Consider the following 109,103-nt stretch of genomic DNA (forward strand, 5'->3'; position numbering starts at 1 on the left):
TCAAGGTCGTTGACTCACAATGATGAGTAATAAAATTTAATGTTTCTCAGACAAGGATAAATGTCCTTTATGGCATTACAGCATTGATTTGTTTTTAAGTGTTGAATATTCTCCTATATACTGACAGTCAAAACATGTCAATTATGGTTTAGTTATACCTTAAGGAAATCAACACTCAGAGTCAATTTTATGGTCAACAAAATGATTTATTATTTATACCATACTAAGGTCAGATTTGCAATGAGTATATGTAGTTAAATTAGAATGCATTTAATTGAATAGTTTAATAATTTAGAAATCCAAGTTGATAGCTGCATCTTAACTTTTTCAATGTTTTACCATCTTTATTGATTGAAGGAACACTACTGTTTGTCTATATGAGTTTTAAACTAGTACATACTTGTGTTTAGGCCACTAGGTGCCAGCTAAAGTTAATTTGCCTCTGGGTGCAGGATTTTAATGGTGGCTGTGGTTGTAGTCTGGTTGTTGTCTCTTTGACATCTTCCTGGCATTTCCATTCTCAAATCAATCTTACAACAATGTATATGTTCCTATGAATTGCCCTTTTTAATGGTATTTTGAATTGTTGTATGGATGTGTCTTTCTGTAGACAGTTTGAATTATTTCAAGTTTTATAAAACTCTTTCACAATGTTTTGTGGTTTTAATATATAAGATTGGTCATGGTTTTAGATATTGAGTGTCAGAAATGTGTAGAGGAAACCCTAAACACCTTTTTTCTAATTTTAATTCGCAGTATTTGTCAACTACTGTAAAATTCCAAAGATGTAAGATGCCAAATTGGTCAGGTTTGGTCAAACAAAAGAAATAGAAATCAAATAATTTGATAAAAGAACTGGACAGTAAAGAACTTATGGTTAAAGCTTGTCTGCTAGTTCATATAGAAATGAAGTGCTAAAATTAGTAACAGTTATAAAATTACAATTCATTTCAAGAAAGCTTAGAAAAAGTGACAGAAAGATTAGAATTGATTATGAATTAAGTATGATTTATCATAGGAACCTGTACTGCATGTCCAAGAAATAATGTCTGTTATCACATAAATGAATCATTGTCATATTCTAATTGGATGGTTTAACACTTGTCTTTGTTAAATGATATTGATTTTGATTTAGAAGAGAGGTAACAGCATCTGCTATCTTCAGCTCATTTGACCTTTTCTGGAAATGTTCATCAGATATTGAATATTTCCTTAATTATAAGCGGCTATTGACATTTCTTTGTGAATTGACTTTATTACATACAAAATGAAGGGTTGTTAAACAGGTAATACGTTGACACAAATTGGCAACCTATTTCTTTTTGTCAAACTAGATTGATTTGTTTCATTTTAACTTGTTATTAATTGTAATGTAATTAGTATGTAGGTTTGTTGGACTTTCCTAATGTATTAAGTGAAAGTAGGTAACATATGATTGATCACCCCTATAATAGATCAGACTATTGATCAAAGTGGTTAGAGAAGCTTATATGGTCACAAGAACATATGAGAAGTTTAGACGCAAATTTAAACTCCTTTGTTTAAATTGACGAATTCTGGGAATTCTGTGTACATGTATAAGTCATACAGGACCAGTATATTTGAAGAAACCGTTCTTTGTTAAATGTACATTATTCTATAACTTATTGAATGAAGAAATCGAATTCGCCAATTGCGTTCACACGCTGTTCTTTTTTAAGTATCTACTGTTAGTCATGACAGTGAATAGCATAATGGTCCACAGGGTGAAATTCAAAATACTAACAGATTCGTTAAAAAGTAATTTTCACATAATAAAAAATATATAAGCAATAAACTTTTAGAAAACTACACTTGTATTCCTTTCCTTTTTGTAACCAAAAATATTATTTTTTTAGTCAGGTAGACTTTTTCCAAGCAATTGGATTGCCGTGATTGGCTAATATATCCTTTAAGAACAAAAAATTGGGTGTTATAAATGCTTATTATTTATGGATAGTTGTTTTAGGCTTTCCACAATAAATTAATCAACACGCCTCTGTGTCCTATAGGTACAGTGCATAGTCGCATTTGTCATCCATTCATATGATTATTCAGATTGAGTTATTTAAGGAGAAAAACGAGAAAAAAGGCATCCGGGTATTGTCCCGTCATTGTACGAAATTTTAAGTCAGATTAGACTTCCGGTTTGTGTTTTTCTGTATACTTTGAACATACATATACTACGAATAAAGTGTATTTTCAGAATTTTATCTGCTATCATTTTCAAGTTTACTATCCACGGCAGTCACAGAGTTTATTAAATAGAGAGGGTCTGTATACTATATCAATGATCACCATGGATCGATAAGTAAACTTAGAATTGAAAGTAAATACGCTTTATTTATATAGTAATGAATCGGTTCATAATATACAGATAAGCGCTAAAATTATTCATGTGAACTTTTGATACTTTTTCTGAAATTCTCCAGTCATTAAATCTTTTACAAAATTCATTGATTACAAAAAAAAAGAAGATGTGGTATGATTGCCATGTTGAGACAACTCTCCACAAGAGACCAAAATGACACAGAAATTAACAATTATAGGTTACCGTACGGCCTTCAACAAAGAGCAAAGCCCTGATGATACCGCATACTCAGCTTCAAAAGGCCCCGAAATGACAATGTAAAACAATGCAAACGAGAAAACTAGCGGCCTTATTTATGTACAAAAAATGAACGAAAAACAAATATGTAACACACAAACAAACGATAACCACTGAATTACAGGCTCCTTACTTAAATAAATGTTCATAACAGACTAAATGTATGTTCATATTGAAATTGATAGAAAACCAAAAATTGGGAACTTTGGAAATAAAGGTGGAGGGTAAAAAAAAATATTTTCCTGTCCCCAATAACCTATGACTTATGATACTTTTGCTGAAATTCTTCAGTCATTCTGTATTTAACAAAATTCTTCCAACAACACTTTACATACTGATACTTTAAACTACGTTCTGAATGCCCGCGATTTCGCGGGTGTGTTCTAGTTCATAGTAATATAGGGTTATTGCATGAATATTGGGGAATATTGTCCCGAGTAGAATTTTATATTGCACGAGCTTGCGAGTGCAATATATATTCTACGAGGGACAATATTCCCCAATATTCATCCAATAACCCTTTTATTGTATAGCAATATAATATTTGAAAGTAAAAATTGGTTTAAACTAAGATTTTGTTGTTGATGACGTCATGAATTTTAAAGATTTATTGCACTAGTGCAATATTGGAATTTATTGCACGCTAACTTTTGGTTACTTTCTATGGGAAATATTATATTGCTATGCAATAATATGTTATGATGTAGGTCACTGTCATGCAGAATAATGATTTGGTTAAAATGTCATAACACCAGCTTCAAAAAAACTGTATTTTGGTTGGTTCCTTTCTTAATATTAATTATAAAAGATCATACCACAACAAAATACATGTCTGTCAAAAAATTAGGTAATAACAATACATGGATGGAGAGTTGTCTCATTGGCACTGACACCACATCTTCCTATATCTATATACATGTTAATTAAGGACTAAATATGGGTCTGAGCTGGTACTAAATAATAATAAACACTACATGTAGATTAAGGACTGGATATAGGTCAGTTGGTACATAATAATATTATTGTTGTCCAATATCTTTGTTATTGTTTGTAGTGAGATTTGTACTATCTAATGAGCTGTCAGATCAAAGTCCAAAGTTAGTAATATTGTCACAGTTGTTATTTTCAGTATTTTTAAAGTAGCTATGACAGACAAGAAGTCAATGTTTATATACCTATTTACAGAATTAGATTTAACAAAGATTACCATACTTATAGGTTTACCCTAGTTGTTATGATTATTATTCCCTTGAACATTTAGAGTATTACAATTTATATATCTGCTGATGCTGAATGGTTGAGACTAGAAATATTATACCGGTATGTTATAATGTTATAAATAGTGTTATAACTTTTCTTTTTTAGTGTTAATGTAGGCTGTGGTCCTGCTGAAGAAAGAGTATTACTAACAGGCTTACACGCTGTAGCAGATATATTCTGTGAATGCTGTAAAACTACACTCGGCTGGAAATATGTAAGTCTACAATCATAAAGAGATGGCCACAGATTCAGGCCTTGATTCATTGTTATTGTTTCCCCTTGAAATACCTCTAAATGATTCACAATGTCTATACAAGTCTTCTTAAGTGATAGTCCCTAAGATGATGTTCCTGAACCTGGTATTGCAAACCCTGTTGTATCATATGTTAATCTCTAAGATAATTTCCCTGAACCCCCGATGGTTTCATACACCCTGTTGTATCATATGTTAATCTCTAAGATAATGTCCCTGAACCCCGATGGTTTCATACACCCTGTTGTATCATATGTTAATCTCTAAGATAATGTCCCTGAACCCCCGATGGTTTCATACACCCTGTTGTATCATATGTTAGTCTCTAAGATAATGTCCCTGAACCCCGATGGTATCACACACCCTGTAGTATCATATGTTAGTCCCCAAGTTAATGTCCCTGAACCTGGTATTGCAAACCCTGTAGCATCATATGTTAGTCCCCAAGATAATGCAAAGTCCCTGAACCCTGATGGTATCACAAACTCTGTAGTAAGATATGTTTGTCCCCAAGATAATGCAAAGTCCCTGAACCCCAATGGTATCACAACCCCTATAGCATCATATGTTAGTCCCCAAGATAATGCAAAGTCCCTGAACCCTGATGGTATCACAAACCCTGTAGCATCATATGTTAGTCCCAAAGATAATACAAAGTCCCTAAACCCTGAAGGTATCACAAACCCTGTAGTATCATATGTTAGTCCCCAAGATAATGAAAAGTCCCTGAAGCCTGATGGTATCACAAACCCTGTATTATTCATATAAGTCTTAATAGAGTTTCATAAGCCCTGTAGTGTAATATATTGGACCTTTATTATGTAAATAGTAAAGTTTCTGAAGATGTTTTTCCAAAAGAAATGACTACAATAGACTACCGTTATGTTAAGGCCTGATCTGCGTCTGATTATTATTGTTATTGAGCTTATCTGTTTGAAATTAATTGTTTGTTTATTATTAAGTACATGTATTTGTTTGATTTAAGTATTTAAGATGACTATTTTGTTAAGAGGTCAAGGTAGAAAGATGTCTGTTTACCTGGTTAAAAGTCTACCTGTAGTGTCAAAACAAATATTTACATAAACTTTGCATGTCAGTTTTACATATGTTGAAATCTGTTTCTAAAAATAAACCACTTAATCATCAGTTGTATTTTAAAATTTTGTAGAAACACGATGTGAAAGTTTTCACAGGATATCCTTAACTAAGAGGGTTATAGTCTGAATAAACACTTTCACTGTCTTAACTTCTTAAAGTCTAGGCAGAATTTAAGAATACTTCAGACTAATGCAAATACTAGGCTATATGTCAGACAAAAGTTAAGCAACAGAAAACAGATTTTTCTGTCAATGACAGAAAGGAAAAGTTTAAGGGAAAAAGAATACACAGCAAAGTTTTATGGATTTAAGGTAACACAACCTCTCTTATCAGTGAATCTGTTATAAGTGTTGAAGTAGTGGTTTGGTCTTGAGTTTATTACACTTTAAGATTGAAAGATACCCTGTGTCTAAAACTGTTCCAATCTTTATATTCTGTAGTAATTATTTTTTGACCTGAATTTATATACCCTTTCAATCCAGTTCTTATAAATTTTTCATCAGTTTGTATTTCATGAAGCCCTCTTATTATATCCTTTTTCATATATTGGTGAAAAATGAATTAACTATAAGTGATATCAAGACATACTGTGGATTCATTTATTTTTCATGGTTACCAATTTTCGTGGATTAAGTAAAGCTTGCATGTTCGTGGATATTTAATTTCGTGGTTTTGCTGAAGTCTGCATACAGGCTTATAGAGAATATATATGTTATTCGTTGAACATTTAATTTCCTGGTTCACCTGTAGCCATGAAAGCCACAAAAAAATTGGTATCAAAGGAATAATAATGAATCCACAATGCTAGTATTGGTAAAGTTCTTCATTAGACACAAAGATAATACTTTACCTCTAGTAATTAGATCAGTGACATCTTCTTTGACTAAGACAATACCTGATGATTAGCTCTTAGTTTCCTTTCAATCTTTTAATAACTCTAGTTAAATTGCTTTTGCATTATGAGTGTCTTGCATTTGACATACAACCTCCTCTCTGATTTTGCTCTTGTACCAAAATTTCAAAATGATTAATCATTATATAGATATAAGTAGATGCAGTATGAGTGCCAATGAGACAACTCCATCCAAGTCACAATTTATGAAAATAAACCCAAAAACCTGGTCTTTATTATTTTTTTTTATTTGTAGGAACATGCCTTTGAATCTAGTCAAAAATACAAAGAAGGGAAATTCATAATAGAACTTGCCCACATGATCAAAGACAATGGATGGGATTGACCCTAGGACTGACCACAGATAAATCTTATATGACTAGATCATGTCATTGTTTTCAGAACCTTGTTAATTGCGATAAATGGACGCTAAATGGTTCATTACTTTTGAATGTAGTGTTCATGGATAGAATAGTGCTAAGTTCAAACTAGACACTATGAAAGAAATGTTCATTTTCCTCCTTTGTATCCGGTGCACAATCACCATCATCAAAACTGGATACATGTGATCATTTGGAATGATTTAATTGGTTGATTATTTCAATATATGTTGTAGAGTTTGATTCAACATGCTTTTTTATTCAAAAAGTGTTTAGTATATATTTTTGTATGTATGATAATCTTTGAACTGCCTTTACAAATGTCAAGGTAGTCTGAAATTGTTGTATAGGAATGAGTTACAGTCTAAGGTAGACAACTCAATTTTGTAAACAGATAAATTATTTGAAATTTATTTTTCAAGTTGAAAGTTTTTATGAAGTGTGGGTTATTAGTTCAGGAAACTGTTATAACAATTTTCAACATCTCAGTCAGAGAATTAAAACAGAAAAGACATTATACTAAAAAAAAGAAAAGGAGATTATGAAAAAAAGATGAGAATAATTTCAAGATTGTATTTAAAAATAAGCATTAATTGGATCTCACCCTCCTTTACTTTATCTCAGGAAATGTTTAACTTCACTGCTTGTGTTTGTGAGGGATGTCATTTTGTTTCCATCTTTTCATTAAGAAGGAATTATTGTATTGTCATATGACAGATTTAATAAGTAAGAATCCATTACAGTACTTACATAAGAATCCATTACAGTACTTACATAAGAATCCATTACAGTACTTACATAAGTTTTTGTTTTCCATGTCTCCTTCCGTTCTCTTTTTAACACTACTGATCTTCTGTGTCTAGCATCAGTTTAAACTATCTAGAAAGCTTGAAATTTAAGGCTGTTCAATTTTTAACCTTGATGGAGAAGTTCTATAGAAAACAATAAACTTCTCTGTGTTCTGACTTTTCAGCTGCTTAAATTTTTGTTTAAGTTTTCAATAAAAAGTCTACACACTAATTTTGGTACTTCTTAAAAATATTGAGAAATTCTAATAATATTTTTTCAAGTGTCTTATTTTTCACATTTTGTTAAATATGTTAAACGAAAATGAACTCAATGAAGAAATCCTTTTGACAGTTGTTACAAGTATAATTAGAGGAACAGTTATACACAAATATAGTACTGATGGTAACTAGCTTATTAAATGTGACACTTTATATCACACATTATTTACAGTAGCTAAAAGTTTTCACAATTGTAAACCCTTGATATTGAAGTAAGATGTACATTTGGTTCCTATTACTGGTATGCTCCATAGATATGTATTTCATTGCCTTATTAGTCTGAATATTTTAGTAAAGTTTTGTATGATAGAACAAATTATGTCAAATGAAGAAGAATAATCAGTGGCAGATCCAGGGGGGGGGGGAGTGGGGGTTTCAGGGTGTTGGAACCCCCCTTTTTTTGCACGATCAATGCATTTGAATGGGGACATGTGGTTGGAACACACACCTCCCCACCCTTTTGTCCTGGGTAGGGAACACCACCTTTTTAAAATGGCTAGATCTGCCCCCTGAATAATTGTAAATTTCAGAAAAGAAGAATGAACAGGACAAGAACCATTTTTTTTAGCAAAAAAATGTTAAAATAATGCATGTTTATGTAAATTATTACATGGCATTTTATATAGCATTTATTTATTTTAAGACTTTTAATGTTTGATTGCAACATACCGTAACAAGTTTTTCAGTTATTCATCTTCTCTGTTTATTTTTAAAAAACTAAAATATCAAAAAGTATTATTATTCTTCATATGGTATCATTTCTTTATATCATAGCTACCTTGAATATCCCTTTCTTTTCATAGAATGTAATAAGAACCACATGTATATTTTATTTAAGCCTTTTTATGAAAAAAATATTTATTTGTTAAATTATTTATTTTATGTAAAACTTTTGTATGTAAACAACAAACTTTTGATACTTGTATTTATTTGATGCAGTAGTAAATGGATAGTACTAAAGGTGACCATTACATTGCCAATTACTAAACAGATAAAGCATCATTAACACTTCTATAATGGAGGTCAATTTTCAAACATTTATTATAAAATTTGACAATATTGTTTAAGATAGTAGACATTTAATGACAAAATGACATTGTTTCTCTTTTCATCTGTGGATATTTTCTTATAGTTATCTTCAATTACATTTTTTAGGTAAGAATTTTTAACCTTTTATTATTCAAATTTATTTAAGGTTATATTGTAGCAAAAACAATTCCTTTCTCACAAAATCATCTGAAATGTTTCTCAGTTAGATTGTCTTTATACTTCAGGTTCTGCAAAATTCTCATATTTTGTAAGTGTTAGTCCCAAAAAATGAAAAAAACATAAAACATAAGAAAGTATTCAGTACATATCAACCCTACAATTCTTTTACAAAAAGGGAAGACAACTCCAGTGGTTAAAAGAGGAAATACTTTTAAAAAAATTACTTTGAAACAATTTATTAAACATACTTATGGCTATAATAGTAAACATATATATAACAACACCACTATCTTTAGGTCAGAAAATAATCAAAGCTTTCATATTTTTGTCTTCTAAGAAAATGAATTGAAATTTTTATGATGATGTCATTTTGTAAGTCTATAAAACAAGTAATGTATGCTGATTGGCAATACCACAGAACACATATGAAATGAAGATATATTTTTTTATTTGTTGTGATATGACAAAACTTTTATAAAGTGACATTGTAAAAGTTATCAGTAAAGTCTTTCAATTTTTGAAGTCAAAGTTGGCTTACCATATTGTTTTATATAACCACACAGTAATGTTTGAATCTCAGTACATTCACCATCACACATGTCATGTTTTTCTTTTCATATTTTGTTTGAGTTTTCATAATTTGCAGGATACATGAACTGATAAGAATTCCTGGCTCTGATTGTCATTATTTGTCATTTGAGTGAGTAATTCTGTTATTTTACTTGTGAAATTCAAGTCATCATCGGATAATATCATCACGGTTTGATTGACTGTGTCATAAACCACAGAGATTAAAGGACTATGGGAGCTAGATGGAAGTCAGGTGTACTTCAAGAATTGAAATAATCCTGCTAAACTGTAGATATAAAGTGATTTATAAGATGATGCATCACTGCATAAGTGAAAAAACTCATTTTTCATTGCACATACATATATTGTACAAATCTCATATGAGTATCATCATGTGATCTTCTAAGTGCTGTAATACTTGTCTTTTCTGTCTTTCATTAACATTATGTCTCATGTTGTGTGCTTTTTTTTGTAGTGCTAAGTATACTGCTCCATAATGTTAATATTCAATTGAATGGTTTTTTTTCACTTGTCTAAGATACCTGATACACGATTTGGGAACTCAGATGTGCTTTTTTTTTTATCTACATAAAGACTCAACAGTGGTGCTTGAATCAAAACAGTCTGAAGTCTATATCTCTGAAATATTGAAAAGCATTGAAGTCGTGAAAATGATGCTTTTTATAAAAATAACAAGAAAGTGACATGAGTGAGGTGTCATCATCTCTTAACTTTTTTTTTATCACTCTACTTTGAGTGGATTCAAGAACCATGATTTTAATTTGAGCATAAGGCCCCAAAATTGTTTTTGTTATTTCTACAATGTTTTTCTGTTGGCTTGTGTTCAAGACAAGATTTATAGACTGTTGTAAATGGTCATGTTTATGAGCAGGATGACTTAAGGCTAAGAATATCAGAAGATTATGGTTTTTGATTTATCAGAAAAGTTTCATTTTGTTGTGATCAGCAGATATATTAATGTTGTCATAAACTGAAAATACGTAATAATTTATCATTTGATTTTGAGTGCCTTTCATGGTCTTAATTTAAGTGCTTGTTTTTTTTATATTTATAAGTATCAGATATAAATGTAATGGAGCAGTATACACGATATGATTGTTGTGTATATATATATATATATATATAGTGTAAATGTGATCAGTTTTAGATGTGATATACATACCATCAATGTTTGATGTGTACATATTTATTCATATATTATATATAGTGTTTTTTTCTGAATTGTTTGAAGTTTTAGTTCTTAGACTGATACACTCTTAAATGTTACATTGATTTTATTTATTATTTTGTTAATGTTTGTTGTTAATATGGAAAATTGTTTTATCTGAAAAATAAGGAAAAAATTGCCATTTGCCAAATATTGCTTACTTAAATGTTATGTTTAAACTTTAAAATTCAGGCAACTGTGAACAATATAATAAACAATCTTGAGACATCATTTGAGGGAGTTAATCTTCACTCTGAAAATTTACTTCACAGTCATAATATTTTGTAACTGTAAAAATTTTACTCTTTGGAAAAAGCAAAATATTAACCTATTGAAAATAAATTGAATCCAGAAGTTAGTTTTATTTTGGATGTTTCTTGTTTTATGATCTTCTTATGCCCTTTGATGTTGTAGAATCTGGAATGTGGGAAGTTGCTTTGATCAAATTTACATGTATTGTTTATAAAAAAGATAACATCAATATTATGTTGTTCACAAGTACCAGACTTATTGTTTTGAATTTTTGTTTCTATTTTGACGGTTTCTTCACTCGGAGACATACACAAGTGTGTATATGTATCTGGTTCACTTTTAAAAAAAAAACAGTCAACTTTTCTGATTGTCCTTTTTTAAAATTAGAAACTCCACAACTTGACTAATGTTCCATTGAATAATAAAAATTAATAATTTTGGAATTAATTTTTTTTTAGTGAATTTATGAAGACTACACATATATAAATGTCTTGCAGTTGGAAAAAAGTTTAAGCTTTCTGATATTTTATTTGAAGAGAACAACCAGTAAAGCTACACAAATACCAGAAATTAAAAACTGTTAAAGTAAATTACTCAAAACTTGTTTACCAACATTTTTCCTTCAAGATTGATTAGTTTATTGTGTGAAATACATTTGTACATACCTAACCTGAAGAAGAGAGTTCCTCATCAAGATTGTACATCAGTTTTATGTGATTGTGACATTGGTAAGAATGATACTAGGCTGAACGGCTTTGCAATAAATATCTAAATATTGTAGTTCTTGTTTGATTTTAGTCTAACTGACATAAACGTCAACTGAGTAGTGACAAGTTGTAACTTGTTTACTTTTTGGAGCTGTCAAACAAATATGTCAAGCTCTCATTTATTCTTAGTCTTTCAAAGGTATATATAGCCTTTTTGAGCTGATGCTGCATAATGCAAACACCAATCAATCAATTTAGAGGTATGAGTAAGTTCAAGATGATGTGTCAATAAGGCAATAACCAAATCTGTTTTAATAACTATTACATTGACCTTATATAACATGTATAAAGTGTCTCCTCATCACATAAATTGATGACCATTAGTGGAGATCACAGGTGTCAAAAACTTACATTGTTACAGTGTTATATTGTTGTTTGGTTTTTTGTCTCACTTAAGTGTTTCTGTTTTTTCGTTGTTTCCTCTTAAAGTTGATGTGTTTCCCTTGGTTTTAGTTAATAACCCGGATTTGTTTTCTCTCGATTTATGACTTTCAAACAACAGTATACTTCTGTTGCCTTTACTTACAGTTTCTATGCCTAACAGCCATCAGTTAATTTTCAAAGGGTATGACCCTACCTACCTGCCTGAATTGTTTTGGTTTAACAACATAGTAAATAAAATTCTAACCTATTTCTTCATATATCACCTTACAGACATAATTAACTAACTCACAGGGTGAGATTTTGGTATGCAATTATGACATGGATACATTGAACCTGATTATTGCAAGCCATATCATAAACAAAACACATATTCCTTAATAAAGGAGTTGTTACAAAGTAAAACATATATGTGCATTGTATCTGAAATATGTTAACATTCCTTTCGACTGTTTACAAGTTTTTGCGGTCGTATATTGGTATCACGTCGTCATTATTGTCAGCATAATCCAACGACGGATGGTTTCCGGATAATAACTTTAGTATAAGTTAACAGAAATCAATAAAATTTTAACACAATGTTTATAACCACAAAAGGAAGCTTGGGATTGATTTTTGGGGTTATGTCCCTAAGGTTTAGGAATTGGGGGCCCAAAGGGCCCAAAACTAGCATATATCTAGTGTCAGAACAATAAGTTGTTATAAGTATTTCAACTGTTCTGAAATTGTACCACAATGTTTAATACCACAAGTAAAAGGTTGAGATATCTTTTAAGGGTTATGGGGCAAACAGTCTAGAAATAAAGGGCCAAAAAGGGGTCAAAAACAAGCATTTTTGTAGTTCAAGTCAATAAATTGGAGTTATCTTTCTTTGTCCAGAATTGTTTCTGAATCACCTAAAACCAATGCGTTATTTAATCTTCTTTGAAAATTGGAGTTATCTTTCTTTGTCGAGAATAGAAGTTGAATCAACTTAAATCAATGCTATATACAATATACATGTACAATGCAATATTCACTTTACTACCAACTGATAAATTAAAGCAATCTTTACCATTCAGTGATTACAAGCACTTTGATTACCATTCTAGGGTTATGCCCCTTTACAAGTGGAAAAATTGAAGAATTTTTTAGTTTCTGTTCTCTTAACTTAAGTTTGTCTCAACTAGATTTAATGAAATGTGTATATAATGCTTATAACCTCTAAACTCAGTTTAAGTTCAATTTTTGGCAGCTTCACTTTTACAGTTCTTCCCTTTATAACGTTATATGCTAGCGGGGTCATCATCTGTGTCCTTTTGGACACTTTCCCCATTTATTTTTTTAGAAGTTACTTTTAACTAATATTAATTTTAACCATGACTGTATGACATTTTATATTTTAATATTTTATGATGTATTTAAATGATTAGTTATTGTTGCAAACTCCATTAGAAATTTGAATTGAGATCATTTTTGATATAAGGGAAAGGGGGAAGTGAACAAAAATTGGGGTGGAATCAACTTTTTTTTTCTCATTTCAGATTTCAGAATTTAAAAAGAAAATTTCTTCAAATATGTTTTCTTTGAGAGGATTAGTATTCAATAGCATAGTAAATTGCTCAAAAGCAAAAAAAAAATTTAAGTTCATTAGACCACATTCATTCTGTGTCAGAAACCTATGATGTGTCAACTATTTAATCACAATCCAAATTCAGAGCTGTATCCAGCTTGAATATTGTGTCCATACTTGCCCTAACCGTTCAGGGTTCGACCTTTGCGGTCGTATAAAGCTGTACCCTACGGAGCATCTGGTTCTTCTTAATAACAGCTATAATCTTGTGCAACATATTTTTATTTTATTTACCTTAGGCATTAAATGTTCCCCTCGACAACCCATCCTTCTGTATGTCCGTTCTCTCGTCTGTCAGTCTGTCATTTCATCTGAATTAGAATATGGACAGTGAGCAGTAAGACATTGCTGTTCTAGAGTTATGCCCTTTATAACTTTAAAATTTTAAAGTTTTTTTAGTTTCCAGTGTGTACTTTCCACACATGAACTTAAGTTAGTGTCATCCTAATTCTACGAAACTCATACACTATGCTTAGGAACCACAGCATGCAGACAGAGTTCTGATTGAATTTGCAATTAATTTACGGCTAAAGAGTTATGCTGAACTAAGTTATTGGAAAATAGCAAAGCTTAAGCGGGGGCTTTCATGTCCTCAGACATAATCTTTTATTTTTAGATAATTTTAATATATATATTTCTCAATATAGGACCACTTTCTGCATTCACAAATTTTACTTGACACAGTTGCACTGCCTAGCAAGTTATCTTCCTCATTCTTGAGAATGAATAATAAACTTGACAAAAAAGACTCACAAAGTTGAAAGAAAACTATAAGAAAAAATATGCGGAGACTGGAAAGTAAAATTCTCAGAATGAAACATTCATTAAGTATTCATATCACTGCATAAATAACTGTAAGATGTAAGAAGATGCTGTTAAAATTAATGTTATCTAGTCACCGATAAGTGCTACACTGTTTATATAAAAGCAGAACATAATCAGTAACAAGAAAAATTGTTAACTTATAAATTTTTAGGCAGTAGTAATTTCAGAAGTTAAAATCTTAACAAATTTCTGAAGAAATTAGAAACTACATGAGAAAAAAAGAGAAAAATGCACTTCCATTAGACCAGTACAAAAAATAACATACTCTCGCTCTTACTCCATCTCGTTTTTCATCTCCCTCCCTTTTTTTTTATTGATAAGGCCTTTCCACCTTTCTGTTGAAAGACCTATTGATTTTTTTCTGATTATTATTTTTTCTTCTTCCGACATATTTTTGTCCTGTGGTGGAAAGTGAAACGGCAAGAAATGGCTTAGAATTTTTTTGCATATGATATGGAACCATTATTGCGCTTTTGAAACTGATCCTGCTTAATGAAAACTTTATAATACGACCGCAAAATTTGTTTTGGGTTCGTATAATGCTATGTTATAGTCGTATTTTATCCAATGTGCTCGTTATATCATCAGGATCTTAAAACAATTTTATCGAAGTGGCCCAAACACTTCATATGAGAGTTATTTCTTTTTATGTATTTCAAATAAGTTAAATGTAGTTGTAACCGGTAAACCTTAAGTGATAGATACCTAGCGTTCCTTTAATTGAGGCCCTTGGTCCACAAAAACAGAAAATAGGAGTAATGTCAAAGGTCAAGGTCAGTTTTGAATTTTTTATTTTGGCTAAATCCTGTGTCTTTTCAGAAACTGCGTAATATATCGACATTAGTTTTACTTTACTGATATTTGCAACACATCGTAACATACATATTTTGTTTAGTAAAAAGAGTGCTTTGACTTTTGATGGGAGTTACCTCCTCTCTTATACTCAAAAATAAGAATTAGAGGGATAGTAAGAACTCGTTCCCCTTACACAGTGTTGACAAAGTGTAATTTGATTTGAGGGCCTTGCTTTATGAACTTCAAATTTAGTTCAAGGTCGAAGGTAAATTGTCGTTCTTCATTTTGACCCTTGCTGTAGATTCGTATTTATACATAATTAAGACTAGGGCTCTTTGGCGTTAGGTTAGTAGACATATAAACTTTAAAATATCAACCAAAAGTGACATTTTTTTTAAATCGGAAGTAGCAATGTATATGGCAAGCCGTTTTGCTATTTATTCTAACTTCAAGATATCTCATATAATATATAAGATATATCTCATATAATATATATAATAAGATATCTTATATATCTTATATAATATATAAGATATCTTGTATAATCCAGTTTTTATAAGATATCTTATAAACTTTATAAGATATCTTATATACTTTATAAGATATCTTATATACTTTATAAGATATCTTATAAACTTTAGAAGATATCTTATTTAAACTGGAAGATATTTTATAAAGTATATAAGATATCTTATAAAGTATATAAGATATTTTGTAAAGAAAATTATATGAGATATCTTATAAACTATATAAGATATCTTAACTTTATAAGATATCTTATATAGTTTATAAGATATCTCATATAATTTATAAGATATCATATAAAGTATATAAGATATCTTATAAACTATATGAGATATCTTATAAAGTTTATGAGATATCTTATAAAGTTTATAAGATATCTCATATAATTTTCTTTACAAGATATCTTATATACTTTATAAGATATCTTATATACTTTATAAAATATCTTTATAAAAACTGGATTATATAAGATATCTTATAAAGTTTATAAGATATCTTATAAATATTTTTTATATAAGATATCTTATATACTTTATAAGATATTTTATAAAAACTGGATTATATAAGATATCTTATAAAGTTTATAAGATATTTTATAAATATTTTTTATATAAGATATCTTATATACTTTATAAGATATCTTATAAAGAAAATTATATGAGATATCTTATAAACTATATACGATATCTTATAAAGTATCTTATAAAGTATATAAGATATCTTATAAACTATATAAGATATCTTATAAACTATATGAGCTATCTTATATATATAACGTTTATTAGATATCTTGAAGTTAGAATAAATAGTAAAACGGCTTGCCATAAATGTATCTCCATTATTTAAAGCAAAAGTATATAGAAAGTAATTGATGAAAAAAGTTCCCCAGACTATTTCAAAATCCTTTTAATCTTTATTATATCTGAGGCTTGAATCTATTGAATTTATATAACAAGATTTATGGTTCAGATACTAACTACACTATTTACAGTGCCTTAAAAGAAACTGTTCCGATTGTGGAGTTAAAATCTTGAATTTTCTGCCTTGTGAACTTGATGTATCTGACACTGCGGAATTTGTAAAGTGGGAAAAGTTTGAAAATGTAAGCGTTAATGTTAAAGGGAACAAAACTATAAAGAAACTAATGCTCGGGAAAAAAGAAAGTCAAGTTGGTGAATTGTTTTCATATTTCAGAAAACTAATTGAAACTTTTCCAGTGCATCAGCACAGAGCTACATGGCAAATGAACAATTTCAAAATCTTGTTAGAAATCTCCCAGAAAAGCAATGTGTTTGTGTGCATGACTTTAGTGAAAATTACAGGTGTTCCGAGCTTACTGAGATTCAAAGTGCTTACTTTCAAAAAACCGAAGTGTCCGTCCATGTTACTATTCTACATAGACATGCATTGCTAGAATACGACGGTGTTGATAGTTCAGAAGACTTTCCTGAAATTATCACGGAACAATTTTTCGTTATAAGCCCAGACTTAGTTCATGATCAATACTTTGTTCACCAAGTCCGAAATTATATAGCGGAATATTTACAGTCGATTTCATATTCAGTAGAACGCGGTAAAATGGTAAGGTCAAATGTCATGCAGTTGACATAAAAAAACTTATCTGTGCATTTCAGGACCACAAGACGCTGCTGGAGGAATTATTAAGAGACAAGCCGACTGTGCCATTTTACGCGGACAGACTCCGATAAGGACAGCAAAAGATCTCTATGAATACGCGAATTCATTTCTAACACAACCGAGGTCACATTGTAAGAGAAGAATATTCCGATATGCGGAAACGATTCACCGTGACAACAGACTGTCTTTCAAGCCGGTGCCTAGCATTCGACCTCTTCACCAAGTAAGAACTAGTCGTGATTCTGCTAAAGGCTATATTTGTTCGGAAGTAACCGCAAACAATGTCATTCGAATCACAGAAGAAACACATTTAAATGTTTTAGAATGTATTAATGAAATAAAATGCTAGAAATTTATTAATCAGTATTTATCCCTATAAAGAAACAGTAGTTATAGAAACCAATAATATATGAAAATTATACATGTACATGTAGGGAATGCTTTAAAGAGGTAAAAACGAATTGGGGGAGGTGGACAATCGTGACAAACATAAATTCATACGTTCGTTTAACAACAAGCGACTTGGATAAAACGTCAGTCAAAAAGTGTATTTCGACGTTATTTAAATGTAACGTCAGGTATCACCAGTATCGTGCGTTACGTCAGTATAGAATTTTGGTGTTTTGTGTCTATGTGTTACTGGTACATTGATGTATATCTTAGACATCTTACATATTCATAGAATAAAATCTCCCTCTACAGTGCTGTTGATCTTTAAATTGTTTTTGATTGAGGAGTGTAGAAAAGTCCGAAAAGTTGAAAATATCTTCAAATGAGTTGTTTTCTTCTCTAATCTCAAAACTACACTTTCAGTGAAATTAAGTAACTGCATATTTTAAATGTTTATAAACTCCATGTTGAATAGTTATCTTTATTTCCAGATGCTTATTCAAATACTCTATATTTGATTGCAACTTAATTTACTTGGACGTATGACCCCATAAAACGAGAGAAAGATCTCCATTGATGTTTAGATCACTATGTCAAAGGTCAAAGTCATTGTTACTAAAAATGCACAGATATACGTATTGAAAAGTGGTTCCAAGATCCTGAATCTAATAATATAACATATTGGATTACAACCTAACTTGCACATATATATATATTCCTCTTTTACGTGTAGTATTTGATTTAGCATCTACAAAATACATTTATACACTTATTGATATTCTTCTGATTATTGTGTCTTTCAACTTTTCTGTGCAAATACCTACATGTATTGTTTTTCTTCTGATTGTATTTTTTTATCTTCTTCCGCCACTTTTATTCCTTGCGCATAAACTTTATTTCGTAAGATGTTGCTTAGATGTTTGATCTATGATATCGAACAGTGTATGCGCCTTTGAAATTGACTGATTATTTATGTATGTGCCTGTCCAAAGTCAGGAGCCTGTAATTCAGTGGTTGTCGTTTTTTGATGTGTTACATATTTGTTGTTCGTTCATTTCTTTATATAAATAAGGCCGTTAGTTTTCTTGTTTGAATTGTTTTACATTGTCATTTCGGGGCCTTTTGTAGCTGACTATGCGGTATGGGCTTTGCTCATTGTTGAAGCCGTACGGTGACCTATAGTTGTTAATTTCTGTGTCATTTTGGTCTCTTGTTGATGGTTGTCTCATTTGCAGTCATACCACATCTTCTTTTTTTATATAGGCTTAACCGTATACTTTTCTTTGTAGGAGTTATCTCCCTGGACACTGTTTTCCTTGCGAGTGCATCTCCTCCGTAACAGTAAAAGAAATTGACAAATTTATTTAACCAAATTGCTCTTTATATCCTCAGGATGTTTTGTTCAATTTTAACCGAAGCAATATGAGTACTCAATATAAGAGTTATTTCCCCTTCTGTATTTGACATAAGGGATACTAGTATATAAATGTATAGCATGAATGGTAAGTGATATAGACCTAAGGTATATTGATTTGAGGTCCCTGGTTCATTAAAATGAAGTTGAGGCAAAGGTCAAATGTCAAGGTCATTTTATAAATTTGACTTGTTTTATGATCTCCTTTATGGATACTTTTTTAAAATTTTCAAAGATCTTTTAGAGTACATACAATCTAACTCTCTTTCATTATCGACTCCTAGGAGTCGATATTAAGAATTGAACGATGGACAGTTAGTGCGTGAATTTTTCTTGCTACCTGATTGGAAGATATTACGAGACGTGAATAATCAAAGTTTATTGATTGGTTAGGACAATCCAAACCTAGTAAATGTCCTTCAATCCCGTAGAGTATCGGATTTGTCCTCTCTATTTTAGCAATTAGATTTTACACAGGTAACTTTTATCTATAAATCGTAGAATCTTCTGGAGTAAACAACAACGTTAAAGATAAATACTACTTAATAACGTGTGACCTCACGTGTGTGGTAAAATTTGTTGATTGATGCACGTGGCTATTCTAGTAAATGAATTAATCTACAAAGCCAGAGCACTGTCCATTTTCATCAGCTAAGAGTCGACTAGCCCTTTTTAAAAGGCTAATGCTTGTCGTGTAATAGTATTGAAACATTTGACTTTTCTACACTTTACACAAGTATTCCACATTCCAAACTAAAAGACATATTGAAAGAGTTGGTATTGCTTTGTTTCATAAAAAAGAATGGCCAACGTAAATACAAGTATCTTGTCTTAGGGAGGGATAAATCCTACTTTGTAAAGGATCACTCTAATTCAAACAAAAAATTCTCTGAAACTGACATTATCAAGATGCTTGATTTCTTGATTGACAACATATTTGTTACCTTTGGAGGACATGTTTTTCAACAGACTGTCGGCATTCCTATGGGAACAAATTGTGCGCCTCTTCTTCCCAACTTGTTTCTTTATTATTATGAGGCTGACTTCATACAGGAACTTCTTAGGAAGAACGACAAGAAGTTAGCAATATCCTTTAACTCTACTTTCCGCTATATAGACGATGTTCTTTCACTAAATAATTCAAAATTTGGTGTCTATGTTGAACGCATCTATCCCATTGATCTAGAGATAAAGGATACTACAGAAACAGTTAAGTCGGTCTCATATCTTGACTTACATCTATAAATTGGCAATGAGGGTCAGTTGAAAACAAAACTTTACGACAAAAGAGATGATTTCAGCTTTCCAATTGTCAACTTTCCATTTCTATATAGCAACATTCCAGCAGCACCTGCATACGGTGTATATATCTCCCAATTGATACGATATTCCCGTGCTTGCATTTCCTATCATGATTTCCTTGAAAAAGGGTTGCTGCTCACAAAGAAACTATTAAACCAAGAATTCTAAATGGTGCAATTGAAATCACCACTTCGTAAATTTTACGGACGCCATCACGAGTTGGTTGACCGTTATGGAATAACCGTTTCACAAATGATATCGGATATGTTCCTTATGTCGTAACTACAAACCCCTTCCCTTTAATGAATGTGACCTACCGAATTAGACTATTTATTGGATTTGTGATCACATAATTATAAGCAACACGACGGGTGCCACACGTGGAGCAGGATCTGCTTACCCTTCCGGAGCACCTGAGATCAACCCTCGGTTTCGGTGGGGTTCGTGTTGTTTATTATTCAGTTTTTGAATGTTATGTTATGTGTACTATTGTTTGTCAGTTTGTCTTTTTTCATTTTTAGCGATGGCGTTGTCAGTTTATTTTCGATTAATGAGTTTGACTGTCCCTCTGGCATCTTTCGTCCCTTTTTTTGTCACGTGTACCTTTGATAACTATTGATAACTATAAAAGAACTAGTGCGAAATATTTGCCTTATTGTGATTCAGAAATGTTACATTTGGTCTGAAACGATCCATTGACATCGGAATGGAGTTTTTGTCCCTGAAATATAAGGTTTATTTGATTACTACTCCAACTAATTTTACGATAAAGCCATAAGGTCTTAAGCAAACTGTTGGTTGACAAATATCAACCGGAAATGACCTTGAGTAAACCGGAAGTAGTAATTTTTGCACTTCTGTAATGGAAAAGTACATAGTTACTATTTCTTTTTTTAAATATGCATTCATAAACATATCCTGTTAGACCGTAAGTGACCTTCACTAAACAGGAAGTACATAATATCTCCCTTATTACGAGAAAAGGTATATAAAACAATACATTTTTGGAGTCAGTGTAAATAACTTATGCGAGACCGGAAGTGAAATTTTTAAAAGTTGACAATTATCTCCCTCATTTGTCAGGCAAAATATAAAGCAACATTTATTATTGAATCAGTATGAAGAAACCTAAGCCTGGACGCCATTAGTTACTTTGAGTACACCAGAAGTAGCTTATCATCCATAATTTAGAAAATTGATGTGGAAAGACCTTCAATTGTTCTCTGAACAATTGGTTTTTAATTTCTTCAAGTTTTAATTTTGGTTTCTTTTGTAGTTCGCACTTTATAGGCACCAAAGAACATGGAAAATATTTTCTAATGGCAGATATATACGCCAAATTCTGTATATGCTTGTCTCAAGTCAGGAGTCTGTTATTAAGTAGTTGTCGTTTGTTTCTTAATATATAATACTTATTTTTCATTCACTGTTTTGTACATAATTCATGCCGTTAATTTTCTCTTTCTGTGCCATTTTTTCACAAATATGTGCCAGTCATTTGGTCTTATACTGAATGAATATTGGATTATTTATAAATAAATTACTGCATTCTAATTAAAAAAATCCCATCGGGATAGTGAACAATTGAACTCAAGCTATCAATTTTATTCGTAATTTCTTATAATGCGTTGGTTTCTCGATTTGAGTGCAGAAGGTTGTGGGTAAGATCCTTGGCCGGGTCAAACGAAAGACCTGAAAATTTGTGTTTTCTATTTCTCTGCTTAGTATTCAGTAGTTAGAAGTCAAATAATAGAATTATCGGCTCGAATAAGAATTGTAATACTATGTCCGAGTATAGTGACATGTTGCTCTGCAGACTTAGCACTGGTACGTTAAAATGTTTATCGATCTAATACAACATAGGGTTTTATTCATATCACATTATCATGGATTCGCTATAAGAGTGCTTGAACTGGTCTTGTGTTTTAAACATTAGACTACAATGTAAATAAAATTTGAAACTTGTTTATTGAAGTTCAAGGGTTTAATCCCTACTCCTAGAACACCGAAGATCTTGAGGAGGTGCATATTTCAATGTGAATCACATTTATCTTCTATGCCATATCTGAGTAGTCGCAAATAAGATTTGTCTTCGTGTTGTAACGCCCACGAGATCGGACTTGTCGATGCATTATCGGTTATGTTTGTATCGGCCCCTTTTTTAAAGAACAAATCAACCGTTGATTTTTGTCCTTCTAGGCATGCCCAATATATTGCTGTTTTACCTGTGTTGTCCTTTTCGTTAATGTTGCAACGTTGTTCTAATAACTTATCAATGGCACTATTGTTTCCTGTGATATCCGCCCACATAAGTGGTGTTTTCCCTGAATTATCTGGTTTTCTCATATAAGCACCGTTCAGAATAAGAAATTCAACTATAAAACTAGTATTATGCCATTGACATGCATATATGATTGGCGTCCAGCCATTGTCATCTTCTTGATTTATGTCTGTTCCTTTTTCAATAAGTAGCATAACTGTTGAATAAGGTGCCCATTGGCATGCCCACATCAAAGGACTCTTACTGTTCCGATCTCTTATGTTAATATTAGCTCCATTTTCGATTAGCAATTCTATTGTTTTTTCATGCCCTTCTTTACTTGTCCAAATTAATGGCGATTTGCCTTGATCATCTTTTTCGTTGATATCTGCTTTGTTATCGAGTAACATTTTAACAACTGAATAATGGCCGTTTTTTCACCTCATAAAAGAGGTGTCATTCCATCATCATTTTGAAGTCCTATATTACCACCATTTTTGATCAGTAAATGAACTATATGACCATGCCCTTTATCACTACTTATTAGGATTGGTGTTTGGCCGTAAATGTCCAATGCATTCACATTTATTCCTTTCTCTATTAAAACATGAACAATATCTATACATCCACTGCGGCATGCTGTATGCATTATAAGATTTTTATAAAACATTGATAAATCGACATTGTGTATAGCATTAATAATATATTCAGTAATTTCAACGTATCCTTTTGAACATGCCAATGATGCAATCGAGTTTCCTGCTCTGTCGATTAGATCATGACAAAACGTATTGTAATATATATCAAACATTGGAAACAGATACAAACTTTTTTGCATGTAAGTAACCAAAATTTTTCTAAACTTCGGAAATTTCATTTGGTGGTTGTTGACAACGGAAGAAATTTCTCCGTTCTTGATATCTTTCATAATTCTCATCATATATGCGTGTTCATTATCGTTTGTAATCATAATCTGAAATTCCTCGTGGTCTTCCCTGATACTTTCTAGTTGTGTCCTCTCACACAATACCGCACTTGATACGTAACGGATAAATGTGCCTTGTACTTTTGTTCCAAAATAAAAGCATACTACATCAAACAGGCGATCATGAATACGGGAGTAAACTTTCAAGTTGATTTCCTCAAATCGTTCATTGAAGAGAGTTGACATGATTATAATTAGATAGGTATGGTCAAGTGTGTTCAATTGTTCAACAATGTCACAAACTGGAGTACCCCGGTTTAAACCAATTTCATCAAAGATACTTTCGTAGTAGGATCTACTGATTGTACTTATCTTTGATTCACTCAAGAAACCATTATGTAAGACGTACAAAAGTAAAGCACAGAATTTGCGTTTATCGCTTTGTTTGTTAAGTTTTTCGATATCATACAAATAAAAATTGTATGGATTTTCAAAATACTCACTAACATTTATGGTCGGATTATTTTGATACAATGAGCACATCAATGGAAATATGTCAAATTTCATAAGAGAATTATTATTTATCAGTTTTACAGCATTAATCGGTAAATATTTCTTTGCAACTTTAAGTCGTATTTCAGCTGATAGACCGAATTCCTCCGAAGAAAGATTAAAGAAGTTCTCAGTAAAAAAATCGAGAAGCTGAAATTGTTTCTCGTGATAAATTTGTAGTCGACATGAAATAATCAGCTTTACTTTTCTTGTACTTAAGATACGTAAAATAGTTTGTTCATGTTTTATCCATTCATCCACCGCGGATTGATTAATTGTGTATCTTCCGCATACATCATCAAGGATGAATAATTGAGTTTTGTTTGCTCTAAAATGTGATTCAATATCAGATGGACTATGACACAGAATAACTCTGAAACCATAATTTTCCCTCATTTTCAGAGCAACATGGATTATTGTGGAGGTTTTCCCAATTCCAGGTTTGCCAATAATTGTTGTTGTGTTTCTTTCAATTACAGATTTCGTAATGGTTTCAACTGCCTTCGTCTTAACAAACGTTGCATCATTTTCTTTGCTATATTTCAAATCGAGGTCATGTAAGTCTGTAACAGATAGGTAGAATATTAATGTATTGAAAAACTTAAAATGAGTGGTTTAGATATAAAGTGGAAATTATAATTCAAAGGAAGCATCGTCGTCATACTGAATATTTGTTTGTGCAATGAATTTGTTATGAATTTCGCAAAGTTGGTCATGATTAAGCTATTAATAAGTGATTCTAAATGAAAATCATAAAATAAACGTCGCTAGGTAAGCAACTCGATATACATCTTTAATTGATTCAAATTCAATTTTTTTGCATTTAACAAGCAATAATATTACACACAAAAATGTTTTGCCTGCGTACAAAGTAAACGACAAATTTGCATACGCATGTACTTAGTTCTTTTCTTTCAGAGACATCACCTAATTCAATTTGCAATGTTGTTTACTTACGAACACAGCTACAGTCAGCCATAGCTATAAACCCTGTCTAAGTATGAGACTCCTCAGTTTCCTAAGTTCATCTGAGCCTTAAAAAATCTTTTTTTCGGCACTGTTATTGTTGACACATTCAAAATTGTCTGACATTCTTTTTTATGTACACCTGGAAGGATATTAAAATTTCAATCTGACAAAGTAGTTAAAATATATGTCAAACCGTAACTTTCTTTTGTGTTTGGGTTCTGATACCTTTTAGGCATTCACATGTATGAGGGTTTTACCTGCTTATCATTCAAATGATTGAGGTTTAAAAACTCCTTGTCATTAAAATGTTTGTGGGTGTAATACTAGTACATACTTTTCATTCAAATGTTTGAAGGCTTACATCTCCTTGACATTCAAATGTTTGAGATCGTATACCTCCGTGATATTCAAATTCTGAGGTCTTATTAAAATCTGTTTGTTATTCAAATGTCTGGGGTCATTGATTGATTGATTGTTGTTTGCTTAACGTCCAGTGTCAAATATTTCATGCATGTTCAGGACGAGAACAAGTTAACAATAAATACAATATGTAGGTCTTTTTATAATACAGACCATTCAGGATGATGGTCGGAGAAAATTTGGACTGCCACTGGAAAATGAGGGTATATTGAATAGGAACAGAAATTATAACAGGCCACCTATGGACCCCTCAAAGAGTTGTTGCAATGGTTCCTAACGCGCAAAGAGCGTGGCATTCTCTTAACACGAGGCATCGGTATATGACACTGACCGTACGTCAGTGTCATATACGTGCGTGTTATTCAAATACTTAAAGTCATTTTACTCCTTGGCATTCAAATGTTTGAGGTATACTTCCCCCTTAGCATCCAAAACATTGAGGTCAGTCCCCGAGGGTATCACCAGCCCAGTAGTCAGCATTTCGGTGTTGACATGAATATCTTTTATATGGTAATTTTTATAAATTTTCTGTTATAAAACTTGGAATTTTTCGATGATCATCTTATCCCAGGAATAGATTACCTGAGCCGTATTTGGCCCAATGTGTTTGGAATTGTTGGCCCTCAATGCTCTACAAATTTGTACTTGTTTGGCTATATAATTATTTTAACCTGAGCGTCACTGATGAGTATTATGTAGACCAAACGCGCGTCTAGCGTATTGAATTATAATACTGGTCCCTTTGATAACTATTATATCTCCTCGTCAATCAAAACATTAAGGTCTAATACCTCCTTGGCTTTCAAATGTTTGGGTTTTTTTACTTCTTCGGCATTCAAATGTTTGATGTTTTATACATCCTTGGCATTCAAATATTGGAAGACTTATACTTCTTTGGCATTCAAAAAAGTATGGTTTTATTCCTCCTTGGCATTTAAATGTTTCAGATCTTAAACTTAATTTGCATTTAAGTGTTTGAGGTCTTATACATTCTTTTCCTTAAAATGTTTGAGATCTTACACCTCCTTGACATTCAAATGTTAAGTGTCTGATAACTCCTTAGTTTTCAAATGTTCAGGTCTACACCTTGACATAAAATGTTTGAGATCTTTATGTCATTAGCATTCAAAGGTTTGTGTGGGTATACCTCTTTAGCGTTCGAATGTTTGAGATATTAAACCAAATCAGCATGCAAATGTTTGATGTCTTATAGCACCTGAGTTCACCCCTAATTTTTGGTGGGGTTCGTGTTGTTTTTTCTTTAGTTTTCTATGTTGTGTCATGTGTACTATTGTTTGTCTGTTTGTCTTTTTCATTTTTAGCCATGGCGTTGTCAGTTTATTTTCGATTTATGAGTTTAACTGTCCCTTTGGTATCTTTCGTCCCTCTTTTCTTGGCTATAAAATGTTTGAGATCTTTTAACTGCTTTCCATTTCAATGTGTGAAGTCTCCTTGACAATCCAACGTTTGATGTCATATACCTCTATGGTATATACATGTTTGTGCTCTAATACCTTCTTATCATTCAAATGTTTGAGGTTTTATACCTCCTTGGTATTCAAATGTTTGAGGTCGTATAACTCCTTTGCGATTAAATGTTTGAGGTATTGTACCTCCTTGGCATTTAAACGTTTAAGGTCTTATAACTACATGGTATTCAATTTTTTGAGGTCTTACACTTACATGGCCTTCAAATGTTTGGGTATGTTTAACTTCTTTGTCATTCAAATGTTTCATGTTTTATACCTCCTTGGCATTCAAATGTTGGAAGTCTTATACTTCTTTGGCTTTCAAAAGGTTATTGTCTTACACCTCCTTGGAATTCAAATGTTTCATATCTTAAACCTCCTTTGCATTCAGATGCTTTCGGTCTGATATTTACGTGTCATTCACTATGTTTGAGGTCTAACACCTCCTTGGCATTCAAATGTTTGGTGTCTGGTACATCTTTGGTTTTCAAATGTTCGGGTATTATATCTCCGCTGCATTTCAATATTAGAAGTCTTATAACTCTTTTGCGATTAAATGTTTGAGGTCTTCTACTTCCTTTGCATTTAAAAGTTTAAGGTCTTATTACTACATGTCATTCCATTTTTTAGAGTCTTACACCTACATGACATTCATATTATTGAGGTAGTATACCTACATGGCATTCAAATGTCTGGTTTCTTAAATTTCCTTGGCATTCAAATGTAAATTCAAATTATACCTCATTTGCATTGACATAATTTCGGTCTAATACCATCTTGGTTTTCTAATATTTGACGTATAATACTAGTACATTTTTTGTATCCAACCGTTTAAGGACCAATATCTCCTTGGCATACAAATGTTTTAAGTCTTGAACCTCCTCGGTAATTCAAATGTATGAGTAATTATACCTGTTTAGCATTCGAATGTGTAAGGTGTTATACCAACTTAGCATACTAATAATTGATGTCTTATTACTCCTTGGCATTTAAATATTGGAGGTCTTAAGATATTTTAAGTCTTCTACCTCCTTGTTATTAATATTTTTACCTAAAATACCTCCTTATCATTCTAACGTTTGAGGTCTTATATCTTCTTAACTTTAAAATATTCGAAGTCATATAACTCCTTAGCATTCAAATATTGAAGGTCTTATACCTCATATACATTCAATTGTTGGAAGTCAAATAGTTCCTTAGCATCCCAATATGTGAGGTCTTATCCCTTTTATGCATTCAAATGTTTGAAGTCATACAACTCCTTGGTTTTCAAATGTGAGGTCTCAAACCTCCTATGCATTCAAACGTTTGAAGTGATATAACTTCTTAGCATTCAAATATGTGATGTCTAATTTTTATAACTCCTATGCGTACAAATGTTTGAAGTAATATAATTCCTCGGCATTTAAATACCGGTATGTGAGGTCTTACATTCAAATGTTTGAAGTCATATAACTCCTTGCCATTCAAATATGTGAGGTCTTATACCTCCTTAACATTCAAATATTTGAAGTCATAAACTCCTTAGTATTCAAATATGTAAAGTCTTATACCTCCTATCGTTTAAACGTTAAATGTCTTATACTTTCTCGACACTCAAAAGTTTGATGTTTTATACTTCCGGAATATTAGAGTATTCTGGGTCTTAGTCAGATATTTATCAGTGTTTCTGTTTTGTCGTTGTTTTCCTCTGATAGTTGATGAGTTAACATCAGTTTTGGTTTGTAACCCGTGCTCAATCGGTTTATAACTTTCGAACAGCGGTATTCAACTGTTGCCTTTATTTTTACCTCTTTGGCATTCAAATGTTTTAGGTCTTATACCTACATTTCGTTCAAATGTATTATGTCTTATATCTCATTGGTATTGAAGTCATTTAGGTCTTATACTTCGTTGGCTTTTAAAATATGTGCGGTCAAATACATTTTTTGTTTTCAAATGTTTGAGGTCTGATGCATCCTTGGTAATCAAATGTTTGGGGTCTTATATACCTAATTAACATTCAAATGATTGGGGTCTTTTACCTTCTTGATATTTAAGTGTTGGGAATTGAACGTTCATGGTCAAGTTCAATTCCAAAAAGTGCTTCGGGCGTTAGAAAGTGCATTTATTTCTTAGATTTATCATCTTTATCCGTGATATTTTGGATTATGGTAAGCTTTAAATCTTACTGCATTGATTCGAACGGCAAATACGTGAATAATTAGATATTATGTTCAATGTTTAGAACCAGTTTTGAATACGCTGATATATATTTGATGTTTTTATTACTGAAATTTTTAAAAGACTAACTGTCGATTAACATAATAAAACATATGAGCGCCACGGGAATTGAAACTGCCAAGGCATCTAATGCAAAGCAGGAAACTTCAAAATATAAAGACATAAAGCTATTACAGAACCTATTTTTTTTCATATTATCCTGAATAATTGGCTGGGAATATTCAATACTTTTACAGATTTGGGACGGTTAAGAGCTTTACATATTGTATAGCCACATGCTTTTGTTGAAGACCGTTTGTTGTAAGATTAGCGTCTCATCTCCTTTTCTGGAAGATAAGTAGATATAAGAAGATGTGGCTTGAATTTAGATTAAACATATCTTATTGTTAAAAAATGACAAATGGATTATACACAAGTTTTTCAAATTAATATCGTCTTCTCCATGAGAAACACTGATGAACCACATCAACAAACGACTAAACATCAGATTCCTGACCTAAGACAGGTGCAAACAAATTCAACGGGTTTAAACATTTTAATAAGTAACCTTCGCCCTCATCTGAAATAATAGAACTTTTACCACAGTTCAACACAGAAATAGCACAACTTAACGTTTAGTGTTACCTTTTCACTACTTGATCATTTGATATACTATGATGCAGCGTTCAGACATTGAGTCTCATACCGACACACCCAACAATTATTGTTTAAAGAAAAAAAGGTAATACAAAAGCTTCAATTTTTAACACTATAACTGACAGTAATCTTAATTTATTTTGTAAAGGTAACACTAAACCGTAGAAACGTATATCATTTAGAAACTTCCTGATCTGGAAAAAATATTTCATTGGAAAGTACCTATTACAAACCATTTATAAATATTGTCGGGCGTATCAACAAATTACATATAGATAAAAATACAATCAAACTATCAATGTTTGAATTAAAAATGCAACACAGCTTTATATATTAAAAGGAAATGAATATTTTGATTTTACAAATTTTTATCAAAATTTCGTCTGCTTAACAATTCTTTTTGTATGCTTCTAGTATAGTAGGACCATGTGATCTTTTCCATTTCTTATGTGATCCTTCAAAATTAACAAAAATATCAATATATATTTTATAAACTTGAATTATCAAAATGTAGATATACTTTCTTTTAAAGGAAAATTAACTTCTTAATTCTACCAAAATCTGAAGAAATATACTGCTGATATACTGTCTTCCCACTATCTTAGATATTCGATAACCGCATATCGCAAGCACAGAGGGAACAGCCTTGATGGAAGAAAGGGTTAAAAAATTGTAAGGGATATATACCGATTTAAACAAAAACATACACCAAATCATTTTAACAAATATCAAGACAAAAGTTCAATAACAAATGGGAAAGCACAAAAACATAAAAAAAAAGCACAATAAACATCGTTCTATCATCTCATTTGTTATACACGTGCTCCATGATACCGTCTTGGTTGTTTAGCAAGGTCACACTCGGACCTCAAAAGTTAACAGCCAAACTTTTCCATCAAAAATCAACAAATGAATAATCTTTTGTGGATTATACGTTATTGATTCGTAAATGCAGAATACTTGCACAGATGTCCATGTTTACTATGCATTGTTTCAATAATAAAAAAAGATGTGGTATGATTGCCAATGAGACAATTCTCCACAAGAGACCAAAATGACACAGAAATTAACAACTACAAGTCACCATATGGCCATCAACAATGAGCAAAGCCAATACCCTATCATCAGCTATAAAAAGCCCCGAAATGACAATATAAAACAATTCAAACGAGAAAACCAACGGCCTTAGTTATGTACCAAAAATTATACAAAAAGCGACTATGTAACACACAAACAAACGACAACCACTGAATTACAGGCTCCTCATGTTATCAAATCTTTATATCATCTCCCATTTAGAAAAAAACACATGAAAAAATGAACCTATTATGTGTTGCTCTCCTAGCTACAAAGTGAATCAAAAATCAAAGATGTGGAACATATTCGATCATAATCTTTTGGTAACTAATGTAATTACTGTCTCTTCCATGCCCATCATGAACATAAAAACTAAATATTGAATAAACAATACTCCTAATGCTCAAGTTGGTTGTCATCGTGCAACGCCGTTAATAACACCATATAGGAAAACATAGAACTCCCTTTTGTCATAAGTAACTGTCAAACATCAAAACATACTATCCACACTCATCTGTGTCCACACTTGTTTCAATAATAATCTAACATTATTATCACCTAAAACATGTTTCAAATCACTTGTAAATCTATCATACGATTTTCTTTAAAAATTTCTAAATTTGGAGCCAAATTTCAGTAAACAATGTAATAATCCTCGCTAAAACTCATGACATTTGATTAAATTTGTTAGCTATGAATTGTAACATCATTTGTATATTATTGGTATGACCGGGTTTGATATTAAAAATAAAAATAAATGAATAAATGGTAAAGGAAAGGATATAGGGTATTCATTTATGAAATTCATGAAACAAAATCAGTACCACAGCAAAAAACACACAAAAAGCAAACAAAAATAGTTTTTTTTTGCTGTTCTTGATCTCAAAGTCAAGATGAGGCCGTCAACACGGAGCCAAAGAAACTCTGACCAATCTACAATTCATTTGACTTTCAATATTTCATTATTATACTTCGAATAAACTCATCAAACTAAAAATGAAAACGAAATAACTAAGTAAAAAATTAAAGAATGCACAAATTTACTGCAGACATTACTTACCCGATCAAAAATAGTGGATTTTTAATACAATTGAATCATCAGCATTAAGTTACTTAGCCCTTTGAAAGCAAACAGTCGTTACAGCAAAAAAAAAAAAAAAAAAAAAAAAACCCAGAGGAAGTAATAAATATTTCCTAACTTCCTAAATAAAAATAAAGTCTATACTGACATATGACTTGACTTTTGTTTGTAAAGTCCCAAAATCGACGGAGCTGTAAATAGTATAACTCAACTTCCTGATTAAAAATACGTTAAAATAGGAATACCTGTATCATATAGCTATATACAAGTCTAAATTGAAAACTACGTTCAAACCTATGATTTCGTTCGATAAAAACCGCAATTCTTATACGTGTGCATGTAAAACAAATTTCGTTGTAGAAGGGTCTAAATACAGCACAAACAACATTTTCCAAAAGACCAAAAAAGTGAAAAAGTATATTTAAACAAAACGCATTTGACTAACAGGTCGAACAACTGATGTTCTTTAACCCTGCTGACTGCCACTGGCGATTGCCAAAGAAAACCTTTTCGAGTGATCACAATGAGTAATAAAGTGTTAAATATTACCTCCCCTGCAAGCACTGAAAAACTTTATCCTTTGAGTTTGTCCCGTTTTAGCAAGGACGCTAATATAACTATAACAACAGACTGTAGCAGTATAGGAGAATTGTGTAAAATGTATTTAATATGCTGCTATACGGATAAATATACGGAAGCGTATTAGCGCCACACATTTTTTTTTTTATTTTTCTTCCTATGTTTGCGTTATTACGCAAACCTTTGCTTTATAACGCAATAACGCAAACCTTTGCGTTATAACGCAAACCTTTGCGTTAACCTTTTGCGTTATAACGCAAACCTTTGAGTTATAACGCAAATATCTTGATTTCAATTATTCATTAAGTTTTGTATATATTATGTCCGTCTGTCATTCATTTCGGATGTGATTTACTAGTAGATAAAAAAAAGAAACATACATGCAAGGCCAAATCAGTATAGTAAATATGCATAGGAATTTATATGGAATGATTGAAGTGCAATTATACATAAATTAAGACTGATTTGTGCATCAGAAAAGTATATAATTTAACAAGAAAATAGATATAGTATAGTATATAGTCATATTTAAATTGAAAGATCAAAAATAATGTCATACAATTGTGAAACCTCCAAGTCAAATAGACAAAATGATCTTTCTGCTTTAAAATGAATTATTAATAAGGAAGCATTTTTTTTTAAATCTCAGAATATGATCAAGATTCTTTGATAGAAAGTCATTGAATTTTCATTTCAATATAATGAAGTATTTTTAAGATGCTTGGGTAGCAATTTAAATAGAGAGAACATAATTTTATTAATAAAACATCTTCATTCTATACATTTATTGCCAAAGGGTAGCTTGTTTGAATCTAACCTACTTTACACAGTTCTCAAACGAGAGCTTACTTTGGAAGTATATTTATATTCGGTTATAGCTATATTAGCAGGGTTGATTTTTTTCTTAGGTATAACCTCAATTTACTCAATTTTCTTTGTAATATATATACTAGTAGTAACTTGGATATCGTTTTTGGGGACCTTTATAGTTTGTTGTTCAGTGTGAGCCAATGCTCCGTGTTGAAGACCGTAATTTGGCCTATGGTGGTTTACTTTTACGAATAGTGACTTAGATGGAGAGTCTTCTTATTGGCACTCATACCACATCTTCTTATATTATTCTGCTCATTATTAGTCATTGATATGATGTAATTATTCAAGCAATTTACTTTGCAATTACTACAAAGGTGATAAATTTTATTATATACAGCCTCCTCCATTAATAACTACTGTTTCCTTTGAATCTTAAATAAGAAATAAGATAAAACAAATGTTTGCGTTATAGGTAGAAAAATAAAAAAATAAAAAATGTGTGGCGCTAATACGCTTCCGTATAAATGTCTAGAGTGTCAACCTCAATTTATTCATCGACTTGTTGAATAACTCTCTGGATATATGTATGCAGCTAGAGATCATAGAAGAAAAGGAAAAATACACAAAAAATGATTGATATGCAGTAACTTAAGAAAATTTAAACTGACCTTATCCGTAAACTTTGAATGCCCGTATATGTACATAAAAATCGACACAACCTATTCTTAAATTTGTGGAAAAATGTCCAAATTCTTTGATGGGATGTCCTACTTTGTGAAATTATTTATCTTCAATGTTTCTGAACTGCATAAACACTTCTTTTGAATAGTTATATTCACTTAAAGACAATACGTCTAAAAGTTGAGAAACTTTGTGAGAGACAAAGAAGCTGTGAAATGTCTATCATCTCTTCACGATTAATATGTTATTGTTCCTGCACACAAAGCTTCACATAATATTGTCTTTGTATTTAAATTGTACTACCACGAATGTCTTGCAAAAGAATACGGACTGAATGAGCACTCAGATAATTCCACATACAAAAACATATCCTTTGACAAGGATGAGATTTTGGCGAATCGTGTCCTTCATGGCTTCAATAAACATTACATTGAACAGCAAATCGCCGGCTCATATGCATATTCGACGTAGGGGTGTCCATTAGATTGACAAAGAATATGTCTGCGGTGGAAGTGGTTCTTTAGAAAAACTGTGATACTGTTTACTCGCGTAGTTTTATTAACTTAATGTGGGTTCTAAAAATCTCTATACATAATTTCAAATTTCGATCTTTCTCTGAAACTATTTCTTTCAAACTTTTGATTCATCAACCCTGTTTACCACTAAACCCAATATGAAATTAAAATTGTCTAAAAGAAATAATGAACGATGCTTTTTAACATAAAATTTCCTTGCTGATCTCTTCTTATTTTCATATGAATCGGAGTTCCTTCAGACACTTGTCAAAAACAAGAAGATCAAAGAAGACAGGTTATCTAATTTCACTTTCATATATATTGATGATGTTCATTCCATTAACAATCCAAACTGTTCTGATTGCGGTCAATTAATATATCCCCAAGAGCTAATAATTACAGAAACAACAGACACGCCTCATTTATAGACGTATAACTCGAAATTGACGTACACAGTGAATCAATGACAAACGAGACGATTTTAATTTTGAAGTTATCAATTTTCCCCACCTGAGAAGCAATATACCAACTTCACCTGCATATGAGAATACATTTCCCAACTGATTCGGTATTCAGGAGCTTACTTCTCCTACTCAATCTTTATAAAACGTCACCAATGTCTGATCAGAAAGTTGATGAACCAGGGGTATGTCTAAGAACGCCTCGTCCTTTTTTCTAGAAAGTTCAAGGTGCCAACCCCTTGTTGATAAATATTCCGTATCAACTTCACAAATAATACGCGATGGTCTTGAAGTATAGATTCTGAGTGCTGACGATATTTATCATCTTAATACGTGTTATAGTGTTCTTTTATTTGTTTTTATTAATATTACTTTTACTGTTTGGTCTGTTTTTGGTGATATCTATTTGACGCGGCTCTTTAATTATGCATCCCATCATTGTGTTATTTGCATCATCTTTTATATTTGCTTTGTTCGTGTGACTGTTTGTGTTTCTTTGATACATATTTCGTGGCTCTGTACTTAAACATCTCGCTATTGTTCTAATATATTTTTTGTATTCTGGTCTTCTATATTTATAATGCTTTGCCTATATGCCCTTTTGTGTTTCTTTTATACATAATGACGTGGCTCTTTCTTTCTTTTTTTTAGAGGAAATAGACAATTAACCTATAGACAAGCGGCAAGAATGAAATGAAAACTTCTAATTTACAATGTAAGGGATCTGTATAAAGAACTATAGACTCAAAGACAAAGTTATTTTATATATCTACCTGTGTGACGTTTACATTCTGACATCAAACGTGCGATTCTATGTTAAAAATATGTTGAAGTGGCCATTCGGTTCCAGTATTTAAAGTCTTTCAATCGTTTATGGGTGGATTTAACATCACATAAATAAAATTTATATATTATTGTTTATGATATTCTCGAATTCTTGTCTTTCATTTTACTAATGTGCTTTGTCTATATACCTTTTAGTGTTACTTCGAAAACTTGTTAGTTGCTTGTCTTTTATATTTGCTATTACATTTGTCTATATGCCTTTTTGTGTTTCTTTGTTGTCACGTGACTCTGTACTTAAACATCCCGTCATTGTGGTATTGTACTATGTTAAATTTGTGTATTCTTGTATTTAATTAGGGCCCCGCCTTTAGGCGGGTCGCCCTATAGTGATCAGTCTGTCCGTCCGTCCGTCCGAATCTAGAGAACCATTATGATTTCATACTTTATACTTTACATGCTTATTAACCACCACCAGAGGGCATGTCATGGCCCTATAGTCCGTCCGTCCGTCCGTCCGCCCTATACTGATCAGTCTGTCCGTCCGTCCGTCCGTCCGTCCGTAACACTTTAACTTTGTGTCCGCTCCATATCTAGAGAACCATTATGATTTCATACTTTATACTTTACATGTTTATTAACCACCACCAGAGGGCGTGTCATGATGTATGTACAACTTCCTAGGTCAAAGGTCAAGGTCAAAAAAACTTTGGTTTCAGTTGACAACCCCGTGTCCTGTGTCCGCTCCATATCTAGAGAACCATTATGATTTCATACTTTATACTTTACATGTTTATTAACCACCACCAGAGGGCGTGTCATGATGTATGTACAACTTCCTAGGTCAAAGGTCAAGGTCAAAAAAACTTTGGTTTCAGTTGACAACCCCGTGTCCTGTGGTGAAGATCGTGTCCGCTCTATATCTTGAGAACCATTATGATTTCATACTTTATACTTTACATGTTTATTAACCACCACCAGAGGGCGTGTCATGATGTATGTACAACTTCCTAGGTCAAAGGTCAAGGTAAAAAAAAACTTTGGTTTCAGTTGACAACCCCGTGTCCTGTGGTGAAGATCGCGTCCGCTCTATATCTTGAGAACCATTATGATTTCATACTTTATACTTTACATGTTTATTAACCACCACCAGAGGGCGTGTCATGATGTATGTACAACTTCCTAGGTCAAAGGTCAAGGTAAAAAAAATATTGGTTTCAGTTGACAACCCCGTGTCCTGTGGTGAAGATCGTGTCCGCTCTATATCTTGAGAACCATTATGATTTCATACTTTATACTTTACATGTTTATTAACCACCACCAGAGGGCGTGTCATGATGTATGCACAACTTCCTAGGTCAAAGTAAAAAAAACTTTGGTTTCAGTTGACAACCCCGTGTCCTGTGGTGAAGATCGTGTCCGCTCCATATCTAGATAACCGTTATGATTTTATACTTAATACTTAACATGTTTATTAACCAACACCAGAGGGTGTGTCATAATTTATGTAAAACTTCCTAGGTCAAAGGTCAAGGTCAAAAACTTTGGTTTCAGTTGACAACTCCATGTCCTATGGTAAAGATACAATTTTTTAATGCACATTATTCACAGCGGGGCCCACAGAGATGGCTCCCATCTCAATGATATCTAGTTTTTACTAATATGCTTGGTCTATATGCCATTTTGTGCTTCTTTGTTACATACTTGTATGTTTTTTAGTGATTAAGATTGAAACACAATGTTCACTGCTGCATTTTTTACATTTTAACCTATTATGTCTGTTTGTTTTGTTCACGCATCGTTGTCAATAAAATGATGCGACTGTCATACAAGTAAGAGGTTTAGCTAGCTATAAAACAGGCTCAATCCAACATTTTCTACATGAAAATTTACAGACATATGCCGCTATAAATGTCAGAGCAAGTTTTTGATACGCCACGAGTGCGTATTAAACGTTCACGGAGCGCTGAAACAATGCTTGCCGTATGTTACAAAAACGCCCCGCATAAGTCCAAGTAAAAGTCCTGGTAAAAGTCGAAAGATTTTGCGGGGTATACAACGTGCCCTCAACGTGTCTCAAATATATTTGTAGCGTTTTGAAACGTGATTGTAACGTATAAAGTACGTGCTTGAACGCTTGACAAAAGCTAGAGCTAGATACATTTTTTATGCTGCATAAACATTTCCTGGAGTTGCAGCGTTCATCAAGCGTATACCTCTGCATTTCTACGTACTTTAAACATATGAAACACTTGCGTCCATCTAATGTTTACGGGCATAGTCAATTTTCGCTGTACGTCTGGTGCACGTCTGTCTAAATGCCAATGTTTGACGCCGGCACAAGTCCGAAAAACAATTATTTTTGGCTGGATCCGTTTCCGGTCTTCCTTATCGCCGCTAAGCATATACCTGAAAAACATTTAAAAACAACAACAGAAAAATAATCCAAATAGGAGGATGTCGGGGTAGGTTGGTTGGATTGAGCAAGCTTCCCGTTCAAATGGTAGACACGGTCAAAGTTCAAAATGCAAAAGATAAAAGGGGACATCGAGGAGAATAAATACGGAATCATAATTTTTATTAACCTGTATTATCAATAAATCGATATACAAAGTCTTTTTCAAATAAGTTAAAAATGCTTTATGTAGATTCCAATCGTAATTTCTCACTAAAGCATTTGACATAAGTTCAAGTTGAATCTCTGGTGACATAAGTTTGAGTCTCTGGAATAAATTGGTTGTTATGGTGTTCGGTTTTTGCGTGTGGGTGTATTTTGTGTGTGTAAACTATGTGTTAGGAGATGTCTCAGCATGTGTAATTGTCTTTAGATAATGTAACTATTTTAAGGAAATTTATCTGCTTCATTTGAATTCTGACATAGTTATATACACTATTTTAAAACAATAAATTATTTTACAAGTAGCACGATCAATGCTGTTGTATGTTAGATTGTGCAGACACCAACTTAAAACAGTGTATTATTGACAGCAGAATTATTATAGGTAGTTAATGAAACGTGTGTTGATCAACTTAATAATTGACAGATTTTTTTTTATATAATATATGTATTACACTAGTAATTTTGGGGTCCGTTATAGCTTGTTATTCGGTGTGAGCCAAGGCTCCGTGTTGAAGGACGTACATTGACCAATAATGGTTTGCCTTTTTTAAAATTGTTATTTGGATGGAGAGTTGTCTCATTGGCACTCACATCACATCTTCCTATATCTACATATTACGGTTATTATTACCATAATGAATATATCAAAGTTTGATGCTTTAACACTATCTGCACTCTCAAAGAAAATTGCCTCTCCAAACCAGCATCTTGTACGTTTTTATTTTTATCTAAACATTTTTATTTACAGTGGATTGGGAAACAAATTATTTAATACAACTTACCACTTTGCAGGTACGAGTGCTGCCTTGTAGCATAAGCCTGCTCTTTTTTTTAAATCTACAAGGGTGTCTTTTACTTGCAAGAGATATTGATTTCTCTTAACACGGGTCAGCCATTTATCGTCCCCTTCCGACGGACTATCATCTTTTCTCAAGACCATACTCGCAAATGGTGTCAAGGGAGAGCCGAAAATTCAGTCCCTGAAATTTTCTCAATGGAACGGGGATCGAACCAGGAACCTTTATGTGATAGTCCTATGTGTTAAACACTTCACCACGGCTCGACCTTCAAAAAAGTAATTGTCAATATAACAAACAGTTGTTAATCTATAGGATAGTGCCAGATAACGATGCTTACCCACAGTAATTTGAGTAAAGTATATTTGTTTGAATTTTATTGAAACCTGCTTAGAAAATACACGAAGAACTTATTGACTTTTCTAGCTCTTAAATAACGTGTTTACACAAGTAAAACATAAAATAGTCTTTAACATTTTTTGCCCCTTATAGAAATAAAACACTATACATATCGTGTGCTTGCATCAACTTACCCAAATAAAGATTTTTATTAAACATGTTAAAGCCTGAACATTGTGACACGGTTTTGTAATTTGTATCCGTGCTGTTTTTTAATATTATCACGAGCTCATGTTTAGGTGCGACTAAATATCCATATCCAAATTTCGTCAGGTAAATACACTGACTATAATATTTTGTGTTCTTCTCTTTTTCTTCTTATTGTCTGTGATCTTGTAAACTGTTATATTTACAATAGAATAGACAATGTTTGCATTTTTTGATATGTTATTTTTTTGCTTTGGTGGCCATAACCATGATAACGGTTGACAAAAAGGGCTATCGGACACATTTTGTTTTACTTAATACCCAATCAAATACTTAGGATACATTTGTTCCAATTTGCTCTACTGGCTCCAGTAGTTTCTGCGGAACGGCTAATGGTTAACCGACAACGGACGCCAGATGGTGTAAAAAGGATCACTACGACTTAAAATATTTATCTAACTTTAAATTTATGTATTTTGCACTATTGAATGTGAACGATTGTTACAAAAACTAAATGAAGGAAACAATATTCGTCGTGTCAATATTCTTGTTTTGAAAGCGATATAACAAACCTTTGAAATAAATAGTATTACTTGTAATATAGATTTTAGGTAAAATAAAACGATTTTTTTTCTTTAAATATCAAAGGTCGTGTTGTTACTGTCGAGTGAGTGAAAAAATAGAGGACATGATGTTTCAGTTAGTTTTTTTCAAGAAAAGAAACCATCCTCAATTTTTTAATGAAAATTCCTGATGAAAATAAATCATCAAATGCTTCCAAAGAACCAAATATTATAAAGTGTTGTTCTCAAGAAACTGATAAAACATACACACACAGTCATATGTTGTAAATAGGTTATGCATACTTTACAAACATCCCGATAAGAAAATCAGTAGATAAAAGTTTTTCAACGGGTAAAGTGGTACATCATTAATACTCAAAAGGATGCTAAAATTATTGATTTTTTCATCGCTTTTATATTTTTGCAATTCAGAAGAATTTTTATTAGGAAAGTTTCCAGAAGGTTTCGGATGGGGGGCTTGCAGTTCTGCCTATCAAACAGAGGGTGCATGGAACCAAGACGGTATTTATTATTTCTTGTATTACAATATAATAATCATTGAAATGAGCAATGGTAAAAAATCGCATTTAAAATCTTCCGAATAACTAATTGAAATTTTGTTTTTGTCATCGGCTTCCAATCACTATGACAATGTGAAAGGTGGTTTACCTCTCAGTAATCTGTCAGTATGTGTCCTGTCTTATTTGAGACTTTTCAGAATCGTATATGTCTACATTACCATACAAAATGTCTGCAAGTTCTCTCGAAAACATTTATTTGAGAGGTTCGAATTTCTCGTCATCCTTTGATGAATGTGTGACTTTTTCAAGATGATGCTTCGAAACTATCATTCGTCATTTTTAATCCTTTTATAATTTTTTTTTATATTGTCAGACTTTTAACTGACGGATGTTTTTCAGGAAGGCCTATTAAATAAGAATGAAAATTAAGCATACCCATATAATTCAGAAAGGGGTTTTGGTATAGGTTCACTAGGCAGCAATAATACCACTATAACTCAAAAAAAAAATTTTTTTTTGCAAGCATGCAGGTTTTTTTAAACTATATTATGTCTTGATAAATATAATCTTGTGTCATACACAATTTGTTGTCTTCAAAAAAAAGAATCTTGCAATATTTCATTCGAAGTCGATTTTTTTTTCAACCAAGCAAAACATAATTATATGTAGTATTTTACGTATAAACGTCTAGTAATTAATTGTCTTATTTCTATTTTCCAAAGATTTGGACTTCGAAATAAAAAAAAAAATTGAGCCGATGTTAAGATTGAACAAATAAACCAGTTCCCTGAACAGCTTCTCGTACTAGTGCATTGTCGTACAGAGATTTAAAAAGTGTTTGTCTAGGAATAATACAACGTGTAGACAAAATCTCAAAAGGTTGTAAATAAGGATGGATCTTTGTATAGTCGTATTTACTTAGTTATTTATTGTCATGAATGTAAGTGCGTATTATTATGATATTTTCTTTACTATGATATACCGGAATTTGTTCGTCGTTATCTTTGAATTGTAATATCTCTGTAAATATTGGTTATGTCATTGATAACGAACTGAAGCACAGTGATACACGAGAAAAAAGTCTGGTCTGAAACCTGGGAGAATACTTTAATTATTATTCTAAACCTTACAAATAAATCGTCGATTAAATACAATAAAAAAAAATTAAAACATAAGAATATGTACAAGGTGGTGTTTTCCTGTGCAAAATAAATATACATTTATTGTCGTTTTTTTACTGACATGGTATATATAACCTAAAAAAAAGTTACCAGGATTATAATTTAATACGCCAGACGCGGTTTTCTCAGTTAAAAACAAGTACAGCAGTTTTTGACAATATAATTTTTTTAAGTTTTTTCGCATTCTGTAAACGATTACAATCTTTGAATGGTATTAAATTTTTTCATCTTTACTTCAGTCAAGTGTGTTACTATAGAGTTAGATAGCATTTATAATTCCACAACAGGAAACTGTATATGTTTTGTAGAGTATAATGATCTGCAAATCAAAAAAGGACAAAAAGAAAACACCTAATCATTCAGACTAATCAAAAGTAAAAACACAAAAATACTGAACTCCGAGGAAAATTCAAAAAGGAAAGTCCAAAATCAAAAGGCAAAATCAAAAGTCCAAACACATCAAACGAATGGATAACAACTGTCATATTCCTGACTTGGTACAGGCATTTTCTAATGTAGAAAATTGTGGATTGAACCTGGTGTTATAGCTAGCTAAACCTCTCACTTGTATGACAGTCGCATCAAATTCCATTACATTGTCAACGATGCATGAACAAAACAAACATACTCAAAGAGTAAAAATGTCAAAAATAGGGGTACAGTAGTCAATATTGTGTTATCATCTTAATATCACTATAAAAACAACAAATGTAACGAAGAAGCACAAAAAGGCATACATCAAATTTAACATACTCATTTTGCTTTTCTTGTACGACTTAATTTATCTATGTAAAGTCTATTATGAGGACTATTCATCATTGACGCCGTTAAAAGAAACGTGTCTTTTGGTCGCAGTATAACGTTATTAGTAATAAACTAATTTTATTTCTAAAGATAGAGATTAAGAAATGAGGTTTATTTTTTATTTTTACAAGCATGTCGGAAAAATTAAATGGTTTATTTTTTAAAACTCTTGACTCTTGTCTCTAAACAATCCAGACAGTAAACAAATAATATCTCTATTCAAATCAGGGAGTAAACATGTTATCATTTAATTAAGTGAATTTTCACAGTCAGGATACTTCACTGTTTTAGGCAAGGGATTGAGTATTTGGGATAGATTTACACATACACCAGGAAAGATTCCCGGCAATGCCACGGGAGATTCAGCAGCTGACAGTTATCACAAATACCCGGATGACGTGAAATGTTTACAACAACTTGGGGTAAGATAAATATCAATTTCATATTCTAATGCTAAATAAGAGAATATGGACCTTTCGAATATCTCTCTAAACGATAAGATATGCGACTACCCACATTTTGTGCAATCTTTGGACAATATTTACGCGTTGTTACACATATAGGAAGATGTGGTGTGAGTGCCAATGAGACAACTCTCCATCCAAATAACAATTTATAAAAGTAAACCATTATACGTCAATGTACGGCCTTCATCACGGAGCCTTGGCTCACACCGAAAGGGCCCCAAAATTACTAGTGTTAAACCATTGAAACGGGAAAACCAATACCTACATTGCGGGGAACAGCAAAGAATAAACAATAAGGAGTGGAGAGGGATTAATATAAGTTACAAAACTTGTTTTTCAATCCACTATAAATACATATGTTTTAACTAAACATTCAGGATATAAACAAAGATAGAAAACATTCCGTTTTCAGTTAACAGTATAGTGTCTTACATGTTTTCTTTGACACATTAGGGAAAGTTACATTTTGTAAAAAGATACGAAAGTGGAATCCCTTTATCGAGTTGTAAGTGATATTGTGAATGGTTGACCAAAGCGAGATTTGAAACCTGACAAAAAGATGTAACATAAAAACTGATGGTTGTTTGTGAATTTTCTTACTGTAATGGTAATACGACATTATTTTGCTTGTGAGTATTGCAATTGTCTTTTAGGCTAAACACTTCAAACTACAACTGTCATGGAGTAGACTACAACCAACAGGCACGGGCAATTTAAACGCTAAAGCTGTAGAACATTATAATGATGTTATTAATGCCTACAGGGATGCTGGTGTCCATCTTATGGTAGAGCTATATCACTGGGACCTACCTCAGGCTCTTCAGGACATCGGAGGATGGCTTAATCCGGATATCATACAGACATTCAAAAACTATTGTGATCAATGTTTTGAGACATTTGGAACTAAGGTTATTATCATTTAAAATTTTTAAAAAAAGAAAAGTAATATCTTTCATTTAAGTTCCATTAGAGCAATATGACACAAGTATATATAGTAAATTACATAATTTAACTTATATATAACTACTTACGTGTACCATATGTCTTAAATTGATGTGTCTTTTGTGAAAGTAATTTCATCTAAACTTTAAATCTAACTTAAATACATTGTATATCAATACTTTTCATAGATTGTATCTTGAATACGAAAAGAGGCATGGCCTATTTCTCCTGAATTTGTATTACTTAATGGGTCAACATCTGCTTTCTTTGAACCTATAGATATTCAATAAACCATATATATATGTTTAATTAAAATATGTTTCAACAATTTCAAGGAAAGAAACAAATCTTAACTTCGCTAGTATTTAACATGTTTAATGCTACGCAATCCATTGACAGTTAATTTGAGAGAAAAAACACTGCAAAATGTTTTTTGCATACACTTTACAAAATTTACTTCCGCAAAACTATTTTGCTTAAGACACTTAATTTCAAGTACTTGCCATAACCCTATTTTTTTCAAAAACAAAAAAATAAACTTGCTTTTACATGATAGCATGTATGGAAATACACCAACGTTTTCTTAAACCATCAAGTACTCATATGAAACTATGATTTTGAATGAAAAACCGAAGAACGTAAAACGTTAACCCTTCTATTTATAAATCATTTATATAGGTTACACAATGGATAACATTCCATGACCCCTACACGTTTGTTTATGGAGGATACGGACGGACAGACATGGCTCCTGGTATTGGTGGACCGGCAGAATCTGTATATAAAGCAGCTGTCAATGTTTTACAGTCTCATGCTGCTGTATTCCGACTTTATAAAACCGTCTATGAAAAAACACAAAAAGGTATACAGTTTTTATCATTTTCTTACCAAAAAAGGAATGAATTGATTTATAATAGAAATGTTACATGGCAAATCATTCTTTAAATTGTCTTGCTGCAGCTGTGCATTCATATCTTTAAACTTCATAATATTGCTTTATTTTTTAAAATTTTTTCTATATTGCAAACATGATACGGTTGACAATGATTATAACTCAGTAGAACTACTCCAGGTAGTGTTGGAATAACCTTACAATCAAACTGGTATGAGACCGGAGATAATACATCTAGAGATAGAGGGCTGCACTTTGATATCGGCATGTGGGCACATCCTTTGTTTTACGGAAAATGGCCTGAAGAGATGCAGTCATTCACAACAAAGTTCAATTTAACAAGTCCCTACGCTGTGCAAGGTAATACAAGTGCAAATTTATTTTCTTTAAATAGATAGCATATTACACCACCTGTGAAATCACAAATCAATGTTCTTTCGGGCAGATGTTTTACCTATTAAGTTTTTGTCAACGAGAAGCAATGTAAGCGTTTTTATTAAGTTAGAAAAATATATTCGGTGTGAGTAAAAGATAAAAAAAAACCAAAACGCAAGCCTAAATTTGTTCAGCATATCATCTACCGTACAAGACGTTTTAAAATTCAAGTATATTTCTGTTTGCAGTCTTTGCAGTCTTTTGAGTTTGTGATAGTAAAGCTGTATTATTGCAAGATAAAAAATACTGCGTTCCGCTATCACTTTTCGTAAAATACTTATAATATATATTGTTTGAGCTGCTTATTCGTGTAAACCAATTGAAATATATAATGTAAAAGGGTGTGGTTTAACTGTGTTACTAGTAACTTAGGGTTTATAAAATTTACAGTTTGTGTAATGGATTTAAATTTTTTAACAAATATTACCAACAATGTTTGACAGCAGATTAGATAACACAAATCACGGACTCCTGCCAGAAAATATACCTTCAAACGAAATGTTACTTGCTTAGAATAGCTTCTGGACAGATATGTCTATATGAATGCAGAAACAATATTTTCTGTCTATTTCCTTTGCCAAATAAAATTACACTTTTGCTTTATATATGTTTTTTGAGGAATATTTTTCATGTAATAATCTTATTCTTTTGGCAGGCACTCTTGATTTTTTGGATCTCTTATATGTCGGAACAATGTATGCCAAACCGGTTGCAAGAATAGAACATCCGTTCTCCTCGTTCGATAACGACAAAGGTTTACAAATCTATGACTATAGGTGAACATCATTGTAGCTTGTTTATTCATTGAACTTAATAAATAAAAAAGGGGGATAAGCACACTGTCATGGTTCAAGGAATTTGACTACGGACACCATTCTTAATTCTAAATGCAATCTCTATAATCGTTAAACTTGCTGTAAAAATATTCTAGTAAAGCTGTGTTTTTGTCGTATTTTCTGTGTTTGAATATTTTTGTAATATATCTCTGTCATTCAGCTTCCTTCGAATATCTAAACAGTTATTAAGTGATATTGTACGACCACTCGACTCTTCAACAAAATTTCAACTTTGCAACATCTATTTAGTTCTGGATTTGTTTTTCATCAAAGTTATATATTGGCTTTAATACATGTTAAACTCTTTTGTTTGTACTTCGTATATATAGATCTGATCCTGAAACAGCTTCAGGAATAAGAAAAATCTTAAATTGGGCGAATCGTCATTACCCTGGTAAAGAGATGTATATTGCTGGGTATCTAGGTCGACCGACAACAGGACGTAACTCGCTTGAGGACTCGGAAAATGTCATGTGGTATCAAACGCACATAAATCAAGTGCTCAAAGGTAATTCCATTCGTTTGATGTGTTTGACCTTTTGGATAAGGGAATTTCCAATTCGTATTTTCCCTCGAGTTTGGTGTTTTTTATTGTATTTTTTTTTAAATAGAAACATGTCTGAGCTAATTTCTAAAATTATAAAAAAAATAGTTCATCCATAGCATTCCGTGTACATGTACTAAAAGATCTTTCACTTTTTCAACAGCTATTCAAACAGACAAGGTAACGAATCTGAAACGTTTTTATGGGCGATCCCTTGTTGATAGCTTTGAATGGACAGATGGTTATGAGTTTAGTTATGGGTTCTGTATGGTAAATTTCACAGATCACAACTTACCGAGGATTCCTAAATTATCGTCATATTTCTACAAACAACTCATTATTGATAATGGGTTTGTCCCAGGTTATCCCGGAATTGGTGGATTATCAACAGCACCCCCTGAACAGACAAATGGCATTTTGTATGAGCGGTTTCCCGATGATTTTATGTTGATTACTGGTACGTCTGCGTACCAAGTAGAAGGTGGATGGAATAAAGATGGTAAGTCTGGTATAGTCATATTGTATTTTTAACTGCCTATAACGGGGAAACTTGTACCGTCACGTACTTAAAAGTTGTTGTGATAAAAGAATTCAAAGATTTGTTGTTGCATGAAATTGATTAATTAATACCTTGACTAAATTCTGATGTATAGGAATCTGAAATTTGACACATTAAAAATAAAATTATTATGTAACAACATGTTAAATGAACCTCTTGAAAATTTCTTAAATACAATTTTCCGAAATCAAATTAGCTTGTTTTAGCATTCCAACTGAATTTAAAGACTTAAAAACTATTTATTGCATGTGAAAATATTTTTCAAAGTTGATCTTTTATGATGTACAGTTGAAAAATGCGCATCGGGTGTATTATTGAAATTGCTATCGCTAATGTTATTGCACTAATATTTTATTACAAAGGTAAAGGTGAAAGTGTTTTGGATCACATGCTACATACAAATGGTCTACAGGGGAACAAATCTGGAGATGTTTCGTGCGACAGTTACAATAACTATGATAAAGATATCCAGTTACTGAAAGATCTCGGTGTAAGTTACGGTTAAATTGAATAACTTTGAAATGTGATAACATACCAATCTGATTTTTTTTCCAATTTTATTACGTTCTTATAAAGATTTTGCAACTCAAATTACTTTTTCAGACTTTTACTTAACATTTCAAAAAACTTCATCAGCACCCACTTATGCTGCTGTTTCTGTTTATATTGTGTTTATACTTTCAAAGCTTTATAAAGTTGTTTACCCGACGGCGGTATTCCAAAAATACAAATAGAACATACACAAATGGATACTGCATAATACAATTTGTACACCGAAAAAGCGGTATCTGTGGAAAAATGTCAGAGTTTTGATATTGTTTTCTTCTGATGTTTCAGTCTCGTTGGAATCTCGTTCTGGAATTATTTCCAAAACATGTAGTTTTTGAGTAATAAATTTTTCAAATTTTATTACCAATCAAGACAGTCTTTTTGGCCAAAATTTTGAGAAAATGGGTGAGGGGTACAAAAAAATGATTTTACCAGAAATGAGTACATCCAATAACACTATTTTTCTTTTCAAATTTATGACATATGTATTTTTTCAATCATTTTTAGCAAAGAGGTTGGAATAATATGCATTTTGTTCTTTAAACAGAGAAAAATCACAAATTGACAAAATTAACAGCATGGTAAACTAACACAAAAAAAACCATCCAAATATGATAAGACTTTCTTATATTTACTCCTACCTATAGTTAAATTCATTCAGATTGGTCCACTTCATCTTTGTTGAAAGTATGAAAAAAAAAAAGAATTGTGGAACTGTAATTTTTACACAATAGTTGCAAATAAATAATGGGTAAAAAATTATGAAAATTAGGAAATCAAAATTGGGTACTTTCAAAGGACTGTAGCCAAAACCAATATTTTTTTCTTCACTAATTATTTTATTACAGTCATATAAATCCAAAAAATCAGGTTGAGAAAAAAAGTTGTATTCTAGAAATTTACATCCTTAAAGTTCACAATCTTATATATCTGGCTTTCAAAAACTTTTGGGACATTTCGTTTGCTACTTTTTTCAAAACTGTCCGAAGATTTTTGAAGTTTTGTCGATCATAAATATATTTTGCCATCCGGACAGAAGTTTGTTTTTTTCAGTCAGTCTTCTGAAAAAGAAAACAACGCCCATCTTTCTTTGTTTTACGACTATTTTATAAATATTGTACTGAAACTATTTAGTGGTGAATAAATCTCTTCCATTGTGAATTTTTTACCTATCATTAAAAATCCATGATTTTGATATAGTATGGATGAGTTATTGAAATAGACGTCATTTATAAAATATTGGTATTTAGAATTTCAACACCGATCTTCCTTATATGAATGAACATTCACTTTGCTAAAACGAACTTTTCTAATTCATTAAACCACTAAATGATTTATGATTGATTGAAAATAGTATTATACTACTGTCGCATCTTTAAACTTCAAGCACTTATCTTAAATTTATAATTTGAATTAACAGGACAATTCTTGTCATCATTTCATTGAAGGTACCGGCTTATCATTTCTCTATTTCTTGGACAAGAATACTACCTGATGGAACAAACACGAGTCTTAATCAAGCAGGAATCGATTATTACAATAATGTTATTAACACTCTACGAAAGGCCAATATCGAACCTATCGTTACGTTATATCATTTTGACTTGCCTTACCAACTCGAGAGATTGGGTGGCTGGATGAATGAAGAAACTGGAAATCATTTTAAGAACTATGCTGATATCTGCATGAAATACTTTGGAGACAGGGTAAGTATAACCAAAATCATATTATTTATAATTTTTGAATTTTATCAAATAATTTGAAAGGTTGAGGAGTACACTGAGGTCTAAAAAATTGAAAACAACACGTTTAATAATTTCTTGCGTCTGAAGCGCTTGTCTGGATTTACCTCCATCAGGAACTCTCAAAGCCAAACATTAGAAATCCGAAGATGTATAAGTACCGAAACCGTTGAAGAGCTATATGTCAAAAATACCTAAAATAAATAGCCAAATTCATCTAAAGCCAACTTCTAAGGGATAACTCTGATGATTAGTTGTTATCATTGTCAATAAACTACACATCCATCGTTTTATATACTTAACATCTGGTAAACATTAATACTAATAAATATAACATTAAAGCGATCCAAGTGCTCCAAGTAAAATACTTCAAAAAATGTTACAAGCCGTGGTGATCTGTAGCAATTACGAAATAAATAGTAAAGACAAGTAAAAGAGGAAACTATATGTTAACTACTTCTTGGTTTTGTTATTTCTTTTCAGTGAGGGCACACGCACATTTACATATAAAAGTGTATTGAAAGTCTTCATTATATGTATGGACTTCTAGTCTACTTATATATAATGATACGCTATGTTTTAGGTTTATATTAAATGTCAAACATTTTGTTATAAAACTGTGTAATTTAATAACCTTGTTTGCATTTAGGTTACTAAATGGATAACAATAAATGATCCATTGAAAGTGGCAACAAATAATTCTGCACCTGGTAAACCTGTGAGCTATATAGCTGGTAAAAATCTTATGCTTGCTCATGCTGCGGTATACCATCTATACAACAAAACATATAAAGCAAAACAAAAAGGTACGAATAATTTTTGATATGTGTTGTTCTTCTTTTTTGATTGACATTCCCTATAATGAGTAAATCAACATCCAACATGCTTTTGAACATTCGTGTTCTGTCCATTATACTTTTATTTGACATTACACTTACATTTCTACTTAGAGGCATCCTAATCACAAATACAAAAAAGTAATATTATGATATTATTACGTAAGTATTTCTGTATTGGCCTTGTTATTGGTCCGAGGCTTGCTTTATTGGCCTGAGGCGAAGCCGAAGGTCAATACAGCTGGCCGAGGACCAATAACTAGGCTAATACAGAAATACACGTAATAGTATCTTTATTAATTAACTACAGTGTTACGATATTTTTTTAATTTCATTACAAAAGAAATAAATATTTTTACCTTGAAGTGGAACTATCCAAAACTCATTTTGTTTCTTTTTATTAGATGCAATACATAATGATCTGGTGCTGTTTCTAGGTGTCTTCAGCATTTTCTCATCTGATGAATTTGTTTTACCCTTTTCAGTCACTATAAAGTGTTACAACTTAAATTTAGATGCAACACATAAATAGTAATTGGAAAGGTACTGCCATTGCATGTGTTATGCTGAAACTAATTTAAAACCGATGTGTACAATCGTGAAATTATGAGGTCGTCAAGAAATGAACTTTGTGATAATCTACTCGTTCCCCAAACCTAAAATAGTTCCATGTCTGCTTTCAAAATACCTTTGAAATGAATGTGACCGTCTTTCGCCTGAAATGTATGCCATACTGACATTTTCAGCATGTTTAAGATAACTAAATGACAACTGCGTCTTCAAAACAACTGTTTACTTTCAGTTTGTGCATGTTGTGTTTATCCTGACTTTCGATGTAAAATCTAGAGACATTCCGAAATCCTGCACTTGTGTCAACTCGGCCAATACAGAAAAAAATCCATATTGGCCGAGTTATTCTGTATTGGCCGAGTTTACACATTATATTGCATAGGCAGTTTTCATCATATTAAGTCCAATAACAGTGTAGTTACTAGTAATTAATAAACACACATATTTAAATTGCTTCATTTTATAGCAAACACTAGGCATTTGAATACAGGATGACAGGGATACGTTTGGTTTTACTTTCGAGATTTGAGTTTAAAATTATCCCGTTAACGATGTTAAAACACGGAAACTGTTCAATTAAAAACTGAGAATTTATCCGGGTAAAATAAAAAAATGTTCCTTTCTTTTTATTTTTTGATATTTACAAAATTGTTTTAGTAACCAGGACGACTATATATTATCCAAAGAGGTTTTGCTGATTTTCACTCTTGTATTTTCCGTTTAGGATCAACGGAGTTGGAAACTTGGTTTGTTGATAACTCCGAAAGGTATTAACAGAGAACTTAATAATCATGGAAATCAAATTCTAATATAATTGAAATTATATTATGATACAAATGATACACAAACAGAAATATGCCATATTGTCACTATAACCAATGAACGTTTATTCCAGGAATGGTCAGTATTGCATTAAATACAGAGTGGTTTGAACCTAAAAATCCAAAAAATCCACAGGACATTCAGGCTGCAGAGCGAGCCCTACAATTTCATCTAGGGTGGTTTGCAAATCCTATCATTAAACATGGTGACTATCCAGAAGTAATGAAAAGCGGAAATAAAAATTCTGAAAAATTGCCTAGATTAACAAAGCAGGAATCAAATATTCTTAAAGGTTTGATATTGATTTAGTACTATCTTCTGTATTGACAGAAGTATGTTGTTTAACTATTAAAACGGACAGTAAGATTGATGTAAAGACACACCATATTGTTCTATTCTATATCAATGCATACTTTATACTCAGGTATACTTAATAGTTTTCGAGGTACCAGGCTTATAATTTAATACGCCAGACGCGCGTTTTGTTTACATAAAACTCAGCAGTGACGCTCAGATCAAGATAGGTAGACAGCCAAACAAGTACAAAAAGGTTGAAGAGCATTGAGGACCCAAAAAGTTGTGCCAAATACGGCTAAGGTAATCTATGCCTGGGATAAAAAAAAATACCTAGTATTTCGAAAAATTCATACTTTGCAAACGGAACATGGTTTTTTGTACAAACATATATGTATTCAAAAATGAAAAAAAGATCATAGGATCTCATTGCTATGATTCTGTTTTCTTATGAAATTACACATACATTTCTACTTAGTGCACCCTAATCACAAATTCAAAAAAAGCAATATAGGCACATAGATTTCATTAAGTAGTGACCCCCCCTCCCCCCCCCAAAAAAAAAATCACCTTGTCTTTGGATTTTTTAATTTGCCAACATTTGGTCTCAAAATATCATATGAAAGAAAAGCTACACACCTCGAAAGTCATGTTTACACTCTTATAGTTTTGCAGCTAATTATATACACTTGATCATTAGAAGTTTTGTATTTTAACAGGAACTGTAGATTTTTTGGCTGTCAACACATTCACTGTCAAAACTGTTACCCCTGACAATGAGTTTAATGTGAACTTTAGGTCGGATTTCGATAAAGACGTTGGAGTGAAAGTCGATGTAGATCCTAAATTAAAAGGGTAATTAATAAAGCCTTATAGTATAGTGTGTCTTCTACTTGTATCTAAGTGAATGGTTAATGAAAAGATTGAGACTTAAACATCATGTTTTACATTTAGTAACGGACTTTGTTTTAAGGATTGGAGAAGCCTTACCCTTTTCATAAATTTGTCAGTTATCTGTATATTTAAAAACCGCAAAAGAGTTGATATTTAGCTATTTTGAAATACGGTTATTTTCACAAGATTTGATACTTTTTTATCATAATGCAGAACGTGTAAGACAGATCTAAAAGTAGCACCTTGGGGTATTCGGAAGTTACTAAACTGGATAAACTATAACTATAACATACCAGTATTGGTTACCGAGAATGGTATATGTGATAATGGAAAAATAAAGGATCTGCAAAGAATTGATTTTCATAGACAATCTATCAACGAAGTTTTAAAAGGTAAAGTATTATTTAACAAGAACTGCTTTAAATTAAAGCAACAATTGAAACAAAAAAGCCTTTGATGTTGCGCTTGCTAAAATTTCATACTAATAAACTACATGTAAATATAATGTTGTAATGTTAATTTGCCAACTTGGTCAACTTACATGAAAGCAAATATTTGATTCTATGATGCTCCAGTTGAAAAACTAATCATTACAACAACAAAATGCATATGATATAATGCGGACATACCAATTACTTTTAATAGCCAGTCATCAAATGTCACTTTGAAAAAGCCAACTCTATGAACCAAAAATACCGAATGTTATGGCAGCCTATGGTAATGTCTTTACAGCAAATTATCGAACAAAATTTTACTGTTTAAAAGAGTATATAATAAACTCATCATAGATTCCAGGATTGAAATTTTATATTTTCGCCAGACTTGCGTTTCCTCTACAAAGACTCATCAGTGACACTCGAATCAATAAATGTTTATAAGACCAAATAAGGCAGACGTTGGAGAGCATTGAAGACCAAAAATTCTTAAATGTTTTGCCAAATACAGCTTAGGTAATATATTCCTGAGGAACTTTTTATGCCTCATTTATGGGCATTATGTTTTCTGGTCTGTGCGTCTGTTCGTCCGTTCGTCTGTTCGTTCGTTCGTCTGTTCGTCCGTCTGTCCCGCTTTAGGTTAACGTTTTTGGTCGAGGTAGTTTTTTATGCAGTTGAAGTCCAATTAACTTGAAACTTAGTATACTAGTACATGTTCCTTATGATATGATCTTTCTAATTTTAATACCAAATTAGAGATTAACACCCCTCCCAGGTTTCACGGTCCATTGAACAAAGAAAATGATAGTGCAGATGGGGCATCCGTGTACTAGGGACACATTCTTGTTTTAGCATTTTTTTAATCTGTATTTAATATTTCATTCTTCAGCAATTAAATATGATGGCTGTAAAGTGATTGGATATTCAGCATGGTCATTCCTAGATAGTTTTGATTGGGATAACGAATATAAATCCCCTTTTGGTCTGGTTCACGTAGACTTTAATTCGCAAAATAGGACGAGAACGCAAAAATCTTCTTTCAAATTTTATAAGCAACTCATTAAAGAACATGGATTTAGACCTGGCTTCCCGGGGAAAGGAGGCCGTGGGACTGCTCCAGCATATGAAAATCAGTTTTATTACGACGTGTTTCCAGAGAAATTTGTATGGAGTTCAGCTACATCCGCTTATCAGATTGAAGGAGGATGGAATGAAGGAGGTAGGTTTTAATGAAAACAAATACCTCTATAATATTATTCAGTCTTACTTTCACTCCTTTGAATTTGTATTATTGTGTGAATTATATACTGCACATAGAGTAACATATTCTATAGGCTTTGTTAAAATATTGCTTCATTTATTTCACAGTATTTTTAAGTTTGTATTCACAAAACAAAATCAAACATTGGTCTGTTTTCAAGGTACATTATTTATTTTAATTTTGACATTCAAGAATGACATAGTCTTTGTCATAATGATGATCAAAACGTTTTTGATTGTTTTTAACAAGAATTGAAATTTGTTTTTCTTAACTATAAGACTAAAGCAAGATTTCAATTGAACAATTTCAATCTACGTGTCTATAATAATGCATTAAAATTTAGAAATAAAATGCAAACGTAGTTAAATAATTACTAGTTATTAAATCTTAAACTAAGGTAGCAACAATACTCCAGTATTACATTGTAGGAAGAGGACCAAGTGTTTGGGATGACTTCGTTCATTTGGGTAACACAATTGCTGGCAATGTAACTGGTGATGTGGCTTGTAATAGTTATCACAAATATAGAGATGACATCAAAATCTTGAAAGAAATGGGGGTATGTTCAACTAGTTTGAACTTCCTTATAATGTTATTTTACTTTTAAAATCAATGCAGTGTAAAAATATTATGAGCAATTATTACAGAGATTGTGTATTACTACATTTCATTCATTACTGATTACTTTCAAGTTTCTGTTACTATAATATGTCAAGGATTGGAGCACTTATATGTTATCTTTATGTTAGGAGACATGTAAAAAATTAAAGACAGTCCAATATTTTTCCCACGAATATACCAATTTTTGTCGAACAGTTATAAAACATGTATAAATGCATTTTATCAAACTGCCAGATTATAAAAGGCAAATTCCCTTTATTAGGAATGTTTGTTGAATTTACAACAACAAAAATCTAACAGAAAACAACATTTTAGAAATGATTTTAACACAATATAATTATTCCGTATGTTGTAAAGAGCTAAAATATGTGCACACTCGAGATATTGTTATTTGTGAATTTCTTTATTTATCAAAGATTTTTCTTGGTTATCAAAGAATATCTAATCTCTGAAAACAATGTCTTTTTAAGGTGAGCGCATACCGTTTTTCAATATCCTGGTCAAGGATATTACCTACTGGGTTAAAATCCAGTATGAATCAAGAAGGTATTAATTACTACAACAGTTTGATTAACGGACTGATTGCAGAAGGAATCAAACCTATGGTAACACTATTTCACTGGGATCTACCTGCCAATCTAGAAAACACATATGGTGGATTTCTAAATAGCTCAATTCAGCAATATTTTACAGACTATGCTAAGATATGCTTTGAAAACTTTGGTGATAGGGTAAGATTCAATTAATACCATAAATGGATTTACTTCATATTTGAATGACTCGTTTGGCAGGATAAAATAAATAAACACAAATAAGTACTCTTAGATCTGTACTTTTTTTAATGTGTATAGAAGTGAATCTTACCCTACTACAACACCAGGTATGTGTTTTTGTTAATTTTCTTGATTTGAATTGATAGGTTTGATCTCTTCAACACGGATTTTTATCATTTTGAATTTATATTTTTCTGTTACACAACTGTCCCAGGTGACATGAGGGTTTACACTTTGAAACTGTTTATCGCCGCTTTTTTTTCTATATGTGCCTTTCAGAAGCATATTTGTATTTTAGTGATTGGTTCTCATCGGTGACCTATATATTTTTTTTTTTTTTTTTTTTTTTCAAATAAGCTGTACTTAAACTATAGTTTTTTCTTGTTTGAATTTTTTACATTTTGTCATGTTGGGAACTTTTATAACTAAAATAAAAAAATAGGGTCACCGCTCATTTAAGCTCACAATCTGCCTTTGAAAGAAGCATGCATTTTTGTTAAGGTTCTTGTTTTCTGTTGAACTAGTAGGAGAAATAGATGTAATATGGAAATAAAAAAAAACTTAATTACAGAAATCGCAAAATTTTTACCATTATTTATTTAAAGTACAGCTTATTTGAAAAAAATAAAAAAATATATAGGTCATCGATGAGAACCAATCACTAAAATAATATTTTTCTATTAAGTATTTGATAAAGTTCATTTATAGAAAAAAATAGCGAAATTCAATATTAAAAAAAAAAACCCTCGAGCCCCCTTAAATGGATATTGTATACATAGTCATATCATCTGAAATAATTAACTGAGTTGTTTCAGTTGAACAATTATTCAGGTAGTTGTGTTGCATGAACATAGACAACTATTAGACAAAAATGTTTTTAATGCTACTTAACTTTGTACTTAGTTTTTCTTACAGCCTTTTTTTTTTGCGCACCTTACTAGTCTTATGCAGACGGAACACATGTCTGGTATAACTCAGTATCAGCCTGTTATCTTTGATGAATTTTTCCTAGTAAAAATTAACTCTGTTCATTAGCGGTAGGGTTCGGTAAGTATTTGTAGAAAATGTCTACGTTTTTAATGAATATTCTGAACGAATAATGATCGGATGAATATTCTAAATTACGCTACCTAAAAAACCAAAATGACATGAATATTTTTATTATACAGAAGCATTATGTTTCGATAATTTTTGATACGAATTAATATTATTCCTCCCTCTTAAAGGTCAAATTATGGATTACATTTAACGAGCCCTGGATAACAGCCTGGACTAGTTACGGTGAAGGCGGATTCCCTCCTGCCAAACATGGGAAAGGCACAAACACCTACATTGCAGCTCACAACATCATATTGTCACATTCAAAAACTTATAGACTGTATAAAAAAGAGTTTAGTCATCAAAATGGTACAGTATTTCCTATTGCTTAAAAAAGATTATCATTATTTAAAAATGAAGAACAACAGTCAGAATCTATTCAATGACGAAAATAATCTTGTTTATTCCAATCGTTACATACTTGCTTAAATTAAACAGTTTGAAGAAAGGTGATCAATGAGGATCTTCCGTTTGTTGCCAATGTAAGCCAGGTTGAATAGCCAGTATTATTTTGATTAAAATGATACATTTAAACAATGAAAAAATCTGTGTAATCTATTATTCTGATTAATTCCTCGTAAAAAATAGTTATATGTGCCTCATGCAAGTTTACTCACCTTCGTTGGATTAATTTATATCGCGATACTTGTAATATCGATGGGGATATACTAAAGATCAACATATTGGTAATGTATTCATCATAACTTAGATATTTCAATTCTATTCAATTCTAAGAAAACTGGTACCCTTTTTATTGAATTAAATTATATATTTCTGTGTTAGGCGAGGTTGGTATTACATTAAATGTTGGTTGGGCTGAACCAAGAAACCCGTATAATCAAGATGATATAGAAGCTTCTGAACAAGCATTGATGTTTGATTTTGGATGGTTTGCAAGTCCTGTAGTGTACGGTGATTATCCCGACTTAATGAAATGGAGTGTGGGAAATAATAGTAAAATCCAAAGCATACCGTCATCAAGGCTTCCTGAATTTTCCGAAAGTGAAAAGCTTTTAATAAAAAGTAAGTATGCATTAATAACATTTAAACCATAGCAAATGTAGAAAATAGATGAAATTATTATGACGATGACGTGAAGTGATTACTTCTATGTTTCTGTAATAAAGGCACAAACGGTAAACGCTCTTATTTTGAATACTTCATTTATTTTAATCTTTTACAAATCCACACACTCTTTGAAAAAGGACATTTGTTATTTGTCTTTTTTGTCAGTTTTTTCATGTGAACTTCAACATTGGACAAAACTTCACACTTAAGTAGAATTTTATGACATCTCCAGCATCGGTTTGGGTAAAACTATTTGGTAGATACCGACTGCATCAACGAAACTTGAATGTAAAATTCTGCGATTTGTTACAAAGCTTCTCTTGTTTTCTCTTTCAGACAGTACTGATTTTCTTGGATTAAATGCCTATGGATCAAGCCTCATGTTCAAAGAAAACTTTGATATAAAAAATGATATAAGTTACTGGGTAGATAGAGGGGTTGGTTCAGCTACAGATCCAAGTTGGCTTGGGTGAGTTTCGATTTGTCAAAATGTAATTGATCGACATGTATAATGTCTCAATTTATGAAAAAAAAGCACTGAAAGGAGTTAAATATAAATTATAGAAATCTTTTAGTCTGGTTGAGATGAGATGTATTTCTACACAACTGAATAGCGGTTTAATTAAAAAAAGTTCCACACTAAGTGAACATTTCTGTTCTTTCTTTTACTTGGACGCCTTAGATCAGGTAGCAATCTACATTGTTTCCAATTATTACTAAAAAATAGTAATTGTTTCTGAATGACAAGTGCCGGTAGTTAATAAAATCGGTAACATATTTTATCAACGGCCTTTTTGTCGTTTTATTTTGTGGTTCCTTCTTGCTTTTTGTTGTTAGGTGTTATATGTCATTTCCCTTTCGTAAGTATTTTCTTTATTTTATTCGTAAATAAATTGAGCTTTGATATTCAGACACATATATTTATAGATCAGGATCAAGTTGGTTGTGGGTGACACCATTTGGATTACGTAAACTTCTTAACTGGATAACGGAAACCTATAACTACCCAATCTACGTTACAGAGAATGGCGTATCGGACAGAAATGGTTCACTGAATGATGTACATCGTGTAAACTATTATAGATCATACATAAATGAAATGCTTAAAGGTATTTATAAATGTATATACTATGATACAACAGTAGGATTTAGTTTTCAGTAAGACAAAAACCAATGTTAACAACACCGAAGCAAATTCAAGTAGGGTACAAGTTTGTTGCTATTTTAATCATGAAACACAAATGTTTAAAAAAAAAAAAAAAAAAGATAGCACTAGACTTGTTCAATCTACTAGTATTTCAATTAGTGTTGATTTTATACTATTTGATATTAGATTTATTTACTCAAATACTCAAATAAGTTTTGACTTTTGGGTATCATGATGCTAACGCCTTGCATCTGTGTTCAAAATTTATCTTCATTTAGAAAAAATGACACTTTTTCAGAGATCAAATTTTATTTGATTAAGAAATGCATAACATACTTAATCATGTTCCGCTTTTTGCAAACGTATGCCTAATGATATTGCAAAAATTAATGACACCAAACATGTGTGTCCTATTTATCAAATTATGTGCTCATTCATTCGATTCTTTTATTCTTAGAAGACACCGGTTCTGTGCGCGCGCAAGATATGTCAGATACGCTCGATACTAAGGAAGCCAACTATTCATAATAGACCTCTGCATAACAACAACAACTATCTTGTGTTAAAATGTAAGGCAGTTGTACACTTATTCGCATAGAAAAATAACCGATATTTGTTTTAATCAAACAGCAATCAAATTGGATGGGTGTAAAGTTAAAGGATATACCGCTTGGTCATTAATGGATAACTTTGAATGGAGGCAAGGGTTCGTTGAAAAATTTGGATTGCATTATATTGATTTTAACGATCCAAAGAGAACCCGAATTCCAAAACTGTCAGCCTTATTCTATCATAATCTGATTAAAGACCATGGTTATTTGGAAAAAGCATTCACGGCACCAGGATGGCTTCCAGTTATTGAGTATGAGGATACGGTATATTATGGAAGTTTTCCTGATGACTTTGCTTGGGGTGTCAATACAGCAGCCTATCAGATAGAAGGAGGCTGGGATGCAGATGGTAAATATAGATAATCGAATCACTGTAAAGTTGATTTATTTATTTGGCTTGTCGGAATAAAGATTTAACCTGATAGATCATTTTTATCTATGCAATCGGACTAAGAACTGAAAAATATTTTAACATTGAAAATGTGTCATTATTCCATATATTACATTTTATGGAAAAGTTAATATTAGTATGTTATAACACGAATTTTCTATATTTGATTCTTGAATAAGAATTCAAAATTTCCACAAGGTCTAGACAATTTGTAAATCATACTTAATCAAAGATCTGCATTATATTTTCTCCCCTAAATGACAAAAACAGTAATTCCCTATTCAGGAGATACTATCCTCATTGTGTACTACTTATCTTCTTTACATTTTATAGGGAAAGGACAAAGTGTCTGGGATACTTATACTCATGCTGGAAAAGCAAAGAACGGCGAAAACGGTGATATATCAACAGACAGTTATAGATTGTATCTAACAGATGTACATTTATTAAAAGATCTAAATGTATGCTCTTGTTTTCAAATATTTTTTTACAAATTGTTCATTCATTTATTTTGTTCATTGCTTAGTATCTAAATTCACAAAGTCCGCAACGGAAAATAAAAAGCTATGGAGTATTTGCGAAAAACTGTTTCTATTTCAAAGATAGTATATTTCTATATATAAGATGTGGTATGAGTGTCACGTCACAATATGTAAAAGAAAAAAATACTATAGGTCAAAGAACGGTCTTCAACACGGAGCATTGGTCATTGAATTGCACCCTAAACTACTAAAAATTCAGAAATTATTGCGATATTTTTCGTTTATTATTGCTAAAAATTCGGCAGGGTTTACTTATTTACTCGCATTTTGAAATTTTGTATATGAAATAAACAGGATTTTCAATTTCGCAAAAATTAAAATTGCATAAAATGACAAAATTGGAATAATTAATGTACGCAATAATTTCTGAATTTACAGTAGTTTGGGTAGATGTATTTTTAATTGTTTCTATGTTCTGCAGTTATCTAAACTTGTCCACAACATTGCATATGATCACAATGATAAATAAACGAGAACTTGAACTCAAAAGAAACTTTATTCTGAATAATCCCGCAAAAGCCCTTTAAGGTAAATGAGCCAGTTTTTGAAACTATAATTAAATTTATATCTGCAGTTTATTTCATAGGTGAGTCACTACAAGTTTTCGTTAGCATGGTCACGAATACTTCCAAATGGTACAGTGCAATCAAAAAACCAAGCTGGAATAGAATATTACAGACAGCTGATAGATGCTTTAATTGATTCAGGAATAGAACCAGTAGTGACGCTCAATTACTGGGACCTACCACAAGCGTTACAAAATTCTGGTGGATGGCTCGACAACCATACTGTCACATTGTTTAACGAATTTTCACAGCTGTGTTTCGAAGAATATGGAAACAGGGTATATATCAAATCTATTTTATATATGATTTTTGTATTCGTGAATTCAGCATTGAAGTATTTTAACCGGGTCAATTAACACATCAAACAAAACAAAAAGAAAGCCGCACACAATAATTGGAACTATTGGTTTTTGATCAAAAAAGATATATGTATATGTTAGCGGCAATAAGTGACATTAGGCATTAAACTTAAATCCTAGGCAATAAACTAACGCCTAGGCATTAAGTTATTGCCTGAAATTTTCAGGCATTAAGCTTATTTTCTGAAATTTGATGATTATTATTCATCTTATTGCCGAACATAATTTTAGGCAATAAGTGAACTCTGGAATTTATGCACATTTGCCTTTATTTGGTGATTTATTCTTGATACAAAGTAGTTTCTTATTTATATTTCTTATATTACATGTATAAATATGCATTTATTTGACAGATCTTCAAATTTAGTAAGTTTATTTAGTAATTTTAGCATTTAAAAACTCATACTTTTTTTCATGTTTTGTGGTATTACAAAATATTAAAAGATTTTTTTTAAAAGTGATTGTTTCCAATTCAAAAAGTGGAGAGATTCTATAGAATAATTATTATATTTATTTGAATTTTTATTTTACACTTTACTAGTTGAGCTGGTTTGAAACTGTCAAAAGTAGACAAAATCAAAATATGATTTTTTTGCTCACACAATTTTTTTAAATTGAATAAGTAAATTTGCTTTATTAACATTTACAAAACTTGTGATAGCAAAATGACACAAATTTCTATCAAGTTTCATATCTTTAAATTATTATTTGATGCGTTTTGATATAAATAACATATTTTATTAGTGATTTTATTTCTGTTCTCTTGTGGAGAATTGACTCATACCACATCTTCTTTTGAGCTCACCTGGCCCAAAGGGCCAAGTGAGCTTTTCTCATCACTTCGCGTCCGGCGTCCGGGGTCGTCTGGCGTCGTCCGGCATCGTCCGGCGTCGTAAACTTTTACAAAAATCTTCTCCTCTTAAACTACTGGGTCAAATTAAATTAAACTTAGCCACAATCATCATTGGAGTTTCTAGTTTTAAAAATATGTGCGGTGATCCAGCCAACCAACCAAGATGGCCGCCATGGCTAGCAATAGAACATAGGGGTAAAATGTAGATTTTGGCTTATAACTCTGACACCAAAGCATTTAGAGCAACTATGACATAGGTAAAATTGTTTATCAAGTGAAGATCTATCTGCCCTGAAATTTTCAGATGAATTGGACAACCGGTTGTTGGGTTGCTGCCCTCTAATTAGTAGTTTTTAAGGAAATTTTTCTGTTTTTGGTGATAATCTTGAATACTATTATAGATAGAGATAAACTGTAAACTTACTGACTAGGCGTTAGCTTATTTCCTAGGATTAAAGCTTAATGCCTAATTTCACTTATTGCCGCTAACATATATATGTGTATATACAATCAACATTATTTTGAAATACAATATTATTCAAAATTCTTAACTATACATACCTTTTCAATTTTACATTCAGTTACAGAGTATATTATATTGACTTTTAAATAAAATAGGCAATTAGCTGTTCCTTATAGAACATGTAAAAAGGAAAGTTTTAACGGAATATGTCAAGATTTCATGATTTGGCCTTAGAAGAATGTTTAATAGTATTAGTATTTTTATTGATATATTTTCTTCTCTTATGAATTTAAAAAGGTTAAGATGTGGATAACACTTCACGATCCTAAACTATTAGCCCATGAAGGATACGAGACTGGACATTTTCCACCATCTGTTGGACATAGAGATGGGATAGGAATCTACCTTGCTGCTCACAACATGCTCAGAGCTCATGCTGCAGTATATAGAACGTATCAAGCTTTGTTTAAGGAAAAACAAAAAGGTTTGTTGATAAAATAATCATGCTGGAGTATATCTATATCAACAATTTATTAATTGAAAAGCAAATTTGATTCTTTGACAATAAACGCGTTTGAACACATTACAAGTTGAAGTCGATTTTTTATGAATATACTGATCGCTACTGAAGTATGATTAAAATTGGTGTAAATAATCTATTCATTCATATATCTATTCTTATAAATATATAACAGAAATATTACCTTTAAAAGGATAGGAAGCTGTGGTAAGATTGCCTATGAAATAACTTTCTACAACAGTCACATTGCGTAAATTCAAACACTTTGGGTCCTTCAACAATGAACAAAACACATACTTTATAGTCAGCAAAATATGACGACAATTACCAGATAGAAGGCGAGTCACTTAGTAGGGTAGTATAGGAATAATTTATGTACCGTAAGTACGTAATCTCAATTTCCATGTGATTGAGACAGGGTGACAATCTTATTAGCTTTTAATTTCCCAAATATTTTTTGCAGTAAGAAATCAAACTTTTTCACTCGTTTGTTCAATGTTGAAAGTGAAGATGCATACATTTTGGTCACGCATTGTTGAAAGTCACATGACAGTCTCATCTAACTACCGTATCCCGAAACTGACGTATTGTGACAAGAAAATATAGAAATGAGTTCATAGAAATAAAAACAATCATTTTTCATTTTATCAATTTAAAAAATTAGTTTTAAAACTTGTTACATATAATTAAGGCAATCACTGTGCATTTAATTTTCAAATAATTTGTTATTATATTCAGACATGGTGTAGTTGATAAGAAATAAATATTGTCAGATAATCAAACTCATCTAAACACTTTTTTTCTCTTTGATAGGCAAAGTTGGAATAGCATTAGGGACAAAATGGGCTGACCCTCTAAGGATGTATAGTCCAGGCGACTGGGATGCCTCTGCAACTGCTATGGCATTTGATTTAGATTGGTTTGCAAATCCTATATTTGGCGATGGAGATTATCCTACACAGATGAAATCAATTGTAAATCAAAACAATACGATTCAAAGACTTCCATCGTTTTCTGAGAAAGAGAAGGAGTCTTTAAGAGGTACGATAAAATTAGATTTACTTAAAATCAACCGAAATGTCAGAATATAATATCATCCTTGTAATTTATTTAATCTGCAAAACATTTGAATATTATTGAATATATGATCAACGATATATATCTCAGGATAGTGTGAAAAACGAGATGCCAACTAATAATTCATCGTTCCATGTTTCTAATTATTTTAGATCAAAATATTATTGATTCGGTAATTATCGTGGGTACCATTTTTTTTGGATAGAGGAAAATATTAAATTCGTTCATATTTGATTACGTTGTTTTTCTATGTTTTAATACATGCCTTTGGAAATTTGTACTTCGTAGAACATTCATTTTAGTTTTACCAATAGCAAACAATACTTTTATAGTGACAATTGATAATGAATTAACAGTTATCTTTTCATTCAGCATACATGTAAAAATTGTATATTAATGAAATTATGTAATACAAAAACAAGAAAATGTGGTTTGAATAACAATGGGACAACTCCACCATAAAATATTGTAACAAATACCAACTCTATAACTAATTGGCTGATTTATGAACAACTCTTCTTCTCCTTCTTCTTCTTCTTCTTCTTCTTCTTCTTCTTCTTCTTCTTCTTCTTCTTCTTCTTCTTCTTCTTCTTCTTCTTCTTCTTCTTCTTCTTCTTTGAGTTGTATCACATGTCGGAGCCTTTTATAGCTGACTATACGACATTTGTTTTCCCTTTGATAAATGCCTTCATTTGCTTATAATCACGCTGGTAGACAGTATTTTTATTGGCAATCATATATTCATAGCAAATCAGTTATTGTAAATTTCATTTTAATTGAATTATGGATATTTATAGGATCTGCTGACTTCCTAGGACTAAACCTCTTCACAGCAATACAAGTAACACCTACGATACGAGAAGGGGAGTTGAAAGGTTTACATAAAGATGCAATGGTTGACTACTCAGCAGATACGAATTGGGAAAGGTATATAAATAAATCAACAAATATATTGAATAATCATTTAATCAGTTATGAGATCTAAATGCCTTTGAAATCTAAGTTGTACAAAAAGGTGAAATTTGATATACCAGCTAATTCAAACATACCTCTAGTAATTAATACAAACACACATAGATACAATTAAACTGTCAATTGTTCTTGAACAATTGAGAGGTCTTTCCTTTTGTAATGTAAAATACATGTTCTAATAGATGTAGAATGTATTGAAAAGCTTTAAAACACACTGAAAATCCTTTAAATAAGGTTAAAAACACTAAATTCGCTATATGGGACATGACCTTGACCTTTGACCTTTTGACCTTTGTCAAGGTCATTAGTCCCAAATGTCATTACTGAAGACCCCAAGGGTCTAGGACCTTTGGTTATATAGTTAAAGCTGATTTTGTCTTTTCAGAGACCTAAAACAGGCTTTATGCCCCTTAAAAAAAGGTCAAATCTCTTTGGTCGAAATGTAACAAAGTTGCGCCATAATGACCCAAACATTTTCCACTATTTAAAACTTCTGTAAGTATAATGGTTTTTGAGATTATCCCATAACAACGTGTTAGGTCAAAGGTCAAGGTCAACATACAAATTTGACCTTGAGGTATTTTACAAAGATACATAAATTGATGATGAATGGTGAAGATCCTAGGTGTCTACGACTTACGGTTTCTGAGTTTTGGTGGTCAACCGACACCGGTTAATTTTCATAGGGGCATAACCCTACCAATGAGTCGTTGAATCTTTTCGATCCAAATGTAACGAAGAACCGGGGTCTGGTCCTGAACAAATTTCACCCTTTGTTTTTTTTCTACCTATTACGGTTACGGTGTTGGAACGATAACAAGGTTTTTGGGTTTCGGAGGGATAACTCCGAACCGACAAAATATTTCGACTAACAGGGTGAGTTCCAGATAGGTATTCATGACACCGATACAAAGTGTCAACATGAAAGCGACACGTCTTACGGTTAACGCGGCTAAATTTGTCAAAGTTTGGCGGAAAAAGAATAATAATAATAAAATTAATAATAAACAGAAGAAATACAGTAAGGTCTTTCCCTTTTGTAAAAGGAAAGACCTTAATTATCAAACCATTTAGTCAGTTCCTTATTGTCAAGACAGTTCTGTAGGTTTGTAACTCTGTATAGAGTTCATTATCTTATATTTGTCTTTTTATATTCCTGCAAAAGGTTGCATTTTATCAGTCAAATGTTTTGTATATGGAACTTGATTAAATTTTTTATTTTTCACGGAAAACTTTTTTTTTAATAGGACGGACACTAATTATGAGTCCTATGTGACGCCTTTTGCAATGCGAAAAACATTGAATTGGATAAAACAAAAATATGGAGATGTCCCTGTTTACGTTACAGAGACAGGACGATCAGACCATGATGGAAGACTTCATGATCAACATAGGATATCATACTTCGAGAAATATATAAATGAAGTTCTAAAAGGTACATCCGGATATATTATCATTACTATTTCCTAAACATTTTTAATGAAATGGTTACTACTTACTTATGTATTTTAATGTATTTCATATTTGCATACATTTGTTCATTATTTTCGCCTTTGAATATTACTCATGTTATCTTAGCGATATGTGTAGTTAAAATCTTATTTGGCTCCGGGGAACTTTCCGAAAAAAAAACATCGAAAAATACTCATAAAAATACGTGCATATCTGAATATTAGAAGAAATGGTAATGTTTTTTTTCAAAACTGGAAATACTGAAAAAAAAAATGAAATCTGTAAATCAACAAGGTGAAACTGAAGGAAAACACATGTACTCCATTTGGAGCGCTTCAGTTAGTTGATGTACCAGCTCAAGAGGCGAGAAAATGAATCTCGTTGAAATGACCAATAATAATTTGTATGATTGTAATTGTATTTCTTTTAATTAAAAGTATATTTGAAATGTTTGTTTTGAATGAAGCAGTTAATTTGAAACGTCGATGAATTTATTTCGCATTCGTATTCGATTATCACATTGATGTAACTAAATGATAACAAAAAGTAAAATCACAAAAATACTGAACTCCGAGGAAATTCAAAAAGGAAAGTCCCAAATCAAATGGCGAAATCAAAAGCTCAAACACGTGCACATGAAATGAATGGATAACAACTGCCATCCATTGTATGTTCATATTCGAAGTTTGCACATAGCCCAGAAACCTAACGAATTGACTGAATTCTAACAATTTGACTATTTAACTACCGCCATATATATTTACTGCCAGATAAATGAATACATAACGCGTCATATAACTTCTGTGACAACATCCCAAAAAATATTAACGATACTGCAGAGCCACTTTTGAAAGAATAATTTTCTCTTATTGTATGTTGTTTAACAGTGTAGTGTTTATCTTGTGAAATTGATATACGAATGATTAATCAACTAGATATGGCTACTGAGATTAATTCAGATGGAATAACTAATCAGGAATTGCTAAAAAAACAAAAACAAAAAGAAGTAAAACCACAAATTACCGAATAGCGAGGAAATTCAAAACGGAAAGTCCCTAATCAAATGGCTAAAATCAAACGCTGAAACACAGTCCGATTCATGTTCACAAATATTTGACCAAAGGTGACATACAAATAATTGCCCAATCAATCTTCGGTCACCTTTGAAACCTGCGTATAAAAATAGTAAACTGTTTCAAACTTTAAAAGTTCTTTGAACGCACAAAATTTATAAGGTATTGTTTATATTTTTCAACAACTGAGATTCCGGAAACTTAAAAGGATTTTTAAAAAATTATGCCAGACCCTTGTTTCGTCTACATTATTAAACTCATAAGAGGAGCTTGAATCGAAACTGTTGTAAAGTTATAGTTCAAATCAAGAAGTTTAAGAAAATAAATAACTGAGATCCGAATAAGTGGTTTCAATCATGTCTACGACCATTCATACATATACGTGTGCACAAAAGGTATGTTATATATAGATTCTACCACTGCATCGAGTGTTATAAGATATTTATCCACTCGACACAGTTAAATTTTCAAATTTTAAACGCGAGGCTCGCCGAGTGTTTTAAATATTTTAAATTTAACTGTCGAGAGTGGATAAATATTGTATTACACGAGATTTGGTGGAAGAATCTGTTTTTCTAATGATTTTCAAACAATATGTAGGCAAACGTATTCCTTCTTTTCGAATTATCTACAAAAAGATGTGTTCTTTCTATGTCGCCTTTTTTCATGCCGTCACTATAGGAAATTCAGAGGAAAGCAAGAAAATTCGACGTCATAATCGAATTTTAACCAATGAAGAACTGAGATCAAACGAACCACACGTTGATTAAATTTGTTTATACAATGGGTGCAGAAAGGGATAAATTGACGAAGAAATAGAGAAAAATCATTTATATATTGAAGCACTGCTGCTCTGGTGATACCTCGGGGACTAACAGTGCGGTGTCGACCAGGTACTATACTAAATAATGTAACACTTTATAAATGTTATGAATCAGGAGCGCTGTTCTATATAAAGTGGTCCATATGTTGATATGAAACTTGACGTTTAATATAGATCAGACTTATGGAAGTGATTGAGAATGAAAAAAAACCTTGCACAGCTAATTCAAAGTTTATATTTAAGTTTATTCTCTTTTCAGCAATTCGACTTGACAACTGTAATGTGAAAGGATTTTTTGCTCATACTTTGATGGACGGTTTTGAATTTGATTCGGGTTTCACAGATAAATTTGGTTTGTATCAAGTTGACTTTAATGATCCACAAAGAAAACGAATACCAAAAGATTCTGCTTACTTTTACAAGGATCTGATATCATCTAACGGTTTCTTCAAGGAAACTGTGCCACTTATGCCATTTGAACCTGTCAAATACCCACGTGATCCAAACAATTTACCAATGCTAGATGACTTCTATTATGGAACTTTCCCTGATGATTTTGCCTGGAGTTCAGCAACAGCAGCTTATCAAGTAGAAGGAGCATGGAATGAAGATGGTATGTGATAGATTGTTTAAACAGGTGTAGTTATAAATAGTTGTGTTCAATTTCTGAAGAAGAAAAGTGAATGACAGTGCTTCCATGTGTCAATTAAAAGTCCAGTTTTAATTTATGAATATCCAATGCGTCAAAAATATCAAATATCGACTCCATTTTGCTCCTTTCCGGTAGTAATTTTTCGTGAACGTTTATAATTATTTTAGTTTGAACTTGTGATGAAGTAATGTGTCAGTTTAAAACAAAATGTTTTCATTATTTTCAGCGTGGATGCATGTATCATAAATTGGTCAAAACAGTTACTCAATATTTACATTCATTTAAGGATTTGGAAATTTTTGAGAATATACACTATCAAGGCTCACCATGCTATATATATTCATACTATATTTTTACATTTACTAAAGGAAAAGGACCGAGCATCTGGGATATTCATTCACACAATGGTAAAATAGACAACAATGCTACAGGAGATATAGCTTGTGATAGTTATCATAAATACAAGGAAGACATTAAAATTATGTCGGACATGAAGGTGAGAGACTATATAATTATAACTGATTTTGTTAGATTACTTCATAATTAATGAAAGTCAAAACAAATGGTTTTTATGTCAATTGCTTAGTTTTTTCTCTGGTTTTGCACTTCGATTGTTTAAATCAGTTTTAATCGAGATATTAATTTCACGAAATATATCACCTTTAAGACCTAGACGGTAAAATATTAAAGATCACTTTAAAGTTCATAAAACATTCGTTTTCCAATCTCCCGATAAACATCTACTCCATACGTCTTAATTTGTATTGAAATATAAAAGTATAAATTTTTTGATCTATGTAAAAATAATAGATTGTTACAATGAGAAAGGGTAAATTGAAAAATTGTCATTGTTATTATATGATTTATACATCTTAATGTTTTAATAAGGGTAAATTGAAAATTTATCGCTTATTGAGTTACTGTTACATAATTTGACACACGTGACGTGAAAATATCGCATATCTGTCCGGTTTAGGTAACCCATTATAGATTTTCCTGACGGTACAACTAGATATATTAATCGTAAAGGAATAGAGTATTACAACAAATTGATTGATGGTTTAAAAGCTGCAGGCATCGAACCGATGGTGACCTTGTACCACTGGGATTTGCCACAGGCATTACAATCTCCATACAAAGGATGGTTAAATGAATCTACATCAGACCTGTTTGCTAAATATGCCAGGATATGCTTTCGAGAATTTGGTGATAGGGTAAGAACTAATAACACAAATTATTTTGAATCACTAGAAAGTATAAATAATGTTAGTTCATGTTTTTTTTTATGTTTAATGATATGGTTCGAATTTGATATGTCAAATTTAAAAATTGGATCTTGGGCAATTTCAGTAATATACAATTCAAAAACACTTAAGATCTATCGTTGGGAGACTCAAAATTTTATTAAGTTAGAATTTTTATTTTGTCTTGATTTCTTATTGAATGTTTTAATTGTATCTAGGTTAAATTGTGGATTACACTCAATGAGCCCCGTGTTGTAGCGACACAGGGCTACGGAGACGGACACATGGCTCCAGGAATTGTAGGATTAGGAACCACTGTGTATGACTCAGCTCATAACCTCATCAAAGCACATGCTAAAGCATATCATATTTATGATAAGGAATTTAGACCAGCTCAGAAAGGTATAATGTATTTATTCGTTGTAAATTGCGTAGAACAAGCTTTCAGTAAAGAGGCCCCTCATGGGGGGGGGTCCTAGTAATCACATAATCACCATTTTTTTGCCAATATAATCACATAATCATTAAATATTTGCTTATCTTTAGTAATCAAATAATCATAAACTAAAAATACAGTCCATGGTAATCAAATAATCATGAAATATTTGGCTAAATAATCAAATAATCATTAAAAAAACGGCCAAGTAATCACATAATCAAAAACCCCATGAGGGCCCTCAGTAAATATTCAATTTTTAAATCAATGCTTAGTGTCTTTTGTTTTAATGTTAAATGTTTTAAGCATCGTACCAATCTGTTTTATTAAACCGTTTTCAAATGATTTTCCAAGTTTGTAATTTTATTGTGCTGGTACACCACTGTCTCATGCTAGTCGGAGAGTTGATAGCCCATAAACTTGTTTTACTTCGCCATATTATTAATGGGCTTGCCCTTGTCATGAGCCTATATTTTAGTGGCTCTAATATCTGTCATATACGTTTTTCATAAAATTATTGTATTAACTTATGCATTGTTTTAATGCTAGGCCTTTAACAGGTGACTATTCAAGGTGGGTGTGTTCTTACTGTTAAAGGTTGTAAGGTGACCAACAACTGGTGACATCTACTTTAATTAAAGCAATTAAAGGCAACCTTAATGTCTTCATTAATGGGGAGAACCCATTATGTAAACACTCGAATTTGCATTAAATTCGAGGCAATATAATGACCCTATTCCACCTACTTCTCTATCAGCAAAAGAAGAGTTTCGTCCTTCTGTTGTCTTATGATATTTAATTTTATTATATTATGCAAATATGTTAAAACAAAATCACACGGATGTGACTTTTTCATATTGGAATAACAACGGTATTGGTCAATTGTCAAATTTGAATTGTTTGAAAAAAGCTATAATGTATGTGAATTGAATTTCCAGGAAAGATCGGAGTGACAATGAACTTCGACTGGCATGATCCAAAGAATAAATCTAATAGCGGAGACATTAAAGCATCAGAAATTGGAAACCAGTTCTTTTTAGGCTGGTTCGCCAATCCAGTATACGTAAACGGCGATTACCCTGTCGTAATGAAGGAAAAGATTGCAGCTAAGAGTAAACATCAGAAGTTATCAAGGAGTCGTTTACCTAGCTTTACAGAGTATGAAAAGATCTATATTAAAGGTACTTTCGACAGAGAGACTAAATTAAAGTAACCAGTAAACCAAACAGTAAGAAAAAGTGTGATCGTGTACACTATTTTTGTATTTCAAAAATAGTATCAAATAAATTAACGATATTTACTATACAAGGATCTACATGATAAGAGAAATACATTTTAAATGTTTACTTACAACACAACTGAACCTGACGTAACGTTGATTTGACAATATCTTTTTTAATAAAGTCGTTTATTTGTTATATACAAACACCCTTTTGTAAAAATTTTCTTACAGCTAGTGTTAAATATATGTATTGTAGGAACGGCAGATTTCTTTGGATTGAACTTTTATACGTCGCAGATTGTAACGTTGAAATCGAAATACAGTTATAAAGCTGATTATAATACAGATGCTGATATATCCACAGAACAATACTCTTCATGGATTGGGTAAGTTAATCATCAGACTAAGCATGACTTCTAGGTAAGCATGAACCATATCGAGACTAGCATAGTAAGTGGAACCATTATTAAACAATCAAGGTGCGCATGCAACACATCAGGACAAGGCATATCCAACTATCTCCGTCATCACGTGACTTTTACACTTAAGTTGTATATCATTAATGGCCGATTGATTATCAATGAAAGTGAACGGGGTACATAGATCAAACGGTCATATTTTTTTTGTTATAATGTATATTTTCCCTCCCAACCCCGCGTTTTACAGTTAATAAATTTTTACAATTAAATATGTTTTAAGTTTCAGTTCAGAAATATGATTTCGTGCTTCGAAATAAGTTTGAAAATTGAGGTGACATAGCCACACAGTCTACGTTGACATCTTCGTTAAAACTCGAGAAAATTGCAATGGGATCTTTTTGTAAAATCAATTTTCTCAACTAATTTATTGTTACTTATATCCTCCCAACCCCTAAAAAGGTCGACAACACATTCATTTAAATGAAATCGCAAACCATATCAGTTCAGGTATTAAACTTTTTGCTTCGAAATTTGGTTGAAAAGTGCATATTTTTGCAGTTTTCAGTAATATTTTCAAAATGGCGGCCACTATTGAGGGTTCACAACGACACGACATGCCGGTATTAATTTAGTTATAAATCAAAAAGTAATATTTCAAAATTTTATCAAAGTGTGTCTTTTTGTACTTAAGAAATTTCTTTTTTCACATGTTCTTCAATATATTCATTAGAAACAGTCTCTCACACTAAAAATAAAGATTTACATGCACCGACCATGCAGTTTACCTGTACATTGTTAGCTTGGGGCGACATGGGAATATATATTTTTGAAGATTTGTACGATGAAAATCAAAAAATTGTTAGATGCATGTCTTTTCAATAATTGTCTTACCTTAATGCAGCATAAAATTAAACATTGTTTCCCTCTATTAAAGTGGATACATGCTATTTGTTTTGATAAAATTTCGAAGTTACATATAACAAAATGGCGACCAAATAATTTTCAAACGTAGACGATGTTCGACACTTATTTTGCACATGCAAATAATTCAATAAGATTTAACTGTTTGTATTGCAATTAAATTTGACACGCTATTGTAACTCGTATGATAATCAAGGATAAAGCTAGATTGTAGAGATATTAATTATTAATTAAGTCACCAACGTGATCAAAGAAAACAAACATGGCAACGTGGCCTAATCACGATGAAGTTTTGACAAGACCTAATATATATATATTAGTATTATACGATTGTTTATGAAATAATTTATTATAATATTTTATATTATCAAAAGGAAACCACGGATGGATGGTAATAAAGATGAAATATCTTTATATATATATATATTGAAATCATTACACGGGTAACCAGTACATTTTACATAATCCTAATTAAACCAGTCCCATACAGAGTTGTCGAACCTAATTATGACTAGAATAGTTGCATATGTTAGAATGATCCACATTTAAAACATTAAGATTTGCATGACCAACATCAAACAATCAAAATTAACCTAATAAAAACATTCATGATAATCATGAAGCTCTTCTAAACAATCAATGTAACCATTTACAACATTTAAAGTATGCATGAACTACATTTCTACCATCAAGGTAACCATAAATCTAATCTAAACAATCAACGTAAGCATGAACCATTTTTAACATTCAAGAAAACCATGATCAACATTTAAACTGTCATGGTATGCAGGCACCACATTTATTTTATAAAGGTGTGCATGAACTCCATCTGAATCTTTAAGATTAGCATTAACCACATTTAAATCATTTAGATAAGCATTAACCGTATTTGAACAATCAAAGTAAGGAAAAATCGTATATAAAGCATCAAGGTGAGCATAAAACACTTTGAGCCTCCACGATAACCATAAACCACATCAATTCCTTAAAAATGTGTGTTTTATTTTAATTTAAAGGCATTTTGTATGCATTTACAACTTGAACTTCAAGTAGATGTCAAAAATTATATATATTTGTATATAGCATATATACTTCAATACAGAATTGAGTGCAAGCAAACAGGGGTGACAAGAACATTTTGTTAATTTGTAGAGTTTTATTTCTCATTTGACAAGACCTAATATATATATATTAGTATTATACGATTGTTTATGAAATAATTTATTATAATATTTTATATTATCAAAAGGAAACCACGGATGGATGGTAATAAAGATGAAATATCTTTATATATATATATATTGAAATATTGAGTCGAATGAGACACAAGTTATTTATGTTATTACAACTATGATAATCCCTTTCCTCTTTGCTGGTGCAAGTGTTGCCTTGTAGCAGCTTTATACTGCCCTTTTCGAAATCTACAAGGATGTTTTTATGTATGGCCCCGTAACGAAGTGTCGGTGCCATATAGTTTTACCCTTGTTTAAATGCAAGAGATATTGCTACGAACATTTGCGTATTGTTTAAATGAGATTATAGTGCCATCAGAATCATTTCAGTAGAAATCCGTTTCTCTCGATGAGAAATAATGAAAATAGGCGTCATAGGAATAAAAAATTGTCGTGACAGTGTCAAGTATCAAAAATGAGTAAATTGACCTTTTCCATGTTTTCATGCATCATACAAAACCAGATGATTTTGACTGCAAAAACTAACTCGGCTGTTCCCTGATATTTTCAACAAAATTTATCAAGTATCATTAAGAAATTAAAACATTTTAAAATGAAATCATGGGGACTTAGTTGCGAGAAATATTTCATAAAGATAAAAAAAATATATAATACAGAACTCTCAAATCGTACTTTCTTTTCATTTGACCTGTTGGTGCTATTTGTAATGCTTTTTTGTTATTTGATGTTTACTTATTATTCAGGGGTATATCTGGTTAATATACCAGCTTTGATTAGTGTTTGGTTTTACTATAATTTCCACTTCTTCCTACTTAAAGTGCATTCTGTGTGTATGTACATTGTGATTATCTTTTCAAACTTTTGTGACTTGGATTGAGAGTTGTCTCATTGGCACTCATATCACCTCTTCTTATATCTATAACCTTATATTTCGTACTGGAGATTTTGAATGATGTCGTCTTAAGTTACACCAAATAAAGTCCTTTGTATCCGTTTCTATTTACGATTAGTTTGTTTCAGACACAGTCATAACGAATATTCCTGTTCCATAATATAGGCGAGTGACTTTAACCATGAAATTAAATTTTTAATGCACCTACCTAACACACGGCTAAATTATATATCATTTGAAAGCTACAAATCTGTACTATCTGTTTTGCCCGGTCGTAAAAAATCGTACGGTGCAATTTCCGTCAAATCAAGATCAAAGGCCAAGGACGAATAAGGACATATTGTCTAAGATTTCAGCTTGATTGCATTATATGACTTTTATATACTTAATTCACATATGCAAACAATTTAAACTTTTAGCAGAGAGATAAACAGTCATTAATCAAATGCATTTTTATATATTTAAAGCGTGTTTTTAATATATCACCTCTTCTTATATCTATAACCTTATATTTCGTACTGGAGATTTTGAATGATGTCGTCTTAAGTTACACCAAATAAAGTCCTTTGTATCCGTTTCTATTTACGATTAGTTTGTTTCAGACACAGTCATAACGAATATTCCTGTTCCATAATATAGGCGAGTGACTTTAACCATGAAATTAAATTTTTAATGCACCTACCTAACACACGGCTAAATTATATATCATTTGAAAGCTACAAATCTGTACTATCTGTTTTGCCCGGTCGTAAAAAATCGTACGGTGCAATTTCCGTCAAATCAAGATCAAAGGCCAAGGACGAATAAGGACATATTGTCTAAGATTTCAGCTTGATTGCATTATATGACTTTTATATACTTAATTCACATATGCAAACAATTTAAACTTTTAGCAGAGAGATAAACAGTCATTAATCAAATGCATTTGATTAATGACTGTTTATCATCCAACAAATGACCCCATATTGAGTACACCATATCGTTTACAAAGAGAAGACTTTTGGATCAGAGAGTTGGGAACAGCCATTCCCTATGGATGCAATGACAAAATTGATGGTGTAGGTATTTTATCTAGTCCCAGGTGTAGTACTGTCAATACATTAAAATTATTTAATACTTCTGCTCGACGAAATAGAAGTCATGGTCACAGAAAATATATACCACCTGCTGTACACACCGTGACAATTGATAGTCTATTAACGTCTGTTCAAAAACCTTTAGGTATTCATCATATTAGAACTAAGTTATACTCCATTTCATTGTCAAAACTTTCTTTACTATTTCAAGATGCCAAAAATACTTCCGTTACTGATTCTCGTTCTGTTTTGTATAGATTAGTTGCAATTATCATGGACATTGCTAACCATAGACTATTTAAACCCGTATTGACTACATCCAATAGTGAGGAAAAACGTTACTTTTTTAAGGTAGAATTCGCCAATAAAGGTTTAGATGCTGTAAATATTGGCAATATTTTTCATCAAAAATCTGTACAAAAAACTATACCTGATTACTTCAAAAATAAAGCTACACCTGTTATTTCTTATACTTACACCAAGTCTATTGCATCAAAGATTTTCAACCACAAGAGAGTTTTAGAGGATTTTAACCTCAAAGATACAAAATCCAAGCCTCCGGATTGCTCATGTGCATCTTCTCAATACAATTATAGTCCAGCTGGTCATATTATTACTGGTGACCTTGGTATTATTACCAATAAACAACTAAGAGAGTTGCTAGCCAAGGGACCAAAGTATAGAATCCCCCAGCCCATCAACTGGAAAAAGAATTTCAAGTTACTGATAGATGCAGTTGAGGACTATGCAAGAAAATGGATAAAGCGCGAACCAGACGAACCCGAACTGGACACTTTGTCTGAATGGATCAAAGCTATTCGATCATGCATTCAGAGGCGCATACAAAAACTAAGATGTAATATGAGTACAAGAGTTTCTAACCCTTTCAAGAATCCGGAGGTTGTGGATGCTTTATCCTCTTTGCATGACAAATATGTCGTTGTTCCGGCAGATAAAGCCTCCAATAATATTGTCTTCATATGTAAAAAACATTATTTGCAATGTCTCACTACAGAGCTTGGAATTGATCAAACTACTGGTAATCCTACATATTCTTTAACATCATTTACCAAGGATGAAATTTTACAAAATCATAAATCTGTCCTTCTTTCTTTTGGTATCAACATCAAAGAAAACGAAGAAAACTTGCCCTCATTATACTGGATACCTAAATTACACAAAACTCCATATAAAGAACGATACATAGCTGGGTCTTCAAAATGTTCGACTAAACATCTTTCTAAAGTATTGACTACTATTCTTTCTACAGTTAAAGATGGGCTTCAAAAATATTGTGAGGAAATATATTCTACCAGTGGTGTTAACCAGATGTGGATTCTCAAAAATTCGAAAGATCTACTGCTTAACCTTCGATCACAATCTTTAATAATCCTGGTACCTCTGATAACTATTTGCAATTTTGCAGCAACATAAAAACTTTTGATTTTTCTACGCTATATACTACTATTCCCCATGCTCAGTTGAAAGATCGACTTCACCAACTCATAAAACAGAGCTTTTTCTATAAAAATGGGAATCGTAGATACAAATTTCTTGTTTTGGGATACAATACTTCATATTTTGTGAAGAATCACACTGAATCTTCCAGAAAATATACTGAAGATGATATTATTAAAATGCTGGACTTTTTGATCGACAATATATTTGTTGAGTTTGGAGGATTTATATTTCAACAGACAGTCGGTATTCCAATGGGTACTAATTGTGCACCCCTGCTGGCTGATTTGTTTTTGTATTCGTATGAAGCAGAATTTATTCAGAACCTTCTAAAAGACAAAAAGAAAAAGCACCTTGCGAAATTCTTTAATTTTACTTTTCGATATATTGATGATGTTTTATCGTTGAACAACCCATACTTCAGCCAATACTTACATCTCATATATCCCAGTGAACTTGAAATTAAGGATACTACTGATACTAGAAGGACTGCTTCATACCTTGATCTTTTCCTCAATATTGACGTAGATGGACGACTTCACACAAAAATCTATGATAAACGGGACGATTTCAACTTCCCAATTATCAATTTCCCATTTCTCAGCAGTAACATACCCTCTGCCCCTTCGTATGGTGTTTACATATCACAATTGATACGTTATTCACGTGCTTGTTCACACTATACGGACTTCATATACAGGAGTGTGCTCCTTACGCAGAAACTGCTCCAACAAAGTTATGAGGAGGACAGATTAAAATTGACACTCCGTAAATTTTATGGACACCATCACGAATTGGTTGATCCATATAATGTCTCTTTAACCAAACTAGCTAAGGACATTTTTACCACATGGTAGATTGTGGTTTGTCATTATGTCGTCTAATCTTTTAATTACCAAACGTGACTTATTCCCGATTGTGACCGTTTTGCTGAATGTGAATTCGCATTACTATAAGACGTGTTTCTGTACTTGTTTATCCCAAATTCATGTATTTAGTTTACATGTTCAATGTTATATTTGTAATTCTCATCAGATTTTGTCAAATGTGTTGACGTCTTCTTATTATATATTTAGGTATGACGTATAGAAAAATTAACCACCTCCTCTTTATTAATTATATTAAATTTTGTACGATTATTTACGTTTGAAGTTGGATTCATAACAAACTGGACATATATATATTACAGTTAATTGCTATTAATAAGTATTGCAATATGCATTTTGTTTAAATGAATTATCAGTATTTAGTTCTAAATCAATCCTAATTCTATCTCATTTTTGAATGATAGTTTTTCATATGTGACGTCATGCTGTTTCTAAATTTCATAAATTCAAATGTGGCATAACGTTTCACGTTTCTGCCTTTTCGCCATCGTATGTGACGTCACAATTTTTTTTAATTACGTTGACGCTTGGACTGATTCGGATGTGTGTCTATTTTGTGATAAACTTGGGTTTAGTTTTCTGTAATTAGTTAATATTTCAGTTTCATTATGTATTTCTCTTTCATATTCATTTGTTAACATTTACTGTTTGCAATAGCATTAAGTATTCTATATAATAAGGATGTTCTTATCCCGTGCATAAAAACAATGCCGTATTTGTCAAAACCTTTTCAACTTTTAATCTTCAGTGCTGTACAACTTTGTACCTTTTTCACGTTCGATCTTTTATATCTAGGCGTTATGTATTCAGGTTTAGTTTTCTGTAATTAGTTAATACTTTAGTTTCTTTGTGTATATCTCTTTCATATTCATTTGATAAAATTTACTGTTTGCAATAGCATGAATTGTTCTATATAATAAGAATGTTCTTATCCCGGGCATAAAAACAATGCCGTATTTTGCGAAACCTTTTCAACTTTTGATCTTCAGTGCTGTACAACTTTGTACTTTTTTCACTTTCGATCTTTTATATCTGGGCGTCACTGGTGAGTCTTGTGTGGGCAAGGCGCGTTTTTGGCGTATTGAATTTTAAACCTGATGCTTTTTGTTATCTATTAATCATGTTTTTCTGTGTCTAATATGTTCTCCTATTTATTTGTATTGTAGTCCTGTAATATTATGTTGTCATTTCAATGTTATATTTAACTTTGCCATTAAAGTGCGAGGTTTGGCATGCCTTAAAACCAGGTTCAACCCACCACTTTTATTCCCCTTTAAAAGTGTCCTGTACCAAGTCAGGAAGATGGTCATTGTTATATATTGTTCGTTTCTCTTTGTGTTGCATTTTAACGTTGAGTCGTTTGTGTTTTCTCTTATTTTTGAGATATTGAGATAAGACGTGGCACGGTACTTGTCTATCCCAAATTCATGTATTTGGTTTTCATGTTACATTTGTTATTCTCGTGGTGTTTTGTCTGATGATTGGTCTGTTTCTGTGTGTGTTGCGTTTCGATGTTGTGTCGTTGTTCTCCTCTTATATTTAATGCGTTTCGCTCGGTTTTGGTTTGTTACCCCGATTTTGTTTTTTGTCCATGGATTTATGAGTTTTGAACAGCGGTATACTACTGTTGCCTTTATTTATATATTTAAAGCGTGTTTTTAATAGACAGCACATGTTTCCTGAAATTGGAGTAAAAGTTAATAAAATGTGCAAAAACACAAATTTTTCTTTCTGATGCAACTGCTAATCACTTTAAACTAAGTAAAACCCTGTAATGACTATCAAAGAAGTTTCTGACATCATAAATTTCCTAAAATTATGCTTACTTCTAATCAAACAGCAAATCAAAACAACTCATACAGTTACCCCAAATACCGCCATCTGCGAAAAACAGTTTTTAAGCATTTCTTGCAATTGAAACATTGTATGTGGTCAAAATAAGATTTAATAAACAAATTCTTAAGAATCTGAAAAATTCAAAGTAAAAAAATATGTGCACGAATCATACTATTGCTTGAAATAAAGGGGGTGAAACTAAGAGATTGCAATCTGCATTGAATCTACCCGACTGAAATGAACATCTTTCGACTTTTCTAATTGTTTGATTTGTAGCTTCATTATAAATATTGTTGTAGTGAAAACCCCTTTTATTTATTTAATGTGAACCATAAAATAAAGAAATTGACAATCTAGACAAAAATAAATAGAAAATTAATTGATGAAAATTGAAATTTCAAAGAATTAAAAAACCAGGAAACAAATTATAAAACTTTACTTCTTGATTGATTAGATTGCGTTGTTTATTGTTTAAATGCATTAATTCAGCAAATAAGAATAGTTTTGAAGACAAAAATCCATTAATACGCAACGATTCTAGTTACAACTAGACTTCCTGAATAGATTGAATGACTAGTCCATTTTTCATACGAGGATGAATTCATGCAAGAGTTTCTGATGACGACTGGAAAGAAGCACCATTATCTTGAAACTTCACTTTCAATTATATAGATGATGTCATCTCACTGAATAGTGTCAAATTTGTGACAATGTTGGACTCATAATTTCCATTGAAATTGAAAATAAAAGACTCAACAGATATAGTTTACTCTATCACGTATCTTGAAAACGACGATGAGGGTTGGTTGAGAACAAGTTTAACGACAATAGAGATGAGCATAAATCAACCAACAAAAACACTCCTTACTACCAAATTATAAATTAGTAATTTCTATGTAGCAACATTATAGCAACGCCTGCATATCTCAACTACTAAAGGAGGAGACCGATTTCATTGAGCCTCAACTCCTCTGAGAAAATAACAAGTCGGAAATATTTATGATATGTCGTATAACTGTAGGGTTTTGTATTTCCTTAACTTGTCTTTGCATGCTCAGTCGACGTACTGCCCGCGAAATTAAATGAAACTATTTATCTAAAAACTTGCCCAATTGTAACGCGATTTCGCGGCATCTTCTTGTGGAGTATATTTCTCCAGAGCTTGCATGTATGTTCACGATTTATTGTCGTGATAGTGCGTAACTGCTCACAATGAAGATTATTAATAAAGGCAACTATAGTATACCGCTATTCAATAGTCATCAATCGATTTACTAGAAACTGAAACAAATCCGGGTCACAAACCAAAACCGAGAAAAACGCATCAACAATATATATACAAGAGGAACACAACGATATAACAGAAACACTGAACTGCTACAAAAACAAACGCCAACATACAAAGAAACAGATTATTCGATACCAACTGCCATATGCCTGACTTTGTACAGGACATTTGAAGAAAAGTGGTGGTTCGAACATGGTTTTAAACCAGAGTTCAAATGCAAAGTTGGAATCATCCCTTTGAAAATTTTATGGACGCCACTACGAGTTGGTTGACAATTATAAAATATTTGTTTCGCCAGATGACGACTGATAAGTTCCAATCGACGTTACCAAAATACCGTCATATCTGCCTTGAATGACACCCACCCACTAAGGCTTGGCACCGAGTTAGGAATTAAATGAGCCACAAGACGGGTGTCACATGTGGAACATGATCTGCTTACCCTTTGGGAGTCCCTGAATTCACCCCAAATATTTTTGGGGTTTTTTTTTGTTACTCAATCTGTAGTTTCATATGTTGTGTTTTGTATACTGTTGCTTTGTCGTGTTCGTTTTTTTTTTTTTGGCCGTTTTGTCAGTTCGTTTTCAATTATGAGTTTGATGTCCCTTTGATATATTTCGTCACTATTCAAGTAGTCAAAGGTTTTAAAATTGTAAATCATTGTAGCTAAATGTATCATAATAACGATTTTGTTCTATATATACATCACCGTGAGCAAATTAAGTTATTTTCGAGGATTTTTGTCTTATTGCGTTATTCTTTACTTTGAGGCGATTTGTTTGCCGATTTTCATTACTGCAAGTTAATGTCTTTAACGTAAATTAATACCAAAAGGACAATCCACATCTTAAACCATGAATCAGATAAACTTAATTAAAACCATGAGCAAAATAAAATTAGTCTAAGAGACGAACAACAGTTCACAAAATACAGCACACCATGAAAACGATCACTGCCTAAAACAGCGAATGATCTTATGAGGTCAGGAAGGGTATTCAAGTTTTTCATTTTTTTATTTCACAACTGCTTATAGTGTTTTACATACACAATGACCTGCATTTGTTTTTTAAAAGTTTATGTTGAAAATACTCATAGCATCTTTTATTTAAAAAAATAAAGCGATTAAACTTCTAAACACACTTAATATTACTAACACGATTTTAGACTAAATAAGAAGCAGCAGCATTATATTTTGTTCGTTTACATCCCGCTTTAGACAACCAAGTGTTTCTAAGCAAGGTAACTTTTTTTAATGTTACCTACGATTTAGTCGCAAAGTCATGTTTGCATTTAAACATGATTACAAAAAGTTAATACGTTTGACTTCGTAAAAAACACATTTTTACCTCAATTAGCTCGTATATATTCTTTTCGAACTTTAAATACCCCTATTTTTATTATGGAAAATCATTCTCCTCCCTGATATTGACAATAAGCGATGTGCTATGTTAACATAGAATAACAAAAAGATCGCTATTTGCAGATGGCAGATTTTTGGGCAACTGCAAACACTTCAATAGAAGGCTGTTCTATGAACAATAATTAATAATTGCATCTTAAAATTCAAAACAAATATTCCCTGACCTAAGACATATACATTTATCTATTTTTTTAGCATACAAATATCGATTTCCTAAGATATATTTTGCTTTTGGAACAATTTTTCATTTTTTTAAGATTTGCGATAAATTTCAATTTTCGGGAAATATTGCGCATCTAACCTCTATTTTTTTGTTTGATTTTGAAATAATGTATCATGTTCAATAAAATTCATATGATCTTTTGAAAAATTTTATGGTACAAGAATTAGAAAATGGCTTTTTGTTTAGTAATTGCAAAAATTGGAATGTTTATTCATGACCTTTGACATTGATTTAACAGAAAATGCACCGTACGATTTTTTTACGACCGGGCAAAACAGAAAGTACAGATTATTAGCTTTCGAATGATATATAATACAGCCGTGTGTTAGGTGGGTGCATTAAAGTCGTTAACTAAGCGTCTTTTTGAAATAAGTCACTCGCTTAATAATGATGTTAGAAAAAAAGGCCGAAGATTTCAAGAGGACGTTCAAAACTCTTTAAGTTCTAAAGAAACTAAAAGTGAAACAAAATACAACAACATAAACCACTAAACAGAAAGTTTAAACTATATAAATACAGCCGAAAATGAATATCTCTGGTTCTCTTGAGGAGTCAGAACAAAATGATCCTCATTTTATACCGTAGTTGTTAAAGCATTCTGTGTGTATGTACATAGATTATCTTTTAAAACTTTGGGTTTTGACATAACGTATATATTTTGCCATGTTAATGCACTGAAAAGAAAAGACTATATGGAGCCTAAGTAATGTCATACTTTTGTAATGTAGGTCTGGTTCCCCTTGGTTAAAGGTTACACCATGGGGACTACGAAAGGCATTAAACTGGATCAGGAATCACTATGGCAACACTCCAATCTATATCACAGAAAATGGTGTATCAGATAGAAATGGAAGCATTCAAGATGCTCATCGAGTATATTACTATAAGCATTACATCAATAACGTCTTGAAGGGTAAGTAGTTACATACATACATCGAATTGAAAGATAAAAAAATATGATACGACTTCAAAGCAGTAGATACTACGTATTACCATGAAAGTATTATATTGACAGGAACCACAACAGAAAATTACCGCATTCGCGTCCAACTTATTTCTTACGGAAAATAAAAGTTCCGACTCAGTTTGTCAAGTACGTGATAACTCCTTTGTTGGGGTATCTGCGATGCCGCTGTCGCCTGTGAAGTTTACAGAAACTAATCTTATCACGTGATCGAAGGTCTTATCTACCTACCAATGTAAATAAACACGGAAACTCCTGTGGCTTTTAGCGAATCGCTACATAAATAACGACACCTGTTTCCATTCCATAGTTAAAGACTACAGCTGAAACCATCTAAAATATCGGTCCATATTTGACAGAATGGCAAAGAAAATTAGCTGTATTCGGAAAGAAGTTAAGATTATTTTTAGTTTTTTGTTTAATATGTTTTTATCACTGGATTGGGAAATATCCTATTATAAAAATTACATGACTCTGAAGTAGAGTTTTTGCAGAAAATAAGGTGAAGCGCCTGTAGTTTGCCGGATGGTGCGGGATGGTGCCGGATAATTCAAACTTTAAGATAAAGATTGTAAACTTTTATCGAGTGTAACACAAATATTTCTGATTTTCTCTATCGTAAAATATCATAAAATGTTATTAACTCATTTACCAAATAGGTTTTAAGACTAAAAGAGGTTAATAATTACACACGTGTGAAATTAGATAGCAATATAAAGTTACGAGACATATGCAGATGAATTGTTACACCTTTTATAATAATTCCAAAGTTGAAAACAAACCTTAAATATTCAACCTAGTCTGAGATTACTCGGCCGTCTGACAGATTTATTTTTACGGAGGGCTTCAATTATTTCTGGATGCACTTTTATTAAAGAACAATCACCATGATGGGCTCTGGAGCAGTTTATTTTTTTTTTTATCATGGAAATCAAATAAGAAATAATTTATGTGTTAAAAAGGTTAACAGTTCTGAGGCATCTAACACCGTATGCTAAGCAATTTATGTTTTTGTTTCTTGCTTAATTGCATAAAATATTCGCCATTGGACTTTCAGTAAACAATTAATTAAAATTTTTTAATTTTTGTTCCGATCAAAGCTCTGTAACCCCGTCCCTCCCACCCTTAAAATTGATTGTAACTTAAACTGAAATGTTAATGGTTTGTGAGTATTTTAACTCTTTCGTTTCTTTTTATTTGTTTTTAGCAGCAAAACCTATAAAAACTGATATATTTATCTTTCACATGGTCGGTAAATGTCATTTCCTTAAAAATTAAGTACACTTCCGGTTATATCGATATGTTTCGTAATTACGATCATTCACGAGGTTCCAAATTTTTTTTATCGGAACCCATGCATCCGGAAGACATGCCGATTTAATTAAAAAAAAATTAACGATTTTGCGGCATCGCACTATAAACGTTTGAAGTCCGCTTGTTGAAGTTTCTGCCAATACAATACTTCCATAGTATTACAGAGTTAATAATATCACATCTGACTTGGTTGTTTATTCCTAAAAAAAACGTCTGTTTTATTATTCCATTTATCTGGTTTCCTATTTGATGCAGTTGGTTCTGTTATAGTTTTCCTCTAATACAATAATTAAGCGTTCTACCACCCGTTAACCTATGCTAGTCATATCCCAGAAGCAAATAACTCGGTATTTGAATTAATTTTAATTATACAAAATATTCACAAACGGTATATATGTCACTAGTATTATGATGTTTTATCAATGTTTGATTTTGAAATTTGTTTTTCTCAATCAGATGTGATTTATTTATTAATTTGTATTGCATTTGAACTTTTTTTAATTTTCTAGTGAAGAGTATAGATATTTAAATACTTTCAAATCATAATCTTTAATTGTAGCTATACGACTTGATGATGCAAACGTCAAAGGTTATACAGCATGGTCATTAATGGACAATTTAGAGTGGATGAGAGGTTATACCGAACGTTTTGGTCTTCACTATGTTGATTTTAATGACCCTAATAGAACAAGGACACCAAAAGCATCAGCACGATTTATTAGGGATTTGATAGCGAACAATGGTTTTTATCCTGATAAAGTGCCACCAATGCCAACTGAAATGCCACCAGCTTATATCAGAACGTTAGCCCCTTGTACTTCAACAGCTACAAATATAAATAATATGTATAATATATTACCATTTACTATTTTGGTTATTTTAAAAGTAATGATGATGCAATAATTAGTTTTTACAATTTAGAATTTCAAACCCTGTGTTGTTCATCAACAGTAATATAATGTAATTTTTTTTTTTTTTTTTTTACAATCTGAATTGGGTTTTTTCATTGAGATAGTACAAATGAATACTTATACTTTTGAAATATTATATCTTACATTCGTAATTTTATATAAGATCATGATAAATTGACATGCAATTTTAACAATATTCACAGATACCTTAGGATATTTTTGAATCATTTCTTTCACTATTGTCTCTTTTACATGTACATTTTGTTTTTCTACATTTTTATAGAGGTTCTGATTTTTAGTAAATAAAGAAGAGAAAATCATTTTGTGATACATGTTTCTCGTCTCTTTTTTGCTTTTTTTTTATGTCAAGTAAGAACAACGACATGGGAAAAAAATAAATCATTGAAACATACAGAAACAACAGAAAGGCATGCACAGGTAAACCGAAATACGAGTAAGACGAATACTACCATATTGCATTCTACACTAGTAGATATTTAAAAATCAACTGTGGAGTCACTTTATTAGAAACACTTGTACTGTTTTGTTTGCGATATCTAGGGTTTTATTACTAGTACTTTAAGCCGAAAATGGATCAATTCGGCACATTTTACAATTATGTTCAAACAAACATATGACTAACTGTGAGACTCGAAGGTAGTAAAATATCCGAGTCATGATGAACACTTTCGCTATATTGTCAATAATGCAAACTTATTTATAAAAACACATTACATTGATATTGGTTTTATTGCAAAATGCTTCACATAAAAAAATGCATAAAAAATATGTGAACCAATAAAATGTTAAAATAATAGATGAGTATGTTTAAAAATAATTCTTATATGATCTGCATATCTGTAAATACTTGAATTGGATTGTTCAATACGAAATTTTCTCTTGGTTTACACTTCGATAAACCCTGTTTCCGAAACTACTTTCGTAATCTGTTCATGCGCGATACACATTCTTGCAGGGATACTGGGATTTTCATCAAATTGAGATTAAAAAAACAAATGTATAACAGTTGTTTCTATTCTAATGCATATATAACAAAAAATAAATAAAATAAATGCACTAAAGCATCGAAAAATGTATAAAGATAAATAAAATTCCGCGAAATTTCATGAACGATTTGGCGAATTTACGTCATGGCCAACACTTCGTCATACGAATAAAAAATTGAAGGGAAAGACTTTTTCGTTTTGTGTACGCGTCAGATTCGGATAATACCTCATAAAAATGAACTTTTGGAGTTAGGTGCTTTTTTATTTTAATTTCTGCTGGATTTATAGAACATTTATGGATTTTAAAAAGTCAATATGGTGGCCAACTCCTTAGTTACGACCTGTCAGTTGTGTATGTAGTGGTCATTATAGAAGCCTTTACACAAACAAATGTTAATATGAAATCGCGAATATTTGGCTTAAGAATTATAAGTATTAAACACATTTTTGCTAGAGGTTATTAATGTGTAAACCGGGGAGATTAACTCACAAACTGAATAAAGTCTTCGGACTTTTATTCAGTTTGTGAGTTAATTGCCCCGTTTTACCCATCAACTTCGGACTTTTATTCAGTTTGTGAGTTAATCGCCCCGGTTTACCCATCAACTTCGGACTTTTATACAGTTTTTGAGTTAATCGCCCCTGTTTACACATTAATAACCTATTAAAAATGTGTTAAATCCTATAATACTAGTACTTGCATTTTTTGTAAACTCCATGTCCAAAGTAGAACGACTACTTTAATGGGTATTTATCATTCCTGTGACCATTTCGATTCATTGTGTGAGAGCGCTTGTCTTAAGCGCGGGAAGTTGTTTTTGCAATTACTAAGATTCCTAAGATTAAACCGAAGGAAAGTTTGAAATATGCTTCTTCTCCGCCAAGTACGTGGTTAAGACCAAGCGTCAGCAGCGAGATGTATGTGTTTCTGTGTAGCTTACTCTGCGAGGTAGCACGTTCAAATCATATCAGTATGATGTCTTATCAACATCCCAGTATATTATGGGTTTAATTAGGCATGTTATATTTGCCTTTGAACATTATGCCCAATCATTTTTTTTCTACAGTGCATTGTTTCTCATTTGTTTAAATTAAAAGGTATTCTGAAAGAAAATGTCCGTACTTACAATAGAAGACATTATAAGTGTGGTTATTTCAAATGCGTTTGAATTTTTTTTACGATTACTAGATTTACAATTCTAAACGATTCGGTGCCGAACTGAGAGGTAGCTATCTTATACATAAAAAGGAATAAAAAATAATGGGTTTACGTAAACACTTTCTCTATTTGCGGAGACCACACTATATTAACAACCGTTTATATACTGTCAATGAAAAATATGTTTCTTAACTTGTAGGTTTAGCTCTGACTATGACCTTGTCGGTGTGAATTAACATAATATCTTGTAATATAACCTATCATTACGATGCTGATATAACCAATGAAATTTGATACCAATAACATTGAGAATGGAATTTTTTTATTCCTTTTAGGTATTGACAATCATACACTTCGAACTACGGAACCCATACAATGTCTTAACCAAAAGTAATATTACTGGGTCGGTCAAATAACCCATGTTGCTCAGAACAAAACCCAATAATCTGGTGAAAGATCATACAATAATAGCCCATTTCGTGAAGTAGAATAAATTATGATTTAACTGTTTTCTGCATTCCCAGTTTGAGATTGATTGTTTCATACTAGCAGACACATAAAAGAATCATAGATATCTCGTTTAAACAATGTACAAAAAATGTTCTGATAATATCTACGTTCCTGTGTTATTCCCGCATATAAAGTCCAAACAACATCGATTTGGTGTGAAAATCAAATTACATAAACTGCTTGGTAAATAAATTAGGCATTGACAAAATTTTGAACCTCACCATATCTAAAGCAAAATATTGCCCTATGAAATATTGTACCACAAGACAATATTTCATAACTATCTATCATGAAATATTGTCCTCGTTTATGGAAAATTTAAAATGTCCAGAGAAGGACAAATTTGCATAGTGAAATTGTGTCTGTATATAGACAATATTGCACAGATGAATACTATGGAATTTTGTCTTGTTAAACATGTTAAAGGAAGTTACATTTTGTGTGGAATAAGACAATTGTTCATAGATAAATACTACGAAATTGTGTCCTGTTAAAGGGAGGTTATATTTTGGTTATATTTCGTGAGTATTGAGACAATATTTCATAGACAGATTGTCATTAAATTTTGTCTCATGAAGGGGAGGTTATCAACATATATTCATGTTAGAGAAGGTATATAGGGTTTTTTTTTCTGCGACACATACCTGTGTTTATATTTACAAAATAAGCGATTGTCAGTATATTACTTATATTTGTACAGTATAATGTAATAAAATGAAACCTTTGTTAGACCATTCTTTAATCTATAATTAACCATTTGTAATGTATCTATGCAAATTTGAAACTCACTATTAACAATGATATAAATTCTCTACTATACAAAACAATTTCAGTTATAAATCTAAAAATGTGCATACTGCATGCTCAATGTGTATTATTTCTAATTGTGAAATAATTCGATTAAAAAATATTTTCAAAGCCAGTATTTCATAGTGAAGTATTGTCATGAACAGAATTTCATAGTGAAATATTGTCCAGAAGGAGGTGACAAAATTTTATGGACAAGGACACTATTTCATAATGACAATATTTGTTATGAAATACTGTCAGTGGACAATATTTTATATGAAAATTTGTCCGACAGACAATATTTCATGGATGACAATATTTTATGTTACACATACACATACCCAACGAAACTTAACAAGGAAGAAATCTTATGTCTGTTATATGGGGATTTTTTTGGAAGTTCAACCAAAGATCACTTATGGTTTACCACTTACAAAGCATGTCACTTATTTTAAATGCATGAGGGAAAATAAATCTCATATGGAGTCTTCGTATCACTTCCGTCAAATTACACAAAAAATCCTCGGGATTTAGAAAATTTGTAAAATAAAGAAAACAGGTTTTTTGGGGAGAACTCTAACAATAAAAAATCTTCGACTAAACAGGGTCAGTCTCAAAAGTGCAATATCATATGCAAAAAATTGAAGCGACATCTTGCGAAACCACAAAACAGTGCATAAACAAATTTGTCAGAAAATTTTTATCAGAACTAATACAATAGGTTTTTCCACAGAATAGTGGAAAGACCTAATAATATAGATAGCTATACAACAGGGGATTAAGTAAATTTGTACAAAATAAGGAGATTACCTATGACAACTCCATCCACTAGAACCCAATGACGTAGATTTTAAGGTTATCATATGGGCATTAACCATGAGTAGAACTAGCTTCAAAACACAACAACATAACAAAATGTAAAACAATTCAAACAAAAAAGATTTATGTACAACACTCCAATGACAACCAGTGAGTTATAGGCTCTTGACTTGAGAACGGTTCATACTATTGAATTGCTGTACAAATAATTAGATATGCATTATTTTCATTTGTGCTAGGTTACTCATTACCGATTTTCTTTGTCATGGCCAAGAATCTTACCCGATGGAACAATAAAGAATGTCAACCGTAAAGGAATAGAGTATTATAACAAATTGATAGATGGTCTTCAAAAGGCTGGTATCGAACCTATGGTGACATTATATCACTGGGATCTACCACAAGCTCTGCAAGATGCCTATGGTGGTTGGCTTAGTGAAACAGTTTCAGATCTTTTTGCAGAATATGCCAGAATATGTTATAAGGAGTTTGGTGATAGGGTATGCTATAATCAGAAATAGAACTGAAATTTGCAATTTGGTACTAGTATTTGTTTTCATCCTTTTCGTTGTCAACTTCTTTTGCGAGAAGTTTAAGACATGCAGCTCTCCAAACGCATTCAAATATGTGAATCTAATTAAATTGGCAAATAACACATATAATATGGACCATCCGTGACAGAAAATTACAAACTACAACACAAAACATTAATGCATTTTATACGATTATATCAACTTATCTCGAAAATTTATATTAAACAGTAGTTATCATATATTTTTAACACGTGACAAAGGGATATTTTCTTAATGTGACTAACCAGTATAATATTGCTATGAAGGTTAAACTATGGATTACTCTGAATGAGCCCAGGGTAGTGGCAACACGTGGATATGGAGGCGGTACAATGCCTCCTGAGGTTGGAGGACCAGGCACAACCGTCTACATTGCAACGCATAACCTCATTAAAGCGCACGCAAAAGCTTATCGTATTTACATCAACGAATTTAAAGAGATACAAAAAGGTAACGAAAGTATACACAAAAACATATGTCATTATACTGTTATTCTGCTAAATTATATATAGTTTGGTAAATAGACGGATTTCCATTTAATGATTTTTTTCTAAAAATATTTCAAAAACATATCATCACTAAACCATTAAAATATGTGCATATACATCTTACCAGTCAATTAAAGGTTGCCAGCGCAAATAAAAAATAAACGTATTTACCAATACAATTACCGAAAGGGGAAATCTTTAATCCTCAATATAAGCCTCTCTTACATGCACATACACTTTGTTGAATCAAGCCATTCTCAGTAAAAATAACACTCTGGCAATTTCAATGGTTTTTTTTTTGGCATAACATATAAGTAAGTTGATTAGGGATTCTTGGTGGAAACTTCAACTTTATGAGCGTGTTATAGTGTCATATTGGCAAATGATGTGATTTGCAAGAGCATACTCATACTGTGGTCTATCTGCTTTAACAAGCCTAGAACGGGAATGAAACATATTATCAAGGCTCTTACGAAATCATTACTTCAGCTAGATAATACTGATAGGTAATAAACACAGTCTTAATAGTAATTTTTTTTATCACTACCTTTCAATATTTATTTGGCAGACGTCAACATAAGTATTACACATTTCTTGTTGTAATGAATCAACTTATTTCTACACGTACACATTTTAACATGTTTAGTGTCCGTTCTAAGAAACACATTTTATCTAGCTTGTGTGCAAAGTCAAATTTGCACAATATATCATAAGTCTTATATTTCTTATAATAAGTTTGCATCTTTAATTAATACAGCATAAAGTCATAATTAAACTCGTTGAAACGGCTTTTATTGAATTTGTCATACATATTTCCTGATAGGAAATGTTGGGATAACCTACAATTTCCATTGGCAAGAACCAACGAACAAATCTAATCCAGAAGACATAGAAGCGTCTGAAACAGGTAACCAGTTTTTCCTCGGATGGTACGCCAATCCTGTATTTGTTGATGGTGATTACCCAGATATAATGAAGAAGAAAATAGGGAACAAGAGTAGACGTCAACACTTCAATTCCAGCAGACTTCCAAGTTTTACCGATTACGAGAAAAAATATATAAAAGGTATTTAGAAAAAAACCTAAATAGTAAGAACACTAACATAATTCTTTTGGTGATTATAGTATTTAAAAAGTGTTGCTCATTGTGTGAATTAATTTCATAGATTATCCGTGGATAGATTTAGAATTAAAAATAGTAAGTCCCTTATTACAGTAGAAAAAAATAAAAAATAGGAAAATCGGGAAAATTTCCCAAAATTTTTATTGTACTAATGAACTCAAAATCGTTAACTTTGTTTTGGCACTTTTTTTATTCTTGTATCTGCTCACGAAGGAATATGTCCGGTAAGGTGCGATTTTGGACTCAAAAACAACTCCATCTAACGACAGATTTTAGACACTTCTTAACCAAACTGCTATATAACCAGTGTAATTTTTCTGATAAATTGGTTAGTTCAATTTTTTAAAATATTTATATTTATGTCAAAGAGACAAAGTAAATATTTTGTCAAAATTTTATGAAAATTAAACTAGCCAAATAAATTTTAGTCAAGGTGTTGGGTACCACCTTGTCTATTTAAGTTGATTCAATTAGTTTATGGACAGATTTTCACTGATTGAGTCATTAAAAACGCTCCGATTCCAGCTTGAATATGAAAAATCTATAAAATATGCCTAAAAATGTCACTTTTCAGATGGTTTTTGTCAAAAATGAAAGTGGCCGCATACGTGTTCGTCCTCAACCTTTATATATGTTATGTATTATCATCAAGTACAACTTACTTTTCAATATTAAGAATGAACACAAACGCCTTTCGTTTAAGGTAGCACAATACAAAGATTTTTTTACTTCCAATCACTAACCTTTGAAATGCTATAACTTACTTATGAATGCATAGAAAATAATAAAAGAAGTATATATAGATAGATAAAAGATTAATCTTTTAAATGAATGCAATATTTTTATTATGCAATCATTATGTAATCAGTTATTATGTAATTAGTGGCAAAATCTGGGTAAGTTCACTTGAATGAATTTAGCCCTATCATCTCTTTAACTATACAGAAAATTTTAACGAAATCTTAATCAACACATCATGGGCTTCAAAAGGGTGTCTCAGATTGTCTCTATGGTATTCCATTCTCTCATAAATCTCTAATTAGTGTAAATATCCTAACCACATAAAAGAAGGTAATGTTTAATTAGTGTAAAATTTATTCTATACATTCTATCTGAAATCTGAGACACCCTTTTGTAGATAATGGCCATAGGAACAACATATAATAAAATCAACCCTCTAGGGATACCTTTGCAGAAGCTAATTTCATTTGAAAGTGGAAATTTGGTGAAAAATATTTTAGACACAGTTAACATTATAATTGGTTACATAATTATTGCATAATACTAACATTGCATTAATTTGAAAGAGTAATCTGTTAGCTATCCAAAACTACCACTTTTATAAATTTTCAAGCATTATTAAGAAAGTTACAGCATTTTAAAACTTGGGAGTTGGAGTTATAAAATCTTTGTATTGTGCTACCTTAAGACGGAAACCGTCTAAAATTTAACTAAAATGCTAAAATTGTGAAGATTTCTGTAATTTATCATGACTTAAGGTAGATTGATGGTATACCGCCATCTTGGATTGTACAATCACAGTAAAAAATCGGTCTAGTTATTTGCCTAAATCTGCAAATTTGGAGACAGATTTGCAATTCAATTGTTAGAAGATTTTTATATTCAAAGAAAACTTGTTAATTAATTGTATTATACAAAATATTTTAACAAATATCTCTTTCTTTGGTTTTAAAATCATTTTTTTCGAATGAGCCATTTAAGGGTAGATAACTCTTTTAGTACAAAATTTATACTGGGCTAATAGGATTTTTTTTTATATTTACTTGTAGCAAGAAAATAAGTTCGGTGACACCATGTTTTCTTTTTATTTTCTTAAAACATATTATGAAACCTTTCTTCTCACAATTTATTTCAAAATTCTATCTCATAGAATTTTTTTTATGCACACTAATGTGTTTTTTCATGAACAAACTAACCAAATTTTGGCAATTTTCAACAACTCATAGCTTGAAAAATAGCACGGTGACCCATACTTTTTATTTAATTTTTGAAAAGAGCATAATAAAATCTTCATTTAGGCAAATTATAAAAAAATTCTGTCTCAAAAAATATATACTGGTGATCTACCTTAACGATGTTAGTACCAGATATTTGTGCATTGTATTGTCAAAAACAGTCCATATGTATGTAGCAGAAGCATTCTACTTTGCAATAAATAACTAAAAGTTTACATTTTATCAACTTTGTAAAACTGTTATAATTTAGGGCCAAAAAGGGGTCTTACTGGAACTACTCCTTTACTTCCTTCTACCGGTCTTGTTATCATGAGACTTTGGATAAAATATCTATTTGTCAGTCTAGTAAAATATAAGAAGAAACACAATACCAATTTCATTTTTTGATCATTCTTTGATATGAAAAACATTACATGATGATGGTGTTTCTTTGTTTACATTGAATATAACGTCATAACATAAGTAACGTCACAACTAAAATCCCTAAGAACAGAACCAAAATCGGAAACGTTACGGTATTTCCTTTTCTTTTTCAACATACTTTTGAATACAGACTTCGTCCCCTTTCACAGGTAATGCCTGCCTCATATTAAAAAGAACAAAAAGCCTCTTCAAATGATAGTCAAGTTTAATTGAAATATCATTATTAGATTATTTTTACCTATTAACCCAACAATATATGCACAAGCTTCTAGATCATTTATCTTTTTTAATCCGTGATATTTTTTTTAATTCTATCCATGAAAATCTACAAGTTAATTTTCATTTTATTTAATCTCATAATCTACTTAATCTGTAGTTTGAATAATAACCGTTACACATTAAAGAGTAATGCTAAAGTAATTTTGTTTCTTTTGTACTTTGTCTGCAGTCAACAACAGGGCCACTCATCTCTTCGTGGCTTTTTACTGTAGGTTCCTCTGATTTTATTGGTTTAAATTTCTACACATCGGAAATGGTATCCATGCGCCGAACCTCTACATATAAAGTTGATTACAGAGATGACACAGATATCATTGCCGTTAAAGATCCGGCTTGGATTGGGTAATTATTACGACCTTTATTTAAATCGAATGTTAATACAATAAGAGAGAAAAAAAGAGAGTTAAAATTAAGTGGTTTTAAGCAATTATACATGTAGGTCGTAGTACGGCCTTTTATCATATGAAAAACCCCATACCATATAGTCTGCTGTGAAAGGTCCCAACTTGAAAAATTCAAAATATTTCAAACGGAAAAAATAACTGCCTAATTTATAACTGAACAATATACCGGGCAAACAATATGACAGACATGAACAAACGAAAATCAGTACATATCCAACGAATTTATTGTACAGACATCATAACCAGTCTTAAAAGTCCCATAAATATAAGTGAAAAGCATTGAAAGGATGTCAAAGTTTGAGTTTGTATAACTGTGCACATATAGAAATATATATTGATGATGTTTAAGTTTTAAAAAAAATGAATGTGAATATTGAAAAAAATTAAGATTCTACTGCTGTGTTTAATTTGTAACCTTTAAGAATCAGTGCATTCAAAGGATTGATTATTTTATATGTTTCATGTCTAACTTACATTCTTTATAAGAAAAAAAAATGTCACTGGTAATTATAATATGATATCTAGTTTTAGTAAGAATTCTATTGGTAAAGCCAAATAAATTAATCATATATTTGTATTACTCAATTTATTTCACTTGACTGTGCGGAGTTTGTCAGGTTCGCACATAATAAACCAGTCCATCTATAGATAGGTGTTTTAGGATCCTCAATGAAGTGTCCAGTCATTATTTTGGAAATTCCTTTAATGACACTGATAGGTGATTATAAATCACTGATAATTATAACGGCAATCACCCTAATCACACACATTTTCAAATAGACTGTCCTTATGCAAATTAAAACGTAAGCTCCGCCCGATCAGTTGAAATAACATTGGTATTATCTATGAAAGAGTTAACGAGAGGTTTTAATTGGTTTGTGGTAACGACATCGGTACCTTGATAATTTACCAGTACTACATTAACAACGTTCATTGAAATTTAAAATTCGATCACAGACCCAGGCATGGCAAACAAGTTGTAATGTAAACAAAACGTAAGATGACGCTCAAGAAATAACCGTTAAAAAATGAAACATTAACAATTGATAAAAAAGAAGATTTGTTTTTTTTTGTCAGAAATTTGAGTATAGAGTTTCCCGAGTGAAACAGAAATATCCAAATCTTATAATGTCTGTATTAAATATGTTTCAAGAACACTTTTTATAGGTTTAATTTCAGCAGTAAAATTGGCAAGTTTTTGAAAACCGTTACCTTCAGGATAATAAGATACATGTAGTGTTTAAGATAATATCACAATGTTGATTGCTGTACCCCTGTTTTTGCCAATTATCTATTATGTATGTTTGATTTCTTCACACATCGTTGTCAATATGATAGAATTTTATGCGACTGTCATACAAGTGAGACGTTTAGCTAGATATACAACCAGGTTGCATCTAACATTTTTTACTTAAGAAAATGCCTGTATCAAGTCAGAAATATGACAGTTGTTAACCATTCTTCGTTTGTTTTGTTTGAGCTTTTGATTTTGCCAAATGATTAGGGACATTCCGTTTTGAATTTTCCTCAGTGTTCAGTTGTTTTGTCGTTTTTAGTCGTTCTTTTAGTCGTTTTTTTACATTTTTTTTTTATTTTACTTTTGTTCCTTTTCGGATGAATGGCTATTAGCACAAACACATCTAAATAACACAAGGCAGCTGATATGGCGTCACTCTTTTGCTTATGAGAGCATTTGCCACTGTCGCATTACTAGTAAATCAAACCTTTTGAATTTGTTCATCATTCACAAGGGTTCAATTAGTATTTATTTGAATTTCGACTATAAATAATGAAACTTTCTAGGTCAGGATCTTCATGGTTGAAACTTACTCCTTGGGGAATAAGAAAAGCATTGAATTGGATGAGAAACCACTATGGAAATGTTCCAATATACATAACAGAAAATGGTATATCTGACAGAAACGGAAGCTTACATGATGATCATCGAATATTTTATTATAAACATTACATCAATAATGTTTTGAAAGGTAATTTTTTTTTGTGATATAACACACAGGATTATACATTAAAAGGGACACCTGAAATCTTTAAAAAAAAAAATACCACATAGTACAAAACAGCATACTAAGAACCTTAAACGACTCTTGCGAATAAAAATTGATTAAATACAAAAATTTACAATCAACAGCGAACAACTTATGGTCAAGATGGTCTAATTATGTACAGATACAACATGTTGTGGGTTTAAATTAGTTTTACTTGGAGTCTTTCCTCGCTTTTGTATATGTAGACTATTTCGTAAAATCAAAATACATACAAATAAACCTGAAAATGCAATCACAAACATGATGACCACTGACTTGAAAAAGAAATAAAAGACTGAACAGGATTTAGAAGACGGTGTCAAAATGTGGTCGCTAATGTAAGAAGCTATGGTAGCTACGGTTGTTAGTCTGATATCTAATTATCGACGTCTGTGATTCGTGAGTTGGTTCTACGTCTGTGAAAACAAATTCAAATATTTCGAAAAACCTGCCAATATTTTTTCTTGAATGAGTCCTTCGACAGTATAAATTGAAATATTCTTTTATTTTTGTTTCATATAACAAGCAATACGCATTGATGGTATCAACATAAAAGGGTATACAGCTTGGTCTCTTATGGATAACTTTGAGTGGGTGAGAGGGTATTCAGAAAGATTTGGACTTCATTTTGTTAACTTCAGCGATCCCTCTAGACCAAGAGTCCCAAAAGCATCGGCTAGATTCTTTCGTGATTTAATTATTAACAATGGTTTTTATCCAGAACATAATTCGGGTAAACTGGCTACGATAACAGAGCAAACACCAGTAATTCTACAAACGTTATCGCCTTGTTCGTCAAAATCGTCAAAAACTTCAAGCATGTTCTTGACTTTAATCGTCTTTCGGTTAAGTGTCTTTATGATTTATGAATAATTATGAAACAGTTTTTGTTCAACAAACTTATCATTCTAGGTATGGATTCATCATGACAAAACATTTCGAATATATTTTTCCTATTATAAAACAAGAGTACAGATATACAACAAATATCTTTATTTTATTAATTTAAACTATTTGCGTAAAAGGTAAAACATGTGTGTGGTTCCCTGAGCAATTATTTCACTTTATTGCATTTTCCGATGAATATGAGGTAGTATGAAAAATTGTCAGACAAAACGGAAATGAGGTAGGAGGAAAACAGAACGCTTAGTCACATGACACGTCATACTTCCAATATTCCGCATGGCTTTGTAACATTAAAAGGCCAGTCACAGACCTGGAGCCCTTGGTTAAAAACCAGTCCTGCAAAATATAGAATCACATTTCACTTTATATGATACGTGTAAAAAAGGACAAAGTTTTTTATTTGTCAAATTAGAAGACACTTAACGTGTGTCTTTACCATACAAACGGCGAAATGGTTTTATGAGGATATTTAGCGTACTAAGCTCCTATTTTTTGGGGTCATTTATTATTTTCTAATGAATATGTTTTTATTTTATCAACATTCTATTGCAGATAGAAATTTTAATAACTAAAATGAATTTTAACAAATACAAATTTAAAAAAAATCATTTTTGGTCCCAATCGTATCCAGGATTATGGATCGAATCCTGCAACCAAAATGACAAAAGTTTGTTATTACTTATTTCTAAGAGAAACCAATGAATGAATATTTTATCGCAGAAAGAAACATACATCTGAGATATTTTTCTTTTTTAATCACAAAGAATATAATGAATTTGCATGTTCAGCATTGGTAATGCTTCGCTCTATTTTACTGTGCAATGAGTAAGTGGCCGATTGTAGATGCTACGTAAAACTGTAGTTTCCTTTTATTGTCGCAGTTTCATGATTCTAACGTGGACAAGTTATGAACAAACAAAGTAAAACCGATAAATGAAATGTATAACAAAATAAAACTCATAAATAAACATTTGCATTGACGGAGAGGAAAATCTAAGTATGTCAAGCAGTCTTTAGTTTAGTTTTACACCCTCATAATTATTAATTGTAATTATTTAAACCTGTTTGACCTTATAATTGCATGACCCAAATTATTGCAGAGGTCAATCTCCTCTTTTTTATTATTATATGGTTTTTAAAACATTAAATTATAAATTTGAAAAGTAAATGAAATAATTTAGGATATATTGACTGCCAACCTAAAGAATGCCACTATATTTGTCAAATGGCGATAATTGTGATTTTAATGTTTTAAAACCAATATAATAAGGAAAGAGACGAGATTGACATCTAAAATAATTTGGGTCATGCAATTGTAAGTCAAACAGGTGGAAATAATTACAATTAATAATTATGAAGGTGTCCTCAGGCAAAGTTGATCTTACATGGATTTGTTTATGTCCTTTTGCTCAACTGTTTCGGTTCTTATATATCTTGGCTTTCAGATACTCAGCTTTGAGCATTCCCTGTGAAGATAACTCGTGAACAGCGGCCTGGACGCATTAAATGTAAAATATGTTGTATTATTCTGTTACAGCATTTGGTCGATATATCTGCCGATGGGCTCCGAGGGTATCATCTGCGCAGTAGTCAATACTTATATATTGACTTCTTTGAAACCGTACGGTGACCTGTTGGTTTTAATATCTGTGTCACTTGGTCTTAGAAGAGTTGTCTCATTGGCAATCATACCACACCCTCTTTTTTTTATATCAGATAAAATTATTAGAAGTAACTTTTGAAGTGTTGCGCTAATTATTTAATACGCCAGCCGTGCTATCGTCTACATAAGACTAATCAGTGACGCTCAGATCAAATAGTTAAAAAAAAAACAAGTACAAAGTTGAAGAGCATTGAGCACCCAAAATTTAAAAAAATGTGCCAAATACGGCTTAAAAAAAAACCTAGTATTTCGAATGATATATATTTTTGAAAACGATAACCTATGCTTTGAAACGATCAATAATTCCGGACACCTTGATATTCCTCATATTCTTTAGAAACACAAGTTTAGACATAAGACTTATAATGTAAAATAAGTGAATACTTGAATCTAAGTAAACACTGAATGTGTACATACCTGGTGCACAGGGTGTGTGACCTAGAAATATTCCTCCTAGACATGTGTAAAAAGAGGTGCACATATGTTCTATATCCGGGTAATTCCCATCTCCTAGATGTACACATTCCCTGTATGTTCCACATGGTGGTGGTACATGAAATTCACTGGAAAAGTAAATCAAATTTAGGAAATGAAAAAAAAACTGCATTTGAAATCCATATTTGCCTTCAATAAGCAAGCTTCTAGCTTTTTTTCCATAACATGTAGTAAAACTTAAGGATCTGTTGATAAAATTGCACATGAAATGTATACCATAAACCCTAAAATAATATAAAAATATATGTTCCTTAGGCAATTGAGATCTAATATGGCTGTTTTTTGTTCTTTTTTAATTACTTAACGTATTGATAATAAGGAGCATATTTATAGAATGATCAGCAAAAACGATTTCGGGTGTGAGATATAAATTACTGAATTACCGCAATTATTTTTTCACTTTGGTAAATAATATTGAATCAATTATCTTATATAATTTCTGGAGAGATATTAAGTTCAATGTTCATAAAATATCAATACAGATAAAAGAACAAAGTAATGTGCCTTGCGTTTTATTTAATATCTTCCTATTTTTTTAAAAGGTAATAGTCCACCATTATTTAACTTGTCCGATATATTGCTAATATCAACCTATAGTTTATATGGCAAGAATTGTACCCGGGAGATCACTAACGAGGCCATTTTCTATTAATTTGATATTTTCAAGGGGCATAACTCTTTTAAATAAAGGTTTATCGTCCACCATTATATAACTTGTCCGTGATATTGCTGATATCAACCTTAAGAATAATTTTGTAAAAATAATATACGAAAATGGTACCCGTGAGAGCGCTGACGAGGCCATTTTTCTTAAATATAGTATTTCCAAGGAGCATAACTCTTAATAAAAGTCGATCGACCACCATTTTAAAACTTGTTCGAGATATAACTGATATTAACCTATAGTATAGGGTTTATAAAATTCAGGCAAGAGTTGTACCCGTGAGAGCGCTGAAAAGACTGGAAGGACTGACGGACGCACGGCCTATTTCCAGTCCCCCCATAAAAACAATCATTAAACATCAAAACTATTAAAGAAAGAACTTTTATGATTGTATAAAGCTAAAAAAAAATGGAATAAAGATGGATAAACATTCGAAATCTAAAAAGCCAAATTTTATGTGTAAGGGACAAAACTAAATCATATAATATGTACTCACTAATCACATTCATTTGTGTCAGGATTAAATCTGGTTTTGTTTTTGCAGTTGACAATTTCTGCTGTTTCATTGACACATTTGGTGAATGCTTTACATCCTCTTTCATAAACTCCATCCTTTCTACCTGTACAATCAACACTCAATACACCTAGAAAAATATAAAAATTAAACAGTGTTCTGTATACCGTATTAGATAAAAAGAACACCAACATCTTTAATCAGAATCGTCAATCACAATAGACGTATAGATAAAGACTAATGACAACGAACAAAACATATGGTCTAGAAAACGTGACTTATTTCAGTAAAAAATTATTGTAAAAACAGTTTCTGTAGGCACAAATCTGTCCGTTTGCCCATCGAGATCAGATATCTTAACAGTCAAACAAACAATAAAAAACTGTATCTGGCAGCTACTTGAACTAGAGAATAAAGACGGTATGGCAAGCCGTTCTCGTCAAAACTATGTTTAAACCATTTTCGAGAAATTTACACACTGAGAATTATAAAAAAAACACACTGAGATTTAAAAACTTCAAAACACACACTGAGAATTAAAAATTACACACTGAGAATTAAAAATTACACACTGAGATTTCATAACGACGCACTGAGATTACAAAAATGAAAAACACACACTGAGAATTGAAAATTACACACTGAGAATTGAAAATTACACACTGAGAATTGAAAATAACACACTGAGATTTCAAAAAGACACACTGAGAATAAATAAATTGAAAACACACACTGAGAATTTGAAATTACACACTGAGAATTTAAAATGACACACTGAGATTTTTGCGCACTTTTTATGCGCACATATCTAATTAGCATACTTAATCTGAATCTATTACAAGCTTAAAGCAACTAGGGGACAGAACTCGTTAGTCCTTCGATTTGGTTCCAAATTATTCATAAAAAAAACTTTAGAAATACAAGGACAAGAAAAATACCCGCTTATTCTTATTACAAAATATTTATACCAAATGGTGAAAACTTTATATTAAAATTATAAGAAAACTTGGAACAATTTGCACTGAAAAACAAATAATGCAGTGAAGTTTTTACTCAAGTGTCTATAATAGCATATAAACGTAACAAAAATATAAAAGATTAACTTGCGAAATCAGGGTAACAGTTGGAAGACTTTTTAAAAGGGACCCATGCTAAAACGGTTTAAAGTCCCGATACACTGGTAGTAATGATATGAATTATAGGCAACAAACTTGTGAATATGAGCGATGTTAAGTCATGAAATTTATTACGAATGTTAATTGGTTGAAGGAATCGCATTTCACTATAATGACAAGAGTTTTTGAGATCAAGATATTAATCTGTTGAATTATTCATCTCATGAATATTCATTAGTAATTTGCATATTAATCTCAGTGTGTATTTTTGAAATCTCAGTGTGTAATTAATAATTCTCAGTGTGTGTTTTTCAGTTTATCTATTCTCAGTGTGTCTTTTTGAAATCTCAGTGTGTTATTTTCAATTCTCAGTGTGTAATTTTCAATTCTCAGTGTGTAATTTTCAATTCTCAGTGTGTGTTTTTCATTTTTGTAATCTCAGTGCGTCTTTATGAAATCTCAGTGTGTAATTTTTAATTCTCAGTGTGTGTTTTGAAGTTTTTAAATCTCAGTGTGTTTTTTTGTAATTCTCAGTGTGTAAATTTCTCGAAAAATGGTTTAAACATAGTTTTGACGAGAACGGCTTGCCATAAGACGGCATATAGTTTTTAAAGTAGATTTACCTGTGCTCGCTACTACCGGAAGCTAGCTAAGGAAATATAAAGTTAGGCAACAATAGTTAACTGATGTTAAATTATTATTAATTGATAGATTAGAACAAGGGAACTAACAAAAACTGATGGAATGTCACGTACTTCAAAAGGAACAATACCAGGTGCGTCGACGGGTGAATGATAAATAAGGGATTGTATGATTACTAATCAGACAGCAATCTACCGGAGGCATAATCCCAAAAGTAATAGCCTGTACAATATAAATCGAGAAATGTATTCAAATTTTTGGGATAAAAATGTGAAAAATGACTGAATTTTCGGCGCTCCCTGGACACCATTTGCGAGTATGGTCTTGAGGAAACGATGATAGTCCGTCGGAAAGGGACGATAAATGACTGACCCGTGTTAAGAGAGAGCCATATATCTTGCACGTATCTAAAGACACCCTTGTAGATTTCGAAAAAGAGCAGGCTAATGCCGCTACAAGGCAGCACTCGCACCCGCAAAGTGGAAAGGGATTAATATAAGTTGCAAAACTTGTTTCCCAATCCACTATAATTAAATATGTTTAAAATAGTAACAATATTGTAGTGTTGGTGTAAAGATATTACAGAAAGCGGGTGTGCCACAAAAAATAGTCGCATATCAAAATCCGGATACATATATTCCATACTGTTTGTGTTCCTGTTACCTTGCCTCAGTGAGATGATAAGTGACTTATTAATTAATTGTATCTGTTAATATGACTCAACTGTAAAACAATTTGAATTATTGGGAGCAGGATCATGGTATTCTAAAGCATTTTAGGATGAGGAAATATAAGATGGTCTTAGAATATATCTTAGTTCTATGTGATTTGAGTTACATTTATCGCATTATGAGGACATCAAAATATGTCTAAAGATGGTCTCAGGACGGTTTTATAGCTAGGTAAACTTGTACATTGTTGTATAAGAGTCTCATAAACTTGCCTTATATTTGCAACAATGTGTGATCAAAGCAAAACAGACAAAATAGAGCATAATGTCAAACATTTGAGTACAGCAGTGAACATTGTGGGTAAAATAACTTTAATTTTATATGTCCTCTACCTTTTTTAATTACCATTTCAATAATATTTTCTTAATTTAATTACCATATAGTTATTCTTAAAGTAAATTATATATATTGTATAGTGTAGAAGACGAAAAAATATGAGGAAAATTTTACTTAGGATTGTCAAACAATTAATTTAATAAAAAATTACCATTCTTAAATTTTGTATGCCAGGCGCTCGTTCATCTTCAAAAAACGAGTCACTGACGCTGTTATACAAAGGTTATAATAAATATAGTAGTGTCCTAAGAACATTCTGAATAGGAATAATCAAAGACAGCTTTGATAATGCAGTCTAAGACGTATCCTAGAATTTTCTTGATAATTCTTACATATGTAATAAGATAGGTCATAGAACATGTTACAGAATACTTTCGAAAAACCATACCTTTGTAATAAAATCGTCTGAGGACATATTTTTGTTCTGGTTTTTTAACACTATTTTAAGTTCAAATTAATATTGAATTCAAGCGTACAGTTAGGAAATCATGTCATAAGATGGTATCAGTATAATCATAATTGTTTTCCATTAAACATTGAACCGATTGAATTATCATTTCGACACATGTAGCCTTCTTCGTGCTTTGAAAATTGTAATTTGACTTCACATTGTAAATGTTGTACTGAAATTAATAATTTTGATACTTTCAATATCAACTTATTGTATAACTGAATTCATCTTACGGTCCAAACTAAAAGTTTTACATCTGGTTATACATGAACATGTAATAAAAAATAGTTGTTTGTATTGGTCCTAAAAATGTATTAACCTACATGCATGCATTTATGCTTTGCGCAAAAATGATCCCTTAATTCTAGAAAATCCTGAGGGCATCAATATCATTTCTAACCGAACTTTTCAAAATTGTTATAAACAACATCTGAACATTATAACATATTGTTTACATATTACCACAAAAACTCCGTTAAAAGTTTTTGCCCCATTATTGAATCATATATAAGTTTATTTCAAAAAGATGTTTCAACAGATTAAGGAAAGAAAAAAAAAGTAATAATGATCATTTCTTCTAAAATTGAATACGTTGTTTGTTCTCGTGGACCTAGAAGAAATAAATACTATAAGCATTTCATTTTTCTTAAGTACTAGGTATGTGTCTTTAAATATCATATGTGTATGAAAATATGACAATATTTTACTCAAGAAACCGCAAATACAATATCAATTGGAGCTTAAGCCATGCACCACATTATTCTGTATTTATCTAAAGAAAATTTCCATAACCTAGAGGCTACATGTGTGTCTCTTCGTTTAATATGCGTAAAATTAGAAATATTTTTTTAACAAAATATAGAATCATGTTTTATCTCTAAAAGTGAAGTCAAGCCGCCACTAATTATATGCCTTTCAATGATATAAATGCATGAACATATATATCTTTATACAATTAAATTTAATTCAATTCTTTATTCATTTAAAGAGGTTTGCAAACAAAATTAACCTGAATAAAAATATATATCAACATACATGTACATTGTGTATATCATGTTAAAGACAAATTACTTGTGACAGAGAAAAAGTCATTAGAAATGCTAATGGTCTTCTTATATTTGTAAGTCTATACTATATGAAAATCAACTTAAAGAATTGTCATAAAATTTTCTCAACATATAACATGAAATAATAAAGTATAAATTAATTTTATATTAAGCAAACCTACCATATATGGATGAAAAAAATACACAGATGCTGAAAATACGTTTAATTTCCATAATTCGGTTACACTTTGTCCAAGTTGGAACTGAGATATATTATAGATAACTCTTATCATATCCATTGTTGAGTGAAATAAGTCACGACCTGAAGACAATGTCGTCACACTAGATGATTCATATGTAACAGTACATTACTAAAAATATTAGGAGGGTAGTACAGGACATTATTTGGTTACTAATGAAAAAAAAATGAATAAGTCTATTTATAAAAACTTCTTTTATAATCCTTTTAATTTTGTCTTTATGAATAAATGAGGAGAGCAGATATAATTAAGAATATAAAAACCCAAAATAGTTTAAAATTAATAACGCAATTTGAATAAACAAGACATTTATTGCTTGTTTACTACTATTAATGTCAAGCAAATGTCATTATGGTGTTTCAGTAAAACGCTTCTGTTTAGTTTCAGAGAAGTGCACGTACTTCTTTAAAACTAAACAGAAGCGTTTTACTGAAACACCATAATCGTATTTCTTCATTATTTTTAGAGCCTATCATAAACAAAAAAATATCATATTCCTGAAAATTATTTATTGGAAGCGTAATTCTAGTATAGTTTTGATTAGATTGAATCTTGCTTAAAAAGTAAGAAAGAATAACCCCTTCCCTGTGGCAGATTGCGAGTAGGCAATACAACTTTTTGGGAATATACATTTACCAAAATAACTGTTCAAAAAGATTGACGTTGCAAAAAAATAACTCTTTTTTTATATGAGCGTCACTGATGAGTCTTATGTAGACGAAACGCGCGTCTGGCGTACTAAATTATAATCCTGGTACCTTTGATAACTATTTACACCACTGGGTCGATGCCACTGCTGGTGGACGTTTCGTCCCCGAGGGTATGACCAGCCCAGTAGTCAACACTTCGGTGTTGACATGAATATCAATAATGTGGTCATTTTT

At 31.6% G+C, this 109,103-nt stretch overlaps 3 protein-coding genes and 1 long non-coding RNA gene across 6 annotated transcripts in view; 2 read left to right on the top strand and 2 right to left on the bottom strand.

Moving 5' to 3' along the window:
- The window catches only part of LOC143076177 (protein yippee-like 1), a 23,532-nt gene extending 11,917 nt beyond the window's left edge, over positions 1-11,615 (top strand). Inside the window, exons 4-6 of one of the 2 annotated variants that reach the window (XR_012978552.1) lie at positions 3,992-4,100; positions 5,308-5,548; positions 6,386-11,615. Coding sequence is in view for 1 of the 2 variants with exons in the window: in XM_076251870.1 (XP_076107985.1) it covers positions 3,992-4,100; positions 6,386-6,475 (199 nt within the window). In the remaining variant the exon portion in view is untranslated. The remainder of the gene's footprint in view (positions 1-3,991; positions 4,101-5,307; positions 5,549-6,385) is intronic. The other variant, XM_076251870.1, reaches the window with a different exon arrangement.
- Positions 11,616-37,499: 25,884 nt separating this feature from the next.
- On the bottom strand, positions 37,500-51,336 carry LOC143076186 (uncharacterized). The gene is made up of 3 exons (XR_012978554.1): positions 51,122-51,336; positions 39,331-39,613; positions 37,500-38,337 (listed from the first exon to the last, which is right to left on the bottom strand). It is a non-coding gene; the product is annotated as an uncharacterized LOC143076186 (long non-coding RNA).
- On the top strand, positions 40,800-100,385 carry LOC143076179 (lactase/phlorizin hydrolase-like). 2 transcript variants are annotated; one of them, XM_076251872.1, is made up of 36 exons: positions 40,800-40,976; positions 43,252-43,382; positions 44,081-44,335; positions 45,048-45,231; positions 45,442-45,621; positions 46,352-46,472; positions 46,862-47,040; positions 47,240-47,575; positions 47,998-48,125; positions 49,633-49,890; positions 50,576-50,732; positions 52,228-52,446; positions 53,168-53,303; positions 53,556-53,734; positions 54,666-54,995; positions 55,466-55,596; positions 56,129-56,389; positions 57,658-57,838; positions 58,313-58,552; positions 58,934-59,066; positions 59,525-59,706; positions 60,375-60,704; positions 61,080-61,207; positions 61,875-62,132; positions 63,827-64,013; positions 64,863-65,090; positions 65,924-66,053; positions 67,346-67,533; positions 69,706-70,059; positions 70,467-70,594; positions 92,326-92,586; positions 92,925-93,108; positions 93,970-94,212; positions 97,160-97,289; positions 99,155-99,339; positions 99,923-100,385. In XM_076251872.1, the coding sequence occupies exons 1-36, from the start codon at positions 40,838-40,840 to the stop codon at positions 100,267-100,269; spliced, it is 7,341 nt and encodes a 2,446-aa protein (XP_076107987.1). In that variant the 5' UTR covers positions 40,800-40,837; the 3' UTR covers positions 100,270-100,385. The 2 variants fall into 2 exon arrangements, with proteins under 2 accessions (XP_076107987.1, XP_076107988.1); XM_076251873.1 differs by lacking the exons at positions 92,326-92,586; positions 92,925-93,108; positions 93,970-94,212; ... (1 more) ...; positions 99,155-99,339; positions 99,923-100,385 and adding an exon at positions 71,075-71,226.
- On the bottom strand, positions 100,375-108,228 carry LOC143076184 (uncharacterized). Its single transcript, XM_076251879.1, has 4 exons — positions 108,142-108,228; positions 103,621-103,768; positions 102,383-102,528; positions 100,375-100,638 (listed from the first exon to the last, which is right to left on the bottom strand). Exons 1-4 carry the CDS (start codon positions 108,191-108,193, stop codon positions 100,559-100,561), a joined length of 426 nt encoding a protein of 141 aa, XP_076107994.1. The 5' UTR covers positions 108,194-108,228; the 3' UTR covers positions 100,375-100,558.
- Between the last annotated feature and the right edge of the window lie 875 nt (positions 108,229-109,103).

Source organism: Mytilus galloprovincialis, chromosome 5, assembly GCF_965363235.1.
Source record: "Mytilus galloprovincialis chromosome 5, xbMytGall1.hap1.1, whole genome shotgun sequence".
NCBI lineage: Eukaryota > Metazoa > Mollusca > Bivalvia > Mytilida > Mytilidae > Mytilus > Mytilus galloprovincialis.

Coding starts and splice junctions, on each gene's coding strand:
- LOC143076179 (XM_076251872.1), top strand. CDS start 40,838: ATGCTAAAATTATTGATTTTTTCATCGCTTTTATATTTTTGCAATTCA. Junction 45,622..46,351: donor AAGTCCCTACGCTGTGCAAG/GTAATACAAGTG, acceptor TTCTTTTGGCAG/GCACTCTTGATTTTTTGGAT. Junction 70,060..70,466: donor AGGAGCATGGAATGAAGATG/GTATGTGATAGA, acceptor CATTTACTAAAG/GAAAAGGACCGAGCATCTGG.
- LOC143076184 (XM_076251879.1), bottom strand. CDS start 108,193: ATGGAAATTAAACGTATTTTCAGCATCTGTGTATTTTTTTCATCCATA. Junction 102,529..103,620: donor GACACAAATGAATGTGATTA/GTGAGTACATAT, acceptor TTACTTTTCCAG/TGAATTTCATGTACCACCAC. Junction 100,639..102,382: donor TCACACACCCTGTGCACCAG/GTATGTACACAT, acceptor TATATTTTGCAG/GACTGGTTTTTAACCAAGGG.